Source organism: Carcharodon carcharias, chromosome 7 (assembly GCF_017639515.1).
Source record: "Carcharodon carcharias isolate sCarCar2 chromosome 7, sCarCar2.pri, whole genome shotgun sequence".
Taxonomy (NCBI): Eukaryota; Metazoa; Chordata; class Chondrichthyes; order Lamniformes; family Lamnidae; genus Carcharodon; species Carcharodon carcharias.
Window position 1 is genome coordinate 76,839,204 of NC_054473.1, and position 142,802 is coordinate 76,982,005.

General features: G+C 49.2%; 2 protein-coding genes across 4 annotated transcripts; both read left to right on the top strand.

The window, feature by feature from the left end:
* Window positions 1–40,959: 40,959 nt before the first annotated feature.
* Window positions 40,960–107,193, top strand: thumpd3 (THUMP domain containing 3). Of its 3 annotated transcripts, none has more exons than XM_041192573.1 (10): window positions 40,960–41,054; window positions 41,748–42,024; window positions 43,513–43,590; window positions 54,343–54,909; window positions 61,938–62,068; window positions 66,226–66,295; window positions 68,372–68,487; window positions 74,667–74,774; window positions 77,651–77,774; window positions 105,362–107,193. In XM_041192573.1, the coding sequence occupies exons 2-10, from the start codon at window positions 41,758–41,760 to the stop codon at window positions 105,542–105,544; spliced, it is 1,644 nt and encodes a 547-aa protein (XP_041048507.1). In that variant the 5' UTR covers window positions 40,960–41,054; window positions 41,748–41,757; the 3' UTR covers window positions 105,545–107,193. The 3 variants fall into 3 exon arrangements, with proteins under 3 accessions (XP_041048507.1, XP_041048506.1, XP_041048508.1); XM_041192572.1 differs by having other exon boundaries at window positions 40,965–41,059; XM_041192574.1 differs by having other exon boundaries at window positions 40,965–41,059; window positions 107,009–107,193.
* Window positions 107,194–123,909: 16,716 nt separating this feature from the next.
* On the top strand, window positions 123,910–129,570 carry vhl (von Hippel-Lindau tumor suppressor). The gene is made up of 3 exons (XM_041192732.1): window positions 123,910–124,147; window positions 126,009–126,146; window positions 127,552–129,570. Exons 1-3 carry the CDS (start codon window positions 123,943–123,945, stop codon window positions 127,734–127,736), a joined length of 528 nt encoding a protein of 175 aa, XP_041048666.1. The 5' UTR covers window positions 123,910–123,942; the 3' UTR covers window positions 127,737–129,570.
* The last annotated feature ends 13,232 nt before the right edge of the window (window positions 129,571–142,802 follow it).

Here is a 142,802-nt window from a genome sequence, read left to right on the forward strand (position 1 = left end):
AGCAGGGTTCCTGACCAAGTTTGAGGTACACAGGCTTTTCTGGGACAGACTGAGGTACACAGGGTTACTGGACCAGACAGAGGTACACAGGATGTCTAGGCACAGACTGTGGTAAGCAGGGTTCCTGACCCACGTTGAGGTACATAGGTGTTTCTGGGCCAGTCTGAGGCACACAGAGTTACTGGCCCAGACTGAGGTACACAGGGCTTCCTGGCTCAGACTGAGGTACACAGCATTCATTGGTTCAGGCTGAAGTACATAGTGTTCCTGGCTCAGACTGTGCTACACAGGGATTCTTGGCCCAGACTGAGGTACACAGAGTTACTGGCTCAGTCTGAGAGGCACAGGTTTTCCAGGCCCAGACTGAGGGGAAAGAGTTTTCCTGGCTCAGACGGTGGTACACTGGGTTTCCTGGCTCAAACTGATATATGCGGGTCTTCTGGCCCAGACTGAGATACACAGGTTTTCCTGGCCCAGACTGAGGGGAAATAGTTTTCCTGGCCCAGACTAAGGCACATAGGATTACTGGCTCAGACTGAGGTACACATGGTTTCCTGACCTGGACTGAGGTACACAGAGTTTCCTGGCACAGACTGCGGTAAGCAGGGTTCCTGACCCATTTGGAGGTACACAGGCTTTTCTGGGCCAGACTGAGGTACACAGGTTTTTCTGGCTCAGACTGAGGTACACAGAGTATCTTGGCCCTGACTGAGGTACACAGGATTTTCTGGGCCAGAAAGAGGTACACAGGTTTTTCTGGCTCAGACTGAGGTACACAGAGTTTCCTGGCTCAGATTGAGGTACACGGGGTTTCCTGGCCCTGACTGAGGTACACAGGGTTTCCTGGCTCAGACTGAGGGACACAGGGTTTCCTGGCTCAGACTGAGGTACACAGGATTTCTTGGCACAGACTGTGGTAAGCAGGGTTCCTGACCCAGGTTGAGGTACACAGGCATTTCTGAGCCAGACTGAGGTGCACAGAGTTACTGGCTCAGACTGAGGTACACACGTTTTCCTGGCTCGGACTGCGGGAAACAGTTTTCCTGGCTCAGACTGATGTACACAGGGTTTCCTGGCCAAGACTGAGGTGCATGGGGCTCATGGCTCAAGCTGGGTTACACATGGTTGCCTGACCCAAACGGAGGCACAATGGCTTTTCAGATACAGACTGAGGTACCCAGAGTTCCTGGCCCAGGCTGAGGTACACAGGCTTTTCAGATCCAGACTGAGGTACACATGGTTTCCTGACCTGGACTGAGGTACACGGAGTTTCCTGGCTCAGACTGAGATACGCGGGGCTACTGGCCCTGACGGAGGTACACAGGGCTTCCTGGCACAGACTGCGGTAAGCAGGATTCCTGACCCATGTGGAGGTACACAGGTTTTCCTGGGACAGACTGAGGTACACAGGGTTTTCTGGGACAGACTGAGGTACACAGGTTTTCCTGGCTCAGACTGAGATACAGAGGGTTTTCTGGCACAGACTGTGGTAAACAGGGTTCCTGACCCACGTTGAGGTACACAGGTGTTTCTGGGCCAGTCTGAGGCACACAGAGTTACTGGCCCAGACTGAGGTACACAGGGCTTCCTGGCTCAGACTGAGGTACACAGCATTCATTGGTTCAGGCTGAGGTACATAGTGTTCCTGGCTCAGACTGTGTTACACAGGGATTCTTGGCCCAGACTGAGGTACACAAGAGTTATTGGCTGAGTCTGAGAGGCACAGGTTTTCCTGGCCCAGACTGAGGGGAAAGAGTTTTCCTGGCTCAGATGGTGGTACACTGGGTTTCCTGGCTCAGACTGAGATATGTGGGTCTTCTGGCCCAGACTGAGGTACACAGGGTTTCCTGGCATAGAACGTGGTAAGCAGGGATCCTGACCCAGGTTGAGATCCACAGGCTTTTCTGGGTCAGACTGAGGTATACAGGGTTACTGGCTCAGACTGAGGCACAGAGGGTTTCCTGGCCCTGACTGAGGTATACAGCGTCTCCCGGCTCAGACTGCGTTACACAGGCTCCAAGGCCTAGACGGAGGTACACAGAGTTGCTGGCTCACCCTGAGGTATACAGGTCTCATGGCTCAGACTGAGGTACACAGGCTTCCTGGCCAAGACTGAGGTACACGGGTTTTCCTGGCTCAGTCTTAAGTACACAGTGATCCTGGCCAAGACTGAGGTACACAATTTTCCTGGCTCAGACAGTGGTACACAGGGTTCCTGGCTCAGGCTGAAGTACACAGGGCTCTGGGCTCAGACTTAATTACACAGGGTTCCTGGCTCAGACTGAGGTATACAGGGTCTCCTGAACCAGACTGAGAGATTCCTGGCTCAGACTGAGATACACAGGGTTTCCTGGCCCAGACTGAGGTACATGGGGCTCATGGCTCAGGCTGGGTTACACATGGTTGCCTGACCCGGACGGAGGCACAATGGCTTTTCAGGTCCAGACTGAGGTACCCAGAGTTCCTGGCACAGGCTGAGGTACACAGGCTTTTCAAATCCAGACTGACGTACACATGCTTTCCTGACCTGGACTGAGGTACACAGGGTTTCCTGGCACAGACTGTGGTAAGCAGGGTTCCTGACCCATGTGGAGGTACACAGGCTTTTCTGGGCCAGACTGAGGTACACAGGTTTTCCTCGCTCAAACTGATGTACACAGAGTTCGAGGCACAGATTGAGGTGCACAATGTTCTGGCCCAGGCTGAGGTACACAGGGATCCTAGCCCAGAGTGAGGTACACAGGGTTTGCTGGCACAGACTGTGGTAAGTAGGGTTCCTGACCCAGGTTGAGGGACACATTTTTTCTGGGCAAGACTGAGGTACACAGAGTTACTGGCCCAGACTGAGGTACACAGGATGTCCTGGCTCAGACTCAGGTAAACAGTGTTTCATGGCTCAGACTGAGGTACACAGGGGTCCTGGCTCAGACTGTGGTACACAGGGTTTCTTGGCCCGGACTGAGGTGCACAGAGTTACTGGCTCAGATTGAGGGACACATGCTTTCCTGGCTCGGACAGAGGGAAACAGTTTTCCTGGCCCAGACTGTGGTACACAGGGTTTCCTGGCACAGACTGTGGTAAGCAGGGTTCCTGACCAAGTTTGAGGTACACAGGCTTTTCTGGGACAGACTGAGGCCCACAGGGTTACTGGACCAGACAGAGGTACACAGGATGTCTAGGCACAGACTGTGGTAAGCAGGGTTCCTGACCCACGTTGAGGTACATAGGTGTTTCTGGGCCAGTCTGAGGCACACAGAGTTACTGGCCCAGACTGAGGTACACAGGGCTTCCTGGCTCAGACTGAGGTACACAGCATTCATTGGTTCAGGCTGAAGTACATAGTGTTCCTGGCTCAGACTGTGCTACACAGGGATTCTTGGCCCAGACTGAGGTACACAGAGTTACTGGCTCAGTCTGAGAGGCACAGGTTTTCCAGGCCCAGACTGAGGGGAAAGAGTTTTCCTGGCTCAGACGGTGGTACACTGGGTTTCCTGGCTCAAACTGATATATGCGGGTCTTCTGGCCCAGACTGAGATACACAGGTTTTCCTGGCCCAGACTGAGGGGAAATAGTTTTCCTGGCCCAGACTGAGGCACATAGGATTACTGGCTCAGACTGAGGTACACATGGTTTCCTGACCTGGACTGAGGTACACAGAGTTTCCTGGCACAGACTGCGGTAAGCAGAGTTCCTGACCCATTTGGAGGTACACAGGTTTTTCTGGGACAGACTGAGGTACACAGGTTTTTCTGGCTCAGACTGAGGTACACAGAGTATCTTGGCCCTGACTGAGGTACACAGGATTTTCTGGGCCAGAAAGAGGTACACAGGTTTTTCTGGCTCAGACTGAGGTACACAGAGTTTCCTGGCTCAGATTGAGGTACACGGGGTTTCCTGGCCCTGACTGAGGTACACAGGGTTTCCTGGCTCAGACTGAGGGACACAGGGTTTCCTGGCTCAGACTGAGGTACACAGGCATTTCTGAGCCAGACTGAGGTGCACAGAGTTACTGGCTCAGACTGAGGTACACACGTTTTCCTGGCTCGGACTGCGGGAAACAGTTTTCCTGGCTCAGACTGATGTACACAGGGTTTCCTGGCCAAGACTGAGGTGCATGGGGCTCATGGCTCAAGCTGGGTTACACATGGTTGCCTGACCCAAACGGAGGCACAATGGCTTTTCAGATACAGACTGAGGTACCCAGAGTTCCTGGCCCAGGCTGAGGTACACAGGCTTTACAGATCCAGACTGAGGTACACATGGTTTCCTGACCTGGACTGAGGTACACGGAGTTTCCTGGCTCAGACTGAGATACGCGGGGCTACTGGCCCAGACGGAGGTACACAGGGTTTCCTGTCACAGACTGCGGTAAGCAGGATTCCTGACCCATGTGGAGGTACACAGGTTTTCCTGGGACAGACTGAGGTACACAGGGTTTTCTGGGACAGACTGAGGTACACAGGTTTTCCTGGCTCAGACTGAGGTACACAGGTTTTCCTGGCTCAGACTGAGGTACAGAGGGTTTTCTGGCACAGACTGTGGTAAACAGGGTTCCTGACCCACGTTGAGGTACACAGGTGTTTCTGGACCAGTCTGAGGCACACAGAGTTACTGGCCCAGACTGAGGTACACAGGGCTTCCTGGCTCAGACTGAGGTACACAGCATTCATTGGTTCAGGCTGAGGTACATAGTGTTCCTGGCTCAGACTGTGTTACACAGGGATTCTTGGCCCAGACTGAGGTACACAGAGTTACTGGCCGAGTCTGAGAGGCACAGGTTTTCCTGGCCCAGACTGAGGGGAAAGAGTTTTCCTGGCTCAGATGGTGGTACACTGGGTTTCCTGGCTCAGACTGAGATATGTGGGCCTTCTGGCCCAGACTGAGGTACACAGGGTTTCCTGGCATAGAACGTGGTAAGCAGGGATCCTGACCCAGGTTGAGATCCACAGGCTTTTCTGGGTCAGACTGAGGTATACAGGGTTACTGGCTCAGACTGAGGCACAGAGGGTTTCCTGGCCCTGACTGAGGTATACAGCGTCTCCCGGCTCAGACTGCGTTACACAGGCTCCAAGGCCTAGACGGAGGTACACAGAGTTGCTGGCTCACCCTGAGGTACACAGGTCTCATGGCTCAGACTGAGGTACACAGGCTTCCTGGCCAAGACTGAGGTACACGGGTTTTCCTGGCTCAGTCTTAAGTACACAGTGATCCTGGCCAAGACTGAGGTACACAATTTTCCTGGCTCAGACAGTGGTACACAGGGTTCCTGGCTCAGGCTGAAGTACACAGGGCTCTGGGCTCAGACTTAATTACACAGGGTTCCTGGCTCAGACTGAGGTATACAGGGTCTCCTGAACCAGACTGAGAGATTCCTGGCTCAGACTGAGATACACAGGGTTTCCTGGCCCAGACTGAGGTACATGGGGCTCATGGCTCAGGCTGGGTTACACATGGTTGCCTGACCCGGACGGAGGCACAATGGCTTTTCAGGTCCAGACTGAGGTACCCAGAGTTCCTGGCCCAGGCTGAGGTACACAGGCTTTTCAAATCCAGACTGACGTACACATGCTTTCCTGACCTGGACTGAGGTACACAGAGTTTCCTGGCTCAGATTGAGATACGCGGGGCTACTGGCCCTGACTGAGGTACACAGGGTTTCCTGGCACAGACTGTGGTAAGCAGGGTTCCTGACCCATGTGGAGGTACACAGGCTTTTCTGGGCCAGACTGAGGTACACAGGTTTTCCTCGCTCAAACTGATGTACACAGAGTTCGAGGCACAGATTGAGGTGCACAATGTTCTGGCCCAGGCTGAGGTACACAGGGATCCTAGCCCAGAGTGAGGTACACAGGGTTTGCTGGCACAGACTGTGGTAAGTAGGGTTCCTGACCCAGGTTGAGGGACACATTTTTTCTGGGCAAGACTGAGGTACACAGAGTTACTGGCCCAGACTGAGGTACACAGGATGTCCTGGCTCAGACTCAGGTAAACAGTGTTTCATGGCTCAGACTGAGGTACACAGGGGTCCTGGCTCAGACTGTGGTACACAGGGTTTCTTGGCCCGGACTGAGGTGCACAGAGTTACTGGCTCAGATTGAGGGACACATGCTTTCCTGGCTCGGACAGAGGGAAACAGTTTTCCTGGCCCAGACTGTGGTACACAGGGTTTCCTGGCACAGACTGTGGTAAGCAGGGTTCCTGACCAAGTTTGAGGTACACAGGCTTTTCTGGGACAGACTGAGGCCCACAGGGTTACTGGACCAGACAGAGGTACACAGGATGTCTAGGCACAGACTGTGGTAAGCAGGGTTCCTGACCCACGTTGAGGTACATAGGTGTTTCTGGGCCAGTCTGAGGCACACAGAGTTACTGGCCCAGACTGAGGTACACAGGGCTTCCTGGCTCAGACTGAGGTACACAGCATTCATTGGTTCAGGCTGAAGTACATAGTGTTCCTGGCTCAGACTGTGCTACACAGGGATTCTTGGCCCAGACTGAGGTACACAGAGTTACTGGCTCAGTCTGAGAGGCACAGGTTTTCCAGGCCCAGACTGAGGGGAAAGAGTTTTCCTGGCTCAGACGGTGGTACACTGGGTTTCCTGGCTCAAACTGATATATGCGGGTCTTCTGGCCCAGACTGAGATACACAGGTTTTCCTGGCCCAGACTGAGGGGAAATAGTTTTCCTGGCCCAGACTGAGGCACACAAGATTACTGGCTCAGACTGAGGTACACATGGTTTCCTGACCTGGACTGAGGTACACAGAGTTTCCTGGCACAGACTGCGGTAAGCAGGGTTCCTGAACCATGTGGAGGTACACAGGTTTTTCTGGGACAGACTGAGGTACAAAGGTTTTCCTGGCTCAGACTGAGGTACACAGGGTTTTCTGGCTCAGACTGAGGTACACAGAGTATCCTGGCTCAGATTGAGGTACACGGGGTTTCCTGGCCCTGACTGAGGTACATAGGGTTTTCTGGGCCAGAAAGAGGTACACAGGTTTTTCTGGCTCAGACTGAGGTACACAGAGTTTCCTGGCTCAGATTGAGGTACACAGGGTTTCCTGGCCCTGACTGAGGTACACAGGGTTTCCTGGCACAGACTGTGGTAAGCAGGTTCCTGACGCAGGTTGAGCTACACAGGCTTTTCTGGGCCAGACTGAGGTACACAGGGTTTCCTGGCCCAGACTGAGGTACACAGTGTTCATGTCTCAAACTAAAGTGCACAGTGTCCCAGGCCGAGACTGAGGTACACACGGTTCCAGGCTCAGACTGAGATACATGGGGTTCCTAGACAGACTGAGTTACACAGGGTTGCAGGCCCAGACTGAGGTACACGGGGATCATGGACGAGAATGAGGTACAGAGGGTTCTTGGCTTAGACTAAAGTACACAGGGTTCCAGGCCCAGGCTGAGATACATAAGGTTCCAAGCCCAGACTGAGGTACCCGGGGTTCATGGACGAGAATGAGGTACACAGGGTTCCTGGCTCAGACTGAGGTGCACAGGGTTCCTGGCTCAGACTGAGGTACACAGGGTTCCTGGCTCAGACTGAGGTACACAGGGTTACAGGCCAAGACTGAGATACACGGGGTTACTGGAATACACTGAGGTACACACAGTCCTAGGCCCAGACTGAGATACACAGGGTTACAGGCCAAGACTGAGACACATGGGGTTACTGGAACACACTGAGATACACGGGGTTCCTGGACCAGAATGAGGTACACAGGGATCATGGCTCAGGCTGGGGTACACAGAGTTCCAAGCCCAGACTAAGGTACACAATGTTCCTGGCCCAGGCTGGGCATACAGGGATCCTAGCCCAGACTGAGGTACACAGGGTTTGATAGCACAGACTGTGGTAAGTAGGGTTCCTGACCCAGGTTCAGGTACACAGGCTTTTCTAGGCAAGACTGAGGCACACGGAGTTACTGGCCCAGACTGAGATACACAGGGTTTCCTGACTTAGATTGAGGTACACAGAGTTACTGGCTCAGACTGAGGTACACAGGTTTTCCTGGCTCGGACAGAAGGCAACAGTTTTCCTGCCTCAGACTGTGCTATGTTGGATTTTCTGGCCCAGACTGAGGTACACAGAGTTTCCTGGCACAGGCTGTGGTAAGCAGGGATCCTGACCCAGGTTGAGGTGCATAGGCTTTTCTGGGCCAGACTGAGGCTCACAGGGTTACTGGCTCAGACTGAGGTACACAGGTTTTCCTGGCTCGAACAGAGGGCAAAAGTTTTCCTGCCTCAGACTGTTCTACTCTGGTTTTTCTGGCCCAGCCTGAGGTACACAGGGTTCCAGGCTCAAACTGAGGTACGCACGGTTCCAGGCTCAGACTGAGGTGCACTGGGTTTCCTCGATTAGACTAAAGTAAACAGTGATCCTGGCTCAGACTAAGGAACAGACGGTTTCCTGGCCCTGACTGAGGTACACAGGGATTCCCGGCTCAGACTGATTTACACAGGCTCCCAGGCCCAGACGGAGGTACACACAGTTACTGGCTCACACTGAGGTACACAGTGTTTATGGCTTAGACTGAAGTACACAGGTCTCATGGCTCAGACTGAGGTGCACAAGGTTCCTGCCTCAGACTGAGGTACATGGGGTTCCTGGTTCAGACTGAGGTACACACAGTTCCAGGCTCAGACTGAGATACATGGGGTTCCTGGACCAGACTGAGGTACACAGGCTTCATGGCTCAGACTAAAGTACACAGAGTTCCCGGCACAGGCTGAGGTACAGAGTATTTCCTGACCCAGACTGAGGTACACATGGTTTCCTAGCCCAGACTGTGGTAAGCAGAGTTCCTGACCCACGGTGAGGTACACAAGCTTTTCTGGGCCAGACTGACGCACACAAGGTAACTGTCTCAGGCTGCGGTAAACAGGGATTCCTGGCTGAGGCTGTGGTACACAGGGCTTCTTGGACAAGACTGAGGTACACAGAGTTATTGGCTCAGGCTGAGATGCACAGGGCTTCTTGGTTCCAGGCTCAGTCTGAGTTACATAGCGTTCCTGGGCGTGACTGAGGTACACAGGATTTCCTAGCAAAGACTGCAGAAAGCAGGGTTCCTGACCCAGGCTGAGCTACACAGGCTTTTCTGGACCAGACTGAGGCACACAGCATTTACTGGCCCAGACTGAGGTACACAGAGTTCATGTCTCAAGCTAAAGTACACAGGGATCCAGGCCCAGACTGAGAAACGCGGGGTTCCTGGACCAGACTGAGGTACATGGGGTTCATGGAGAAGAATGAGGTACACAAGGTTCTTGGCTCAGACTGAGGTACGCAAAGTTCCAAGCCCAGACTGAGATACACAGGGTTCCAGGCCCAGACTGAGATACACAGGGTCACTGGAACACACTGAGGTACACAGGGCTCATGGCTCAGGCTGGGGTACACATGGTTGCAGACCGGGACTGAGGCACAATGGCTTTTCAAATACAAACTGCGGTACCCAGAGTCCCTGGCCCAGACTGAGGTACACATGGTTCCAGGCTCACGCTGAGTTACACAGCGTTCCTGGCTCAGACTGAGGTACACAGGGTTCCTGGATCAGACTGAGGTACACAGGGTTCCTGGCTCAGACTGAGATACGTTGGGTTACAGGCCAAGACTTAGATACACGGGGTTACTGGAACACACTGAGGTACACACAGTCCTAGGCCCAGACTGAGATACACAGGGTTACAGGCCAAGACTGAGACACATGGGGTTACTGGAACACACTGAGATACACGGGGTTCCTGGACCAGAATGAGGTACACAGGGATCATGGCTCAGGCTGGGGTACACAGAGTTCCAAGCCCAGACTAAGGTACACAATGTTCCTGGCCCAGGCTGGGCATACAGGGATCCTAGCCCAGACTGAGGTACACAGGGTTTGATGGCACAGACTGTGGTAAGTAGGATTCCTGACCCAGGTTCAGGTACACAGGCTTTTCTAGGCAAGACTGAGGCACACGGAGTTACTGGCCCAGACTGAGATACACAGGGTTTCCTGCCTCAGACTGTGGTACACAGAGTTACTGGCTCAGACTGAGGTACACAGAGTTTCCTGGCACAGGCTGTGGTAAGCAGGGATCCTGACCCAGGTTGAGATACACAGGCTTTTCTGGGCCAGACTGAGGCTCACAGGGTTACTGGCTCAGACTGAGGTACACAGGGCTTCCTGGCTCAGACTGAGGTACACAAGGCTTCCTGGCTCAGACTGAGGTAAATAGCGTTCATTGGCTCAGGCTGAGGTACACAGGGCTTCCTGGCTCAGACTGAGGTACACAAGGCTTCCTGGCTCAGACTGAGGTAAATAGCGTTCATTGGCTCAGGCTGAGGTACATAGTGTTCCTGGCTCAGACTGTGCTACACAGGGATTCTTGGCCCAGACTGAGGTACACAGAGTTACTGGCTCAGTCTGAGATAAACAGGTTTTCCTGGCCCAGACTGAGGGGAAAGAGTTTTCCTGGCTCAGACGGTGGTACACTGGGTTTCCTGGCTCAGACTGAGATATTCGGAGCTTCTGGCCCAGACTGACGTACACAGGGTTTCCCGGCATAGACTGTGGTAAGCAGGGATTCTGACCCAGGTTGAGGTACACAGACTGTGGTACACAGGGTTTCTTGGCCCGGACTGAGGTGCACAGAGTTACTGGCTCAGACTGAGGTACACACGTTTTCCTGGACGGACTGAGGGAAACAGTGTTCCTGGCTCAGACTGTGGTACACTGGGTTTCCTGGCCCAGACTGAGATTCCTGGCATAGACTGAGGTACACAGGGTTTCCTGGCATAGACTGTGGTAAGCAGAGTTCCTGACCCAGGTTGAGGTACACAGGCGTTTCTGGCCCAGACTGAGGTACACAGGGCTGCCTGGCTCGCACTGAGGTAAACAACGTTCATTGGCTCAGGCTGAAGTATATAGTGTTCCTGGCTCAGACTGTGGTACACAGGGATTCTTGGCCCAGACTGAGGTACACAGAGTTACTGGCTCAGTCTGAGACACACAGGTTTTCCTGGCCCAGACTGAGGGGAAATAGTTTTCCTGGCTCACACAGTGGTAAGCAGGGATCCTGACCCAGGCTGAGCTACACAGGCTTTTCTGGGCCAGACTGAGGCACACAGGGTTTCCTGGCCCTGACTGAGAAACACAGAGTTCCAGGCCCAGACTGAGATACATGGGGTTCCTGGACCACACTGAGGTATACAGGGTTTTCAGGTCCAGACTGAGGTACACAAGGTTTACTGGCGCAGACTGATATATGCAGGGCTTCAGGCCCAGACTGAGGTACACAGGGTTTCCTGGCACAGTCTACGGTAAGCAGGGTTCCTGACCCTGGTTGAGATACACAGGCTTTTCTGGGCCAGATTGAGACACACAAGGTTAGTGGCCCAGACTGAGTTCCACAGGGTTACTGGCCCAGACTGAGGTACACACGGTTTCCTGGCCCAGCCTGAGGTACACAGGTTCTCCTGGCACTGACTGTGGTACACTGGGTTTCCTGGCCCAGACTGAGATTCATGGGGTTCCTGGCCCAGGTTGAAGTACACAGCCTCTTCTGGGCCCAGACTGAGGTACACAGGATTTCTTGGCACAGACTTTGGTAAGCAAGGTTCCTGACCCACGTTGAGGTACACAGGCGTTTCTGGGCCAGACTGAGTTACACAGGGCTTCCTCACTCAGACGGAGGTAAACAGTGTTTATTGGCTCAGGCTGAGGTACATAGTGTTCCTGGCTCAGACTGTGGTACACAGGGATTCTTGGCCCAGACTGAGGTACACAGAGTTACTGGCTCAGTCTGAGATACACAGGTTTTCCTGGCCCAGACTGAGGGGAAATAGTTTTCCTGGCCCAGACTGAGGTACACAGGGTTACTGGCTCAGACTGAGACACAGAGGGTTTCCTGGCCCTGACTGAGGTACACAGGGATTCCTGGCTCAGACTGAGTTACACAGGCTCCAACACCCAGACGGATGTACACAGAGTTACGAGCTCACACTGAGGTGCACAGGTCTCATTGCTCAGACTGAGATACACAGGCTTCCTGGCCAAGACTGAGTACACAGGTTTCCCTGGCTCAGTCTTAATTATACAGTGTTCCTGGCCAAGACTGAGGTACAGTTTTCCTGGCTAAGAGTGGTACACAGGTTTCTTGGTTCAGAATGAAGTACACAGTGCTCTGGGCTCAGACTTAATTACACAGGGTTCCAGGCTCAGACTGAGGAATACAGGGTTGCTGGCTCAGACTGAGGTACTCAGGATTCCTGGCTCAGACTGAAGTACACAGGGTTTCCGGCACAGACTGAGGTACACAGAGTTCCTGGCCCAGGCTGAGGCACAATGGCTTTTCAGGTCCAGACTGAAGTACACATCCTTCCTGACCTGGACTGACGTACACAGAGGTTCCTGGCCCAGACTGAGATACGCGGGGCTCCTGGCCCTGACTGAGGTACACAGGGTTTCCTGCCACAGACTGTGGTAAGCAGGGTTCCTGACGCAGGTTGAGCTACACAGGCTTTTCTGGGCCAGACTGAGGTACACACGGATACAGGTCCAGGCTGAGATACAAAGGCTTCCTAGACCAGGATGAGTTACACAGGGATCCAGGCAAAGACTGAGGTACACGGGGTTCCTGGACCAGACTGAGGTACAGAGGGTTCATGGCTCAGACTAAAGTACACAGGGTTCCAGGCCCAGACCAAGCTACACAGGGTTCATGGACGAGAATGAGGTACACCAGGGTTCCTGGCTCAGATTGAGGTACACAGGGTCCCTGGCTCAATCTGAGGTACACAGGTTCTCCTGGCTCAGACTAAGGTACACAAAGTTTCCTATCCCAGGCTGATGTACAAAGGGTTCCTGGCTCAGACGGTGGAACACAGGGTTCCTGGTCCAGACTGAGCTAAACGGTGTCCCTGGACCAAACTGAGGTACAGAGGGTACATGGCTCAGACTAAAGTACACAGAGTTCCAGGCCCAGGCTCAGATACACAGGATTCCGGGCCCATACTGAGATATACAGGGTTCATGGACGAGAAAGAGGTACACAGGGTTCCTGGCTCAGACAGAGGTACACACGGATCCAGGCCCAGACTGAGATACAAGGGGTTCCTAGACCAGACTGAGTTTACACAAGGATCCAGGGAAAGACTGAGGTCCACGGGGATCCTGGGCCAGATTGAGATACAGAGGGTTCATCACTCAGACTAAAGCACACGGGGTTCCAGGCCCAGACTGAGGTACACGGGTTTCATGGACGAGAATGAGGTACACAGGGTTCCTGGCCCAGACTGAGATACACAGGGTTCCACGCCCAGGCTATGATACACAGGCTTCCAGGCCCAGACTGAGATACACGGGGTTCATGGACGAGAATGAGGTACACAGGGTTCCTGTCTCAGATGAAGGTACACACGGATCCAGGCCCGGACTGAGATACAAGGGGTTCTTAGACCAGACTGAGTTACACAGGGATCCAGGCAAAGACTGAGGGACACGGGTTTCCTGTTCCAGACTGAGGTACAGAGAGTTCATGGCTCAGACTAAAGTACACAGGGTTTCAGGCACTGGCTGAGATACACAGGTTTTCCTGGCCCAGACTGAGGGGAAATAGTTTTCCTGGCTCAGACGGTGGTAAGCAGGGATCCTGACCCAGGCTGAGCTACACAGGCTTTTCTGGGCCAGACTGAGGCACACAGGGTTTCCTGGCCCTGACTGAGAAACACAGAGTTCCAGGCCCAGACTGAGATACATGGGATTCCTGGACCACGCTGAGGTATACAGGGTTTTCAGGTCCAGACTGAGGTATACATGGTTTCCTGGCGCAGACTGATATAGGCAGGGCTTCAGGCCCAGACTGAGGTACACAGGGTTTCCTGGCACAGACTATGGTAAGCAGGGTTCCTAACCCTGGTTGAGGTACACAGGCTTTTCTGGGCCAGATTGAGGCACACAAGGTTAGTGGCCCAGACTGAGTTCCACAGTGTTACTGGCCCAGACTGAGGTACACACGGTTTCCTGGCCCAGCCTGAGGTGCACTGGCTTTCCTGGCTTAGAATAAAGTAAACAGTGCTCCTGGCTCAGACTGAGGCACAGAGAGTTTCCTGGCCCAGACGGAGGTACACAGAGTTACTCACTCACACTGAGGTACACAGGTCTCATGCCTCAGACTGAGTTACACAGGCTTCCTGGCCAAGACTGAGGTACACAGGGTTCCTGGCTCAGACATTGGTACACAGGGTTCCTGGCTCAGACAGTGGTACACAGGATTCCTGGTTCAGATAGTGGTACACAGGGCTCCTGGCTCAGACAGTGGTATACAGGGCTCCTGGCTCAGACTGAGGAGGTACACAGGGTTCCTGGCTAAAGCAAACCGGGTTCCAGGCCCAGACCGAAGTACACGGCGTTCATGGACAAGAATGAGGTACACCAGGGTCCCTGGCTCAGACTGAGGTACACAGGGTTCCTGGTTCAAGCTGAGGTACACAGGTTCTCCTGGCTCAGAATAAGGTACACAAAGTTTCCTGGCCCAGGCTGATGTACACAGGGTTCCTGGCTCAGACGGAGGAACACAGGGTTCCTGGCCCAGACTGAGCTACACGGTGTTCCTGCACCAGACTGAGGTACAGAGGATTCATGGCTCAGACTAACGTACACAGGGCTCCACGCCCAGGCTGAGATACACGGGGTTCATGGACGAGAATGAGGTACACCAGCGTCCCTGGCTCAGACTGAGGTACACAGGGTTCCTGGCTCAAGCTGAGGTACACAGGTTCTCCTGGCTCAGACTAAGGTAAACACGGATCCAGGTCCAGGCTCAGATACAAGGGCTTCCTAGACCAGACTGAGTTACACAGGGATCCAGGCAAAGACTGAGGTACAAGGGCTTCCTGGACCAGACTGAGGTACAGAGGGTTCATGGCTCAGACTAAAGCACACAGGGTTCCAGACCCAGACTGAGATACACAGGGTTCCAGGCCCAGACTGAGATACACGGGGTTCATGGATGAGAATGAGGTACAGAGGGTTCATGGCTCAGACTAAAGCACACAGGGTTCCAGGCCCAGACTGAGATACACGGGGTTCATGGATGAGAATGAGGTACACAGGATTCCTGGCTCAGATGGAGGTACACAGGGTTCCAGGCCCAAACTGAGATACACAGGGTCCTATGCCCAAACTGAGATACACAGGGTTCCTGGAGCAGACTGAGGTACACACGGATCCTGGCCCAGACAGAGATACTAGATATTCCTAGATCAGACTGAGTTACACACGGATCCAGGTAAAGACTGAGGGACAAGGGGTGCCTGGACCAGACTGAGGTACAGAGGGTTCATGGCTCAGACTAAAGCACACAGGGTCCCAGGCCCAGTCTGAGGTACACAGGGTTCCTGGCCCGTACGGAGGTACACAGGGTTCCAGGCCGAAACTGAGATACACAGGATTCTAGGCCCAGAATGAGCTACACAGTGTTCCTGGACCAGAAGGAGATACATAGGGTTCCTAGACCAGACTGAGGTACCCTGGGTTCTGGCTCAGACTTAAGTACCCAGGGATTCCAGGCCCTGACTAGGTACAGAGGGTAACCAGCTCAGGCAGAAGTACATAAAGTTTCCTGGCTCAGACAGAGGTTAATAGGGTTCTATGCTCAGACTGCGGTACACAGCAATTCCTGTCCCAGGCTGAGGTACAAATGGCTTCCTGCCCAGACGGAGGTACACAGGGTTCATGTCTCAGACAAAAGTACACAGGGTCCCTGGTTCAGACTGAGCTAAACACGGTTGCTGGCCCAGACTGAGATACACAGGGTTCCAGGCCCAGGCTGAGATAAACAGGGTTCCAGGTCCAGACTGAGGTACACGGGGTTCATGGACGAGAATGAGGTACACAGGTTTCCTGGCTCAGACTGAGGTACACACGGATCCAGGTCCAGGCTCAGATACAAGGGCTTCCTAGACCAGACTGAGTTACACAGGGATCCAGGCAAAGACTGAGGTACACGGGCTTCCTGGACCAGACTGAGGTATAGAGGGTTCATGGCTCAGACTAAAGCAAACCGGGTTCCAGGCCCAGACCGGAGTACACGGCTTTCATGGACAAGAATGAGGTACACCAGGGTCCCTGGCTCAGACTGAGGTACACAGGGTTCCTGGCTCAAGCTGAGGTACACAGATTCTCCTGGCTCAGAATAAGGTACACAGAGTTTCCTGGCCCAGGCTGATGTACACAGGGTTCCTGGCTCAGATGGAGGAACACAGGGTTCCTGGCCCAGACTGAGCTACAAGGTGTTCCTGCACCAGACTGAGGTACAGAGGGTTCATGGCTCAGACTAAAGTACACAGGGCTCCAGGCCCAGGCTGAGATACACGGGGTTTATGGACGAGAATGAGGTACACCAGGGTCCCTGGCTCAGACTGAGGTACACAGGGTTCCTGGCTCAAGCTGAGGTACACAGGTTCTCCTGGCTCAGACTAAGGTAAATACGGATCCAGGTCCAGGCTCAGATACAAGGGCTTCCTAGACCAGACTGAGTTACACAGGGATCCAGGCAAAGACTGAGGTACAAGGGGTTGCTGGACCAGACTGAGGTACAGAGGGTTCATGGCTCAGACTAAAGCACACAGGGTTCCAGACCCAGACTGAGGTACACGGGGTTCATGGATGAGAATGAGGTACACAGGGTTCCAGGCTCAGACTGTGCAACACAGGGTTCCTGGCCCAGACTGAGATACACGGTGTTCCTAGACCAGACTGAGGTAGACAGGGTTCCTGGCTCAAGCTGAGGTACACAGGTTCTCCTGGCTCAGACTAAGGTACACAGAGTTTCCTGGCCCACTCTGATGTATACAGGGTTCCTGGCTCAGACTGTGCAACACAGGGTTCCTGGCCCAGACTGAGATACACAGGGTTCCTGGCCCAGACTGAGATACACGGTGTTCCTGGACCAGACTGAGATACACAGGGTTCCAGGCACAGACTGAGATACTCGGGGTTCATGGGTGAGAATGAGGTACACATGTTTCATGGCTCAGACAGAGGTACAGAGGGTTGCAGGCCCAATATGAGATACACAGGGTCCTATGCCCAAACTGAGATACACAGGGTTCCTGGACCAGACTGGGATACACAGGATTCCTGGATCAGACTCAGAATCACAGGGTTCAAGGCCCAGGCTGAGGTACACAGGGTAACTGGCTCAGACTCAGGTAAACAGGGATTCCCGGCTGAGGCTGTGGTACTTGGGCTTCATTAACAAGACTGAGGTACACAGAGTTATTGGCTCAGGCTGAGGTACACAGGGTTCCAGGCTCACGCTGAGTTACTCAGCGTTCCTGGCCAAGACTGAGATACGCCAGTTTTCCTGGCTCAGACTGAGGGAAACAGGGTTCCTGGCAAAGGCTGAGGTACACAGTTTTCCTGACTCGGACGGTGATACACATGGATTCCTGGTCCAGACTGAAGGAAAGAGAGTTTCTGGCTCAGGCTGAGGTACACACGGATCCTGGCCCAGACTGAGATACTAGGGGTTCCTGGACCAGACTGAGTTACACAGGGTTCCAGGTAAAGACTGAGGGACACGGGGTGCCTGGACCAGACTGAGGTACAGAGGGTTCATGGCTCAGACTAAGGTACACAGGGTTCCTGGCCCAGACGGAGGTACACAGGATTCCAGGCTGAAACTGAGATACCCAGGGTTCTAGGCCCAGAAAGAGCTACACAGTGTTCCTGGACCAGAAAGAGATACACAGGGTTCCTAGACCAGACTGAGGTACACTGGGTTCTGGCTCAGACTTAAGTACCCAGGGATTCCAGGCCCTGACTAGGTACAGAGGGTACCCAGCTCAGGCAGAAGTACATAAGGTTTCCTGGCTCCGACTGAGGTACATAGGGTTCTATGCTCAGACTGCGGTACACAGGATTTCCTGGCCCAGGCTGAGGTACGCAGAGTTTCCTGGCCCAGGCTGAGGTGCACAGGGCTCTTAGCTCAGGCTGAGGTAAACAGTGTTTCCTGGCTCAGACTGAGATATGCGGGTCTTCTGGCCCAGACTGAGGTACACAGGGTTCATGTCTCAGACTAAAGTACACAGAGTTTCCTGGCCCACTCTGAGGTACACAGGGTGTCCTGGCTCAATCTGAGCCTACGCAGGTTCTCCTGGCTCAGACTGAGGGAAACAGTTTTCCTGGCTCAGACTGAGGTACACAGGCTTTCCTGGCCCAGGCTGAGGTACACAGCGTTCCAGGCTCAGACGGTGGTACACTGGGTTTCCTGGCTCAGACTGAGATATGCGGGTCTTCTGGCCCAGACTGAGGTACACAGGGTTCATGTCTCAGACTAAAGTACACAGAGTTTCCTGGCCCACTCTGATGTACACAGGGTTCCTGGCTCAGACGGTGGAACACAGGGTTCCTGGCCCCGACTGAGCGACACAGTGTTCCTGGACCAGACTGAGGTACAGAGGGTTCATGGCTCAGACTAAAGTACACAGGGTTCCAGGCCCAGGCTGAGATACATGGGGTTCATGGACAAGAATGAGGTACACAGAGTTCCTGGCTCAGACGGAGGTACACGTGGATCCAGGCCCACACTTAGATACATGGGATTCCTAGACCAGACTGAGTTACAAAGGGATCCAGGCAAAGACTGAGGGACACGGGGTTCCTGGACCAGACTGAGGTACAGAGGGTTCATGGCTCAGACTAAAGCACACAGGGTTCCAGGCCCAGTCTGAGATACACAGGATGCCTGGCCCAGGCTGAGATACACAGGGTTCCAGGCCCAAACTGAGATATACGGGGTTCATGGACGAGAATGAGGTACACAGAGTTCCTGGCTCAGACTGCGGAACACAGCAATTCCTGGCCCAGGCTGAGGTACAAATGGCTTCCTGCCCAGACTGAGGTACACAGGGTTCATGTCTCAGACACAAGTACACAGGGTCCCTGGTTCAGACTGAGCTAAACACGGTTGCTGGCCCAGACAGAGATATACAGGGTTCCAGGCCCAGGCTGAGATAAATAGGGTTCCAGGTCCAGACTGAGGTACACGGAGTTCATGGACGAGAATGAGGTACACAGGTTTCCTGGCTCAGACTGAGGTACACACGGATCCAGGTCCAGGCTCAGATACAAGGGCTTCCTAGACCAGACTGAGTTACACAGGGATCCAGGCAAAGACTGAGGTACACGGGCTTCCTGGACCAGACTGAGGTACAGAGGGTTCATGGCTCAGACTAAAGCACACCGTGTTCCAGGCCCAGACCAAGGTACACGGCGTTCACGGACGAGAATGAGGTACACCAGGGTCCCTGGCTCAGACTGAGGTACACAGGGTTCCTGGGTCAAGCTGAGGTACACAGGTTCTCCTGGCTCAGAATAAGGTACACAGAGTTTCCTGGCCCAGGCTGATGTAGACAGGGTTCCTGGCTCAGACGGAGGAACACAGGGTTCCTGGCCCAGACTGAGCTACACGGTGTTTCTGCACCAGACTGAGGTACAGAGGGTTCATGGCTCAGACTAAAGTACACAGAGCTCCAGGCCCAGGCTGAGATACACAGGGTTCCAGGCCCAGACTGAGATACACGGGGTTCATGGACGAGACTGAGGTACACCAGGGTCCCTGGCTAAGGCTGAGGTACACAGGGTTCCTGGCTCAAGCTGAGGTACACAGGTTCTCCTGGCTCAGACTAAGGTACACAGAGTTTCCTGGAACACTCTGATGTACACAGGGTTCCTGGCCCAGACTGAGATACACAGTGTTCCTGGAACAGACTGAGGTACAGAGGGTTCATGGCTCAGACTAAAGTACACAGGGCTCCAGGCCCAGACTGAGATACACAGGGTTCCAGGCCCAGGCTGAGATACACAAGGTTCCAGGCCCAGGCTGAGATACACAGGGTTCCAGGCCCAGACTGAGATACACAGGGTTCATGGACGAGAATGAGGTACACAGGGTTCCTGGCTCAGACGGAGGTACACACGGATCCAGGCCCAGACTGAGATACAAGGGGTCCCTAGACCAGACTGAGTTACACAGGGATCCAGGCAAAGACTGAGGGTCACAGGGTGCCTGGACCAGACTGAGGTAGAGAGGGTTCATGGCTCAGACCAAAGCACACAGGGTTACAGGCCCAGTCTGAGATACACAGGATTCCTGAGGTACAAATGGCAACCTGCCCAGACTGAGATACACAGGGTTCATGTCTCAGACTAAAGTACACAGGGTCCCTGGTTCAGACTGAGCTAAAAACGGTTGCTGGCCCAGACTGAGATACACAGGGTTCCAGGCCCAGACTGAGATACACGGGGTTCATGGACGAGAATGAGGTACACAGGGTTCCTGGCTCAGACGGAGGTACACACGTATCCAGGCCCAGACTGAGATACTAGGGGTCCCTAGACCAGACTGAGTTACACAGGGATCCAGGCAAAGACTGAAGGACACAGGGTGCCTGGACCAAACTAAGGTACAGAGGGTTCATGGCTCAGACCAAAGCACACAGGGTTACAGGCCCAGTCTGAGATACACAGGATTCCTGAGGTACAAATGGCAACCTGCCCAGACTGAGATACACAGGGGTCATGTCTCAGACTAAAGTACACAGGGTCCCTGGTTCAGACTGAGCTAAAAACGGTTGCTGGCCCAGACTGAGATACACAGGGTTCCAGGCCCAGACTGAGATACACGGGGTTCATGGACGAGAATGAGGTACACAGGGTTCCTGGCTCAGATGGAGGTACACACGTATCCAGGACCAGACTGAGATACTAGGGGTCCCTAGACCAGACTGAGTTACACAGGGATCCAGGCAAAGACTGAAGGACACAGGATGCCTGGACCAAACTAAGGTACAGAGGGTTCATGGCTCAGATTAAAGCGCACAGGGTTCCAAGCCCAGACCAGGGTTCATGGACGAGAATGAGGTACACCAGGGTTCCTGGCTCAAACTGAGCTACACAGGGTTCCTGGCTCAAGCTGAGGCACACAGGTTCTCCTGGCTCAGACTAAGGTACACAGAGTTTCCTGGCCCAGGCTGATGTATACAGGGTTCCTGGCTCAGACGATGGAACACAGGGTTCCTGGCCCAGACTGAGCTACACGGTGTTCCTGGACCAGACTGAGGTACAGAGGGTTCATGGCTCAGACTAAAGTACACAGGGTTCCAGGCCCAGGCTGAGATACACAGGGTTCTAGTCCCAGACTGAGATACCCGGGGTTCATGGACGAGAATGAGGTACACAGGGTTCCTGGCTCAGACGGAGGTACACAGGGTTCCAGGCCCTTACTGAGATACTAGGGGTTCCTAGACCAGACTGAGTTACAAAGGGATCCAGGCAAAGACTGAGGGACACAAGGTGCCTGGACCTGACCGAGGTACAGAGGGTTCATGGCTCAGACTAAAGCACGCAGGGTTCCAGGCACAGTCTGAGATACACAGGATTCCTGGCCCAGGCTGAGGTACAAATAGCTTCCTGCCCAGACTGAGGTACACAGGGTTCATGTCTCAGGCTAAAGTACACAGGGTCCCTGGTTCAGACTGAGGTAAACACGGTTGCTGACCCAGAGTGAGAAACACAGTGTTCAAGGACCAGGCTGAGATAAACAGGGTTCCAGGTCCAGACTGAGGTACACGGGGTTCATGGACGAGAAAGAGGTACACAGGTTTCCTGGCTCAGACTGAGGTACACACGGATCACGGTCCAGGCTCAGATACAAGGGCTTCTTAGACCAGACTGAGTTACACAGGGATCCAGGTAAGTACTGAGGGACATGGGGTTCCTGGACAAGACTGAGGTACAGAGGGTTCATGGCTCAGACTAAAGCACACAGGGTTCCAGGCCCAGACTGAGGTACATGGGTTTCATGGACGAGAATGAGGTACACCAGGATTCCTGGTTCAGACTGAGGTACACAGGGTTCCTGGCTCAAGCTGAGGTACACAGGTTCTCCTGGCTCAGACTAAGGTACACAGAGTTTCCTGGCCCACTCTGATGTACACAGGGTTCCTGGCCCAGACTGAGCTCCACGGTGTTCCTGGACCAGACTGAGGTACAGAGGGTTCATGGCTCAGACTAAAGTACACAGGATTCCAGGCCCAGGCTAAGATACACAGGGTTCCAGGCCCAGAATGAGATACACGGCGGTCATGGACGAGAATGAGGTACACCAGGGTCCCTGGCTCAGACGGGGGTACACACGTATCCAGGACCAGACTGAGATACAAGGGGTTCCTAGATCAGACTGATTTACACAGGGATCCAGGCAAAGACTGAAGGACACGGGGCGCCTGGACCAAACTGAGGTACAGAGGGTTCATGGCTCAGACTAAAGCACACAGGGTTCCAGGCCCAGTCTGAGATACACAGGATTCCTGGCCCAGGCTGAGGTACACAGGGTTCATGCCTCAGACTAAAGTACACAGGGTCCCTGGTTCAGACTGAGGTAAACACGGTTGCTGGCCTAGACTGAGAAACACAGGTTTCCAGGCCCAGGCTGAGATACAGGGGGTTCCTAGACCAGACTGAGTTACACAGGGATCCAGGCAAAGACTGAAGGACACACGCGTCCTGGACCAGACCGAGGTACAGAGGTTTCATGGCTCAGACTAAAGCACACAGGGTTCCAGGCACAGTCTGAGATACACAGGGTTCCAAACCCCGACTGAGATACCCGGGGTTCATGGACGAGAATGAGGCACACAGGGTTCCTGACTCAGACTGAGGTACACACGGATCCAGGTCCAGGATCAGATACAAGGGTATCCTAGACGAGACTGAGTTACACAGGGATCCAGGCAAAGACTGAGGTACACGGGGTTCATGGACGAGTATGACGTACATCAGGGGTCCTAGGTCAGACTGAGGTACACAGGGTTCCTGGCTCAAGCTGAGGTACACAGGTTCTCCTGGCTCAGACTAAGGTACACAGAGTTTCCTGGCCCAGGCTGATGTACACAGGGTTCCTGGCTCAGACGGTGCAACGCAGAGTTCCTGGCCCAGACTGAGCTACACAGTGTTCCTGCACCAGACTGAGGTACAGAGGGTTCACGGCACAAACTAAATTACACAGGGTTCCAGGCCCAGGCTGAGATACACAGGGTTCCAAGCCCAGACTGAGATACCCGGGGATCATGGACGAGGATGAGGTACACAGGGTTCCTGACTCAGACGGAGGTACACAGGGCTCAAGGCCCAGACTGAGATACACAGGGTTCCTAGACCAGACTGACGTACTGAGGGTTAATGGCTCAGACTAAAGTACACAGGGCTCCAGGCCCAGGCTGAGATTCACGGGGTTCATGGACGAGAATGAGGTACACAGAGTTCCTGGCTCAGACGGAGGTACACACGGATCCAGGCCCAGACTGAGATACAGGTGATTCCTAGATCAGACTGAGTTACACAGGGATCCAGGCAAAGACTGAGGGACATGGGGTTCCTGGACAAGACTGAGGTACAAAGGTTTCATGGCTCAGACTAAAGCACACAAGGTTACAGGCCCAGTCTGAGATACACAGGATTCCTGGCCCAGGCTGAGATACACAGGGTTCCAGGTCCAGACTGAGATACCCGAGGTTCATGGACGAGTATGAGGTACACAGGGTTCCTGGCTCAGACGGAGGTACACAGGGTTCCAGGCCCAGACAGAGATACTAGGGGTTCCTAGGCCAGACTGAGTTACAAAGTGATCCAGGCAAAGACTGGGCTTCCTGGACCAGACTGAGGTACAGAGGGTTCATGTCTCAGACTAAAGCAAACAGGGTTCCAGGCCCAGACCGAGGTACACGGGGTTCATGGACGAGAATGAGGTACACCAGGGTTCCTGGCTCAGACTGAGGTACACAGGATTCCTGGCTCAAGCTGAGGTACACAGGTTCTCCTGGCTCAGAATAAGGTACACAGAGTTTCCTGACCCAGGCTGATGTACACAGGGTTCCTGGCTCAGACGGTGGAACACAGGGTTCCTGGCCAAGACTGAGCTACACGGTGTTCCTGGACCAGACTCAGGTACAGTGGGTTCATGGCTCAGACTAAAGTACACAGGGGTCCAGGCCCAGGCTGAGATACATAGGGATCCAGGCCCAGACTGAGATACACGGGGTTCATGGACGAGAATAAGGTACACAGGTTGCCTGGCTCAGACGGGGGTACACATGGATCCAGGCCCAGACTTAGGTACAAGGGATTCCTAGACCAGACTGAGTTACACAGGGATCCAGGCAAAGACTGAGGGACACAGTGTTCCTGGACTAGACTGTGGTACAGAGGTTCATGGCTCAGACTAAAGTACACAGGGTTCCAGGCCTAGGCTGAGACACACACGGATCCAGGCCCAGACTTAGGTACAAGGGATTCCTAGACCAGACTGAATTACACAGGGATCCAGGCAAAGACTGAAGGACATGGGGTTCCAGGTCCAGACTGCGATACACGGGGCTCATGGACGAGAATGAGGTACACAGGGTTCCTGGCTCAGACAGAGGTACTCAGGGTTCCAGGCCCAGACTGAGATACACAGGATTCCTGGCCAAGGCTGAGGAACAAATGGCTTCCTGCCCAGACGGAGGTGCACAGGGTTCATGTCTCAGACAAAAGTACACAGGATCCTTGGTTCAGACTGAGGTAAACACGATTGCTGACCCAGACTGAGATACACAGGATTCCAGGCCCAGGCTGAGATAAACAGGATTCCAGGGCCAGACTGAGGTACACGGGGTTCATGGACGAGAATGAGGTACACAGAGTTCCTGGCTCAGACTGAGGTACACACGGATCCCGGTCCAGGCTCACATACAAGGGCTTCTTAGACCGGACTGAGTTACACAGGGATCCAGGCAAAGACTGAGGGACATGGGGTTCCTGGACCAGACTGAGGTACAGAGGGGTCATGGCTGAGACTAAAGCACACAGGGTTCCAGGCCCAGTCTGAGATACACAGGATTCCTGGTCCAGGCTGAGATACACAGGGTTCCAGGCCCAGAATGAGATACCCGGGGTTCATGGAGAGAATGAGCTACACAGGGTTCCTGGCTCAGACGGAGGTACACAGGATTCCTGGCCCAGGCTGTCGTACAATTGGCTTCCTGCCCAGACTGAGATACACAGGGTTAATGTCTCAGACAAAAGTACACAAGGTCCATGGTTCAGACTGAGCTAAACACGGTTGCTGGCCCAGACTGAGATACACAGGGTTCCAGGCCCAGGCTGAGATAAACAGGGTTCCAGGTCCAGACTGAGGTACACGGGGTTCATGGATGAGAAGGAGGTACACAGGATTCCTGGCTCAGACTGAGGTACACACGGATCCAGGTCCAGGCTCAGATACAAGGGCTACCTAGACCAGACTGAGTTACACAGGGATACAGGCAAAGACTGAGGTACACGGGGTTCCTGGACCAGACTGAGGTACAGAGGGTTCATGGCTCAGATTAAAGCACACAAGGTTCCAAGCCCAGAACGGGGTTCATGGACGGGAATGAGGTACACCAGGGTTCCTGGCTCAGACTGAGGTACACATGGTTCCTGGCTCAAGCTGAGGTACACAGGTTCTCCTGGCTCAGACTAAGGTACACAGAGTTTCCTGACCCAGGCTGATGTACAAAGGGTTCCTGGCTCAGACGGTGGAAGACAGGGTTCCTGGCCCAGACTGAGCTACACGGTGTTCTTGGACCAGACTGAGGTACAGAGGGTTCATGGCCCAGGCTGAGATACACAGGGTTCATGGACGAGAATGAGGTACACAGGGTTCCTGGCTCACACCGAGGTACACACGGATCCAGGCCCAGACTGAGATACAAGGGGTTCCTAGACCAGACTGAGTTACACAGGGATCCAGGCAAAGACTGAAGGACACGGGGTTCCTGGACCAGACTGAGGTACAGAGGGTTCATGGCTCAGACTAAAGCACACAGGATTCCAGGCCAGGCTGAGATACACAGGGTTCCAGGACCAGACTGAGATACAAGGGGTTCCTAGACCAGACTGAGTTACAAAGGGATCCAGGCAAAGACTGAAGGACATGGGGTGCCTGGCCCAGACTGAGGTACAGAGGGTTCATGGCACAGACTAAAGCACACAGTGTTCCACGCCCAGTCTGAGATACACAGGATTCCTGGCCCAGGCTGAGGCACAAATGGCTTCCTGCCCAGACTGAGGTACACAGGGTTCATGTCTCAGACAATAGTACACAGGGTCCCTGGTTCAGACTGAGCTAAACACAGTTGCTGGCCCAGACTGAGATACACAGGGTTCCAGGCCCAGGCTGAGATAAACAGGGTTCCAGGTCCAGACTGAGGTACACGGGGTTCATGGATGAGAAGGAGGTACACGGGTTCTCCTGGCTCAGACTGAGGTACACACGGATCCAGGTCCAGGCTCAGATACAAGGGCTTCCTAGACCAGACTGAGTTACACAAGGATCCAGGCAAAGACAGAGGTACACGGGCTTCCTGGACCAGACTGAGGTACATGGGGATCATGGACGAGAATGAGGTACACCAGGGTTCCTGGCTCAGACTGAGGTACACAGGGTTCCTGGCTCAAGCTGAGGTACACAGGTTCTCCTGGCTCAGACTAAGGTACACAGAGTTTCCTGGCCCAGGCTGATGTACACAGGGTTCCTGGCTCAGACGGTGGAAGACAGGGTTCCTGGCCCAGACTGTGCTACACGGTGTTCTTGGACCAGACTGAGGTACAGAGGGTTCATGGCCCAGGCTGAGATACACAGGGTTCCAGGCCCAGAATGAGATACACGGGGTTCATGGACGAGAATGAGGTACACAGGGTTCCTGGCTCACACCGAGGTACACACGGATCCAGGCCCAGACTGAGATACAAGGGGTTCCTAGACCAGACTGAGTTACATAGGGATCCAGGCAAAGACTGAAGGACACGGGGTTCCTGGACCAGACTGAGGTACAGAGGGTTCATGGCTCAGACTAAAGCACACAGGATTCCAGGCCCAGGCTGATATACACAGGGTTCCAGGCCCAGACTGAGGTACACAGGGTTCATGGACGAGAATGAGGTACACAGGGTTCCTGGCTCAGACTAAGGTACACAGGGTTCCTGGCTCAGACGGAAATACACAGGGTTCCAGGCCCAGACTGAGTTACACAGGGTTCCAATCCAAGACTGAGATACACGGGTTTCATGGACGAGAATGAGGTACACAGGGGTCATGGCTCAGGCTGGGGTATACATGGTTGCAGTCCCGGACTGAGGCACAATGGCTTTTCAGATCCAGACTGAGGTACCCAGCGTTCCTGGGCCAGGCTGAGGTACACAGTGTTTTCAGGTCCAGACTGAGGTACGCATGGTTCCAGGCTCAGACTGAGATACACAGGGTTCCAGGCCCAGACTGAGATACACGGGATTCGTGGACCAGACTGAGATACACAGGCTTCATGGCTCAGACTGAAGTACAAAGGGTTCCCGGCACGGGCTGTGGTACACAGTGCATCCTGACCCAGACTTAGGTACATAGAGTTTCCTGGCTCAAGCTAAGGTACAAAGTTTGACTAGCCCAGATTGAGGTACAAATGGTTTGCTGACGCAGACTTTGGTAAGCAGAGTTCCTGACCCAGGGTGAGGTACACAGGCTTTTCTGGGCCAGATTGAGGCACACAGGGTAACTGGCTCAGGCTGTGGTAAACAGGGATTTCCGGCTGAGGCTGTGGTACTTGGGCTTCTTGGACAAGACTGAGGTACACAGAGTTATTGGCTCAGGCTGAGGTACACAGGGTTCCAGGCTCACGCTGAGTTATACAGCGTTCCTGGCCCAGGCTGAGGTACACAGGGTTCCTGGCCAAGACTGAGGTACACAGGGTTCATGACTCAGACGGTGGTACACATGGCTTCCTGGCCCAGACTGAGGGAAACAGGGTTCCTGGCCCAGACTGAGATACACAGGGTTCCTGGCTCAGACTGAAGTACACAGGGATTCCGGGCCCAGACTGAGGTACACAGGGTTCCCTGGCTCAAGCTGAAGTACACAGGGTTTCCTGGCTCAGACTGAGGTACACAGGGTTCCATGCTCAGACTGCGGTACACAGGGTTTCCTGGCCCAGGCTGATGTACACAGGGTTCCTGTCCAAGACTGAGGTACAGAGGGTTCATTGCTCAGACTAAAGTACACACTGGGTTCCCAGCTCAGACTGAAGTACACAGGGTTTCCTGGCCCATAGGTTACTAATCCAGAGGTCCAGGTTAATGCTCTGGGGATTTGGGATTAAATCCCACATGGCAGCTGGTGGAATTTAAAATTCAATCCATAAAATCTGGAATTGAAAGCTAATCTCATCAATGGTGACCACGAAACTATCATTGATTGTCATAAACCCCCATCTGGTTCACTAATGTCCCTTTAGGGAAGGAAATCTGCCATCCTTACCCGCTCTGCCCTACATGTGACTCCAGATTCACAGCAATGTGGTTGACTCTTAATTGCCCTCTGAAATGGCCCAGCAAGCCACTTGGTTCAAGGACAACTAGGGACGGGCAACCAATGCTGACCTTGCCAGTGATACCAATATCCTATGAAAGAATAAAGAAATAAAAATGTATTCATTTAAAGTTAGTGTGACTGCCCTAGTTATCCTTTCCACTAAGACTCAGATTTTAGCCTGGTTCAGACGGAGCCAGTCCCAATGATGCAGTTCTTTCCTGTCCCAGTATTTGTGCCAGTGTCCCCATGAAATGGAACCCCTCTTTCTGCCTCATGTTCACCTCCCTAAACTGTTTATCCTGATGCCAATTTGCATGTGGGTTGAGAAATTATCCAGCGATTTGAACTCCTATGAACCTTTGAACTCCTAGTCCCTGGTACTCTTTAAACAGGAATTTTTGCCTCCTCATCCCTATGTTTTTGGTACCAAGATGAAACACAACAACTGAATCCTCGGCCTCACTCCAATAACTTATCAAGCCAGTTTGAGATGATCTTCACCCTGGCATCAGGGAGGCAATATGCCATGTTTGACTCTCAATCCTGCTTACAAGGGACACTACCTGTCCCCCTGATTATTGAATACCCTACATTATGCTTCTCTTCCTGTCCCCTTCCCTTTGGATAGCCTCCAGCTCCAAGGTGCCATGGTCCACATTCTGGCTGTACTTCCTACGATCTTTATCCTTATCCTCACCAATAGCAGGTATGTTGTTGGATAGAATCAGTTTCTGAAATTCGTCATTCTCTACCTCACCTGGGTTGCCCCTTATTCTTCATACTATCAGTCACGCCAGCCCTTTTCTGAATCTGTACCTCTTCACAAGGTGTGACTGAAATCTGCAGCAAATTGTCCAGGTACTGCTCCCTCTCCATTATGTGTCAACGTGTGTCCACCTCTCTAACTCAATGACTCTGAGCTGGAGAGAGTTGAGACAGAGACATCTATTGCAGATGTGTTCACTTGAGACAGTCTCATTGTCCACCATCTCCCACATACTGCGGTCCAGAAACACAGCCTGGCGGTCAGGACACCTTCTTCCCGAATTTGAGATTCCATGGAAACCGGGGCTGAAAGTACAGGAATTGTGGCTGATGAAATGCTGCTGTGACCCAGTGCGCACATTATGACCTGTTGGAGTGGCAAATACATTCAAAGGAACTGCTACTCAATCAAAGATTGGCTGAATTCCGCATTTTGTCGGAGCAGCTGGGAGAAGATGGGAGAAAGACGCTAAGTAAATTACTCATTCATTGAGTTGGTGCAGATATGATGGGCCAAATGGCCTCCTTTTGGGTTGTAACAATTATGTGAAACCTGCTCTGCTGTATCTTAGCCTGGGTAATTTATATCTTTTTAGCTTGTAAGTTTTTTTTTCTTTTTCTACAACACCAACTTGCACTAAACACTGAACTCTGGACAAAATGTTTCAAGATTTACTGACTCAGCTTACACAAACCATTAGAGACAATATCCAGGTTTGGGCTGACAAGTGGCAAGTAACATTCGTGCCAAGTGTTAGGCAAATGACCATCTCCAACAAGAGAGAATCCAACCATCGCCCCTTGATGTTCAATGGCATTGCCATCACTGAATCCCCCACTATCAACATCCTGGGGGTTACCATTGACCAGAAACTGAACTGGACCAGCCATATGTGGCTACAAGAGCAGATCAGAGGCAAGGAATCCTGCGACAAGTAACCCACCTCCTGACTCCCCAAAGCCTATCCATCATCCACAAGGCACAAGTCAGGAGTGTGATGGAATACTCCCCACTTGCCTGGATGAGTGCAGCTCCCACAACACTCAAGAAACTTGACACCATCCAGGACAAAGCAGCCTGCTTGATTGGCACCACATCCACAAACATTCACTCCCTCCACACTGATGCACCGTGGCAGCTGTGTGTACCATTTACAAGATGCACTGCAGTAATTCACCAAGGCTCCTTAGACAGCACCTCCCAAACCCACGAGCACTACCATCTAGAAGGACAAGGATAGCAAGTAGATGGGAACACCACGACCTGGAAGTTCCCCTCCAAGTTACTCACCATCCTGACTTGGAAATATATCGCTGTTCCTTCACTGTCACTGGGTCAAAATCCTGGAACTTGCTTCCTAACAGCACCATGGGTGTACCTACACCATATGGACTGCAGCGGTTCAAGAAGGCAGCTCACCACCACCTTCTCAAGGGCAACTAGGGATGGGCAATGAATGCTGGCCCAGCCAGCGAAGCTCACATCTCATGAATGAATTAAAAAAAAATACTGGAGGCAAAAAAAGCAACATCTCTTATTCCTTCTGCACCAAATTCCAATCTCACCAAATTCCTGAATTTTACACTCTATTTAATGTGCACTCTTTTCATGACCACACTGTGTGTCAATAGATGCTGCTTACTCGGTATAAGCATGCACAGCTTGCTTTCCTCCTCTTCCCTAACCGCAACCCTACCCTTATGCCTTTCTCCTTTCAGGTGCCTGGCCATTTAGTGGTGGACATTGGCATTGCACAAACTTCAGAGGGTAGTATAGAGGTTAACTTCCCATGCTGAGCCATGTCCCCTCTTAATTCACTTTGTTGTGTGTGGCGCATTCATTTAAACGTGTAGGAACCTTTACATTTTTTGCACACATGTGGTAACTTAAAAGTGCTTGGTTCCATGCAGGAACTTCCAGATTGCTGTGCAGGCTTAAAGGGAACACTGGTGCTGAGTCACCAGACACAAATGGATTGCAGTTGGGCAGTGGAAAAGAGTCACAGAGGTGTCAGCTCTCCAGAGCACAAGGTCACACACGTTTCTGCTGCTTTGAACTCAGACAAGGACTTTGATAAGGTTGTGTACAGAAAAAGGCTGATGGTCATCCACAATGAAATATTTGGTGTGTTGGCAGGCTGGCCAGGCAGCCAGCTGCCACTGTCAGGGAGCTTGGAGGAGGCCAGGCACCAACCTGGCACAAGGCTTTGCACAGAACCTGGAGCCCACCCTTTCCACTTGGAAGTGGTGGCCAAATCCAGGAGAACACCTGAGGAACCAACCATGATGCAACATTTGGTGATCAATGTCTCAACTACCATTGCAGTACAAGCAGAAACCACCCAATATCTAAGTGCTGCAGTGGAAGCACAGACTATGTCATGGAAGCTCAGCTTGTTGCCATGCAGGCTCAGTTGCAGCCATCATGGCTGTGGGTTCCAGGGTGTTCTCCAATTGATTACTAGGATCGATGAGCTGTTGACCTGGGGAAGTGGCAACATATCCATGGAGCACAAACCTGTTCACCCTCAGGTTGACAGCATTCATCCTCCGACCACTGCCACTTTACCAGTGCCATTGTTGTTGCCAGCCAGCCCAGACTGCTGCCACCCCTGCTGAGGTGGTGCAGTCTGCAGCCAGGCCCTCAAGACCCAGAGGCGATGTCCTACAAGGTCATCTGCAGTCCCCTCTATTGAAAGTCAACAGCCTTCTTCCAGCCATGATGAAGCCACTGGAACAGCACTGTTTGGGAGCACTAGGATAGGTAAAGCTGGATAGAAGACAGGCACTAAGGGAATGCACAAGGGTGACTAGTTGACTTTTATTTGGAATACAAGCGGGCTACCTGTCCTACATCTGGGAAATAAAGGGGTGAAAGTTAATAATAAAATTTTAAAAATAACTTAAAGAAAATGTCTTTTGTGAAATAATAAGCTGAGATATTCACCCTACTGCATATGGATTGAATGAAATAGGTATTAAAGCTGGAAATCAGATCTAAAAAATGTATCTTATGAAGTAATTTATTTGAAGCAAGAATTCATTCAACAAATCACTTAATTACTTTCTTTTACACAAGGATTTTAACTAACAATTTTAATCCCACAAATATGAAACACAAATAGCTAAATTTACCCAACATTATTATAGGTATACTCAAAATAAAATAAAAATTCTTTTAACAATGAAGTTACTTTCCTTTGCTTTTATTTATTTTGCTTGACTCCAGTTTCATTAATTTCCAACTTTGACTATATGATTTCTACTAATCATTCTCTACATCCTCTGTCACTCTCTAAATTCTCTGGAATAAAATTTACATCTACACCTTGCCTCAATGCTTTTTTAAGGGCATAATCTGTGGTATCACTCTTTACAGTTACAGTGTCACTGTCTGCATTTTCAGTGTTTGTTGAAATGTTAAATATTTTGTGGGAGATGGTGCATAGTGGTAATGTCACTAGACTAGTAATTCAGTGATCCAAATTAATGCTCTGGAGTCATGGGTTCAAAACTGGAATTTAAATTCAATACATTAATAAAATCTGGAATTGAAAGCTAGTGTCTGAAATGGTGACCATAATGGGGTGATGGGGTGACCATCAATTGTCATAAGAACCCATCTGGTTCACTAATGCCCTTTAGGGAAGGAAGTCTGCCTTCCTTACCTGGTCTGGCCTATATGTGACTCCAGACTCACAGCAATCTGGTTGACTCTTAACTGCCCTCTGATATGGCCTAGCAAGCCACTCAGTTCAAGGGTAATTAGGGATGGGCAACAAATGCTGGCCTTGCCAGCAATATCATATCCCTTGAAAGAATTTTATGAAAGTAATGATTGACCACATTCAAAGTTCTTCCTTCTTGAGCCAAAATAAAAAGGTTTGTTGCAGATCTTACTCAGTTGCTATAGTTTATGATGTTTTTCAAGAAGTGTTTTGATTTCATCGTTGTTCCAACAAGAACATCCAGTGGGTCAGCTGGCTCACTTAAGATTGGCAATCGTACCTTACCATTTGTGTAACATGTTGAAGGTGGCTCTTTTTTTCCACTTTGTTGCACTACAATATTCACATCCCTCTGATCTCCTGCCAATATCATGTTCTGGCTCTGGCTCACAATTCTGATGAGGATCATATTTTATAGCTTCCTTAAAGAGCCTTGGTCTCCTACTTGCAGCCCTGATCCTTCTTGCATTCTGTCACTCTGTCAACTTCTTGCCTCCTTGCTCGAGCCTTGTCATCTTCCTTTTCTCTAATTGCTTTCTGTCAACTTTTTGCTCCAGCTTCTTTATCTTCCTTGGCTCTGACTGCACAGCAGTCGCTTTGCCTTACCAAGTAATGTGTAGTGTCTCAGAAACATAACTTACATGAAACAAATAAGATATGAGAAAAGGCAAATGAAACATGAAAGGAAGTCGGGAGTTATGATGTAAATTTGTCGCATTCTTTCTTGGAATGTATGGTTAAGGTTGGTTGAAGCATGTCTGAGTTACAGTGTCAGCAAGGCTGTGTAGGCAGGGCCATGGGATGCCCTGCTAGGAGGCCAAAGCCCCAGTAGGGGTGGTTAGATGTCAACTCCTCTACGAAATCTCCCTTGGCCAAAGGTGTCATCCCGTCAACTTTGGCGGAGATTGGTCCAAGGACCTCAAAGGAGTTTGCCAACAAAGACAGATATTTTGCTTTTATATATATATACATCTATACATAGATTGGGTGGTTTGTCTGGTAAACTGTGATTGGAATGGTTGCTTTGCGGTGGCCAAGAGGATGCTGTGATGATCAGTAAAAAATAAAGGGAAGATAAAGTGTGGTATTGCTGGTGAATGGGAATTGGGGTCATTTTCACTGGTATCACGGACAGGCCAGCCAGAAGTCTCAGTCCACAAGCATGACCTAGGTTTTCCTGTGGCTTGCCATTTCAACACTCCACCCTGCTCTCATGCCCACATGTCCGTCCTTGGCCTGCTGCAATGTTCCAGTGAAGCCTAACGCAAACTGAGGAACAGCACCTCATCTTCCAATTTGACACTTTACAGCCTTTCAGATTTAACATTGAACTCAACAACTTCAGACTATTAACTCTCTCCTCCATTTTTATCCATTTTTAAAATTTTTATTTACTTGTTCTTCTATTTTTTAAATATTTTTTAAAATTTATTTTTCTACCCTTTTTCCCCAACAGCACTCCCCAACACACACAACCATCTGTTATTTATTTTTGATTTGCTTTCACAGAACACTGACCCTTGTTCTGCTATTAACACATTCTGCCATCTTACCTTTATGCCACTATTTGCACCTCCTTTAGTCTTTAAGACTACTATTAACACTCCCTTTGAACTGAGTCCATGACATCTTTGTCAATCTCTCCAAGCTTCCACCTATCCTTGACCTTCTATTTTGCTCCACCCGCCCCACCCTTTCTTAAACAGTATAAAATCCATCACATTTCTACTTCTCTATCACTCTGAAGAAGAAACATACAGATTCAAAACATTAACTCAGGAGAGTTTCTCTCTCCACAGATGCTGCCAGACCTGCTGAGTTTTTCCAGCATTTTCTGTTTTTATTCCAGTCGGAAGGGGGATGTGTTAGTTGCCTCTTCCCTTCCTCCTCCTCCTCAGCTGCTTGCAATTTACCTGGAGGCAAGGACAGTGTCTTCCTGATGGTGAGGCTTTTCAGGATGCAGCAGACCACAGATGATCGCGACACACGCTCTGATGAGTACTGTAGGGCTCCCCTACAGTGGTCCAGACAGCGAAAGCATTGCTTAAACACTCCAATTATTTGCTCAGAGGTATCTTATATGGCAGCATGGTTCTCATATGCATGCTGCCCATGTGAGCTAGGGTTGGGCCCAGGAGTCATGAGCCAGGTGATCAATGAATAGGTCACCCAGTAACCACCCTCTGATTGAGGTAAGAAAATTGATCCCTGAAGACATTGGATATGTAAGGCCTCCCATTGAGAGCCCTTTTCTCCTTCTCCCTCTGTGAGCATCAACCCTCTGTGTCACGTCTGCTCAGTCTCCCTGTCATGATGCAGGTCATGGAGAATGGTAACTGTAGCATCCATGACTGGGAGCAAATGTGAGACGAATCCTTAAATCCAGAACCAAAGCCTTCACTACGTGCAACATCACTCCCTATATACTTCACCAATTTTAAGATGCAGGTGACTTCTGATCATCAATAATAACTTGTATTTATGTAGCACATTTAACGTAATAACATGTCCCAAAGCACTTCACAGGAGTGTATTGAAGCAAAATTAGACACTGAGCTACATAATGCAATATCAGGCCAGATGACCACAGCTTTCGTCAAAGAGATAGCTTTTAGGGAGTGTCTTAAAGGAGGAAAGTGACATAGAGAGGTATAGGGAGTGAATTCCAGAGTTTAGGGCCTAGGCACCTGAAGGCATGGCCACCAATGGTGCAGCAATTGTAATTGGGAATGCACAAGAGCCTCAGAGAGTTGCTGGGATGAGGGATGGAGTTGTTAACCCCCGGATGGAGTTTGTGACAGGGACTGAAGACAATGGATTTGGTCTTCCCAATACTTAGGTAGAGGAAATTTCTGCTCATCCAGTACTGGATGTCGGACAAGCAGGCTGACTATTTAGTGACAGTGGAGGAGTTTAGAGGGGTGGTGATGAGATAGAGCTGGGTGCCATCAGCGTACATACGAAAGCCAGTGCTGGGATTTCAGATGATGTATCGGAGGGGTAGCATGTAGATAAGGAATAGAAGGGGGCCAAGGACAGATCCTTGGGGGGACATCAAAGGTAACGGTGCTGGAGTGGGAAGAGAAGCTATTGCAAATGATACACTGGCTGAGATTAGATTGATAAGAATGGAACCAGGTGAGTGCAGTTCCACCAAGCTGGACAAAAGAGGAGAGGCGTTGCAGCAGGATGGTGTGATCAACATGTCAAAGGCTGCAGAAGGAGGAGGAGGGATAGTTTGTCTTTGTCACACTCACATAGGATGCCATTTGACAGAGCTGTTTTGGTGAGGCAGCAGGGCAGAAACCTGATTGGAGGGATTCAAACATGGAGTTCTGGGAAAGATGGGTCGTGGATTTGGGAGGTGATAACATGTTCAAGTACTTTAAAGAGCAAAAGGGTGGTTGGAGATGGGGAAGTAGTTTTCAAGGATGCTGGGTCAAGTGTTGGTTTATTGAGGAGAGGCAGATTTAGAGGAGAGAGGTACAGTAGCTGAAGAGAGAGAACCATTAACAATATTGGCTAACATGGGGACCAGGAAGCCAAGTTAGGTGGTCAGCAGTTTAGTGAGAAAAACATCTCATCAACAAGATGAACTCAGAGATGGCATCAGGGGAGATAGGAGAGAAACTAGAGAAAGATGTGAGGTCAGGGCTAGGGCAGAGGGGGACATTAGAGGAAGTCTGGCTCGGTGGGCTAGGGGATGGGAGGGAAGCAGCAGAAGCAATTAATCAGATTGTCTCAATGTTAGTGACAAAGAAATCAAAGGTGAGGATCGATGGGACTGGGGAGAGGGGTTTAAGAAGATGGGTCTGCAAGAGAGAAAAGAACCCAGGGGTAGTTTGCATTCTAGGATGATCCCGGAATCCACCATATCCTTTCAAGCCTACATCCCTCGGACTTACGGGAGCAGAGATGAGGGCCTTACCAGGGAAAGTGCTAGGCTGAAAGAGGGTAATGGTTTTATTGGGGACTAGGGCATCATAAGTGGAAGTGAGGGTGTGGTTGAGCAAATCAGTAGCCACAGAAATGACGTGACAAACAGGAGAACTTAAGGCTAGACAGCTGGGAATTTAAAAATGCAGTTGCAAGTGAATAGCAGGATAGTTCGTTTTTCCCAGGGTGGATACAGAAGGAGGTGGGGTTGGGATGTGAAAGAGGAATGTGTGTGGAGTGTGATACAAGGAAGTGATAGTTGTCTGTGATTGATACTATGTGAGTAGCATCGTAGAAACATTAAGTTTCAAATCAATGCCTATTATTCAGGAAGCTCCCATGATGCAGTGATCAATAGTGCCTTCAATATTTAAATACTCCAATAGATTGTGCAGGTGTTCCAATTCAAGAAATTCTAATCTTGGTCACATGGGTGCAGCAATTTGGTCAGAAAAGCTTTTGTGGTCCATGAAAGATGAATAGATTTCTGAAACAATTCAAACTACTGTTTCCGCTTCATCCCTTTTCGGTGTTTGTGATTAATCTCATTCTCTGGATGCAAGCGTGGACGATTGGCTGTTTTTCAAGGTCGCCTTCCTATTTCCAGCTTTGATTTGGCATTGCTACTTGACAGAAATTGCCAACTTTGTAGTGATGTCTCTACGATGTTTACAATTTTCGAGGGTGCATCTGCCCATGACTTGAATGCCCCCAGTGAGTTATATGGGGTAGATAGCAGCAATACATCATTATGTAAATATCACTCAAATATTTTGGAGCACTTTCTCTTGAGCTGTTAATGAGGATAGGAATTCCCAGATGTCTCTGACCTCCAGCTCATACACTAAACATCAACAAACATTTGTATAATACTTTCAATGTAGGAAAATACTCCAATACGAGCATAATCGGATAAAAACTGACACTCAGTCAAAGAATAAGACATTAGGATAGTTATTTTTTTCCCAGGGTGGATACAGAAGGAGGTGGGGTTGGGATGTGAAAGAGGGAGACATTAGGCTTGGTTGAAGAGGAGGTCTAGAGGAGACACCAGGTCTTCCCCAGCTGAATCTATCTTTTGCTTTACTGAAGCATTTTTCAATTTGTAGCACCCAGTGTCAGCATCGCGCACTCAAATAAAAGACTTGCATTTATAAAGCGCCTTTCAAGATCACTGGCTGTCCCAAAGCACTTTACAGCCAATGTATTACTTTTTGAAGTGTAATGACTGTTGAAGTGTGGGAAACACAGCAGCCAATTTGCTCCCAGCAAGCTCCCACAAACAGCAATATGATAATGATCAGATAATCTTTTTTTTAGTGAAGTTGATTGAGGGATAAACATTGGCCAGGACACTGGGAATATCTCCCCTGCTCTTCTTCGAAATAGTGCCATGGGATCTTTTATGTCCACTCGAGCAGCAAGATGGTGCCTCAGTTTAAGTACCATTTGTAAAGTAAAGCTGCCTCTATGTCCAAACCCAACCCCAGGAGTGCTGGAGAGCACCAATTTGACATTCCCTTCCTCCACATTAACAATCTAGTGACTTCTTTGAATGCAGCTCACAGTGAATTCACAAACTGAATTCAGAAAGGCTCAAACTCATTACATTTTGGATCCTGGCACTAGCAGGTGGAGGAGGACCCATCTGAGCTGGAGTGGAACAGAGTTGACAGGCTACTGTGCTCAAAGCTGTGTAAGTCAGGCCCTACCCTGACTATAGTGGTCAGACGTAACAAACTTCACGTGGAAGTTTAACTCTTGGAAGTTAAAGTGATTGAGACCCCTAACCCTACAATATGAAGAACTGAGAAAGCGCAACTATCAGCAAAGACTGAACAGGCTGTGGCTCTTCTCACTAGAAAAGAAGAGGCTGAGGGGTAGCCTAATAGAGGTCTTTAAATTATGAAGAAGTTTGATGTAGACATAGAGATGTTTCCACTTGAGGGCAGTCCAAAACTTGGTGCATAAGTGTAAGAAAGTAACTAATAAATCCAATAAGGAATTCAGGAGTAATGTCTTTACTCAGTGGTGAGATTAACTTATTTGTACATGAAGCAGTTGATGTGAATAGGATTTAAGGGGAGGCTAGATAAATACATGAGCAAGTGAGAAATAAAAGTACATGCTGATAGGGAGAGGTGAGGTAGTGTGTGAGGAGGTTCATGTGGAGCTTAAATGCCAGCCAGCATGGCCCTGTTGGCTTTACTGCCTGTTTCTGTGCTGTAAACATTATGCAATTCCCTGCAACCGCTGCTTTCCTCTAGGCATTTTAGAGTGAGGGCTGAGCAGATTTAAAATCACTCAGAACTGATATGCTGTTTGTTAAGAAACCAGGGAGAAAGAAACAGCATCAGGCTGTGGATAACAAGCACCCAGGGGAGAATACAAATGGAATCTTTACAGACAGCCAGGCTCTGACTGCGGTCTCAGTATTGATCATGATAATCTGAGGTATTCTCTGGAGCAGCTCTCTAGGTTGATCTTAAAGACAGGTTCTGGCAGGTTTTTTCCCCTCGCTGACCTAAACTGACACTATTGGCCTCTTTATGCAGTCTTACACCATTAAAGACTTTGTTGTAGTCTTCCAGGAATGAACAACAATGTTTACAGGACCATTAATCTTACTTAAAGGAGATTGAAATGAAAGCCATCTGCCAGCCAGATTTCTGTTTCTCAAATTGTTGCTATGTATGAGGCAGTGAAAGCTGGAGTCTGCCATCATTCTTTACTTTCACTGTAACTCGACATCCCCCCAACCCAACCACCTCCCAAACTTTTCTTTCTTCAGTTCTGAAGATTTTGATCGTACCTCAGCCAACTATCCACTCATCTTTTGCGTGTAAAGTAAGATAGTAAGTGTTGTTCAACTACACAGGCATCACAGCAGATCCAGTCCTTACCTGATAAACATGTACCTATTGTCTAAACAGCAAAGAGGGATGCTGATCATTTTCCTCTTCCTGAGACATTCCTGATCTATGTTCAGTGTCAGCTTTATCACATTTTGTAGCACTCTTTCCTCTAGGTCAGGCCCCAATCCAGAGATTTGAGCAGGGAATCCAGGCTGATGCTCCAGTGCAGTACTAGGGGAGTGCCACATTGCTGGAGTTGACATCTTTGGAATGAGGTGTAAAACTGAGGCCCTGTCTATCCTGTTATCTGGTTGTGAAAGATCCCACTGGGCTCTTCAAAGAAGAGCAAGGGAAGGTTCCTAATGTCCTCACTGACATTTATCCCAAAAGCAAGAAGGATGGACACAGATTGACTGGCCAATCCTCTTCCTGCTATTTTTCGGATTGTGCTGTGCACAAGCTGGCTACTCTTTTACCTACACCTACATAATGCTTACATTTCAACAATACTTCATTGGCTTTGAGGTACCTTGGGACACTCTTGAGGATGGAATGAAAAGGTATCATGTAAGTGCAGGTACTTTGGTTGCATATGGCTCAGTACCAACTCCAGATAATTCAGTTAACCGGGCAGTTGGGTGTACACCCTTGGGCATTAAGTATACCCATTTGGGCAATGTGTGTACCCCTCAAATAGTAAGGTAACCAGACTGGGCAGTGACTGTACCTCCCCTGGGCAGAGAGTGTCTCTTCCCCAAGCTGGTGAGAATCTCCACCCCTGTACCAGACAGGATCCCACCACTGCCAAACACCCCCTCCTCCCATGGGGCATTGAGTGTCTCATTGAGACACTGGGTGTCTCCCTCTCTCCCCCTCCTCCCCAAGGGCACTGAGTGTATCCCTCTCTTCCCACCCCGGAGCACTGAGCGTATCTCTCCCTCCTCCTGGGCACTGAGTATAGCCTCCCACTCCCAGTGGGGAACGAATGTACCCCCACTCCCCCGCCCTCTCTGGGGGGAAATGAATGTACCCCCCCACCATCCCTGGGGGGAATGGGTGTACTCCTCCTCCCTAGGGGGGTAGGGGGTGAATGAGTATACTCCACCCCCCTTTCTGGGGGAATGAGAATACCGCCCCTGGGCTACCAAGTGTGCCCCTCCCCCTTCTCACACATACACCGGGCGATTCGTTGCGCAGACGCGGCTGGCCGTTCTCTATGCGCATGTGCCGGTTGTCGTGACGAGATTTCCGGTAAAAGTGAGCGGGGCCCTAACAACCGGAGCAGGAGGAGGCGGGAGTGTGGAGAAGGGTGGAGGTGATCAGACCCGGGGGTGAGGTGGTGACCTGATTTCTTATTCATTGTACTTTGGAAGGTTTCCCTTGTTTCCTGATTGAATGTGTTTGTTTGAAAAGCTTGTGAATGTCCTCAACAAGCAGATCCCTGAGGGGTGGGAGTGACAGGTTCACAGGTATCAATGAAGTTGTAACTGAATCAGTCTGGCACCATACTTCAGTACAATGTCTTTTGCTGCATGCGACTCTCTGGATTTGAGTTCTATGTCATTCAAGGTTAGTCTGATTTGATGGTAACTATCTTCAGAGCCAAGGTGTCACCTGTGGTTTCATGTGTGGGCGGATCACTGTCCGCTCTCTCAGAAGGTTGTTGGTTTGAGCACCACTCCAGAGACTTGAGCACATAATCTCCGGCAGATACTTCAGTGCAGTACTGTTGGAGGTGCTGTTTTTCAGCTGAGATATTAAACTGCTCTCTCAGGCAGATGCTAAAGGTCCCATAACACCATTTCGAAGAAGAGCTGTAGTGTTCTCCCTGAACCAACAATACTATGACAGATTATCTGGCCATTGATGTTTGTGGGATCTTTGTGTGAAGATTGATTGCTGTGTTTTCCATATTACGATGACAGACTATACATCCAAAGGTTAATTAACTGGCTGTAAAATGCTTTGGGCATGACCTGAGATTGTGAAAACCGCTGTATAAATGAAAGTCCTTTTCTTTTAAGTCTTGAAGAGATGTCTGTACTTAACGGAGATGCAGATGGACCAACTGCAGCAGCAATAGTGACTGAAGTGAAGGAAGGTTGTCTTGAAAATGGAGATGTGGGAACTAAGCAGCGTGACTGCCCACAGGAGGGTTGGGTCACCATTGGAGCAACCGTTCCGACTGGCTTTGAGAACACTGCTGCTGACGAAGTCCTGGAAAAAATTGGATCTGAATCCAGGATCAGCAAGGATCGAGGAAAGATCTATTTTGAGGTTGCGACAGATAATCTTTTTCAGGTTGGTTTGTATTGTCTGCGTACATTTTTCCTTTCTTTCAGTTGTGACTGAGCAGTTGGTAAAGCTGAGTTATTTTTTTAAAAATCCCAGAGGGAAACTTTAAACAACTGTCATAATCTATAATTTTAAGTGTTATGTTTGAGATGCAACTCGAAATTCAGGAATCACACCACCAGTTTGAGAGGTTTTATATTAAGCTAAATGAAACATTTTATTAATTTACACAAGTTAAATATATACACATGGCTATAAATTACTACAATTATAACTTTAACAAATTCCCAAACTAATCTCCATTTAGGCAACAGCAACCCATGGATTTAATCAGAAACCAGGCAAAGCATTTTCACCTTACAAATTCAAAATGAGGTTCTATTCACTTTGGTTCCTGTGGAGGCTGACAGCTGCTTTTGATCTCACATTGCCTCTGCTCTACACAAAACAGTTGTCTTGTTATACCCAGCACAGCTCATTGAATAAATTCTCATTGTATCACCAGCCACTTCTAACAATAAAACGCCTTTCATAGTACCAACTTTTATTAGCAATATGAACATATTGCTTGGTCTCTGCTCACTAGGTGCCAGAACTCACCCCACTTCTTGAATGCTATATTCAAAAAAATGCAAATCCACTCTATCCCTCTTACATCTCAAAGCTAGTACTCAAAGCACCCAGACTAGTTGGCTTTAATTGAATTAAGAATCACCCACAGACTAAACCTCTATTTTAAAAGAAAAATATTTTCCATTAATGTTACATACATTAATAGCTTCATGACACATACATATACAAGTGGTGGCAGCCCCACCTTGTCTCATGTGAATGTGTATTAATCCAGTAGAGGAGAGTTGTACCACCCATCCCCACAGCCTCAATAGCTCAGCACAGATTGGGGATCAAACCATGGGCTTTTGTGGTCTGCTCAGTTGGTAACACTTTCACCACTGAGTCAACACTTTGTGGATTTGAGGCCCACTCCCAAGAACTTCAATATGTAATCTAGACTGACCTATCAGTGCAGTACTGAGAGAACGCTACACTGTCAGAGATGCCATCTTTTGGATGAGATGTTAAACTGCCCTTTTCAGGTGGACATGAAAGGCTGCATGGTGTTATTTGAAGAGCGGGGAGGTGGGGGTGGAGATGGAGATGGGGTGGTGGAGGAAAGGTCTCCCAGTCACTAGGCAATATTTATCCCTTCTTCAGCATCTCATTTATCCCACTATTGTTTGTGGAATCTTTGAGAGATTGTTGTGCACACATTGCCTGCTGTGTTTCCTGCATTGCAACAGTGATTGCACTTCAAAAAGTGCTTCATTCCTCACAGCCAGTGTGGAATCTCATCTGAATGTAAAAAAAAATGTGCTTGCAAATGCAACTTTGTTTGAGGTATTAACTAAGGAGCCAGAGATCACTAAAATTATATTCTCAACTGATCAGTGCAACTTCGTGGAAATTTCATATACATATTTTTCTCTATTTCAGATTCATCTTTTGAGATCTGTTGATAATTTATTTGTCGTTATCCAGGAGTTTCCTCATTACCACTTTGGTGAAACCAAGGTAAGTATGTATTAAAAGAATAAATTAAATAAAGTGAACATGGGTAAAGGACTTAAATGAAAATAAATTCTTAAGCGCCAAATATCACTGCATAATCCTAACACTCGCGTGTGTGTCTTTTCTTGCTAAATTCATGATGAACCAGGCCCTGACCTAACTTTCCTGTGCAGTACTCACTTCTGACTAGACACTAAGGCTCCTTTCTGCTGAGCACCACTAATGGCAGTGATCTAGGCCATAATATGCTGCAGGCTAGCAACTCCCACAAGAATAAGCATTCCTGCCTGCCTCTTGCAGTAACAGATCCCTGCCACTAGATTAAGCCCCCCCCCGCACCACCCCATCAGCAGCTGGTGAAGCCCCCGCGCCACCCCATCTGCAGATGTAAGAGCAGAAGTAGGCCATTCAGCTTATCAAGTCTGCTCCACCAGTCACTGCTGATCTGATAACCCTCAACTCCAGTTTCCTGGCTTTTCCCAATAACCCTTTATTCCCTTACTGATCCAAAAATCTGTCTATCTCAGCCTTGAATTTACTTAACAACCCAGCCTTTACAGCCCTCTGTGATAAAGAATTCCACAGATTCATTACCCTCAGAGAAGAAATTCCTCCTCATGTCTTTCTTAAATGGGCAACTGTTTACTGAGATTATGCCCTCTGGTCATAGGTTCTCCCACAAGGGGAAACAACCTCTCAGCATCAACCCCTTAAGAATCTTATACGTTTCAATAAAGTCATCTTTCATTCTTTTAAATCCCAATGAGTACAGGACCAACCTGCTCAAACTCTCCTCAAAGTCCCTCCATACCCGGGATCAACCTAGTGAACCTTCTCTGGACTGCCTCCAATGCCAATATATCTTTCCTTAGATAAGGGGACCAAAACTGTTCACAGTATTCTAGGTGTGGCCCAACTAGTGCCTTGTATAGTTTTAGCAAGACTTCCCTATTTTTATCCTGCGTTCCCTTTGAAATTCCATTTGCCTTCCCTATTACCTGCTGAACTTGTGTGCTAGTTTTTTGTGATTCATGCACGAGGACCCTCAGATCCCTCTGTGCTGCAGCTTTCTGCAGTCTTTCTCCATTTAAATCATATTCAGCTTCTCTATTCTTCCTGCCAAAATGTATAACCTCACATTTTCCCACATTATATTCCACCTGCCAAGTTTTTTCCCCACTCACTTAACCAGGCTATATCCCTCTGTAGACTATTTGTGTCATCCTCACCACTTGCCTTCCCACCTATTTGTGTCATCCACAACCTTGGCAATAGTATATTCACTTCCCTCATCCACTTCATTATAATAATTGTGGCCCCTGCACTGATCCCTGTGGCACTCCAATAGTTACAGGTTGCCATCCTGAAAATGCCACCCTTATCCCAACTTTCTGTCTATTGCCATTAGTGGTGCTCAGCAGAAAGGAGCCCTAGTGTCTAGTCAGAAGTGAGTACTGCACAGGAAAGTTAGGTTAGGGCCTGGTTCAACATGAATTTAGTAAGAAAAGACACACACTCTAGTGTTAGGATTATGCAGTGATGTTTGGCACTTAAGAATTTATTTTCATTTAAGTCCTTGACTCATGTATTAGTTAGCCAACCCTCTATCCATGCTAATATACTACCCTCCCCCCAACACTATTGGCTCTAATTAAGTAGCCTTATGTGCATTACCTTATTGAATGTCTTTTGGAAATCAAAATATACCACATCTACTGGTTCCCTTTTATCTATCCTGTATTTTGTTACCTTCTCAAAGAATTCGAATAAATTTTTCAAGCATGATTTCCCCTTCATGAAGCCATGCTGACTCCATTTAATTGTATTATGTATTTCTAAATGCTTTGCTATTACATCCTTTATAATAGACTAACGTTTTCCCAAAGACAGGTGTTAACCTAACTGGCCTATGGTTACTTGTTTTTTTAGTCCCTCCCTTTTTGAATAAGGGTGCTACATTGGCCATTCTTCAATCCTCTGGGACTTCTCCAGAATCTAAGGACTCTTGGAAGATTATTACCAGTGCATCCACTATCTCTGTCGCTACTTCCTTAATATCCTAGGATGCAACCCATCAGGCCCAGGGCCACTAACCCCATTAGTTTCCCTAGTACTTTTTCTCTAGTGATAATTATTGTATTTATTTCCTCTCCCTTTTGCCCCTTGATTATTTAGTTTTTGGAATGCTATTAGTGTCTTCTACAGTGAAGACTGATGCATAGTATTTCTTTAACTCCTCTGATATTTCCTGGTTTATTTTTGCCCTCTTGTTTGGTCATCTATTGTTTGTTTTTTAAAAAATCTTTCCCAACTGTCTGGCTTACCACTAATCTTTGCCACATTGTATGTTTTTTCTTTCAATTTGATACTATCCTGAACTTTCCTGGTTAACCATGGTTGGTTTCTCCCCTTCCTAGAATCCTTCTTCTCACTGGGATAAATCTTTTTTGAGAGTCATGAACTATTTTCTTAAACCTCTGCCATTGTTCATCAACCATCTTCTCTGCTCAACTCCTTTCCAAGTCCACTCCAGCCAACTCTGCCCTCAATCCTTTGTAATTACCCTTATTTAAGTTTAGCACAGTTGTTTCCGACCCAACTTTCTCACTCTCAAACGGAATGCTAAATTTTACCATGTTAGGGTATCTGTTTCCTAGGGGATCTTTTACTCAGATCATTTGTTAAACCTGCCTCATTACATATTACCAAATCCAAAATAGCCTGATTCCTGGTTTGATCCACAACATTGTTCTAGGAAACTGTCTGGAATACACTATGAATTCGTAGCCACCTCTGCAAATTTGATTTTCCCAATCTACATGAAGATTAAAGTCACCCATGATTAATGTACTGCCTTTTTTACATGCCCTTATTATCTCCTGATTGATTCTATCCTACAGTATAGCTACTGTTAGGGGGCCTATAGACTATTCTCACCAGTGTCGTCTTCCCCTTGTTAGTCCTTCCCTCCACCCATATGGATTCTACATCTTTTGATCCAAGATCATTTCTTGCTATCTTACTTATTCCACCAAGTATTAACAATGCTACCCCACCATCCTTCCTACCTGTCCTCTCAAAGTCACATACCCCTGAATATTTAGACCCCAGCTTTGATCTCCTTGTAACCACGTCTCTGTAATGGCTATATCATACTCCTTAACCTTTATTTGTGCCATTAGTTCATTTATTTTGTTCCGAATACTACATGTATTTAAGTAAAAAGCCATTAATGTTGCCTTTTGACCATTTTTTTCCCCCTTTGACCCTATTTGTTGCTTTTTTAAAAATATTTGTACACTATCCCTTCCTGTCACACTCTGCCTATCGTTACCTAAATAGCTGCCCTGCAATGCTGCCATATCCTTTTGCTTTGTAAGCCTACATATCCCGTCTTCAGAAACTTCCACCACACTCTATTTAGTTTTAAGCCCTCTCTACAGCCCTAGTTATTCAACTCGCCAGGAAACTGGGCCCGGCACAGTTCAAGTGAAGCTCGTCCCACCGGAACAGCTCCTTTCTACCCCAGTGCTGGTGCTAGTGCCCCATGAATTGAAACCAATTCCTCCCACACCAATCTTTGAGCCACCCATTTAATGCTTTGACTTTATTTCCCCTATGCCAGTTTGCCCGTGGCTCAGGTAGTAATCCTGAGATTATTACCTTGGAGTCTGCTTTCTAATTTAGCTCCTAACTGTTCAAATTATTTCAGCAGAACCTCCTGTCCAGTCCTTTCAATGTCATTGGTACCAACGTGGACGATGACAACTGGATCCCTCCCCTCCCACTCCAACTTCATCTCCAGCCCTGAGGAGATGTCCTTAACCCTGACACTGAGCAGACAACATAGCCTTTGGGATTCACACTCATGGCTGCAGAGAACAGTACCTATCTCCCTAATTATACGTTCCCCTACCAGTACTACGCTCCTATTTCCTCCCCACACTTGAATGTCTTCCTGTACCAGAGTGCTGTGGTCAGTTTGCTCATCCTCCCTGCAGTCCCCACTCTTGTCCACACAGCTTGCAAGAACCTCAAAACTGTTGGACAATTTCAGGGGCCGAGGCTCCTCGAACACTACCCCCTGCGTCCCCATACCTGCTTCACCTGCAATCACACCCTCCTGTCCCTGATCACAGACCAAATTGGAATTACCTAATCTGAGGGGTGTGACCGCCTCCTGGAGCAAAATGTCCAGGTAACTTTCCCCCTCCCTGATGTGGCACAATGTCTGCAGCTCGGACTCCAGCTCCTCAACTCAGATCCAAAGTTCCTTGAGCTGCAAACACTTACTACCAATGCTTTCGCTCTGGATCACTTTGGTGTCCAGCAATGCCCACATGCTGCAGCAGCAACACATCACCCATCCTGACATCACTGTTGTATTTTATTTAATTTATTAATTAATTACTCTAGTATCCCCGCTCTTTACACTTGAAGAACCTCCACTCTTTACACTTTATTGTAATTAATTTATTTCTTATACCAGTATCGATCTTATACTTAAGCTATTTTGAAGAAAAAGAGAGGGAAAAAAATAGAGACCTAAACACAAATTAAAGACCTTACTTTTACTTTAAAGACTAGAAATACTCACCAATCCTACTCACCAATCAGCTGCTTCCCCTGCACTCGCGTCACTTTGTGGTTCATGGCGTCACTCCACTGCTGGTCTTGCTTTAGGTAGGCCTTTCAATCCGTGCCTTTTATCCTCTCCTGCTCACTTCTCGCTCAAAATATACTATTTTGCGCATCAGGAATAGAATAAACTTTAATCGCTTACCAGATACTCACCAATTAACCAGCTTCTTCTCCTGTAGCAGATCAAGAATCAATTCCTGTAGGTTGAAAAGTTTAGGCAAAAGCAACCAAACACCTCTTTCCCTTACAAAAACAAAAATACCTGGAAAAACTCAGCAGGTCTGACAGCATCTGTGGAGAGGAACACAGTTAATGTTTCGAGTCCATATGACTCTTCACCAGAACTAAGGAAAAATAGAAAAAAGGTGAAATATAAACTGGTTTAAGGGGGCATGGGACAGGTAGAGCTGGATAGAGGGCTAGTGATAGGTGGAGGCAAAGAAGAGATTGCCAAAGATGTCATAGACAAAAGGACATAGGGGTGTTGACGGTGGTGATATTAGCTAAGAAATGTGCTGATGGTGACATTAAGGGTAGAAAACAGGACGAGCAAGGTACAGATAGCCCTAGTGGGGGTGGGGTGGGGGAAGGGATCGAAAAAGGCTAAAAAGTAGACATAAAACAATGGGTGTAAATACATTTAAAAATAATGGAAATAGGTGGGAAAAGAAAAATCTATATAAATTATTGGAAAAGGGGGGATCGGAAAGGGGCTGGGAATGGAGGAGAGAGTTCATGATCTAAAGTTGTTGAACTCAATATTCAGTCCGGAAGGCTGTGAAGTGCCTAGTCGGAAGTTGGGGTGCTGTTCCTCCAGTTCTCTTTTCCTTCCTCTGCTTAACTCCCTGAGGTGTTTAACTCCAGCACTCTATTGTAGTCAACTCCCTGAAGCACTCAACTCCAGCACTCTATTGTAAGTCACACTAAGTTGGCTACTCATATATGTTCCTAACACAAAAGACCCATCTGAGTCACTTAATGAGGATCCAGTTTCAGCTGGTTCTTAATTAAGCTGCTCTTTCACTAGAACCCTTGAAAAAGCCCTGCTTACGGCTGGCATCTACAGAATTTAAACTGTAGATTTCAGTTTAATGTCAACTACAAACTGTAAACTAAATTATATTTGAAAAATAAAAATTTAGACTTTCTTACCCAACAACTGCACTTACTCAGTCCTAGCAGCCGGAGGAAGCCCCCGCTCTGCCCCGTTAGCAGCCGGTGAAGCCCCCGCTCTGCCCCGTTAGCAGCCGGTGAAGCCCCCGCTCTGCCCCGTTAGCGGCCGGTGAAGCCCCCGCTCTGCCCCGTTAGCAGCCGGTGAAATCCTCGTTCTGCCCCAGTAACTGTTTGATTACGGTAGATGTGGGACAGGGAGGGAAATGAATGGCAGCTAGGGGCAGATTAGAAGGGAGAGGACAGATACATGGGCAGTGGATGGCAATGAAGGAGAGAAAGTGGCAGTGAAGAGTAGATGGGGGAAATGAAGGGGAGGGGGATAAATGAAAAGAAGACATTATAAGGTAGGAGTGGTGCTTTGAGATTACAAAGGAGATTGTTAGTATTAAGTGAAGGGGTGGGGGGAAGGAGTATCTGCATGTCAGGGGAATATGGAAAACCCAATGTCAGTTTCTATTGTGGGGGTTTATGAGGGGACTTCCAAATCCCCGACCACTACCATCTAGAAGGACAAGGGCAGCAGACAAATGGGAACACCACCACCTGGAAGTTCCCCTCCAAGCCACACACCATCCTGACTTGGAAATATATCGAAGTTCCTTCACTGTCACTGGGTCAAAATCCTAGAACTCCCTCTCTAACAGCACTGTGGACGTAACTACACCACAAGGACTGCAGCAGTTCAAGAAGGCAGCTCATCGCCATCTTCTCAAGGGCAATTAGGGATGGGCAATAAATACTGGCCTTGCCAGCGATGCCCATGCCCAGTTAACAAATGAAAAAATAGAGCCAGCTTGATTTAGGAAGAATAGCAGCAGGTTAAACAGAGGTTGGAGGGGGTGAAGAGTGGCAGTTTGAATGAAATGGTGCAAGATGACCTGAACTAGAGGAGGAGATGAGTGCATGTTGAATGGAGAGACAAGGGTAAGAGTGCCAGAATCAAGTGGGAAGATAGGAAAAGGAAGAAAGGTGAAGAATTTGCTGAAAGGCAGTTGTCTCCATGAATTAGGTTCACAGATGCTTGAGCTGAACTGAGGCAAGAGCTGATTGGATAGGAGAGTGTTACAGTAAGTATTGGGGAATTGATGGTCTACTAACTGAGAAATAAAAAAAATGATTAAATTTAACCAGAGTCAAAAATGTAAAAATTCAAACGTGCCAGTGTCCCTTTAAGAAATGTACCACCAAATTTGTGCCTTTGGCATTTGTGGTTCCCTGTTCCAGCTTTCATCTACTTATCCACAGTTTCTTCAATACAAGTGCTAGTATTTCCTGTATACCTACACTTTAAGGTACAAAGTCCACGTCATTGTTTGTTATCACATCATGTTTATGATCCAGGCCATTCATGAGCTGTCAGATTTTTTGGACTGTGTCACCTTTCTTTAAGCAGTTGGTCTGCTTTGTCAGATGTGTGTTCTTTCTTTATAAAAACAAAAAAACTGCGGATGCTGGAAATCCAAAACAAAAACAGAATTGCCTGGAAAAACTCAGCAGGTCTGGCAGCATCGGCGGAGAAGAAAAGAGTTGACGTTTCGAGTCCTCATGACCCTTCGACAGAACTTGAGTGAATCCAAAAAAGGGGTGAAATATAAGCTGGTTTAAGGTGTGTTGGGGGGGAGGTTTGGGTGGGGGGAGAGAAGTGGAGGGGGTTGGTGTGGTTGTAGGGACAAGCAAGCAGTGATAGAAGCAGATCATCAAAAGATGCCACAGACAACAGAACAAAAGAACACATAGGTGTTAAAGTTGGTGATATTATCTAAACGAATGTGCTAATTAAGAATGGATGGTAGGGCACTCAAGGTATAGCTCTAGTGGGGGTGGGGGGAGCATAAAAGATTTAAAAATATTTAAAAATAATAGAAATAGGTGGGAAAAGAAAAATCTATATAATTTATTGGAAAAAACAAAAGGAAGGGGGAAGAAACGGAAAGGGGGTGGGGATGGAGGAGGGAGCTCAAGACCTAAAGTTGTTGAATTCAATATTCAGTCCAGAAGGCTGTAAAGTGCCTAGTCGGAAGATGAGGTGTTGTCCTCCAGTTTGTGTTGGGCTTCACTGGAACAATGCAGCAAGCCAAGGACAGACATGTGGGCAAGAGAGCAGAGTGGAGTGTTAAAATGGCAAGCGACAGGGAGGTTTGGGTCATTCTTGCGGACAGGCTGCAGGTGTTCTGCAAAGCGGTCGCCCAGTTTACGTTTGGTCTCTCCAATGTAGAGGAGACCACATTGGGAGCAACGAATGCAGTAGACTAAGTTGGGGGAAATGCAAGTGAAATGCTGCTTCACTTGAAAGGAGTGTTTGGGCCCTTGGACGGTGAGGAGAGAGGAAGTGAAGGGGCAGGTGTTACATCTTTTGCATGGGCATGGGGTGGTGCCATAGGAGGGGGTTGAGGAGTAGGGGGTGATGGAGGAGTGGACCAGGGTGTCACAGAGGGAATGATCCCTACGGAATGCCGACAGTGGGGGGTGAAGGGAAGATGTGTTTGGTGGTGGCATCATGCTGGAGTTGGCGGAAATGGCAGAGGATGATCCTTTGAATGCGGAGGCTGGTGGGGTGATAAGTGAGGACAAGGGGGACCCTATCATGTTTCTGGGAGGGAGGAGAAGGCATGAGGGCGGATGCGCAGGAGATGGGCCGGACACGGTTGAGGGCCCTGTCAACGACCGTGGGTGGAAAACCTCGGTTAAGGAAGAAGGAGGACATGTCAGAGGAACTGTTTTTGAAGGTAGCATCATCGGAACAGATGCGACGGAGGCGAAGGAACTGAGAGAATGGGATGGAGTCCTTACAGGAAGCGGGGTGTGAGGAGCTGTAGTCGAGGTAGCTGTGGGAGTCGGTAGGTTTGTAATGGATATTGGTGGACAGTCTGTCACCAGAGGTTGAGACAGAGAGGTCAAGGAAGGGAAGGGAAGTGTCAGAGATGGACCACGTGAAAATGATGGAGGGGTGGAGATTGGAAGCAAAATTACTAAATTTTTCCAATCCCGACGAGAGCATGAAGCACCAAAGTAATCATCGATGTATCAGAGAAAGAGTTGTGGAAGGGGGCCGGAGAAGGACTGGAACAAGGAATATTCCACATACCCCATAAAGAGACAGGCATAGCTGGGGCCCATGCGGGTACCCATAGCCACACCTTTTATTTGGAGGAAGTGAGAGGAGTTGAAGGAGAAATTGTTCAGTGTGAGAACAAGTTCAGCCAGATGGAGGAAAGTAGTGGTGGATGGGGATTGTTCGGGCCTCTGTTCGAGGAAGAAGCTAAGGGCCCTCAGACCATCCTGGTGGGGGATGGAGGTGTAGAGGGATTGGACGTCCATGGTGAAGAGGAAGCAGTTGGGGCCAGGGAACTGGAAATTGTTGATGTGACGTAAGGTGTCAGAGGAATCACGGATGTAGGTGGGAAGGGACTGGACAAGGGGAGAGAGAAGGGAGTCAAGATAACGAGAAATGAGTTCTGTGGGACAGGAGCAAGCTGAGACGATCAGTCTACCGGGACAGTTCTGTTTGTGGATTTTGGGTAGGAGGTAGAAGCGGGCCATCCGAGGTTGGCGACTATCAGGTTGGAAGCTGTGGGAGGAAGATCCCCAGAGGAAATGAGGTCAGTGACAGTCCTGGAAACAATGGTTTGATGTTCAGTGGTGGGGTCATGATCCAGGGAGAGGTAGGAGGAAGTGTTTGTTTGTCCCTACAACCACACCAACCCCCTCCACTTCTCTCCCCCCACCCAAAAACCCCCCACCCCCACACACACACCTTAAACCAGCTTATATTTCACCCCTTTCTTGGGTTCACTCAAGTTCTGTCGAAGGGTCATGAGGACTCGAAACGTCAACTCTTTTCTTCTCCGCCGATGCTGCCAGACCTGCTGAGTTTTTCCAGGTAATTCTGTTTTTGTTGTGTGTTCTTTCTTTCCCTGTTGCAACTCCTCTCCCGTAGGCCCTGGCTTTTGCTGGCACATTGCTGCCCTCAGCACCTCACCCAAGTTGCCATTCTTAATCTACAAGCTTAGGGAGGGCATCAAATTGAGTCCCACCCTGCCCTCTAGAGTCCATCTGTATGATCAGTGGGAGGAACTCTAGCTCATGTTTAACCTAGGGGTGACGAAGACAGTTATAAAACCCAACTGCTGCCCTGGCTGAGATCAGCTAGCTCAACTCAGGCTGAGTTGGAGTAGGAGTATGCCATTCATCTCCTTGAGCCTGTCCCATTATACAATTAGGTTATAGTTGATTTGTACTGTAACAGCTATTACCCTTAATACCCCTGTCTAACAAAAAGCTATCTTAGTGTTGAACTTTTCAGGTGACCCCCAGATTCAGTGGCTTTTTGTGGGGGGGAGGCTTCCAGCTTTTGACTACCCTTCCTTTGTGTGATGAAATTATGGTTATGACTCCTTAATGTGGACTCTCCAACCAGAAGAAACAGTTTCTCTTCATCTGCTCTATCAACTCCTTTAGTCATCTTGAGCACATCAATCAATTACCTCATAATCTTAGATTCAGGTGAATACAAGCCTAGTCTATGTAACCTTTCTTCATAATTTAGCTCTTTCATCCTACATCTGATGAACCTGTTCTGCACATGCTCCAAGGCCAGTATATCCTTTCTGAGGACCGGTGCCCAGAACTAAATGCAGTAGTCCGGGTGAATCTCACCAGACTTCTGTACCCTTTACTCTTACTCTTCCACCCCTCTGTATTCCAGCCCTCTTGTGATAAAGGTCAACCGCCCATTAGCTTACATTTATATAGCACCTCCTTGCAGCTCTTCAAAAGAGTGCCTTGGGATCTTTGATGCCCAACTGAGGGGGCAGACAGGGCTTCAATTTAATGTATCATCTCAAAAATGGCACCTCCGATGTACAGAACACTCTACTGCATTACAGTGTTGTCAGCCTAGATTTTGTTCTCTGATTTTAAGTATGTCATTTTCTTTAACAGGAAAGTGTACTGGAGGACCTCAGACAGTTGGCTGGCCAACTGCTATGGACTTGTCCCCTTAAAGTATGGGAATCGAACAACAGTCTGAAGAAGAGGAAGGGCCAACGCAGGAAAGGCAGCCGAGGAGGAAACCCAAGTCTAGAAGCGTCACAAGAGACTGACAAAAATAAAGATAGCCAATTGGCCCCTGTTCCCTCTGGCCAAACAGCTACCAGAGATCAGCTGCCTGTCATGATGGGATTGGCCCCTTCCAATTCTGAGGCAAGTGGCGATCAGCCCTGTGAAATTGAGGAGGTCACCTTGCTCTCCAGCAGTGCAGTCACTGATCAGATGGAGCTAAACGATCGAGCAAAGGTTTCACCTGAGGGGCTTCTGTCCAACAGAGACAAAGACACATCTGTAGGTGAGGACGAAGGGAAGGCCTGTGGACTACTTCGGTTTCGGGTCACCTGTAACAGAAGTGGGGAAAAGCACAGCTTCACCTCAATGGAGGCAGCCAGAGAATTTGGTGGAGCAGTGCAGGATCTGTTCAAGTGGAAGGCTGATATGACCAAATTCGATGTGGAGGTATGCAGTTTATTTAACCCCATCCACATTTCTTCCCCCCGCCCCCCATCTCCTGAAGCTGCCAGCTGCTGTGGATCACCCTCCACGATCTTGCTTAGGCACCTGTTCTCCACGTGCAAAGCTGGGCCACGAGGATCAGATGGCTGCTTGACCACAGGCAGCCTTACAGCTAGGCCTAACCCAGCCCTACATCCACACAAGCACACGCTGAGCTCCTAATCACCCTGTCACATTGCCACTGCTTCATGCTCGCACCGTTTTCAGTAAGATGGGTCACAGGACAAAATGGAGCAAGTAGCAAGCAGATGTCTCAAAAATCCAAATGATTGATTTGAAAGCACCAACCAATTGTGTGCTGAGAAATTTTGACCAGAAGGTCGCAGGCTAGATTGCTGCTGATGAATTAGTGAGTGATATTCAGCTGCTTTGATGTTATATTTTCATCTGCATTGCAGTAAAACGTGTATTGGAATCCATCTAAGTCTCCTAATCAGTTAAAATATACAAGTATGACAATCAGGACAAACTATACAACTGAAATTGCTAAATTATACACAGAGGGATGGAGCATTTATGTATATTCAAAGCAGACAGTTGTCATACAGAAACAGCTATATGCTAGCTGTAAAAGAAGCAGTTCACCTTCAGCAAATTCTTGAATGCTGCAAAGAATTTTTGAGAAATTGCCTTTTGATGAAGACATGTAAGCACAGTATGATTTTAAATTTCCTGAGCAATAGTTTGATAATTATCTGCTATTACCCTTCCTAGCTGCTGTGCTAGCTGATCTTATAAACTGTTGCCCCCTCCTCAGGTACTGTGCCCCACCTTTCAAATCTGCCATCATCACCCCCATCCGGTCACCATCCTTTCCTTCTGCTCTAAAGTGCTTGAATGTAATTTTGCTTCCCAAATCTGCACCCATCATTCTTGCAACTCCATGCCTGAATCTTTGCAATCAGGTTTCCACCTCTCCCACAGCACTGAAATGCCCCTCATCCACGTCACAAATGACATCCTCCATGATCATGGTGCACTATCCCCTCTCATAGTTCCCAACGTCTCTTGCACCCTTTGACGGTTAACCACACCATTCTCCTTCAACGAAGGAAAATTCTTCGTTGTCCAGCTTGTTGCGAATGTAGATGAAGAATCTCCTAAAATGGCTTCAATTGTTGCCCCCACATGATTACCTCTGGAGTCCTCAAGGGTCTTTCCTTCGTTCCCTCCTATTTCTCAAATGTGCTATTTCTCAGTGATATTTCCAAAGACATGATATCAGTTTCCACACTGACACAGACACCAACAAGCTCTACCTCACTACCATATCTCCTGACCTCTCCATTGCCTCTGTTGTCAAACTGCTCATTTGACATTCAGTCATGTGTCATCAGTATGTAGAGGAACCAACCAAGAAACAGATTATTTTAGATTTAGCACTGTGCAATGAGAAAGGGTTAATCAATAACCTTGTAGTAAAGGGGCCTCTAGTGAAGAGTGGTAATATGGTAGAATTTTATATTGAGTTTGAAAGTGATTTAGTTAAGTACGAAACTAAGGTCTTAAATCTGAACAAAGCAAATTAGGTATGAGGGGAGAATTGGCTCAGGTACATTGGGAAACTAAATTAGAAAAATGTGATGGTAGACAAGCAAAGGCAAACATTTAAAGAATGAATTCATAATTTGAAAGAAATGTACATTTCCTTATTAGAGAATAAAATCCTCATGGGAAAAGTGGCCCAGCTGTAGCTAACAAGAGAAGTTGAAGATGATATTTGATTAAAGGGAGAGGCTTAAAATGTAGCCATAAAGAGTACTAAGACTGAGGATTGGGAGGATTTTTTAATTTGGCAAAGGACAACAAAGAAACTGCTTTAAAAAGAATATGCAAGTAAACTAGCAAGAGACATGAAAAGATTGTAAAAACTTCTGTAATAACATAAAATTGAAGAGATTGGTGAAAGCAAACATGGACCCTTTAGAGGCAGAGACAGGTGAAATTATAATGGGGAATAAGAGAAAGGCAGAGACAGGGGAATGAATGTTTTGTATCTGTCTTCACAGTCAAAGATACAAAAATCATTCAGGATAGTAGGGAATCAAGGCTCCAGCAAGACTGAAGACCTTAAAGAAATTAGTATTAGTGGAGAAATAGTACTGGAGAAATTAATGGGACTATAAGTCGACAAATCCCAGTGACTTGATAACCCACATCATAGGGTTTTAAAAGAGTTGGCTACAGGCACACAGGACTGTCCAAAACATCATATGCTAAGTCACATCAGTCTTGCATCTAAAGTACTACTTGATGTGACCGGGCAGAGAGTCTCTCCTTGTGTGAACCAGAGAAGTGGCAGAGAAGCAGTTTGTCTTCATTCCTAGAAAGGATACAACTGACACTCTGCTTATGCTCAGAATTCTCATGGAGAAGTGTGAAAACAAACAGGAATCCCAGCTTTGGCTCATGCTCATAGACTATGCCAAAACTTTCAACACTGTGTCTAGCACGATGCTCTATGGAAGACACTTATAGACTTTGGTGTACCCAAGTATCTTGTGTGGCTAATACAGGAGCTAAACAGAAATGCTCATGAGTCACTAGAGTTGGTGATGGGCATACAAACCAATTACAGTTTGAGAAAGAAGTCAGGCAGCGGTGTTTTTTGTCACCCATGCTGTTTCATGCTGTGGGACAGAAGATAATGAGGATGGTGCAGAGAGATGTGGCTGCATCATAGGAGGCATAGCAAATGGAATCTCAGGTATGTAGATTGTACAACACATAGCCAGAACAAAGGAAGAGTTGAAGACTGTGACAGGCACAGACTTAGACACAGTGAGTCTTTTGGACTGAATATAAAATGAGCCAAAGACCAACATTATGGTTCTAAATGGCAATGGAAAAGTCAAGATTGGAAGCACTGCGATTGAGGCAGTAGACAATTTCAAGTTTCTTGGTTTGATGATAAACACCAAAGTTACATCCTAGAATGAAATCCAGGTTAGATTAGCTACGCAAAGAGGTGTGACCAGTGACTTAAGTAGTGTTTGGAGGTCCAAAAACATCAACATGAAGCTGAAAAAGCATCTTGTGCAGTCACTCATGTGGAGTGTTGCACTCCATGGATGTGAGAGTTGGACCCTGAAGAAAGAGGATGAGAGAAGGATGACAGCTTTTGAAATATGGATATGATGGAGGATGCTCAAATCAGCTAGATGGACAGAAAGACAAGTGAGTGAGTTAGATCAAGAGGAGAAGCTCAGGAATGAAAAGGATTGGTAAGTACAGTTAGAGAGAAAAAGACAGCCAAGTACAGATATTGGAAACAAAAACATGACAGCCTTGTCCTGACAACAACCGGGGGAGAAATTGAGGCTAAAAACAGAAGAGGAAGGAGAAAAGTTGGATGGGTGGCTCTGGGCTGAGGGAGACTTGGAAAAAAAGCAGAGGAGAAGCAAGACCATGCTTATGGCCCCACTAATGATATGGTGACAACGAAGGAAAGAGCTACAGGGATAGTGGATGCTTGATTCTTGATCTTCCAGAATTCCCTAGATTCTAGAGCAGTCTCTACGGAGTGGAAGGCAGCAAATATAACCCTGCTATTTGGAAACGAGGGAGAGAAAAAATGGAGAACTGTAGGCTAGGTTGGCCTGGCAGTAGAGTAGAAGGGAAAATGCTAGAATGTATTAGTTAGAGGTATGGTAACAGGGCACTTAGAAAATCATGACACAATTAGGTAGAGTCAACACTGAATTATCAAAGGGAAATCATGCTTCACTAATCAATGAATTTATGTAATGTTGTAACGAACAGGATAGATAAGGGGGAACCAGTGGATTTTCAAAAAGCATCAATAAGGTGCCACACAAGAAGCTATCACGCAAAATTAAGGTCATGAGATTGGAAGTAATATATTAGCATGGAATGAGGCTTGGTTAATTGACAGAAAACAGAGTAGGAATAAATGGGCATTTTCAGGTTTGCAGGAAGTAACTGGCTGAATACACAAGGATCAGTGCTTGGCCCTCAACTATTTACAATCAATATCAATGATTTAGATGAGGGGACTGAGTGTATTGTATCCAAGTTTGCTGATGATAGTGTTAGGTGGGAAAGTAAGCTCTGAGGAGGGTGCAAAGAGGCAGCAAAGGGATGTAGACAGGTTGAGTTTGTGGGCAAGAATGTGGCAGATGGAACAATATGGGGGAGTGTGAAATTATTAATTTTGGTAGGAAGATTAGAAAAGTGGAATATATTTTAAATGGTGAGAGACTGGGATGTATTGGTATTCGGAGGAATCTGGATGTCCTTGTACACGAATCAGGGAAAGTTAATATGCAAGTACGGCAAGGTATTAGGAAGGTAAGTGGTAGGTTAGACTTTATTACAAATAGTTTGGTGCATATGAGTAAAGAAGTCTTACTACAGTTGCATAGGGCCAAGGTGAGACCACACTTGGAGCATTGTATATAGTTTTGGACTTACCTAAGAAAGGATATACTTGCCTTGGAGTGCAACAAGATTTCATTAGGCTGAGTCTGGGATGAGAAGATTGTCTTATGAAAAGTTATCTGATTGAAGCATAAAATTCTTAAGGGCTTGACAAGGCAGATGCTGGGAGAATATTTCCCCTGGCTGGGGATTCTAGAAATTTGGACCCAGCCTGGGGATAATGGTTGGCCATTTAGGAAAGGCCATTTAGGAAAGATTTCTTCACTCTTTGGAATTCTCTACCCGGGAGAGCTGTAGATGCTTAAGCATTGAGTATATTCAAGACAGAGATTGTTAAGAGTTTTGATTACTAAGTGAATTGAAGAATAAGGGATACTGCGAGTAGGTGAAGCTGGGATAGAAGATCAGCCATGATTGTATTGAATGATGATGAAGCAGGTTTGAAAGGACAAATGGTCTACTCCTCTTATTTCTTACCTTCTCATGAGCAGCAATTTCTTTCTATTAAAAAATTGGAAAACCAAAGCCATTGTCTTTGGCTCCCAACCCGAACTCCCTGTATTCATCACCAAATCCACCACCCTTCCTGGCCACTGTTGCAGTCTGAACCAAATTATTTGGATCCTTGGCATCCCAAACGATCCTGAGTTGAGCTTCTGATTGCATATCCTCTCCATCATGCACACCACCAAATTCCACCTCAGAAATATCATTCATTTCTGACCTACCTCAGCTCATTTGCTGATGAAATCCTCATCCATGCCTTTTTACATTTAGACTCGACTATTCCAATGCTCTTCCACCTTGCGCCCTGTGAAAACTTGAACTCATCCAAAACTCTGCTGCCTGTAACCTAACTCGCACAAGTGCCATTCACCCATCACCTCTGTGCCTGCTCGTCTACACCAGCCACCAATACCACTGTTTTAAAATTCTTATTCTCAACACCCTCCATGGCCTCCCGTAACATTCTTCAGCTGTACTCCACTCCAAGATCTCTGCATTCCCCTAACTCTGGGTATTTGTGTAGCCTCACTCTCTTTGCCCCACCTTTGGTGGCTACCTTCAGCTGCCAAGGCCTTGAACTCTTTCCCTAAACTTCTCCACATCTTTTTCCTCCTTTAAGACACTTCTTGAAATCTACCAATTTGACCAAGCTTTTCATCACCTCTCCTAATACCTTCTCCTTTGGATCAGTTACAATTTATGCTCCTGTGATGTGCCTTGGGCTGTGTTAGAGGTATTGTATAAATGTAAGTTGTTGTTGAAGGATGGCCAGATGAGGTTCTAGTAATCACACTCCAATTTCCAATCTTATACTTTAAATAATATATTTTCCCTTGAGAGTCTTTGGAGTATTGTTTTAGCAGCTAACCTTGATGAGAATATACGATTGGCCAGATAGACAGATACTGAGTTGGCACGAGGCCACAGTAACCTCAGGGAATTATAAACAATAGTTTAAGTTCTGAGAAGCCAGATTTGCACGTCATCAAAGGTCATACCTCCTCTCTCCCCCCCCGCCCCCCAATTCCAGCAGGGGAAATGTGCTGCAGGCCACAGTGAACATAATCAGCATTTCAAACCCCCTTGGTAAAGAAAAGCTCTGAGACAGGATCTAACACATTTTGAGGCAGTGCTATTATTTGGAAGCCCAATATGGCATCAATTTTGACAGATTCTGTTAGAAGACATAGAACCATAATGGGATTAAATTTCTGTTTGTGACATTGTGCTGATCTACAAGTTGGGCTTGCTTTGCATAAAGGTAGTCATTTTCTCATTGTTTTCACTCTACCTCCCCTCCTGATCTGCTAGAGGTGAGATGGACAGCCAAGGATGACAACTCGTGGTGGAACCATTGAGATTTACCTGATGAGTAGTATATTTAAAGAAGGCAATTAACTCTCTTTGGGGAAAATAATCATTAATTATGGGGCTGTACATTATGCGGATAGTGCAGACTGAGATGGTCAGATATTTGATCGGCAGCAGTGATTGCTTTGCTTGGAGGAGGGAATGGATGTTGTCTGAAGTGCAGCAGGTCAAGGTTGAATAGTGAGAATGGGAATTACTGAATACGCCGGAATTTCTCCTTATTACCTTTGGGATTAAGGAACATTTCCCGATAGGCAGGAGAATCCATAAGAGGGTAGATTGTGGATTTGAGGAAGGAATGAACTTAATCAGCCTTTTTTATTTAATGTTTTTAGTGTTCTAAAGTGTATAAACCATAATCTAACAGTAAACATCAATATCATTGTATAAATATAAATTTGATAAACACAAAAGAATCTGCTATCTAACGTCAAACTAAGCCTTTCTGCAGTTGATGTATTAATCTAGACTTGGGTGCAAAATAGTGAAATATTGTGGGCAGAAATTACATTGGCAGGATGTTTCTTTGGTTGTTGGTTTTGATGGTGTCATTTACTTCATTTGAAGGTAACCTTTGTAATGGTGAGGAGTATTTTACAATCTGTGGGAGGTAAATGATATTGCTGTGCTCCCATCATTAACTATCTTGTTTCTGTCTTGCACAGTCCATTGATACATCATTTATTTTGCAGATCCTCCTGAACATTCATGATAATGAAGTAGTAGTTGGTATAGCCCTTACAGAGGAAAGTCTACACAAGCGTAACATAACACACTTTGGGCCTACAACTCTTCGATCCACTTTAGCCTATGGGATGTTAAGGTATGTTTCATGCTAGCTATGCAGTTTATCTGAACATCCAGATTTCAAACCATCCAATTGGATGGTGAATTCTTTCTACTGCCCATCAAAAGTCCTAAGCGATAGCTTCCACTGATGGCTTAGTATGTAATGGTACTGAGCAACTAATTCTCAGGATTGATCCCTGGCCTGTGTTCAGGTTGCAGGTTTCAGCCAGGGTGTGCAATTGGACTTGGAAAAGGGGAGGCAGTTAGCCAGAGTCGCCGCTTTTATCTCTTGCCAGTGAAACGCACCCCTCCCCCATCTCCTAGCTGCCAAGTGTGGACAACATTAGATGAGGGATTTGATTACAATGCTCCCAATGACTATGCCCATGTGAGGAATAGCCATCTAAGTGAGGTACCAAATGCTGCCCATTCCCTTTGGAACACCAAGGCTTGTGGGTCAGGCAGAATTCAGAGCAGGTCACATGACCCCCTTCATTCCTTAATTTTACCTGGAATTAAAGACAGGCACCCCAAAACATAAAAATCTTATAAATTTCATGCTTGTAACAAGACAGTGTTCGTTTAAATTAATGGCAGTTTTGCCTGTTTGGCCTAGAAGAGATATTTGCTTTTTTTATGTAACTGACAATTGGTTAAATTCAAATTAATTTCCAGAAGCCCTATAAAAAGGTTATAGATACTAGCCCGTAGATGGTTAAAAATATTAATATGCTATCCTGAGAGAAATTGAGATCATTGTTAACACTTTACTTTTATATAACAGATAATTTATCATATCCCATAGTGTTTTGCACCCTACAGTTGGATTTACATTCAATAAGCCTGGCAAAGTTTGAGTAAATGTAGCTCCAATGAGCTGCTGACATCAAGATGTATCCCTCATGGAATAAGACAACTTAAGGCAGTCTGGAACACTGAGCCATAGACAAATTGTGTCCTGTAGTCAGTGCAGGATGTCAGACTGCTAACTTGAGAGTTTAGCTCTAAACAATGACAAGGTCACATTTTGTTATTTTTATGAGAAGCAATGAGAAATTGATGAATCTTGCTATGAAAACTATTCATTCATACATTTCATGTTTAATAGATCAGTTTCAAATTGTATCAACAACACTAAAGGCTCTTAATTTGGAGTCTGGTCAGAGTTCCAGTGGTCACTGTCTTTTCTCACCCTTTTTGTTTAATTGATGAGCAGAGAGTATGTGTGATGAAACAATCTGGGGATTTAGCAGGGGATGCAAATTTGCTAAAGAAGAAAGAACAAACTTGCATTTCTACAGGACCTTTCACAATCTCAGGATGTCCCAAAGCACTTTACATCCAATGGAGTACTTTTGCAAAGTAGTCACTGTTGTGTTGTAGGCAAATGCAGGAGCCAATTTGCTCACAGCTAGCTCCCATAATGGACAGATAATATGCAAAACAAAAACAAAATTACTTGGAGAAACTCAGCAGGTCTGGCAGCATCGGCGGAGAAGAAAAGAGTTGACGTTTCGAGTCCTCATGACCCTTCAACAGAACTAGGTGAATCCTTGGAGAGACCAAACATAAACTGGGCGACCGCTTTGCAGAACACCTGCGGTTTGTCCGCAAGGAAGACCCAAACCTCCCTGTCACTTGCCATTTTAACACTCCACTCTGCTCTCTTGCCCACATGTCTGTCCTTGGCTTGCTGCATTGTTCCAGTGAAGCCCAACGCAAACTGGAGGAACAACATCTCATCTTCCGACTAGGCACTTTACAGCCTTCCGGACTGAATATTGAATTCAACAACTTTAGGTCTTGAACTCCCTCCTCCATCCCCACCCCCTTTCTGTTTCTTCCCCCTTCCTTTTGTTTTTTTCCAATAAATTATATAGATTTTTCTTTTCCCACCTATTTCCATTATTTTAAAATATTTTTAAATCTTTTATGCTCCCCCCACCCCCACTAGAGCTATACCTTGAGTGCCCTACCATCCATTCTTAATTAGCACATTCGTTTAGATAATATCACCAACTTCAACACCTATGTGTTCTTTTGTTCTGTTGTCTGTGACATCTTTTGATGATCTGCTTCTATCACTGCTTGTTTGTCCCTACAACCAGAACACCCCCCTCCACTTCTCTCCCCCCACCCCACCTTAAACCAGCTTATATTTCACCCCTTCCTTGGATTCACCTAGTTGTGTTGAAGGGTCATGAGGACTCGAAACGTCAACTCTTTTCTCCACCAATGCTGCCAGACCAGCTAAGTTTTTCCACGTAATTTTGTTTTTGTTTTGGATTTCCAGCATCCGCAGTTTTTTGTTTTTATCTCTGGGCAGATAATATGTTTTAGTGATGTTGGTGGAGGAATAAATATTCTCCAGGACGCCAGGGAGAACACCTGACTTCTCTTTGGAATTTTATATCCACTTGAGAGGGCAGATATCTCATCTGAAGAACAGGAAACTCTGACAATGCATCAGAGTACACCTACCTGTCACACAAAGTGCTGACATGACACCACCTCACTCATCCCTGTTGATCCTGTCGCACCCCATTTATAACTCAGCTTGGATTTCTGAGAGGCATTCTACATAATCATGGAATTGAACATGCTCTCACTGGTCTAATCCTATGCTGCAGTTAAATGTAAGAGTGAGTAATCTTATCTTCATGATTTTATTGTAAGTGGCTGCAGAGATAGTGGAGGCATTGGTTGAAATATTCCAGAACTCACTAGATTCCGGGAGGGTCCCAGCAGATTGGAAAACGGCTAAAGTGACTCCGCTGTTCATGAAGGGAGGGAGACAAAAAGCAGGAAACTATAGGCCAGTCAGCCTAAGTCATTGGGAAAATATTAAGGAAGAAATAGCAAGACATTTTGAAAACCTTAACGCAATCAAACAGAGTCAACATGGCTTTGTGAAAGGGAAATTATGTTTGACAAATTTGCACTAGCTCGTTAAGGATATAACAAGCAGAGTTGATAAAGGGGATCTAGTGGATGTAATGTATTTGGATTTCCAGAAGGCATTCGATAAGGTGCCACATAAAAGGTTATTGCACAAGATGGGAGTTCACGGTATTGGGGATAATGTATTCGCATGAAGAGAGAGTCGGGGTTAATGGGTCTTTTTCAGTTTGGAGTAACGTAACTAATGGAGTGCCACAAGGATCAGTCCTAGGGCCTCAATTATTTACTATCTATATTAATAACTTGGAGGAGGGAGAAGAGTGTAATGTATCCAAATTTGCTGATGATACAAAAATAGGTGGGAGGACACAAGAAATCTACAGGGGGAAATGAATAGGTTGAGTGAGTGGGCAAATGGAGATTTGCAGATGGAGTTTAATGTAGGAAAGTGTGATGTAAATGCGCTTTGGTAGGAAGAATCAAAAGGCAGACTATTATTTAAATGGAGGGAGACTCCAAAAAAGTGCAGCACAGAGGGATCTGGTTGTTCTTGTGCATGGAACACAAAATTAGCATGCAGGTGCAGCAAGTAATTAAGAAGGCAAGTGGAATTTTGGCCTGTATTGCTAGGGGTTTGGAGTTTAAAATAGGGACATCTTGTTACAACTGTACAGGGTGTTGGTGAGGCCGCACCTGGAGTATGTGTATAGTTTTGGCCCCTGTATTTAAGAAAGGATATACTGGCATTGGAGGCAGTTCAAAAGAGAAGCACTAGGCTGATTCCTGGGATGAAGGGGTTGACTTATCAAGAACGACTAAACAGGTTAGGCCTTTATTCATTACAGTTTAGAAGAATGAGAGGTGATCTTATTGAAATGTACAAGATTCTGAGGGGGCTTGACAGAGTAGATGTTGAGAAGTTGTTTTCACTAGTGAAAGAATCTCAAACTAGAGGGTATAGTTACAGAATAAGGGGACACTCATTTAAAACTACGATGCAAAGGAATTTCTTCCCTCAGAGGGTAGTGAATGCCTGGAATTCTCTACTCCAGAGAGTTGTGGAGGCTAGATCACTGAAAGTATTTAAAGAGGAGGTAGATAGATTTTTGAAATATTGGGGAGTTGAGAGCTTTGGGTTGCTGGCACGAAAGAGTTGAGGCTTAGGGCAGATCAGCCATGACCTTATTGAATGGCAGGGCAGGCTTAAGGGGCCAAATGGCCTACTCCTGCTCCTATTTCTTATGTTTTTATATTCTTATTCTTAATTTTGAAAAAAATTTTGCACCACAGGCTTTGTAATCCTCAGTCAACTGACATCATTGTCGACCCAATGTGTGGAACCGGAGCTATACCGATCGAGGTAAGGTGGTGAGGAGAAAGGTCTAGTGCAGAGCAGTGTTGCTGTAGCAATCCATGCATGTTATTATCTCCTGCACTGAATCACACCTACATTAGAAATTTCAAATCCGCCATAGGTACTTTCTCGGGTTCAGTAGCATCAATTATTCAAAGAAGCAGATCCCACGCCCTATGTTTTGGGGTTGGCTTGCACTGCCTAATACTTAGGCAGTCTTCTACTGATATGTCCTCCCCAGCACTTTTTCTTTTGTCTCTATTTCTGTCCCATTCACTTTTCTCTGTCTTTCTTTATTCCCTTCTGCATCACTCTTCCTCCCTCCACCTTGCATTCTCTCCTTAATGCTTCTCTTATTAGCTGTATTAGCTATATTAGCTGTAGCTGAGTTGGTAGCACTTTCAACCCTGAGTCGAAAGGTTATAGATTCAAGTCCTACTCCTGGATTTGAGCAGAAAAATGCTGACCAACACGCCTGTGCAGTAATGAGGGAGTGTTGCACTGTTGGGGGTGCTGTCTTTCAAATGAAACTCCATCTGCCTTCTCTGGAGGATGTGAAAGATCCCATGGTCACTATTTCAAAGAAGAGCAGGGGAGTTATCTCCAATGTCCAATATTTATCTCACAACAAACATCACAAAATTATCACCCCACCAACACCACCCCCCCCCACCCCCCCCAAACCATTATTATGGAAGCTTGCTGCACTGAAATTGACTGCTGCATTGCCTACATCATGACACTGACTACACTTCAAAACTATTTCATCGGATAACATCCCATGTATAACTGGGAGGAGACTAGGTCCAGTGCAGAGTGGCCTGGCCGTGACTATACAGGCATCTCCTGCACTGGATCCCACCACCAAGCTGTGATTGAACACTCATTCAGGACTCCATTGCTGCATCAACACCCACCTATGTTATTTTGTTGCCTAGCACCTGTATCCTCACATCATGCTGCCTGCATTATTTATTGCTACACATCTTGCAGTGTCCTATAACACCCACCTAGACAGATCTTGCATCCCACCTGTGATGCATGCACACTGCACTGAACCATACAGATCAGAAGGTGGCCAGGTTTCATCCATGATCTGTGCGAAGGTAGCCAATCTTGGATGGGGATGACAGAAGATGTATTAAAATTAACCTACATGTTATTGAGAGGAAAAAATAGACGGTTCTCATCCGCCCATGCCCAGACACCTCAGCACTTTGACGTGGTATTTGTAGCAGAGGACCAGGTGACTTTGGACCATGATTCCTAAATCTATCCGATACCTAGGTTTAACTCATGTCATTTCTGGGTTTGTTGTAGACTAATTAAGTGACAGAGGTTGAGTGCAATGATTAGTCAACAATTTAATTATTATTGTATCATGAGAGAGTGAACTAGATGAACTGTAGTGTTTTCTTCTGGCAACTCCTATGCTTAGGGAGGACAGAATGAGACCCAGCTGCGATGTCATCCACCGACAATTCTGCCGACTCTATCTGGGATCATCTGGAGAGTGATCACTGGTTGAGTTAGTGGAAGATGCCCAGGACCAGTGGAATTGTGTTCCAGCAAGAGTTAGCACCTTCATTGGGTAGAGGAGGGGTTGGAACAAATAAAATTTGAAACTGGTGACTGGTTAGTTCATCCCCCAGGTAGATTCTCATCTTCATGTGCTGATGTTCATGTTAAGTCTCCTTTTTATTAGTTTTTTGAGTCATAAACAATAGACTACCATAACCATCAAGGGTTTAAAGCAGCAGGTTTGTATTGGCCCCACATTTATAGTGGTTTTGAAAATCCTGACAGTGACTCGCCTGAGGTGCAGTAGGAGACTGGTCCAAGTCTGTATCACTCTCTGCTTTCAGTGCGCACATGACTGAACACCTTTCCTGGTGTTGCCATGGGTGAACCCAGCAGAGAGGGAGTCTGGCTACACTGCACTCAGAAAGTTGTCCAGAGGGTCAAAGTTCATGTAAATACTTTTTCCTGTATAAAACAAGATAGTACTTTGAACAAAAGATATTCCTTCTGCACCATACCTTATGTTGTGGACCTCAGTATCTCATTTAAATATCCCCCTAGGGAGCTTTAGAATTTTCACAGTGTTACTTCCTTGGTGGAGACAACAATTTACTTGCTGTGAACAGATCCGTAAATAACATCAACTCTCTACAGAAGAAGAGACTGGAGAAGGGAAGGTAAGGATTCATCCTGCTATGCACACTGAGTTCTGTCTTTCTCTGAGTAAATGAGGTGTTAGTTATAATTGTACAATCAATGTCATAATCTAGCTTCAAACCTCTGTTCCTGCAGAATTAAGCTTTACCAACTGTAATTTTTCCATAAGCCCCCAATCACCTGAAGACCATGCCAAATTTGCACATTTGGTAACTGGGGTCAGTGGTCATTGTCTCAGAAGTTATAATCCTTGAGCAGAGAGAGGCTTGTGCTCAGTTGGGATGTCACCTGCCTTATGGCCAAGTAACGTGCTGACACTCACTTTTCAGACTCTCACATGAGATTGACCCTTTGGATGAAGAGTGTCTGGGTGCACGCACAACTGTACATGCCACGTGTCAGGATCTTCAGGAGAACCAGTTGTTCGGGTCAATTCAGTCCCTGTTAGCAACTTGGATTTTTGTATCAGGAGAAAAGAAATATTCCTGGATAATTGACAGCAATTGAACATCGAATGTCAGGAACTGTAATTATTTTCCTTAAGAAAAATGTCAGTTAAAAACTCATAATGCAAGACAGCACGAAGATTGAAAAGAGTCGGAGGGAAAATGTGATAAATTGTAGAAGAATTAGGTGGGGAGAAGCTTGATTGATAAGTGCTTATTATGCTGTAGTATTGTGCTGCCTGAGTGTTTTGACATTGTTCAGTTAAAATAATTACCACCCCGCACCCCTTGGCTATGATGGTTAACTTGGTAAAGCCAATTAGTAACTAGGCCATACAGACTAGCTGATTAGGTTTATTCCCGGATCTCTGCTGAGTTAGTCAATCTCAGCTGGGATGATGACTGAGGCAGTGCATCAGGCCTAAGCACGTTGAAGTCAGGAGAGGAAAATCAATTAGAGCTCTCACTCCTGATGTCTGTCCAATAATTTCCATAACTGGGTGTTTTGCCATTACTTGTTGTCTGGACTCACACTTGAAGATTGCACCGTTGGTGAGGTACTCTAGGGCACATGGCGACTGTGAAAATGTGGGCAGCGTTGGGATTTGGACTCAATACCAAACCCCAGAGTAAGAAAATTCTTGTCAAGGAATAACCTTATTGGCGAAAAGGACAGTCGCTAATTTAGAATGCAAACTAACAAAGTTAAAGGGACAACAGCAATTAATAATTAACATTCCATTAGTCGAGGCATGGCACAATACGTAAGTTCAACATATGTTGGTCTGTCTTTCCATGGCTCTGGGACTTCTGGGGTCTCCTCTCCTTGGCTCCTTGAACCTGGTCACTTGACTTGTGACATCCTTCGATATTTTAATTAGCCAATTTAACTTTTTTATATATATATATATATATATATATATATATATATATATACACACAAATTCCTTTGCAGCTTTAAGATTTCAACTCTAATTTCCCAGTATACCTTAACTGCTAATGCTTCTAATCCACCTTAACTGCTGGAGCCGCACACTGTACAGCTGCCTGCTACTGAGTCTCTGTTTCTCTTTCTCAAACTGAAAGCAACTTCCTAACAAATACTATTTGCTTTCTCTTAAAGCAATTACTTTTAGTCTGAATATATGGATTCTTACAGCAGTTCCCAACATGTGTCAATTATTTTAGACACTTCTGGGTTTTTATAGCAACTCCTCAACCTATGACAATTACCCATCAATTGGCAATGCCCTGTGCAGATGCTAACTTATTAGCAAGTGCCTTATTCCTAATTTTGACTCCTGAAAATGCCCCCCAGCAAGTGTCCTACGACAAATGCTATCCCCTGGCAAGTGCAAAGCCCTCTTGTGATACACCCCTATTTTTATATGCTTTTTGAAAATAACTTTGCAGCATAAAACCCAAGGTTGTGCACCTATGTCGACAAAACTAAGAACTGATTCATCAAATATTTGTGACTCTTGACCGATGGGAAAACTGATCCTAGCTTTCCCCAACAATCTGGTGCCCAGTCCACCTTTCTTGAGCCAGTCAGCTTGGGCGACCCTTCTATTTGCTAACTATAACTTGCATCTAAACAGGGGCTCCTGAAACACCTGATGCTTTCACCCCTTCCATACTATAACTTCAGTTTTTTTTAAAGCTACATTACAGTATTTGGCACTTAAAGAGACCTACATATGAAGTTTATATACAGTATATTTTGATAATGTAAGCCTTAATAATTATACAAAAGTGTCAACGAGGTGGATTTCAGAGCTGGAGCTGCGGGTGGACTTATTGTGGAGCATCCGCGATGCTGAGCAAGTCATGGATAGCACATTTATTGAGGTGGTCATACCGCATGTGAAGATTACACAGACAGAAAGGGAATGTGTCACCATTAGGAGCAGTAAAGGACTCAGGAAGGTAGTGCAGGGGAGTCCCCTGTGGTCATCCCCCTCTCTAATAGATATTCACTTTGGATACTGTTGGGGGGGATGGCCTCTCAGGGGAAAGCAGCAACAGCCAAGTTCACGGCACCATGGGTGGCTCTGCTGCTCAGAGGGGCGGGAGGAAAACAAGTGGCAGGGCTATGGTGATAGGGGATTCAATAGTTAGTGGCACAGACAGACGCTTCTGTGGCCGCAAACGTGAATCAAGGATGGTATGTTGCCTCCCTGGTGCCAGGGTCCAGGATGTCATGGAGCGGCTGCATGACATTCTGGGGAGGGAAGGTAAACAGCCAGTGGTCGTGGTACACATTGGTACCAATGACATCGGAAAACTAAGGGGTGAGGACCTGCAAGCTCAGTACAGGAAGTTAGGAGATAAATTAAAATGCAGGACCTAAAATGTAGTAATCTCAGGATTACTCCCAGTTCCACGTGCTAGTGAGAGCAGGAATAAGAGGATAGGCCAAATGAACACATGGCTGGAGAGATGGTGTAGCCAGGAGGGATTCAGATTCTTGAGGCACTGGGACCGGTTCTGGGGAAGGTGGGACCTATACAAACCGGACAGGCTGCACCCAAGCAGAGCTGGGACCAGTGTTCATGCGGGGGCTTTTACTAGTTCTGTGGGGAGTATTTAAACTAGGGGATGGGATCCCAGGAGTAGGATCAGATAGGTCAGACTCAGATCAGAAAAATGGATGTAGAACATTAGCTAGGGATGTTGTGATAGACATGGAGTTACAGGAGAAGCAAAGTTTACAAAGTGTCCAGCAAGGGAAATTAACGGGGTTAAACTGTTTATACTTCAATGCAAGGAGTATTACAAACAAGTTAGATGAGTTAAGGGCACAGGTAGACATATGGCAGCAGGATGTCAATGCTATAACGGAGACCTGGCTAAAGGAGAGACAAAACTGGCAGCTTAATATCCCTGGTTATACAGTCTTCAGACACGATAGAGTAGGAGATAAAAAAGGAGGGAGGGTAGCACTAATGGTTAAAGAATCAATTCCAGTTGTGAGAAGGGACAATATACTAAATGGGAAATGGGTCAACAAACGAGGCTTTATGGATTGAGCTTAGAAATAAAAAAGGGGCAGTCACACTACTGGGAGTTTACTACAGACCCCCAAATAGTGAAAGGGAGATAGAAGAACAAATATGTAGGCAAATTTCTGCTTGTAAGGACAAGAGGGCAATAATAGTAGGAGACTTCAACTATCCTATTATCAATTGGAAGTCAAACAATATAAGGGGCACTGAGGGAGAAAAATTCATGCAGTGTGTCCAGGAAAATTTTTTCAACCAATTAGTGACAAACCCAATGAGAGAAGATGCAATTCTAGACCTAGTCTTGGGGAACAAAGAAGGGCAAGTGGGTGAAGTGACAGTTGGCGACCACATCGGGGACAGTGATCAAAATTCAGTTAGATTTAGCATTACCATGGAAAAGGACAGAGATAAGACAGGAGTAAAAATCTTGAAATAGGGGAAGGCAAATTTTGCAGAAATGAGAAGGGATTTGGCTGAGGTGGACAAGACAGCACTGCTGGAGGATAAAACAGTGGAAAACCAGTGGGAAGCACTAAAAGGCAAGATCCTAATTGTACAAAGTAGACATGTCGCCTACAAAAATAAGAGTGGTACTGCCAAATCTAGACCCCCCTGGTTGTCTAGAGGAATACAGGGGAAGATCAAACAGAAAAAGAAAGTGTACGATAGGCACAAAGAACTAAGCACTGCAGATAGCCTAGACGAATATAGGAAGTGCAGGGATGAAGGAAATAAGGAAAGCAAAGAGAGGACATGAAAAAAGATTAGCAAGTAAAGTTAAAGATAACCCAAAGATGTTTTACCAATACATTAATGCTAAGAGGTTAGTTAAGGAAAAAGTGGGACCTCTCAGAGATGAAGATGGAAACTTGTATGTAAATGCAGAGGATGTGGGAAGGGTTTTAAATGAATATTTTGTCTCCATGTTTACAAAGGAAAGGGAGGATGTAGATATAGTAGTCCAGGAGGAACACTGAGCGATATTGGACGGGATAGTCATAAAGAGAGAAGGAAGTACTCGAAAGGTTGAAATCCTTGAAAGTTGATAAGTCACCAGGGCCAGATGGATTGTTTCCGAGGCTGCTGAAGGAAGTCAGGAAGGAGATAGTAGATGCTCTGAGGATGATTTTCCAATCTTCACTAGATACAGAGGAGGTACCGGGGGACTGGAGAAATGCAAACGTAGTTCCATTGTTTAAAAAGGGATCAAAGGAAATGCCAAACAATTATAGGCCAGTTAGTCTTACATCAGTGGTGAGCAAATTAGTAGAATCATTCCTGAGAGATGGAATTAACTGTCATGTGGAAAGGCATGGACTAGTCAGGGATGGTCAGCATGGATTTGTTAAAGGAAGAACATGCCTCACAAATGTGATTGAATTCTTTGAGGAAGTGACAAGAAGGGTTGATGAAGGTAGTGCAGTGGATGTTGTGTACATGGGTTTTAGCAAGGCATTTGACAAGGTCCCACATGGCAGATTGGTCAGGAAAGTAAAAGCCCATGGGATTCAGGGTAATGTGGCAAACTGGATAAAAGATTGGCTTTGTAACAGGAAACAAAGGGTAATGGTTGATGGATGCCCTTGCGAATGGAAATTTGTCTCAAGTGGTGTTCCACAGGGCTCGGTGTTGGGACCCTTGCTGTTTGTGTCATATATTAACGATTTGGACACGAACATGGGGGGCACGATTGGGAAATTTGCAGATGACACAAAGATTGGCTGAGTAGTGGATAGTGTAGAGGATAGCCATAATCTCCAAAACGTTATAGATGGGTTGGTGGAGTGGGCGGTAAAGTGGCAGATGGATTTTAACATAGAGAAGTGTGAGGTCACATTTAGGGAGGTCAAACAGTTACAGGGATTACACAATAAATGGGAATATACTAAGAGGTGTAGATGAAATGAGATCTTGGTGTACAAGTACACAGGTCCCTGAAGGTAGCAGTTCAAGTAGACAAGGTTGTAAAGAAGGCAAATGGAATGCTCTCCTTCATTGGCAGAGGTATAGAATATAAAAGTAAGGATATAATGTTGGAATTGTATAAAACAACTGGTGAGGCCACAACTGGAGTATTGTGTGCAGTTTTGGTCACCACATTATAGGAAGGATGTAATAGCTCTGGAGAGAGTGCAGAGGATGTTTACAAGAATGTTGCCAGGGTTAGAAAAGTGTAGCTACAAACAGAGATTGGATAGGTTGGGGTTATTTTCCTTAGAACAAAGAAGGCTGAGAGGTGACTTGATTGAGGTGTACAAAATTATGAGGGGAATAGATAGAGTGCACAGGATAAAATTGTTTCCCTTGGTGGAGAATTCTAGAACCAGGGGACATAGATTCAAGATAAGTGGCAGAAGGTGTAGGGGGGACATGAGGAAGAACTTTTTTACGCAGAGGGTAGTGCATGTCTGGAATTCGCTGCCCAAGTTGGTGGTAGAGGCAGACTTTTTAAACTGTTTTAAGAAGTACCTGGATCTGCACCTTAAGTGCTGTAAGTTGCAGGGCTATGGGCTGGGTGCAGGAAGGTGGGATTAGAAAGGGCACCTGGGTGTCCTCGGGCTGACATGGACACGATGGGCCGAATGGCCTCCTGTGCTGTAAGTTTTCTATGGTTCTAAGTCTAACAATGTTCAGGGAGGGAGTAGGGGCAGGTTTAAGAAAAACACCTTGTTGTGATGGAGACCAAGCTGTGACCTCAGCTAACACCCATTTTTGTATTGAATTGTGTTTCATTGTGCATTGCAGGATTACCTGGGGCTTGCCATTAGATGTTGCCCAGTGGGACATTTGTAACCTTCCCCTGAAGACCAGTTCTGTAGATGTGGTTATATCAGATATGCCTTTTGGAAAGAGGTAAGACACTGTAACTGTGAAATTAGTTTATTAATCAGCAGAAACAGAGCAACTCATTATTTATCTGTGGCATATTCGGGTATGCAAAAATGGTCGCCCCCATGTGCTTAGATAACAACGGTCATTGCAGTTCAAAGCAATTCATCATGAAGTGCGATGACACATTCCAGAAATGTGATAAAATACTATTCTCTGGGGATGGCTGACTCTGGTCTTCTGGTCTGGTCCTTCCATCATTGAAGACCGAGCATTCACCTGCTTCCCCCCAAAACCTCTCCATCTCTCTTGTAAGAACTGCTCAAAACTCTTTGCCATAAGGTTATCACCCACGTCTTAAGTTCCCTGATTCTCAATATACCTCCCCTTGAGAAGCATCTTGCAACCATAATTATACTATAAATGCTCTGTAAAATTTTCATATAAAGAGAAAGACAGAATTTGCATTTATATAGCATCTTTCATGACCTCAAGATGCCCCAAAGCACTTTAAAACCAGTGAAGTACTTCAGAAGTGTAGTCAGTATTATAATGTAAGAAGTGCAGTAGCCAATTATTGCACAGTAAGATAGCACGAACGTCAATGTGATAATGACCAGTTAAACTGTTTTTGTGATCCTGATTGAGGGCTAAATATTAACCAGGACACCAGGGAGAACACCCCTACTCTTTTTTGAAACAGTGCCATGGAGTCTAAGTCCACCCAAGGGGGCTGACTGGCCTTGGTTTCACTTCTCATCCAAAGGACGGCATCTCCGACAGTGCTGTGCTCCCTCAGTACTGCGCTGGAATGCCAACCTAGACTCTGTGCTCGAGTCTCTGGAGTGGGACATGACCCCATAGTCATCTGACACATTGAGAGTGCTACCATTAGCAGTCAACAATAAATGTTGGATTTATTAAGCTTATCTTTCATTAATTGCCATTTAAGCCTCAAACTCATGTACTGATAGTAATTTTTGGATTTATGCACTTTATACCATTTAATGTTCTATATATCTCAACAGGTCCCCTCTCCCTTATACCACTTAGGTCTAAACTCTAAATCCTACCCATCTGTAATCTCAGTTTATTCACTTCATCATAGGGATATTCTTCATTTTGTACCTGTAATGCAAGTATATCTATGAAATCTAAGCACCATACTCTGTAGACTTACCAGTGACTGCTGAGCCTGAGTACACCTCTCTAGCCTTGCACTCCCTCCACTTGCTTGGCTGTTACTTCACCTGCCACTAGCCTAGGTGATGAACAGTGTATTGGCAGTTCTGAAATGAATTTGGATTTAAATATATATAGCTGATTTCTTTTAATTTTGGAGTCCATTGGTGAATATGCCACCCCAGGGATTTTGTAGACTGCCAGCAAGTTCGTGGAATCCTCAGGGCCCACTGGCTTTGGTTTCCCCGCCCCCCCCTGTACTGTAACACTGAAATAAGTACTAATATTACAGTGTACTAAATATTACAGTGCACTATACAGTGAAAACTTGCATTTGAAAGATTCCACGGTGTGAGAATATCACCCAAATTAGATGTGTTTTTTCTAGGTATTCTAGCCACAGATCTAATAGGCCCAGGTGAGGAAGGTTAAAGCCCAGGATCATTCCTGACTGGGGCGGTCTCATCTTTATAATTTTGAGAAGCACCCATGTGTTAAGAAATCCTCAGTGAGGCTACTATACTCCTGAAAAATCCCAAGACTTTGGAAGTGGTGGCAAACCTGTAGTTCTATTTATGATGTCCCTAGAAATAAAGAACTAGCATTAAACTGGTGACCTGTTCTTGTTATTTATTCGTGGGCATTACAGGCAAGGCCAGCAGTCATTGCCATCCCTAGTTGTCAAGATTCAGTGATGATGAGTTGTCTTCTTGAGCAGCCGTGGTCCATGTTTTGAAGGTAATAACTTCCAGTTTCCTACTAGTGTGCCCAGTACCCTCTGCTGGTTCTCCAGTAGAAGAGACTTTACCTTACTCTGCCTCCCACAGAAACTCTCAGGAGTCACAGAAAGCTGGGTTCTGGTTGTTGGGGTGTGGGGAGAAAAGCAAAAGAAAGACTTGTATTTATATAGCACCTTTCTGACCACCAGACGTCTCAAAACACTTTACAGCCAATTAAGTACTTTTGAAGTGTAGTCACCGTTGTAATGTAGGAAACGCAGCAGCTAATTTGTACATGGCAGCTCCCAAAATCAGAAATGGGATAATGGCCAGATAATCTGTTTTTGTGATGCTGATTGAGAGATAAAGGCCGGGACAATGGGGAAAACTTCCCTGCTATTCTTTGAAATAGTGCCTTGAGATCTTTCACATCCATCTCAGGGCGACAAGCAGGACCTCAATTTACCGTCTCGTGAAAGAAGGCACCTCCGACAATGCAGCACTCCCTCAGCACTGCACTGGAACGTCAGCCTTGGTTTTTGTGCTGAAGTCCTGGAACGAGACTTGAACCTGAACCTTCTGACTCAGCAACAAGAATGCTACCAACTGAACCATGGCTGACACACAGAAATACTCGCTGTTACTAGCACTGACTTCAGCTGGACTCTGGATTCTGTGTCATGCTCAGAAGGGTTACTGGTCCTGTTTCTGTTAAGCATGTTTATTCATGACTGATGTAATTGAAATATAGTCACTGGCCTCTGCACAATCCATTGAGTAGGAGGTGGAACTGGTTACAGCCCTTGAAAGTCTCTGACTTGCTTCTATTCTATGTTGAATTTAGCTGATTGTGGGTGGTACAGCGGTAACCCGTGTTTAGGAAGAGGAAAAGGAGCCAGGGTCTCCGCTCCCTGATTCCGATCATCTTTGGGGTTGGTTAAAAGACAGCCTTAAAGTTCAGAAGATGTTGATTGGTTTCTATATGTTGACTAAAACTAGAATAGGCTCGAGGAGGAAAAACTGGGACCTGTATCCAGCCTGTCTGAAGGAAATGGGGCGCATTTGCAGACCAGAGACTGGCAGAGCAGCCCTCCTAACGCAGGACAAGAAATGCTTTATAAAGGTAAGAAGTTGCCTGTAGTCTTGGCATTATCCTGTTAGACTAGGACACAGAGCTTCAGATGACATCATATGAGATGCATGTGTATCAAGTTACACAGGGAAATTTGATTGTCGTCTGCTAAACTGAGACCTTGTATCGATCAATGACTGCTCATTACAGTGATGCCCAGGCATTGATTTGTGAATTCAATAGTATATTGGAGTCCCTGGGATCTCTCTGACTGAGATTACTAATGGTACTTAAATTGGGGCAGTTTTGTTCTGTAATCCTGGCTCGTTGCGAACCTGATTGAGTTGACTCCTTGACCACTTAATGTTGGGCTCTTGTACCCAGCGGGTAGGAAGTTTTTATTACATCAGTATGAGCTAGAATTGGTCCTAGAAGTGAAAGGATGGTATGAGCGAAAGGTCGCTGACCCCCTGTGTAAGTGTGTGCCATGCTGACAATCAAACACTGAAATCCATTTAAGTTAACCATCCAGCACTCTGTTTTGTGACTCAATTATCTCAGTTTAAGTTTACAGAGCAATTTGCTGCCTCCACCCCCAACCACTTCCCTGGCCACATGCAGACTGGTGATACTAGGAGTGGATCCAGGAGAAAGCATCACATGATGCCACCCTAACTGATGGCAGATTTTCCAGGCAGTTGGTCCTTTTTTCTATTTCCCCTGAACAGTGTCTGTGTTAAATAGCAGCTGTGAGAAGGTGGCATCCTCTCGTACAGAATGTGTAGACTGTAGCCTGGTAACAAACCTGCTACTGATTGTTGCTGCCCCTCCCACCACCACGTGGGTTTAAAATCTGGATTGCTGGGTAAAAGATAGGGAAAATGCACCCATTTTTCTGCCCTAGTCCATCAATGCTGCAGCACTGAAGCAGCACCCTGTCTGTCTATACGAATGGTGATTGTTACCAGGGTAACACTCCAATATAATGCATTGGATGGCTTGAGCAATAAATAACTCCTCCAGAAACTGTTAAATACACCAGCTATTAAGTAGCTGATGCTTGCAGGGCACACATGCCAAAATCATACAGGCACAGCTATGGCATCAGAGTCTACTGTTTCGGCTTTTGATCACTATAACAAACCATGTCGTGTGTCAGCGTCGGCGTGTGTGTGCATGTGTGTCGGCGTGTGTGTGCATGTGTGTCGGCGTGTGTGTGCATGTGTGTCGGCGTGTGTGTGCATTTGTCGGCGTGGGCGTGTGTTGGCCTGTGTGTGGGCGTGTGTTGGCCTGTGTGTGGGCGTGTGTTGGCCTGTGTGTGGGCGTGTGTTGGCCTGTGTGTGGGCGTGTGTTGGCCTGTGTGTGGGCGTGTGTTGGCCTGTGTGTGGGCGTGTGTTGGCCTGTGTGTGGGCGTGTGTTGGCCTGTGTGTGGGCGTGTGTTGGCCTGTGTGTGGGCGTTGTCCTGTGTGCGTGTGTGGGCGTCGTCCTGTGTGCGTGTGTGGGCGTCGGCCTGTGTGCGTGTGTGGGCGTCGGCCTGTGGGCGTCGGCCTATGTGCGTGTGTGGGCGTCGGCCTGTGTGTGCATGTGTGCGCTCGCGTCGGCCTGTGTGTGCATGTGTGCGCTCGCGTCGGCCTGTGTGCGCGTGTGGGCCACGCGTCGGCCTGTGTGTGTGCGCGCGTCGGGCTGTGTGCGTGTGTGCGCGCGTCGGGCTGTGTGCGCGCGCGCGTCGGCCTGTGTGCGTGTGCGCGCGCGCGTCGGCCTGTGTGCCTGTGTGCATCACCATGTTTGTGTGTGTGTTTGTGTGCGTCAGCCTGTGTGCGTGTGTGTGTGTGCGTCGGCCTGTGTGCGTGTGTGCGCGCGCGTCGGCCTGTGTGCGTGTGCGCACACGCGTCGGCCTGTGTGCGTGTGTATGCGTCACCATGTTTGTGTGTGCGTGCGTGTGTTTGTGTGTGTTGGCCTGTGTGCGTGTGTGTGTGCGTTGGCCTGTGTGTGTGTGTGCGTTGGCCTGTGTGTGTGTGTGCGTTGGCCTGTGTGCGTGTGTGCGCGTCGGCCTGTGTGCATGTGTGCGCGTCGGCCTGTGTGCGTGTGCGCGCGTCAGCCTGTGTGCGCGTCGGCTTGTGTGCGTGTGTGTGCCGGGCTGTGTGCGTGCGTCGGCCTGTGTGCGCGGCCTTTGTGTGTGTGTGTTTCGGCTTGTTTGCTTGTGTGTGTGTGTGTGTTTCGGCCTGTTTGCGTGTGTATATGTGCACGTCGGCCTCTTTGTGTCTGTGTGCCTGTGCGCGCGCATGTCGGCCTCTTTGTGTGTGTGCGTGTCGGCCTGTTTTTGTGTGTGCGCGTGTCGGCCTGTTTGCGTGTGTGTGCGCGTGTCGGCCTGTTTGCGTGTGTGTGCGCGCGTCGGCCTGTTTGCGTGTGCGCGCGCGTCGGCCTGTTTGCGTGTGCGCGCGTCGGCCTGTTTGCGTGTGTGCGCGCGCGTCGGCCTGTTTGCGGGTGTGCGCGCGCGTCGGCCTGTTTGCGTGTGTGCGCGCGCGTCGGCCTGTTTGCGGGTGCGCGCGCGCGTCGGCCTGTTTGCGGGTGCGCGCGCGCGTCGGCCTGTTTGCGGGTGCGCGCGCGCGTCGGCCTGTTTGCGGGTGCGCGCGCGCGTCGGCCTGTTTGCGGGTGCGCGCGCGCGTCGGCCTGTTTGCGGGTGCGCGCGCGCGTCGGCCTGTTTGCGGGTGCGCGCGCGCGTCGGCCTGTTTGCGGGTGCGCGCGCGCGTCGGCCTGTTTGCGGGTGCGCGCGCGCGTCGGCCTGTTTGCGGGTGCGCGCGCGCGTCGGCCTGTTTGCGGGTGCGCGCGCACGTCGGCCTGTTTGCGGGTGCGCGCGCGCGTCGGCCTGTTTGCGGGTGCGCGCGCGCGTCGGCCTGCTTCTGTGTGTGTGCGAGTGCGTCGGCCTGTTTGTGTGTGTGCGTGCGCACGTCGGCCTGGTTGTGTGTGTGTGTGTGCATCAGCCTGTTTGTGTGTGTGTGTGTTGGCCTGCGTGCGTGTGTGTGCGCCGGCCTGTGTGCCTGTGTGTCGGCCTGTGTGCGTGTGTGTGTGTGCGTTGGCCTGTGTGCGTGTGTGTGTGCGTCGGCCTGTGTGTGTGTGCATCGGCCTGTTTGCATGTGTGTGTGTGTGTGTGTGTGTGCGCGCGTTGGCCTGTTTGCAGGTGTGTGTGTGCGTCGGCCTGTATGTGTGTGTGCGTCGGCCTGTTTACGTGTGTGTGTGCGTCGGCCTGTTTGCGTGTGTGTGCATGCGCGCATCGGCCTGGTTGTGTGTGTGTGTGCATCAGCCTGTTTGTGTGTGAGTGTTGGCCTGCGTGCGTGTGCGCGCGCCGGCCTGTGTGCATGTGTGTCGGCCTGTGTGCGTGTGTGTGTGCGTGCGTCGGCCTGTGTGTGTGTGCATCGGCCTGTTTGCATGTGTGTGTGTGTGTGTGTGCATGCGTTGGCCTGTTTGTAGGTGTGTGTGTGCGTCGGCCTGTGTGTGTGTGTGCGTCGGCCTGTGTGTGTGTGTGCGTCGGCCTGTGTGTGTGTGCGTCGGCCTGTGTGTGTGTGTGCGTCGGCCTGTGTGTGTGTGTGCGTCGGCCTGTGTGTGTGTGTGCGTCGGCCTGTGTGTGTGTGTGCGTCGGCCTGTGTGTGTGTGTGCGTCGGCCTGTGTGTGTGTGTGCGTCGGCCTGTGTGTGTGTGTGCGTCGGCCTGTGTGTGTGTGTGCGTCGGCCTGTGTGTGTGTGTGCGTCGGCCTGTGTGTGTGTGTGCGTCGGCCTGTGTGTGTGTGTGCGTCGGCCTGTGTGTGTGTGTGCGTCGGCCTGTGTGTGTGTGTGTGCGTCGGCCTGTGTGTGTGTGTGCGCATCGGCCTGTGTGTGTGTGCGCATCGGTCTGTGTGTGTGTGTGTGCGTCGGCCTGTTTGCGTGTGTGTGTGTGCGTCGGCCTGTTTGCGTGTGTGTGTGCGCGTCGGCCTGTTTGCATGTGTGTGTGTGTGGGTGCGTCGGCCTGTTTGCATATGTGTGTGTGTGGGTGCGTCGGCCTGTTTGCATATGTGTGTGTCGGCCTGTTTGCGTGTGTGTGTGCGCGTCGGCCTGTTTGCGTGTGTGTGTGCGCGTCGGCCTGTTTGCATGTGTGTGGGTGCGTCGGCCTGTTTGCGTATGTGTGTGTCGGCCTGTTTGCGTGTGTGTGTGTGCGTCGGCCTGTTTGCGTGTGTGTGTGTGCGTCGGCCTGGTTGCATGTGTGTGTGCGTCGGCCTGGTTGCGTGTGTGTGTGCGTCGGCCTGGTTGCGTGTGTGTGTGCGTCGGCCTGGTTGCGTGTGTGTGTGCGTCGGCCTGGTTGCGTGTGTGTGTGCGTCGGCCTGTTTGCGTGTGTGTGTGTGCGTTGGCCTGTTTGCGTGTGTGTGTGTGCGTTGGCCTGTTTGCGTGTGTGTGTGTGCGTTGGCCTGTTTGCGTGTGTGTGTGCGCGTCGGCCTGTTTGTGTGTGTGTGTGTGTGTGTGTGCGCGCGTCGGCCTGTTTGCGTGTGTGTGTGTGCGTCGGCCTGTTTGCGTGTGTGTGTGTGCGTCGGCCTGTTTGCGTGTGTGTGTGCGCGTCGGCCTGTTTGCGTGTGTGTGTGCGCGTCGGCCTGTTTGCGTGTGCGCGCGCGCGTCGGCCTGTTTGCGTGTGCGCGCGCGCGTCGGCCTGTTTGTGCGTGTGCGCGTGTGTCGGCCTGTGTGCGTGTGCCGGCCTGTGTGCGTCGGCCAGTCTGTGTGCGCGCGTCGGCCTGTGTGCGTGTGTGTGTGTGTTGGCCTTTGTGTGTGTGCTCGTCGGCCTGTGTGCGTGTGTGTGCACGCACGTCGGCCTGTTTGTGCGTGTGCGCGCGCACGTCGGCCTGTTTGCGTGTGCGCGCGCGCGTCGGCCTGTTTGCGTGTGCGCGCGCGCGTCAGCCTGTTTGCGTGTGCGCGCGCCCGTCGGCCTGTTTGCGTGTGTGTGCGCGTCGGCCTCTTTGCGTGTGTGTGCGCGCGGCCTGTTTGCGTGTGTGTGTGCGCGCGGCCTGTTTGCGTGTGTGTGTGCGCGCGGCCTGTTTGCGTGTGTGTGTGTGTTGGCCTGTTTGTGTGTTTGTGTGTGTGTGTGCGCGCACGTCAGCCTGTTTTTGTGTGTGTACGCATAGGCCTGTTTCTGTCTGTGTGTGCGAGTGGGTCGGCCGGTTTGTGTGTGTGCGTGCGCGCGTCAGCCTGGTTGTGTGTGTGCATCAGCCTGTTTGTGTGTGTGTGTGTATTGGCCTGCATGCGTGTGTGCGTGCCGGCCTGTGTGCATGTGTGTCAGCCTGTGTGCGTGTGTGTGCGTTGGCCTGTGTGTGTGCGTTGGCCTGTGTGTGTGCGTTGGCCTGTGTGTGTGCGTTGGCCTGTGTGTGTGCGTTGGCCTGTGTGTGTGCGTTGGCCTGTGTGTGTGTGCATCAGCCTGTTTGTGTGTGTGTGTATTGGCCTGTGTGCATGTGTGTCGGCCTGTGTGCGTGTGTGTGTGCGTTGGCCTGTGTGTGTGCGTTGGCCTGTGTGTGTGCGTTGGCCTGTGTGTGTGCGTTGGCCTGTGTGTGTGCGTTGGCCTGTGTGTGTGTGCGTCGGCCTGTGTGTGTGTGTGCGTCGGCCTGTGTGTGTGTGCGTCGGCCTGTGTGTGTGTGCGTCGGCCTGTGTGTGTGTGCGTCGGCCTGTGTGTGTGCGCGTCGGCCTGTGTGTGTGCGCGTCGGCCTGTGTGTGTGCGCGTCGGCCTGTGTGTGTGCGCGTCGGCCTGTGTGTGTGCGCGTCGGCCTGTGTGTGTGCGCGTCGGCCTGTGTGTGTGTGAGCGCGTCGGCCTGTTTGCAGGTGTGTGTGAGCGCGTCGGCCTGTTTGCAGGTGTGTGTGAGCGCGTCGGCCTGTTTGCGTGTGTGTGTGTGCATCAGCCTGTTTGCGTGTGTGTGTGTGTTGGCCTGCGTGCGTTTGTGCGCCGGCCTGTGTGCATGTGTGTCGGCCTGTGTGCGTGTGTGTGTGTGCGTTGGCCTGTTTGCGTGTGTGTGTGCGCGTCGGCCTCTTTGCGTGTGTGTGCGCGCGTCGGCCTCTTTGCGTGTGTGTGTGCGCGTCGGCCTCTTTGCGTGTGTGTGTGCGCGTCGGCCTCTTTGCGTGTGTGTGCGCGCGTCGGCCTCTTTGCATGTGTGTGTGTGTGCGCATCAGCCTGTTCGTGTGTGTGTGCGTTGGCCTGTGTGCACGCCGGCCTGTGTGCATGTGTGTCGGTGTGTCGGCCTGTTTGCGTGTGTGCGCACGTCGGCCTGTTGGCATGTGTGCGCGCGCGTCGGCCTCTTTGCGTGTGTGTGCGCGCGTCAGCCTCTTTGCGTGTGTGTGCGCGCGTCGGCCTCTGCGTGTGTGTGTGTGCGCGCATCAGCCTGTTTGTGTGTGTGTGTGTGTATTGGCCTGTGTGCGCGCTGGCCTGTGTGTGTGCGCGTCGGCCTGTGTGTGTGCGCGTCGGCCTGTGTGTGTGCGCGTCGGCCTGTGTGTGTGCGCGTCGGCCTGTGTGTGTGCGAGTCGGCCTGTGTGTGTGAGTCGGCCTGTGTGTGTGCGTCGGCCTGTGTGTGTGTGCGTCGGCCTGTGTGTGTGTGCGTCGGCCTGTGTGTGTGTGCGTCGGCCTGTGTGTGTGTGCGTCGGCCTGTGTGTGTGTGCGTCGGCCTGTGTGTGTGTGCGTCGGCCTGTGTGTGTGCGCGTCGGCCTGTGTGTGTGCGCGTCGGCCTGTGTGTGTGCGCGTCGGCCTGTGTGTGTGCGCGTCGGCCTGTGTGTGTGCGCGTCGGCCTGTGTGTGTGCGCGTCGGCCTGTGTGTGTGCGCGTCGGCCTGTGTGTGTGCGCGTCGGCCTGTGTGTGTGCGCGTCGGCCTGTGTGTGTGCGCGTCGGCCTGTGTGTGTGCGCGTCGGCCTGTGTGTGTGTGTGCGTCGGCCTGTGTGTGTGTGCTTCGGCCTGTGTGTGTGTGCTTCGGCCTGTGTGTGTGTGCTTCGGCCTGTGTGTGTGTGCTTCGGCCTGTGTGTGTGTGCGTCGGCCTGTGTGTGTGTGCGTCGGCCTGTGTGTGTGTGCGCGTCGGCCTGTGTGTGTGTGCGCGTCGGCCTGTGTGTGTGTGCGCGTCGGCCTGTGTGTGTGTGCGCGTCGGCCTGTGTGTGTGTGCGCGTCGGCCTGTGTGTGTGTGCGCGTCGGCCTGTGTGTGTGTGCGCGTCGGCCTGTTTGCGTGCGCACGCGCGCGTCGGCCTGTTTGCGTGTGCGCGCGCATGCGTCGGCCCGTGTGCGTGTCGGCCTGTGTGCATGTGCCGGCCTGTGTGCATCGGCCAGTGTGTGTGTGTGCGCGCGTCGGCCTGTGTGCGTCTGTGTGTGTGGGGGGGCTTTTGTGTGTGTGCTCGTCGGCCTGTGTGCGTGTGTTTGCACGCACGTTGGCCTGTTTGTGCGTGTGCATGCGTGCGTCGGCCTGCGTGCGTGTGCCGGCCTGTGTGCGTGTGCGGGCGTCGGCCTGTGTGCGTGTGCGGGCGTCGGCCTGTGTGCGTGTGCGGGCGTCGGCCTGTGTGCGTGTGCGGGCGTCGGCCTGTGTGCGTGTGCGGGCGTCGGCCTGTGTGCGTGTGCGGGCGTCGGCCTGTGTGCGTGTGCGGGCGTCGGCCTGTGTGCGTGTGCGGGCGTCGGCCTGTGTGCGTGTGCGGGCGTCGGCCTGTGTGCGTGTGCGGGCGTCGGCCTGTGTGCGTGTGCGGGCGTCGGCCTGTGTGCGTGTGCGGGCGTCGGCCTGTGTGCGTGTGCGGGCGTCGGCCTGTTTGCGTGTGCGGGCGTTGGCCTGTTTGTGTGTGTGTGCGCGCCGGCCTGTTTGTGTGTGTGCGCGCTCGCATCGGCCTGTTTGTGTGTGTGCGCGCGTTTCGGCCTGTTTGTGTGCGCGCGCGCGGCCTGTTTGTGTGTGCATGTGTGTGTGCATGTGTGTGTTGCCATGTTTGTGTGTGCGTCGGCCTGTGTGCGTGTGTGTGCGTCGGCCTGTTTGCGTGTGTGTGCGTCGGCCTATTTGCGTGTGTGTGCGTCGGCCTGTTTGCGTGTGTGTGCGTCGGCCTGTTTGCGTGTGTGTGCGTCGGCCTGTGTGCGTGTGTGTGAGTCGGCCTGTTTGTGTGTTGGCCTGTGTGTGTGTGTGTTGGCCTGTTTGCGTGTGTGTGTGTGTGTTGGCCTGTTTGCATGTGTGTGTGTGTTGGCCTGTTTGCATGTGTGTGTGTGTTGGCCTGTTTGCGTGTGTGTGTGTGTGTTGGCATGTTTGTGTGTGTGTGTGTGTGTTGGCATGTTTGCGTGTGTGTGTGTGTGTTGGCATGTTTGCGAGTGTGTGTGTGTGTTGGCATGTTTGCGTGTGTGTGTGTGCATTGGCCTGTTTGTGTGTGTGTGTGCGTTGGCCTGTTTGTGTGTGTGTGCATCGGCCTGTGTGCGTGTGTGCGTCGGCCTGTGTGTGTGTGACAGCCTATGTGCGTGTGTACGCGTCGGCCTGTGGGCGTCGGCCTGTGTGTGTGCGTGCGTCGGCCTGTGTGTGTGTGTGTGTGTGTGTGTGTGCACGTCGGCCTGCTTGTGTGTGTGTGTGCGCGTGTCGGCCTGTTTGTGTGTGTTGCATGCGCGTCGGCCTGTTTGCGCGTGCGCGTTGGCCCATTTGCGCGTGCGCACATGCGTCGGCCTGTTTGCGTGTGCGCGTCGGCCTGTTTGGGTGTGCACACGCGCGTCGGCCTGTTTGGGTGTGCGCGTGCGCGTCGGCCTGTTTGGGTGTGCGCGCGCGCATCGGCCTGTTTGCGTGTGCGCGCGCGCATCGGCCTGTTTGCGTGTGTGTGCACATCGGCCTGTTTGCATGTGTGTGTGCGTCGGCCTGTGTGTGTGCGCATCGGCCTGTTGGCGTGTGTGCGCGCGCGTCAGCCTCTTTGCGTGTGTGTGCGCGCGTCGGCCTCTTTGCGTGTGTGTGTGTGCGCGCATCAGCCTGTTTGTGTGTGTGTGTGTATTGGCCTGCGTGCCTGTGTGCGCGCTGGCCTGTGTGCACGTGTGTCGGCCTGTGTGCGTGTGTGTGTGCGTTGGCCTGTGTGTGTGTGCGTCGGCCTGTGTGTGTGTGCGTCGGCCTGTGTGTGTGTGCGTCGGCCTGTGTGTGTGTGCGTCGGCCTGTGTGTGTGTGCGTCGGCCTGTGTGTGTGTGCGTCGGCCTGTGTGTGTGTGCGTCGGCCTGTGTGTGTGTGCGTCGGCCTGTGTGTGTGGGCGTCGGCCTGTGTGTGTGGGCGTCGGCCTGTGTGTGTGGGCGTCGGCCTGTGTGTGTGGGCGTCGGCCTGTGTGTGTGGGCGTCGGCCTGTGTGTGTGGGCGTCGGCCTGTGTGTGTGGGCGTCGGCCTGTGTGTGTGGGCGTCGGCCTGTGTGTGTGGGCGTCGGCCTGTGTGTGTGGGCGTCGGCCTGTGTGTGTGGGCGTCGGCCTGTGTGTGTGGGCGTCGGCCTGTGTGTGTGTGCGTCGGCCTGTGTGTGTGTGCGTCGGCCTGTGTGTGTGTGCGTCGGCCTGTGTGTGTGTGCGTCGGCCTGTGTGTGTGTGCGTCGGCCTGTGTGTGTGTGCGCGTCGGCCTGTGTGTGTGTGCGCGTCGGCCTGTGTGGTGTGCGCGTCGGCCTGTGTGGTGTGCGCGTCGGCCTGTGTGGTGTGCGCGTCGGCCTGTGTGGTGTGCGCGTCGGCCTGTGTGTGTGCGCGTCGGCCTGTGTGTGCGCGCGTCGGCCTGTGTGTGTGCGCGCGTCGGCCTGTGTGTGTGCGCGCGTCGGCCTGTGTGTGTGCGCGCGTCGGCCTGTGTGCGCGCGCGTCGGCCTGTGTGTGCGCGCGCGTCGGCCTGTGTGTGCGCGCGCGTCGGCCTGTGTGTGCGCGCGGGTCGGCCCGTGTGTGTGTGAGCGCGTCCGCCTGTTTGCAGGTGTGTGTGAGCGCGTCGGCCTGTTTGCGTGTGTGTGTGTGCATCAGCCTGTTTGTGTGTGTGTGTGTTGGCCTGCGTGCGTGTGTGCGCCGGCCTGTGTGCATGTGTGTCAGCCTGTGTGCGTGTGTGTGTGCGTTGGCCTGTGTGCGTGTGTGTGTGCGTCGGCCTGTGTGTGTGTGCATCGGCCTGTTTGCATGTGTGTGTGTGTGTGTGTGCGCGCGTTGGCCTGTTTGCAGGTGTGTGTGTGCGTCAGCCTGTATGTGTGTGTGCGTCGGCCTGTTTACGTGTGTGTGTGCGTCGGCCTGTTTGCGTGTGTGTGCATGCGCGCATCGGCCTGGTTGTGTGTGTGTGTGTGTGTGTGTGCATCAGCCTGTTTGTGTGTGTGTGAGTGTTGGCCTGCGTGCGTGTGCGCGCGCTGGCCTGTGTGCATGTGTGTCGGCCTGTGTGCGTGTGTGTGTGCGTGCGTCGGCCTGTGTGTGTGTGCATCGGCCTGTTTGCATGTGTGTGTGTGTGTGTGCGTGCGTTGGCCTGTTTGTAGGTGTGTGTGTGCGTCGGCCTGTGTGTGTGTGTGTGCGTCGGCCTGTGTGTGTGTGTGCGTCGGCCTGTGTGTGTGTGTGCGTCGGCCTGTGTGTGTGTGTGCGTCGGCCTGTGTGTGTGTGTGCGTCGGCCTGTTTGCGTGTGTGTGTGCGTGTCGGCCTGTTTGCGTGTGTGTGTGCGCGTCGGCCTGTTTGCGTATGTGTGTGGGTGCGTCGGCCTGTTTGCGTGTGTGTGTGCGCGTCGGCCTGTTTGCGTATGTGTGTGTCGGCCTGTTTGCGTGTGTGTGTGTGCGCATCGGCCTGTTTGCGTGTGTGTGCGCGCGTCGGCCTTTTTGTGTGTGTTGCATGCGCGTCGGCCTGTTTGCGCGTGCGCGTTGGCCCATTTGCGCATGCGCGCGTGCGTCGGCCTGTTTGCGTGTGCGCGTCGGCCTGTTTGGGTGTGCACGCGCGCGTCGGCCTGTTTGGGTGTGCGCGCGCCGTCAGCTTGTTTGGGTGTGTGCGCGCGCGTCGGCCTGTTTGCGTGTGCGCGAGCGCATCGGCCTGTTTGCGTGTGTGTGTGCGCGTCAGCCTGTTTGCATGTGTGTGCGCATCGGCCTCTTTGCGTGTGTGTGCGCGCGTCGGCCTGTTTGCGTGTGTGTGTGCGCGTCGGCCTCTTTGCATGTGTGTGTGTGCGCATCAGCCTGTTCGTGTGTGTGTGCGTTGGCCTGTGTGCACGCCGGCCTGTTTGCGTGTGTGTGCGCGCGTCGGCCTGTTTGCGTGTGTGCGCGCGTCGGCCTGTTTGCGTGTGTGCGCGCGTCGGCCTGTTTGCGTGTGTGCGCGCGTCGGCCTGTTGGCATGTGTGCGCGCGTGTCGGCCTGTTGGCGTGTGTGCGCGCGCGTCAGCCTCTTTGCGTGTGTGTGCGCGCGTCGGCCTCTTTGCGTGTGTGTGTGTGTGCGCATCAGCCTGTTTGTGTGTGTGTGTGTATTGGCCTGCGTGCCTGTGTGCGCGCTGGCCTGTGTGCATGTGCGTTGGCCTGTGTGTGTGTGCGTTGGCCTGTGTGTGTGTGCGTTGGCCTGTGTGTGTGTGCGTTGGCCTGTGTGTGTGTGCGTAGGCCTGTGTGTGTGTGCGTAGGCCTGTGTGTGTGTGCGTAGGCCTGTGTGTGTGTGCGTAGGCCTGTGTGTGCGCGCGTCGGCCTGTGTGTGCGCGCGTCGGCCTGTGTGTGCGCGCGTCGGCCTGTGTGTGCGCGCGTCGGCCTGTGTGTGCGCGCGTCGGCCTGTGTGTGCGCGCGTCGGCCTGTGTGTGCGCGCGTCGGCCTGTGTGTGCGCGCGTCGGCCTGTGTGTGCGCGCGTCGGCCTGTGTGTGCGCGCGTCGGCCTGTGTGTGCGCGCGTCGGCCTGTGTGTGCGCGCGTCGGCCTGTGTGTGCGCGCGTCGGCCTGTGTGTGCGCGCGTCGGCCTGTGTGTGTGTGCATGCGTTGGCCTGTTTGCAGGTGTGTGCGTGCGTCGGCCTGTGTGTGTGTGTGCGTCGGCCTGTGTGTGTGTGTGCGTCGGCCTGTGTGTGTGTGCGCGTCGGCCTGTGTGTGTGTGCGCGTCGGCCTGTGTGTGTGTGCGCGTCGGCCTGTGTGTGTGTGCGCGTCGGCCTGTGTGTGTGTGCGCGTCGGCCTGTGTGTGTGTGCGTCGGCCTGTGTGTGTGTGTGCGTCGGCCTGTGTGTGTGCGTCGGCCTGTGTGTGTGTGTGCGTCGGCCTGTTTGCGCGTGTGTGCGTCGGCCTGTTTGCGCGTGTGTGTGTGTGCGTCGGCCTGTTTGCAGGTGTGTGTGTGCGTCGGCCTGTTTGCGTGTGTGTGCGTCGGCCTGTTTGCGTGTGTGTGCGTCGGCCTGTGTGTGTGTGCGTCGGCCTGTGTGTGTGTGCATCGGCCTGTGTGTGTGTGTGTGTGTGTGTGCGCCCGTTGGCCTGTTTGCAGGTGTGTGTGCGCGTCGGCCTGTGTGTGTGTGCGTCGGCCTGTGTGTGTGTGCATCGGCCTGTGTGTGTGTGTGTGTGTGTGCGCGCGCGCGTTGGCCTGTTTGCAGGTGTGTGTGTGCGTCGGCCTGTTTGCGTGTGTGTGCGTCGGCCTGTTTGCGTGTGTGTGCGTCGGCCTGTTTGCGTGTGTGTGCGTCGGCCTGTTTGCGTGTGTGTGTGCGTCGGCCTGTTTGCGTGTGTGTGTGCGTCGGCCTGTTTGCATGTGTGTGCGTCGGCCTGTTTGCATGTGTGTGCGTCGGCCTGTTTGCATGTGTGTGCGTCGGCCTGTTTGCGTGTGTGTGCGTCGGCCTGTTTGCGTGTGTGTGCGTCGGCCTGTTTGCGTGTGTGTGCGCGTCGGCCTGTTTGCGTGTGTGTGTGCGCGTCTGCCTGTTTGCGTGTGTGTGCGCGCCGGCCTGTTTGCATGTGTGTGCGTGCGTCAGCCTGATTGCGTGTGTGTGCGTGCGTCAGCCTGTTTGCGTGTGTGTGCATGCGTCGGCCTGTGTGCGCGTGTGCGTGTGTCGGCGTGTGTGCGCGTCAGTGTGTGTGTGCGTGAGCGTGCACGTCGGCCTGTGTGCGTGTGTGTGTGCCGGTGCTTGTGCGTGTGTTGGCCTGTTTGCGTGTGTGTGCGCGTCGGCCTGTTTGCGTGTGTGTGCGCGTCGGCCTGTTTGCGTGTGTGTGTGCGCGTCTGCCTGTTTGCATGTGTGTGCGCGTGTCGGCCTGTTTGCGTGTGTGTGTGTGCGTAGGTCTGTTTGCGTGTGTGTGTGCGCGCATCGGCCTGTTTGCGTGTGTGTGTGCGCGTCGGCCTGTTTGCGTGTGTGTGTGCGCGTCGGCCTGTTTGCGTGTGTGTGTGCGCGTCGGCCTGTTTGCGTGTGTGTGTGCGCGTCGGCCTGTTTGCGTGTGTGTGCGCGTCGGCCTGTTTGTGTGTGCGCGCGCATGCGTCGGCCCGTGTGCGTGTGTCGGCCTGTGTGCATGTGCCGGCCTGTGTGCATAGGCCAGTGTGTGTGTGTGCGCGCGTCGGCCTGTGTGCGTGTGTGTGTGTGTGGGCCTTTGTGTGTGTGCTCGTCGGCCTGTGTGCGTGTGTTTGCACGCACGTCGGCCTGTTTGTGCGTGTGCACGCGTGCGTCGGCCTGCGTGCGTGTGTCGGCCTGTGTGCGTGTGCGGGCGTCGGCCTGTGTGCGTGTGCGGGCGTCGGCCTGTGTGCGTGTGCGGGCGTCGGCCTGTGTGCGTGTGCGGGCGTCGGCCTGTGTGCGTGTGCGGGCGTCGGCCTGTGTGCGTGTGCGGGCGTCGGCCTGTGTGCGTGTGCGGGCGTCGGCCTGTGTGCGTGTGCGGGCGTCGGCCTGTGTGCGTGTGCGGGCGTCGGCCTGTGTGCATGTGCGGGCGTCGGCCTGTGTGCGGGCGTCGGCCTGTGTGCGGGCGTCGGCCTGTGTGCGTGTGTGGGCGTCGGTCTGTTTGCGTGAGCGCGCGCGCGTCGGCCTGTTTGCGTGAGCGCGCGCGCGTCGGCCTGTTTGCGTGAGCGCGCGCGCGTCGGCCTGTTTGCGTGTGCGCGCGCGCGTCGGCCTGTTTGCGTGTGCGCGCACGCGTCGGCCTCTTTTCGTGTATGTGCGCGTCGGTCTCTTTGTGTGTGTGTGTGCGCGTGGCCTGTTTGCATGTGTGTGCGTGTGTTGGTCTGTTTGTGTGTGCGCGCGCACGTCGGCCTGTTTTTGTGTGTGTACGCGTAGGCCTGTTTCTGTCTGTGTGTGCGAGTGCGTCGGCCTGTTTGTGTGTGTGCGTGCACGCGTCGGCCTGGTTGTGTGTGTGTGTGCATCAGCCTGTTTGTGTGTGTGTGTATTGGCCTGCGTGCATGTGTGTCGGCCTGTGTGCGTGTGTGTGTGCGTTGGCCTGTGTGTGTGCGTTGGCCTGTGTGTGTGTGTGTGTTGGCCTGTGTGTGTGTGTGCGTTGGCCTGTGTGTGTGTGTGCGTTGGCCTGTGTGTGTGTGTGCGTTGGCCTGTGTGTGTGTGTGCGTTGGCCTGTGTGTGTGTGCGCATCGGCCTGTTTGCGTGTGTTTGTGTGCGCGCGTTGGCCTGTTTGCAGGTGTGTGTGTGCGCGCCGGCCTGTTTGTGTGTGTGTGCGCGCCGGCCTGTTTGTGCGTGTGTGCGCGCCGGCCTGTTTGCGTGTGTGCGCGCGCGCGTCGGCCTGTTTGCATGTGTGTGCGTGCGTCAGCCTGATTGCGTGTGTGCGTGTGTCGGCCTGTTTGCGTGTGTGTGCATGCGTCGGCCTGTGTGCGCGTGTGCGTGTGTCGGCGTGTGTGCGCGTCAGTGTGTGTGTGCGTGAGCGTGCACGTCGGCCTGTGTGCGTGTGTGTGTGCCGGTGCTTGTGCGTGTGTTGGCCTGTGAGCGTGTGTGTGCGCGCGTCGGCCTCTTTGCGTGTGTGCGCGCGTCGGCCTCTTTGCGTGTGTGCGCGCGTCGGCCTCTTTGCGTGTGTGCGCGCGTCGGCCTCTTTGCGTGTGTGCGCGCGTCGGCCTCTTTGCGTGTGTGTGCGCGCGTCGGCCTGTTTGCGTGTGTGTGCGCATCAGCCTGTTTGTGTGTGTGTGTGTGCGTTGGCCTGTGTGCGCGCCGGCCTGTGTGCATGTGTGTCGGCCTCTGTGTGTGTGTGTGTGTGTGTGTGTGTGTGTGTGTGTGTGTGGGCCTGTTTGTGTGCGTGTGTGCGCACGTCGGCCTGTTTGTGTGTGTGCGTGCGTCAGCCTGTTTGTGTGTGTGTGTGTGCATCAGCCTGTTTGTGTGTGTGTGCGTGCATCAGCCTGTTTGTGTGTGTGTGCGTGCATCAGCCTGTTTGTGTGTGTGTGCGCGCCGGCCTGTTTGTGTGTGTGTGCGCGCCGGCCTGTTTGTGTGTGTGTGCGCGCCGGCCTGTTTGTGTGTGTGTGCGCGCCGGCCTGTTTGTGTGTGTGTGCGCGCCGGCCTGTTTGTGTGTGTGTGTGCGCGCCGGCCTGTTTGTGTGTATGTGTGTGCGTCGGCCTGTTTGTGTGTGCGCGCTCGCATCGGCCTGTTTGTGTGTGTGCGCGCGCGTCGGCCTTTGTGTGTGTGCACGCGCGTCGGCCTGTTTGTGCGTGTGTGTGTGCGCGCGCGTCGGCCTGTTTGTGTGTGTGCGCGCGCGCGTCGGCCTGTTTGTGTGTGTGTGTGCACGCCTCGGCCTATTTGTGTGTGTGTGTGCGTGCACGTCGGCCTGTTTGTGTGTGCGCGCGCGTCAGCCTGTTTGTGTGTGTGCGCGCGCGCGGCCTGTTTGTGTGTGTGTGTTGCCATGTTTGTGTGTGCGTCGGCCTGTGTGCGTGTGTGTGCGTCGGCCTGTGTGCGTGTGTGTGCGTCGGCCTCTTTGTGTGTGTGTGTGTGTGTTGGCCTGTTTGTCTGTGTGTGTGTGCGCGCACGTCGGCCTGTTTTTGTGTGTATACGCGTAGGCCTGTTTCTGTCTGTGTGTGCAAGTGCGTCGGCTTGTTTGTGCGTGTGCGTGCGCGTGTCGGCCTGGTTGTGTGTGTGTGTGTGCATCAGCCTGTTTGTGTGTGTGTGTTTTGGCCTGCGTGCGTGTGCGTGTCGGCCTGTGTGCCTGTGTGTCGGCCTGTGTGTGTGTGTGCGTTGGCCTGTGTGCGTGTGTGTGCGTCGGCCTGTGTGTGTGTGCATCAGCCTGTTTGCATGTGTCTGTGTGTGTGTGCGCACGTTGGCCTGTTTGCAGGTGTGTGTGTGCGTCGGCCTGTGTGTGTGTGCGTCGGCCTGTTTGCGTGTGTGTGTGCGTCGGCCTGTTTGCGTGTGTGTGCGCGTCGGCCTGTTTGCGTGTGTGTGTGCGTCGGCCTGTTTGCGTGTGTGTGCGCGTCGGCCTGTTTGCGTGTGTGTGTGCGCGTCGGCCTGTTTGCGTGTGTGTGTGCGTGACAGCCTGTTTGCGTGTGTGTGTGCGTGTCGGCCTGTTTGCGTGAGCGCGCGCGCGTCGGCCTGTTTGCGTGAGCGCGCGCGCGTCGGCCTGTTTGCGTGAGCGCGCGCGCGTCGGCCTGTTTGCGTGAGCGCGCGCGCGTCGGCCTGTTTGCGTGAGCGCGCCCACGTCGGCCTGTTTGCGTGTGCGCGCGCGCGTCGGCCTCTTTTCGTGTATGTGCGCGTCGGTCTCTTTGTGTGTATGTGTGCGCGCGGCCTGTTTGCATGTGTGTGCGTGTGTTGGTCTGTTTGTGTGTGTGTGTGTGCGCGCGCACGTCGGCCTGTTTTTGTGTGTGTACGCGTAGGCCTGTTTCTGTGTGTGCGAGTGCGTCGGCCTGTTTGTGTGTGTGCGTGCACGCGTCGGCCTGGTTGTGTGTGTGTGTGCATCAGCCTGTTTGTGTGTGTGTGTATTGGCCTGCGTGCATGTGTGTCGGCCTGTGTGCGTGTGTGTGTACGTTGGCCTGTGTGTGTGTGTACGTTGGCCTGTGTGTGTGTGTGCGTTGGCCTGTGTGTGTGTGTGCGTTGGCCTGTGTGTGTGTGTGCGTTGGCCTGTGTGTGTGTGTGCGTTGGCCTGTGTGTGTGCGCATCGGCCTGTTTGCGTGTGTTTGTGTGCGCGCGTTGGCCTGTTTGCAGGTGTGTGTGTGCGTCGGCCTGTTTGCGTGTGTGTGCGTTGGCCTGTTTGCGTGTGTGTGCATCGGCCTGTTTGCGTGTGTGTGCGCGTCGGCCTGTTTGCGTGTGTGTGTGCGCGTCGGCCTGTTTGCGTGTGTGTTTGCGCGTCGACCTGTTTGCGTGTGTGCGTGCATCGGCCTGTTTGTGTGTGTGTGCGTGCATCGGCCTGTTTGTGTGTGTGTGCGCGCTGGCCTGTTTGTGTGTGTGCGCGCGCCGGCCTGTTTGCGTGTGTGCGCGCGCGCGTCGGCCTGTTTGCATGTGTGTGCGTGCGTCAGCCTGATTGCGTGTGTGTGCGTGCGTCGGCCTGTTTGCGTGTGTGTGCATGCGTCGGCCTGTGTGCGCGTGTGCGTGTGTCGGCGTGTGTGCGTGAGCGTGCACGTCGGCCTGTGTGCGTGTGTGTGTGCCGGTGCGTGTGCTGGCCTGTGAGCGTGTGTGTGCGCGCGTCAGCCTCTTTGCGTGTGGGTGCGCGCGTCGGCCTCTTTGCGTGTGCGCGCGCGTCGGCCTCTTTGCGTGTGTGTGCGCGCGTCGGCCTGTTTGTGTGTGTGTGCGTTGGCCTGTGTGCGCGCCGGCCTGTGTGCATGTGTGTCGGCCTCTGTGTGTGTGTGTGTGTGTGTGTGTGTGTGTGTCGGCCTGTTTGTGTGTGTGTGCGCACGTCGGCCTGTTTGTGTGTGTGTGCGTGCGTCAGCCTGTTTGTGTGTGTGTGCGTGCATCAGCCTGTTTGTGTGTGTGCGTGCACCAGCCTGTTTGTGTGTGTGTGTGCGTGCATCAGCCTGTTTGTGTGTGTGTGCGCGCCGGCCTGTTTGTGTGTGTGTGCGCGCCGGCCTGTTTGTGTGTGTGTGCGCGCCGGCCTGTTTGCATGTGTGTGCGTGCGTCAGCCTGATTGCGTGTGTGTGCGTGCGTCAGCCTGTTTGCGTGTGTGTGCATGCGTCGGCCTGTGTGCGCGTGTGCGTGTGTCGGCGTGTGTGCGCGTCAGTGTGTGTGTGCGTGAGCGTGCACGTCGGCCTGTGTGCGTGTGTGTGTGCCGGTGCGTGTGCGTGTGTTGGCCTGTGAGCGTGTGTGTGCGCGCGTCAGCCTCTTTGCGTGTGTGTGCGCGCGTCGGCCTCTTTGCGTGTGTGCGCGCGTCGGCCTCTTTGCGTGTGTGTGCGCGCGTCGGCCTGTTTGCGTGTGTGTGCGCATCAGCCTGTTTATGTGTGTGTGCGTTGGCCTGTGTGCGCGCCGGCCTGTGTGCATGTGTGTCGGCCTCTGTGTGTGTGTGTGTGTGTGTGTGTGTGTGTGTGTGTGTGTGTGTCGGCCTGTTTGTGTGTGTGTGTGTCGGCCTGTTTGTGTGTGTGTGCGCGCGTCGGCCTGTTTGTGTGTGTGTGTGCGTGCGTCAGCCTGTTTTTGTGTGTGTGCGTGCATCAGCCTGTTTTTGTGTGTGTGCGTGCATCAGCCTGTTTGTGTGTGTGTGCGTGCATCAGCCTGTTTGTGTGTGTGTGCGCGCCGGCCTGTTTGTGTGTGTGTGCGCGCCGGCCTGTTTGTGTGTATGTGTGTGCGTCGGCCTGTTTGTGTGTGTGTGCGCGCCGGCCTGTTTGTGTGTATGTGTGTGCGTCGGCCTGTTTGTGTGTGCGCGCTCGCATCGGCCTGTTTGTGTGTGTGCGCGCGCGTCGGCCTTTGTGTGTGTGCACGCGCGTCGGCCTGTTTGTGCGTGTGTGTGTGCGCGCGCGTCGGCCTGTTTGTGTGTGTGTGCGCGCGCGCGCGTCGGCCTGTTTGTGTGTGCGCGCGCGTCAGCCTGTTTGTGTGTGTGTGTTGCCATGTTTGTGTGTGCGTCGGCCTGTGTGCGTGTGTGTGCGTCAGCCTGTGTGCGTGTGTGTGCGTCGGCCTGTGTGCGTGTGTGCGTCGGCCTGTGTGCGTGTGTGTGCGTTGGCCTGTGTGCGTGTGTGTGAGTCGGCCTGTTTGTGTGTTGGCCTGTGTGTGTGTGTGTGTTGGCCTGTTTGCGTGTGTGTGTGTGTTGGCCTGTTTGCGTGTGTGTGTGTTGGCCTGTTTGCGTGTGTGTGTGTGTTGGCCTGTTTGCGTGTGTGTGTGTGCGTTGGCCTGTTTGTGTGTGTGTGCGTTGGCCTGTTTGTGTGTGTGTGCGTTGGCCTTTGTGCGTGTGTGCATTGGCCTTTGTGCGTGTGTGCGTCGGCCTGTGTGGTGTGTGCGTCGGCCTGTGTGTGTGTGACGGCCTATGTGCGTGTGTATGCGTTGGCCTGTGCACGTCGGCCTGTTTGTGTGTGTGTGCGCGCGCGTGTCGGCCTGTTTGTGTGTGTTGCATGTGCGTCGGCCTGTTTGCGTGTGCGTGTCGGCCTGTTTGGGTGTGCACGCGCGCATCGGCCTGTTTGGGTGTGCGCGCACGCGTCGGCTTGTTTGGGTGTGCGCGCGGGCGTCGGCCTGTTTGCGTGTGCGCGCGCGCATCGGCCTGTTTGGGTGTGCGCGCGGGCGTCGGCCTGTTTGCGTGTGCGCGCGCGCATCGGCCTGTTTGCGTGTGCGCGCGCGCGTCGGCCTCTTTGAGTGTGTGCGCGCGTCGGCCTCTTTGTGTGTGTGTGTGCGCGCGCGGCCTGTTTGCGGTGTGTGTGTGTTGGCCTGTTTGTGTGTGTGTGCGCGCACGTCGGCCTGTTTTTGTGTGTATACGCGTAGGCCTGTTTCTGTCTGTGTGCGAGTGCGTCGGCTTGTTTGTGTGTGTGCGTGCGTGTGTCGGCCTGGTTGTGTGTGTGTGTGTGCATCAGCCTGTTTGTGTGTGTGTGTGTTGGCCTGCGTGCGTGTGCGTGTCGGCCTGTGTGCCTGTGTGTCGGCCTGTGTGTGTGTGTGCGTTGGCCTGTGTGCGTGTGTGTGTGCGTCGGCCTGTGTGTGTGTGCATCAGCCTGTTTGCATGTGTCTGTGTGTGTGTGCGCACGTTGGCCTGTTTGCAGGTGTGTGTGTGCATCGGCCTGTGTGTGCGCGCGTCGGCCTGTTTGCGTGTGTGTGCGCGTCGGCCTGTTTGCGTGTGTGTGTGCGTGTCGGCCTGTTTGCGTGTGTGTGTGCGCGACAGCCTGTTTGCGTGTGTGTGTGCGCGACAGCCTGTTTGCGTGTGTGTGTGCGCGACAGCCTGTTTGCGTGTGTGTGCGCGCGCGTCGGCCTGTTTGCGTGTGTGTGTGCACGCGTCGGCCTATTTGTGTGTGTGTGTGCGTGCGCGTCGGCCTGTTTGTGTGTGTGCGCGCGCGCGGCCTGTTTGTGTGTGTGTGTTGCCATGTTTGTGTGTGCGTCGGCCTGTGTGTGTGCGTCGGCCTGTGTGCGTGTGTGTGCGTCGGCCTGCGTGCGTGTGTCGGCCTGTGTGCGTGTGCGGGCGTCGGCCTGTGTGCGTGTGCGGGCGTCGGCCTGTGTGTGTGCGGGCGTCGGCCTGTTTGCGTGAGCGCGCGCGCGTCGGCCTGTTTGCGTGAGCGCGCGCGCGTCGGCCTGTTTGCGTGAGCGCGCGCGCGTCGGCCTGTTTGCGTGTGCACGCGTGCGTCGGCCTCTTCGTGTATGTGCGTGTCGGTCTCTTTGTGTGTGTGTGTGCGCGCGGCCTGTTTGCACATGTGTGCGTGTGTTGGTCTGTTTGTGTGTGTGTGTGTGCACGCGCACGTCGGCCTGTTTTTGTGTGTGTACGCGTAGGCCTGTTTCTGTCTGTGTGTGCGAGTGCGTCGGCCTGTTTGTGTGTGTGCGTGCACGCGTCGGCCCGGTTGTGTGTGTGTGTGCATCAGCCTGTTTGTGTGTGTGTGTATTGGCCTGCGTGCATGTGTGTCGGCCTGTGTGCGTGTGTGTGTGCGTTGGCCTGTGTGTGTGTGTGCGTTGGCCTGTGTGTGTGTGTGCGTTGGCCTGTGTGTGTGTGCGCATCGGCCTGTTTGCGTGTGTTTGTGTGCGCGCGTTGGCCTGTTTGCAGGTGTGTGTGTGCGTCGGCCTGTTTGCGTGTGTGTGCGTCGGCCTGTTTGCGTGTGTGTGCATCGGCCTGTTTGCGTGTGTGTGCGTCGCCCTGTTTACGTGTGTGTGTGTGTGTGTGCGCGTCGGCCTGTTTGCGTGTGTGTGCGCGCGTCGGCCTGTTTGCGTGTGTGCGTGCATCGGCCTGTTTGTGTGTGTGTGCGTGCATCGGCCTGTTTGTGTGTGTGTGCGCGCCGGCCTGTTTGTGTGTGTGCGCGCGCCGGCCTGTTTGCGTGTGTGCGCGCGCGCGTCGGCCTGTTTGCATGTGTGTGCGTGCGTCAGCCTGTTTGCGTGTGTGTGCGTGCGTCGGCCTGTTTGCGTGTGTGTGCATGCGTCGGCCTGTGTGTGCGTGTGCGTGTGTCGGCGTGTGTGCGCGTCAGTGTGTGTGTGCGTGAGCGTGCACGTCGGCCTGTGTGCGTGTGTGTGTGCCGGTGCGTGTGCGTGTGTTGGCCTGTGAGCGTGTGTGCGCGCGTCAGCCTCTTTGCGTGTGTGTGCGCGCGTCGGCCTCTTTGCGTGTGTGCGCGCGTCGGCCTCTTTGCGTGTGTGTGCGCACGTCGGCCTGTTTGCGTGTGTGTGCGCATCAGCCTGTTTGTGTGTGTGTGCGTTGGCCTGTGTGCGCGCCGGCCTGTGTGCATGTGTGTCGGCCTCTGTGTGTGTGTGTGTGTGTGTGTGTGTGTTTCGGCCTGTTTGTGTGTGTGTGCGTGCGTCAGCCTGTTTGTGTGTGTGTGCGTGCATCAGCCTGTTTGTGTGTGTGTGCGCGCCGGCCTGTTTGTGTGTGTGTGCGCGCCGGCCTGTTTGTGTGTGTGTGCGCGCCGGCCTGTTTGTGTGTGTGTGCGCGCCGGCCTGTTTGTGTGTATGTGTGTGCATCAGCCTATTTGTGTGTGTGCGCGCGCCGGCCTGTTTGTGTGTGTGCGCGCGCCGGCCTGTTTGTGTGTGTGTGCGCGCCGGCCTGTTTGTGTGTGTGTGCGCGCCGGCCTGTTTGTGTGTGTGTGCGCGCCGGCCTGTTTGTGTGTATGTGTGTGCGTCGGCCTGTTTGTGTGTGTGCGCGCGCCGGCCTGTTTGCGTGTGTGCGCGCGCGCGTCGGCCTGTTTGCATGTGTGTGCGTGCGTCAGCCTGATTGCGTGTGTGTGCGTGCGTCGGCCTGTTTGCGTGTGTGCATGCGTGTGTGTGTGTCGGCGTGTGTGCGCGTCAGTGTGTGTGTGCGTGAGCGTGCACATCGGCCTGTGTGCGTGTGTGTGTGCCGGTGCGTGTGCGTGTGTTGGCCTGTGAGCGTGTGTGTGCGCGCGTCAGCCTCTTTGCGTGTGTGTGCGCACGTCGGCCTCTTTGCGTGTGCGCGCGTCAGCCTCTTTGCGTGTGTGCGCGCGTCAGCCTCTTTGCGTGTGTGTGCGCACGTCGGCCTGTTTGCGTGTGTGTGCGCATCAGCCTGTTTGTGTGTGTGTGCGTTGGCCTGTGTGCGCGCCGGCCTGTGTGCATGTGTGTCGGCCTCTGTGTGTGTGTGTGTGTGTGTGTCGGCCTGTTTGTGTGTGTGTGCGCACATCGGCCTGTTTGTGTGTGTGTGTGCGTCAGCCTGTTTGTGTGTGTGTGCGTGCATCAGCCTGTTTGTGTGTGTGCGTGCATCAGCCTGTTTGTGTGTGTGTGCGTGCATCAGCCTGTTTGTGTGTGTGTGCGCGCCGGCCTGTTTGTGTGTGTGTGCGCGCCGGCCTGTTTGTGTGTGTGTGCGCGCCGGCCTGTTTGTGTGTATGTGTGTGCGTCGGCCTGTTTGTGTGTGTGTGTGCATCGGCCTGTTTGTGTGTGTGCGCGCGCCGGCCTGTTTGTGTGTATGTGTGTGCGTCGGCCTGTTTGTGTGTGTGTGCGCGCTCGCATCGGCCTGTTTGTGTGTGCGCGCGCGTCGGCCTTTGTGTGCACGTGCGTCGGCCTGTTTGTGCGTGTGTGTGTGCGCACGTCGGCCTGTTTGTGTGTGTGTGCGCGCGCGCGTCGGCCTGTTTGTGTGTGTGTGTGTGCACGCGTCGGCCTATTTGTGTGTGTGTGTGCGTGCGCGTCGGCCTGTTTGTGTGTGCGCGCGCGTCAGCCTGTTTGTGTGTGTGCGCGCGCGCGGCCTGTTTGTGTGTGTGTTGCCATGTTTGTGTGTGCGTCGGCCTGTGTGCGTGTGTGTGCGTCGGCCTGTGTGCGTGTGTGTGCGTCGGCCTGTGTGCGTGTGTGTGTGCGTCGGCCTGTGTGCGTGTGTGTGAGTCGGCCTGTGTGCGTGTGTGTGAGTCGGCCTGTTTGTGTGTTGGCCTGTGTGTGTGTGTGTGTTGGCCTGTTTGCGTGTGTGTGTGTTGGCCTGTTTGCATGTGTGTGTGTGTTGGCCTGTTTGCGTGTGTGTGTGTGTTGGCCTGTTTGCGTGTGTGTGTGCGTTGGCCTGTTTGTGTGTGTGTGTGCGTTGGCCTGTTTGTGTGTGTGTGCGTTGGCCTTTGTGCGTGTGTGCGTCGGCCTGTGTGGTGTGTGCGTCGGCCTGTGTGTGTGTGACGACCTATGTGCGTGTGTATGCGTTGGCCTGTGCACGTCGGCCTGTTTGTGTGTGTGTGCGCGCGCGCGTCGGCCTGTTTGTGTGTGTTGCATGTGCGTCGGCCTGTTTGCGCGTGCGCGCGCGCGCGTCGGCCCATTTGCGTGTGCGCGCGCGTCGGCCTGTTTGCGTGTGCGCGTCGGCCTGTTTGGGTGTGCACGCGCGCATCGGCCTGTTTGGGTGTGCGCGCGTGCGTCGGCTTGTTTGGGTGTGCGCGCGGGCGTCGGCCTGTTTGCGTGTGCGCCGCGCATCGGCCTGTTTGCATGTGCGCGCGCGCGTCGGCCTCTTTGAGTGTGTGCGCGCGTCGGCCTCTTTGTGTGTGTGTGCGCGCGCGCGGCCTGTTTGCGGTGTGTGTGTGTGTTGGCCTGTTTGTCTGTGTGTGTGTGCGCGCACGTCGGCCTGTTTTTGTGTGTATACGCGTAGGCCTGTTTCTGTCTGTGTGTGCGAGTGCGTCGGCTTGTTTGTGTGTGTTCGTGCGCGTGTCGGCCTGGTTGTGTGTGTGTGTGTGCATCAGCCTGTTTGTGTGTGTGTGTGTTGGCCTGCGTGCGTGTGCGTGTCGGCCTGTGTGCCTGTGTGTCAGCCTGTGTGTGTGTGTGCGTTGGCCTGTGTGCGTGTGTGTGTGCGTTGGCCTGTGTGTGTGTGCATCAGCCTGTTTGCATGTGTCTGTGTGTGTGTGCGCACGTTGGCCTGTTTGCAGGTGTGTGTGTGCGTCGGCCTGTTTGCGTGTGCGCGTCGGCCTGTTTGGGTGTGCACGCGCGCATCGGCCTGTTTGGGTGTGCACGCGCGCATCGGCCTGTTTGGGTGTGCGCGCGCGCGTCGGCTTGTTTGGGTGTGCGCTCGGGCGTCGGCCTGTTTGTGCGTGTGTGCGCGCGCGCGCGCGTCGGCCTGTTTGTGTGTGTGTGTGCGCGCGCGTCGGCCTGTTTGTGTGTGTGTGTGCACGCGTCGGCCTATTTGTGTGTGTGTGTGCGTGCGCGTCGGCCTGTTTGTGTGTGTGCGCGCGCGCGGCCTGTTTGTGTGTGTGTGTTGCCATGTTTGTGTGTGCGTCGGCCTGTGTGTGTGCGTCGGCCTGTGTGCGTGTGTGTGCGTCGGCCTGTGTGCGTGTGTGTGCGTCGGCCTGTGTGCGTGTGTGTGTGTCGGCCTGTGTGCGTGTGTGTGCGTTGGCCTGTTTGCGTGTGTGTGCGTCGGCCTGTGTGCGTGTGTGTGAGTCGGCCTGTTTGTGTGTTGGCCTGTGTGTGTGTGTGTGTTGGCCTGTTTGCGTGTGTGTGTGTTGGCCTGTTTGCATGTGTGTGTGTGTTGGCCTGTTTGCGTGTGTGTGTGTGTTGGCCTGTTTGCGTGTGTGTGTGCGTTGGCCTGTTTGTGTGTGTGTGCGTTGGCCTTTGTGCGTGTGTGCGTTGGCCTTTGTGCGTGTGTGCGTCGGCCTGTGTGGTGTGTGCGTCGGCCTGTGTGTGTGTGACGGCCTATGTGCGTGTGTATGCGTTGGCCTGTGCACGTCGGCCTGTTTGTGTGTGTGTGCGCACGCGCGTCGGCCTGTTTGTGTGTGTTGCATGTGCGTCGGCCTGTTTGCGCGCGCGCGCGTCGGCCCATTTGCGTGTGCGCGCGCGTCGGCCCGTTTGCGTGTGCGCGTCGGCCTGTTTGGGTGTGCACGCGCGCATCGGCCTGTTTGGGTGTGCGCGCGCGCGTCGGCTTGTTTGGGTGTGCGCGCGGGCGTCGGCCTGTTTGCGTGTGCGCGCGCGCATCGGCCTGTTTGCGTGTGCGCGCGCGCGTCGGCCTCTTTGAGTGTGTGCGCGCGTCGGCCTCTTTGTGTGTGTGTGTGTGCGCGCGCGGCCTGTTTGCGGTATGTGTGTGTGTGTTGGCCTGTTTGTCTGTGTGTGTGTGCGCGCACGTCGGCCTGTTTTTGTGTGTATACGCGTAGGCCTGTTTCTGTCTGTGTGTGCGAGTGCGTCGGCTTGTGTGTGTGCGTGCGTGTGTCGGCCTGGTTGTGTGTGTGTGTGTGCATCAGCCTGTTTGTGTGTGTGTGTGTTGGCCTGCGTGCGTGTGCGTGTCGGCCTGTGTGCCTGTGTGTCGGCCTGTGTGTGTGTGTGCGTTGGCCTGTGTGCGTGTGTGTGTGCGTCGGCCTGTGTGTGTGTGCATCAGCCTGTTTGCATGTGTCTGTGTGTGTGTGCGCACGTTGGCCTGTTTGCAGGTGTGTGTGTGCGTCGGCCTGTGTGTGTGTGCGTCGGCCTGTTTGCATGTGTGTGCGCGTCGGCCTGTTTGCGTGTGTGTGTGCGCGTCGGCCTGTTTGCGTGTGTGTGTGCATGACAGCCTGTTTGCGTGTGTGTGTGCGCGACAGCCTGTTTGCGTGTGTGTGTGCGCGACAGCCTGTTTGCGTGTGTGTGTGCGCGACAGCCTGTTTGCGTGTGTGTGTGCGCGACAGCCTGTTTGCGTGTGTGTGTGCGCGACAGCCTGTTTGCGTGTGTGTGTGCACGACAGCCTGTTTGTGTGTGTGTGCGTCGGCCTCTTTGTGTGTGTGTGTGTGTGCGGCCTGTTTGCGTGTGTGCGCGCGCGTCGGCCTGTTTGCGTGTGTGCGTGCGCGTCGGCCTGCTTACGTGCGTCGGCCTGTTTGCGTGTGTGCGTGTGTATGCACGCGTCGGCCTGTTTGTGTGTGCGTCAGCCTCTGTGTGTGTGTGTATGTCGGCCTGCATGCGTGTGTGTGCGTCGGCCTTTGCATCGGCCTGCGTGCGTGTGTGCGTCGGCCTGCGTGCGTGTGTGTGCGTGTGTGTGTGTGCGTCGGCCTGTGTGCGTCTGCATGTGTGTGTGTGCATCGGCCTGTGTGCGTGCGTGTGTGCAACAGCCTGTGTGCGCACCGGCCTGTGTGCGTGTGTGTGTGCACCGGCCTGTGAGTGTGTGTGTGCATCGGCCTGTTTGCGTGTGTGCGTGTGTATTCATGCATCGGCCTGTTTGTGTGTGTGTATGCATCAACCTGTGTGTGTGTGTGTGTGTGTATGTCGGCCCACATGCGTGTGCGCGTATCGGCCTGTGTGCGTGTGTGCGCGTCGGCCTGTGTGCGTGTGTGGGCTTCGGCCTGTGTGCGTGCGTGTGTGTCCATCGGCAAATGCGTGTGTGTGTCCATCGGCCTGTGTGCGTGTCCATCGGCCTGCGTGTGTGTGTCCATCAGCCTGTGTGCGTGTGTGTGTGCGTGCGCGTCAGCCTGTTTGCATGTGTGTGTGCGCGCGTCGCCCTGTTTGTGTGTGTGTGCGCACAACAGCATCTTTGCGTGTGTGTGTGCATCGGCCTATTTGCGTGTGTGTGTCTGTGCGTCGGCCTATTTGCGTGTGAGTGTCTGTGCGTCGGCCTGTTTGTGTGTGTGTGTGCGCGCGCGTGCGTCAACCTGTTTGTGTGTGTGCATCGGCCTGTTTGAGTGTGTGTGTGTCTGTGCGTCGGCCTGTTTGTGTGTGTGCGCGCGCGTCAGCCTGTTTGTGTGCGTGCACACGCGTCAGCCTGTTTGTGTGTGTGTGTGTGTGTGCGTCGGCCTGTTTGTGTGTGTGTGTGCGCACGTCGGCCTGTTTGTATGTGTGTGTGTGCACGTCAGCCTGTTTGTATGTGTGCGTGTGTGCGCGTCTGCCTGTTTGTATGTGTGTGTGTGCGCGCATTGGCCTGTTTGTGTGTGTGTGTGTGTGTGCGCGCATCGGCCTGTTTGTGTGTGCGCGCGTCCGCCTGTTTGTGTGTGCGCACGCGTCGGCCTGTTTGTGTGTGTGCGCGCACATCGGCCTGTTTGTGTGTGCGTCGGCCTGTTTGTGTGTGTGTGTGCGTGCGTCGGCCTGTTTGTGTGTGTGTGTGCGTGCGCGCTGGTGTGCACGCACGTGTCAGCGTGCTTGTGCTTGCTGGTGTGTGTGTGTCGGTGTGTGTGTGTGTTGGTGTGTATGTGTGTTTGCGTGTGCTGGTGTGTGTGTGTGCGTGTCAGCATGTGTCCGTGTTGGCGTGTGCATGTCGGCATGTGTGTGTGGGGATGGAGTCAGTACTACTCCATGCTGAGCCAGGGTTGCATGTTGTTCTGATCTTAACCAGGTTTTATGTGGGCATAATATTTTGTGAGCCCGGATATTCAGGGGCTGAATTCTTCCTGAAGCCCTTAAGAAGAACTTAAAACTTGTGTTCACTTTCTGTAGGCCATGTCAAGAATGGGCCACCTCTGGAAGAAGTCTCATACTGTCTGGGTGAATGTCGGTGGGCTGCACGCTGCTGTATACCTGTTGAAACGCACTGGTTTTTCTTTTGACAAGTTATTTAAGACACCCCAAGAATCTGCTCATAATGAGGAGATACCCTGTAAAACAGGAGCAGAAGAATAGAAGGAGCTGGGAGTGTACGCTTGCAATGGAAAACATTCTGTTTGGGATAAATATGAGCCTTATTGGAAAAGAGGAGAAGGACAAACTTTTGCTGTACATCCAGTAGAACATAGTGGGGAGGAAATTTGTGTGCTGTCTTGCCAGTTGATGATGGATGCCATTTTCAGACTTCTTGAGCCTCACCTTCTTGGCTGAAGGACATATGGTGATGGTGTACAGCATTACAAGGGCAAACACTTCCAAGAATTCAGAGGAGAAAGAGAGAGATCAGTTTGAAGAAATTTGCCAGGACAGTAACACTGGAAATGACCATTTACCTCTAGGAAACAAGTGAGAATGTCCCCATCTTCAGTTATGCCCATGTCTATTGCCATGGGCAATAGACCCAGCGCTGGACTTTGACCAACGTTTCTCAAGTTGGTTGTTAATATTGGTAAGATGTACAGGACCAAGAAAAAATGGGATGCAAACAATGGGCAAAATCTTTCCTTCAAATGAGCCAGAGGCAACAGTCCAGAAACATTGAATGCACTTCAGTTTCAGAATTTCCTGTTCTGCCATTGTTTAAAACTATATGGAAATCTTGTTAAAAGTTAACAGCCAGTGGCAAACATTTAATTTTTTGGGGTTGTCATATTATAATAGAGGCTGGAAGGTAAATGTTTAATTTCCTCCTTTCCGAAATGTTTAATCTTCCCCTCTGCCAAATGGTAATTCTCCCCCTCTGACACTGTTGAATTTTTCATCAGGATTTATTTTCCCTCATCCCACCACTGTCATAGCTCTTTTTAAAGTCTTAGGCTCCAATACCTCGGTTTATGACTATTTTGTCCTGTACGGTAATGGTACATACGAACCAGAAATGTTCCCGGTTCAGTGCCTGGACGGTGTTCCTACAGTTCCCCTCATCACGCTGAAACAGAGTCAGGATTTCCACTCCTCATCAGAGCAAGTGTGGGAATGTTGGCTGATATTTCCCCATGGTTGAATATTTGCTGCTTAAGTTCATAGGGGAAGAATGGCACTAGAAGCTGCTAGCTGTCTGAGCTACATTTGACTCCTGCTCCATCATCAAAACCCTAGTATTGAGAGAAACTCTGACAGTAGTCCTTGGTGCTGCATTCATATTCATGCATTTATCTGGTGCCTTATCACGTCAAAACAAAAGCAGAATCTGAGTGCTTCACACAATGAATCACTGAAGGGACTGCTGATGTAGCCATGAGACATTCCCTGCAGCCTGCTGTGTAATATGAAGCAGGACTGGTGGGCATTATGTGCAAGATGCTTTGTCTTCAGTTCGAAAATTAAAGACTACTTACAGGCTGACCTAATTGTCCCTCTCACACCTACAACAGGGCTAAAATATATAATAGAAATACCAAGGGCTGACAGAATCTGTAGAGAGAAAAACTGTTAAGATTTCAGGTCAAAACTTCTCAGCTCATGTTTCTCTTTCTACAGATGTTACCTGACCTGAAGATTTCCAACATTTTGCTTTTATAAACTGGTGACATTAAACTGAAAATTTGCCCACTGCTTTGATGTACTGAGAGGCGTTGGTGAGAGTGCATCTGAACTCATATATATGAATATGTTGTGTCTTATTTGAAAATTATTTAAATTTTACAATAAAGGTTTGGATTCGATTTTATGATGTTGAACCATTTTATTCAGAGGTACTGTCCCTAACAATAATCCTCAGGTAGAGTTTAACATCAAACTTAGAAAAGCAAGACAAATTAAGAAGGAGGTGAATGTTTTGACTGGGCTGCTGATTAGAGAGGGAGTTAGATAAATACCTGCAGACAGACGTGAAAGAGAGGATAAAGTGGTACAATAAGTCCTTGTTTAATATTGCCTCATTTGACATTGTTTCACTTTAACATTGGTAAGTTAATGGGGCCTATAATCTTGTTTAGTGTCGAAAGATTTGTTTTAAAGTTATTTCCTAATGGTCTGACATGGGTCATGTGACCTTATCAGTGCCATTTTGGAGCAGCCTCTCCCATTCCCCAACCCTTCCTCCTGCTGCTGACCCTTTGATTTGCAGCATGTCCTGCTCCCTGACTCACCCTATCGCTGATCCTTTCTCTCACCAAATCTCCTGCTCCCCAGCTCTCTCGCTCACTGCTTCCGTCTCCTGAATCTATGCTCCTGTTCGAGGAAGATCCAGATCCACATCTGAAGCTAGAGCTCTGGGGTTGTGAAAGTGCAGGTCCCAATGGTACAGAAGTGCCAAGCTTGGGGCTGTTATAGTTTTTTTTTGAATGCATACAATAGTATGAAAAACCTGTAAAGAGTTTACTTGTGCTCCATATTGCTGTCTGCAGCACAGATTTCCACCACTCACTGCAGTCACGTCCCCAGGATCCTATTGTCGCTGCAGCTACTTGTTTCCAACAAGATCATATCTTGAAAACTTGTTAGTGCTATGCAAACTAGCTTCCTCCTTTCAATATTCAAGGACAAATATGCTTCAGAGTTCTTTTTTAAGTGATTTGAGTCAAAGTCAAAAGCTGCTGCTCCTGTCTCTCACCACTCATCACCAGAGGCTTTGCTCGCAGCGGGAGCTGAGGAGAGGAAAGCGGCGAGTGGGAGCATTAAAACAAACAGCCCTAGCTCAGCACTTCTGCACCATTGGGACCTGCCCATCCATAACCCTGGAACATTCTTAGACACCCTCTCCACATCCACCCTGTGAAGACCCATCAGGATCTTAAAAGTTTCAATCAAGTCATCTCTTACTCTTCTAAACTCCAGCGGATACAAGCCTAGTCTGTCCAACCTTTCCTCATAAGACAACCTACCCATTCCAACAATTAGTCTGGTAAACCTTCTCTGAACTGCTTCCAATGCATCCTTCCTTAAATAAAGTGACGAATACTGTACTCAATACTCCAAATGTGGTTGCACTAGTGCCCTGTGCAACTGAGCATAACCTCACTACTTTTGTATTCAATTCCCCTCCCAATAAATGATAACATTCTATTAGCCTTACTAATTACTTGCGTACTAACTTTTTGTGATTCATGCACTAGAACACCCAGATCCCTCTGCACCTCAGAGCTCTGCAATCTCTCTGAAGTTAGACAAAACCATAAAACTATGCAGAGACTACAAAGTCACAATCAACAAGGCAGTGGATGATGAGCAGTATCCATTATTGATCTCCCAAGATCTATGTGCAGAGTTAGTGGGCTTCACACTATTCATGATTTCTCCCACACTTACACAAAACTCAGCATGGAACAAGAAAGTCAGCAGTACCTCACAATAAATGAACATATGGGTTCTAATCCTACACATATCTGCCCTCTGGTGTGAAGTTTTCTCCAAAGGTTTTCCAAGCTACAATGGAAAATCTAAGGAGTGCAGCATTGCTTGTTCAACCAGGGTGATGTGTTGATTGTGACTGCAAGAGGAATGAGTCTTCACGAATTAGATTAAGTGTTAAATGATAATCACTACCTCAGTGATCAAAGGGTGAAGTTGAAAAGGAGAAAGTGTGCCTTTGTGCTATCTGAGGTAGTGTAATTTGGCCTGAAAATCAATGAAAAGAGATGTCACAATCCCTGTAGAGACTGATAACTGTAAAAAAAAAAATATGCATTTCCCAGTGACCTGCTCAAAGGATCACACAAGTTCAGATACATAGTTCCCTGAAAGTGGCATCACAGGTAGACAAGGTTGTAAAGAAAGCTTTTGGCATACTGGCCTTCATAAATCAAAGTATTGATTATAGGAGTTGGGATGTTATGGTGAGGTTGTATAAGACATTGGTGGGGCCAACTTTGGAGTATTGTGTGCAGTTCTGGTCGCCTAACTACAGGAAGGATATCAGTAAGCTTGAGAGAATGCAGAGAAGAATTACTAAGATGTTGCCGGGTCTTAAGGAGTTGAGTTACAGGGAAAGATTAAACAGGTTAGGACTTTATTCCTTGGAGCGTAGAAGAATGAGGGGAGATATGATAGAAGTTTACAAAATTATGAGGGGTATAGACAGAGTAAATGTGATAGGCTCTTTCCACTTAGATTAGGAGAAATAAACACGAGAGGACACGACTTTAGGGTGAAAGGGGAAAGGTTTAGGGGGAACTTCTTCACTCGGAGAGTGGTGAGAGTATGGAACGAGCTACCATCTGACGTGGTAAATGCGGGCTCACTCTTAAGTTTTAAGAATAAATTAGATACATGGATGGGAGAGGTCTGGAGGGTTATGGACTAAGTGCAGGTCAATGGGACTAGCGGAATAATATTTCGGCACAGATTAGAAGGGCCGAATGGCCTGTTTTCTGTGCTGTAGTATTCTATGGTTCACAAGATTTCACACTTTAAGATTTTTACTGTGAGACACTAAAATCAACATTGACTAAATATTACTTAGTAGGCAACTAATACACTAAACTACGGACAGGTATCTCTTAAGCGAAAACCCCACACCATATTTATACATTACCCCACACTCTCAGTGGAAATGTAGTCTTGTTTTTGAAGTCCTGAATTCGTCTCAGTTATTCAACAGGCTCTCTTCTCCCTACTACACAGGGGAAAATCTTCCAGAGTCCTCTTGAGTCTCTTCACTCAATCCTCCTGAGTATAATCGAATTGACTTCGAGCAGCAAGGCACCCTCTGTTAACTTCTCGGTCTTTAAATCTCCATGAGGTCCATCTCTTCAAATGGGGGATCTGTTATCACCAGCATTCCGCTCTCTCAGCAATAGCTTCCCTGTCTTCAGCATCTCTCTCCAAGGTCTTCAAGTCTAAGTCTATACACAGGAAGGCCAGCTGCTCTTTCCTTTGTGTTCGGCTGTTAAACCTGGTATCTAACTTTAAATATGGCTTGACCGGGGCACCCTGTCCCCATGGCGATCAGAACACCTGGGTTTGTCATCTGGCAGAATTAGTAGGAGGTCACGTGCTCCTCTTCATTACTCCACTTTCCTTGAATTAAAGGAGATAGTTTAAACTTAATCTTATAAAGCCTTGCATTCATAACACCTCCCCATAAAAATGAAATATTACTACAGTAATAATTTTTCTCCACTACCAAAATATAACATTGTAAATATCTCAATAACTAACTTAGTGCATACAGTACGAGTAATATCCTTTCCCCTGCTGTCACATTTCATCCTTAAATATTTTGTCTTGGCAACATCATAATGCTTAACTGTAACGACCAACTGCATGTGACAGTTGCAGTTTAAAATTCATTTTGCATGAGTTCTTAAAATTCCAACACTCTGGCAAATGAAAGTTTACTACTGATGGCTTCACTTTCCAATACTCATCTCAGCAAATCACCATTCTCAATTTGCATAGTTTTTTTAGCTTTTCTACGTCCTAGGTTAAAAAATTGTATACTTGGTTTGGTCTGGTTAACTTTGTGAAGAATAAATCGTTGATCTCTGATAATCCCTCTGGCTTTCTGGTACTGGCAGGTGTGAATTGTAAACCAAGAAAAAATCTTGTCATATTGCTTCTTATCTTCTGGATTCAGTAATTATTTTTGTTCTTCTTTAAAGCCAAACACATTATCATCAGGCTATTGACCTTTTAACACAGTCTTTGAAGCACCCTGCTCAGGTTTTAACTCCTGACCTCCATTCTCTTCCATGTCCACAGGTTTTTTAATGTCCAAGTCTGTAAAGAAAGTCTCTCAACCAGCCACACATCTGAATTATCTGCATCCTGTTTAAATGCAGGATTACTTTTACCTTTAAGTTTGTTCCCATGATTTAAACTCTTGTGTTACTTTCCAGAAGACACAGGTTTAACACTGCCTCTTTTTCTGCAAGCAGTTAATTCTTCTGTCAACTAAAATTCTCTTTAGATGTTTTAAGAACTTTGTTAGAGTAATGTCAGTGTTCAGATAAAAAAAATCTTCATATTCCTTTCTAGACAGTTCAATAATTTTAATTTCTTTTTGTTTTGTGTCTTCCCCATTCAACTCAAGATTTGTCCAATTCTTTTCTTGCAAGAGTGACTGTTTTGTCATTTTGAAGTTCTAATTTACATTCAAGAACATTAATTCTTTCTCATAGCTCCATGATATCGTTATTGATCATAGCCGAGTCTTTCGGTTTCAAAGTAATGCTTTCCTCTGTTCCATCATCAGCTTTGAGTATTGTTGCTATCTGCTTTGACGCCTCTTTCTCAGATTCTGTCTGCAGGTTTAATTCAGACAGCTTTAATTTGTCTCCAGCTGCCATTAACTCTTTGTTTGCCAGTGTGATGTTCCAATGTCCTTCTAACCTCAGCAATCTAAGCTTCTCAATCTTTGAACCCATCTTGAGTTGTGAAGTGGGATAAATTAAAATATTTTGTTATGATTAATATTAAAATGTGCATTAATAGTTTTAGAATAGACATATGTAATTATGACAGGTCTTTCTAGGCATTATGGGAGAGTTAGCTAATACTATAGGCATGATGGGATCCTTGGCCAAGTATAGTTCCGGAGGCGGATAGCCCAGCAGTTGTAACAATAACAGCTTTCACAGACATTCGTTGCTGAACAGGACAAGAAAGAGATAAGGGGGAGCTGAAGGCCATACCCAAGGCTGAGGGGTGAGATAATGAGAACATCTGCTGATAGTATAGTATGGTTATTTAAGGAATTAACGAGAAACATCACAATGAAAACAAGGAAGATAAAAATTAAAAATATGTGCTACAAAGCCTGTATCAAAGAGAGAGGCACATGGCAGGCTGTCGTTCTCTTTCTCCAGCATTTGCTTATGTAAAGCCTTTACTTACTGGAAAACTCACAGGTTCAAAGTGATTGTTTTTACCACAACAGTTGGAATAGTAATTGTCACAGCAGGATTACAGAAATTCATGGATTTTTGTACGTCACTTTACTTGTACATTTTCTGTTTTAACAACTTCACTGGGCTTTTCTGACATCACTGGTGATGCAACATCTCATCCCTTGATAGGTCATTTCCTAATAGAAAAGCCAGCATCTTTAATATGTAACTTACATACGAACGTATGAACAAGGAGCAGGAGTAGGCCATTCAGCCCCTCGAGCCTGCTCTGCCATTTAATAAGATCACGGCTGATCTGATAGTAACCTGAAATCTGCATCCCACCTACCGCCGATAACCTATCACCCCCTTGCTATCCACCTCTGCTTTAAAAATATTCAAAACTCTGCTTCCACCACCTTTTCAGGAAGAGTTCCAAAGACTCACGACCCTCTGAGTGAAAACATTTTCCTTATCTCTGTTTTAAATGGACAACCCCTTATTTTTAAACAGTGACTTGTAGTTCTAGATTCTCCCACAAGAGGAAACATCCTCTCCACATCCACCCTGTCAAGACCCCTCAGGATCTTAAATTTTTCAATCAAGTCACCTCTTACTCTTCTAAACTCCAGCGGATACAAGCCTAGTCTGCCCCACCTTTCCTCATAAGACAACCCACCCATTTCAGGTTTTAGTCTGGTAAACCTTCTCTGAACTGCTTCCAATGCATTTACATCCTTCCTTAAATAAGGTGACCCATACTGTACACAGTACTCCAACGTGGTCTCACTAATGCCCTGTACAACTGAAGCATAACCTCCCTACTTTTGTAGTCAATTCCCCACGCAAAAAATGATAACATTCTATTAACTTTCCTAATTACTTGCTGTATTTGCATACTAGCCTTTTGTGATTCATGCACTTGGATACCCAGATCCCTCTACATCTCAGAGCTCTGCAATCTCTCACCATTTAGATAATATGTTTCTCTTCTATTCTCCCATTCAAAAGGGACAATTTCACATTTTCCCACTTTAAACTCCATCTGCCAGGTCTTTGCCCACTCACTTAACCTATATATATCTGTTTGTAGCCTCCTTATGTCCTCTTCACAACTTACTTTCCTACCTATCTTTGTGTCATCAACAAATTTGGCACCCAACCCTTTAATCTCTTCATCCAAGTCACTTATTTAATTTGTAAACAATTGAGGTCCCAGCATTGATCCCTTTGGCACATCACTTTTTACATCTTGCCAACCTGAAAAAGACTCATTTATGCCTACTCTTTGCTTCCCGTTAGCCAGCCAATTTTTTACCCATGCCAATATGTTACGCCCTATGCCATGAGCTTTTATTTTCCACAATAACCTTTGATTTGGCATTTCTGGAAATACCTTCTGGAAATCTAAATACAGTACATCCACCAGTCCCCCTTTATTCACAGCACATGTTATTTCCTCAAAGAACTCCAATAATTTGGTTAAACATGATTTCCCTTTCACAAAACCATGTTGACTCTGCCTGCTGACCTCAAGCTTATCCAAGTGTCCTGCTATAACTTCTTTACTAATAGCTTCTAACATTTTCCCTATGACAAATGTTAAGCTAACTGCCCTGTACTTTCCTGCTTTCTGTCTCCCGCCCTTTTTGAATAATAGCATTACATTTGCTATCTTCCAATCTAATGGGATCTTCCCAAATCTAAGGAGTTGTGGAAAATTAAAACCAATGCATCAACTATCTCACTAGACACTTCTTTTAACACCCTGGGATGAAGTCCATCAGGCCCTGGGCTCCTGCGAGCCCACAGCTCCAACAATTTACCCAGTACCACTTCTCTGATGACTGTAATTTTGCTGACTTCCTTCCCCACTTCCATTTCCTGCTTGTGGGATGTTACTTGTATCCTCTATAGTGAAAACTGATGCAAAATACCTGTTCAATTCATCTGCCATCTCCTTATTTTCCGCTATCAATTCTCCAAACTCACTTTCTACAGGACCAATGCTCACTTTGTTAACTCTTTTTTAAATATGTATAAAAACTCTTACTACCTGTTTTTATCATTCTGGTTAGTTTTCTCTCATACTCCAATTTTTCCCTCCTTATGAGTCTTTTAGTCATTCTTTGCTGTTCAATATTCTGTCCAATCTTCTGGCCTTCCACCTGTCTTTGCACAATTATATGCTTTTTCTTTAAGTTTGGTATTATCTTTAACCTTTCTAGTTAACCACGAATGGTGTGTCCGTCCCTTGGACTTTTTCTTACTCGTTGGAATGTATCTATTCTGTGCATTCCAAAATAACCCCTTAAATATTAACCACTGCATCTCTAATGACCTATCCCTTAACCTAATTTGCCAATTCACTTTCGCCAGCTCAGCTTTCATGCCATCATAACAGCCCTTATTTAAGTTTAAATTCTTAGGGCAGAATTTTGCTGTCGGTGATCAGGGGGTGAGGCCCACTCGCCGACACGTAAAGTGATGCGGGAAGATGTCGGGCGGAACGCCTGACGTCATCCCGGCCCATTTAAATTTTCAGGAAGGCGGGAGCGCAGCAAAATCAGCTGTGGGCCCGCCGACCTGTCACTGGGCAATAGATAAAACATGAAACCCCATCCACCGGCGGGATAAAGTTTCATGTAGGGTTTTAAAAAGTTTAATAAACTTATTATGTAAATTATGAACATGTCCCATCTCATGAGGGGGACATGTTAGAGAATTTTTTTTTTCTATTTTTCATATTTTTAAACGTGTCAGTGATCTCCCTGAGGCAGCACTTTGCCTCAGGGAGATGTGCGCTCTTTCAAGTGCACGCGCGAAAGAGCACACTCTAGCTTTTGGGGAATCCCCCCACCCCCACAGGAAGCGCATAGCTCTTCCCGCCGGACGTCACGCTGGGCGGGCCTTAATTGGCCCGCCCACCTAAAATGGCGGCGGGGCCCGCTTCTCCGGCGGGGATCAGCTCCCTGCCTGCCAGAGATTAGGTTGGGCCCGCCCGCCCGGTAGGCAGAAAATTCTGCCCTTAGTCTCAGCCCCACTCCTCTCTCCCTCAAACCAAATATAAAATTCAATCATATTATGGTTGCTGCTACTTAGGGGTCCCTTCACTATGAGATCATTAATTACACTGATTTCATTGCACAATACCAGGTCTAGTATAGCCTGCTCTCTGGTTGGCTCCGGAACATGCTGCTCTAAGAAACTATCCCGAAAACATTCAATGTACTCCTCATCTAGGCTATCTTTGCCCATCTGACTTTTCTAGTCCATATGTAAATTAAAATCTCTCATGATTATCACTGTGCCTTTCTGACAAGCTCCCATTATTTCTTCCTTTATGCTCAACTCTACCCTGTGGTTACTGTTAGGGGGCCTGTACACAACTACCACAATTGACTTCTTGCCTTTACCATTTCTCATCTCTACCCAAACTGTTTCCAAATCCTGGTTTCCTGAACTTAGGTCAACCCTCTCTAATCTGCTAATACCATCATTAACTAACAGAGCCACCCCTCCACCTTTTCCTCACTTCCTGTCCTTTCTAAATATCCTGTATCCTTCAATATTTGGGTCCCAATCCATGTCCTCCTGCAACCATGTCTCTGTAATGGCTCTCTAATCATAATTATTTATTTCTATATGCGCTGTTTTGTTTTGATTCTATGTGCATTCAGATAGAGAGCTTTTAGTTTTATCCTTCTATTCTTTAGAGCCTCTAGTTTTCACATGGCACAGGTAATTATCCAGAGCCTTTGAGGTTCTGCTTCTTAATTTGGTGCCTAGTTCCTCATATTGACAACGCAAAACCTCCTCCTTTGTCCTGCCTATGTCATTGGTACCTACATGGACCACGACGACTGGGTCCTCCCCCTCCCGATGCAAGTTCCCCTCCAGCCCTGAGCAGATGTCCCGAACCCTGGCACCGGGCAGGTGACACAGCTGTCTGGACTCGCGCTCTTTACTGCAGAGGACAGTGTCAATCCCTCTGACTATACTATCCCCTGTTGGATTTGTGCTCTCTATCCCTCCCTGTCACAGTCTGTTTTCATTTTCCGTAATAATACCTTTCTCCTTTGCCTTGTCTCTACTCTTGGGTTTATCACATTTCCCAAATTTGATCCCATGTCTCCACTATTTAGTTTAAAATCCTCTCTACTTCCGTAGTTATTCGGCTTGCAAGGACACTGGTCCCAGCACAGTTCGGGTGTAGACCATCGGGTGTAGATCACACTTTCCCCAGTACTGGTGCCAATGCCCCACGAACTGGAACCCACTTCTCCCACACTAGTCTTTGAGCCACTCATTCATCTCCCTAATCTGTTTTGTCCTATGCCAATTTTCACATGGCACAGGTAATTATCCAGAGCCTTTGAGGTTCTGCTTCTTAATTTGGTGCCTAGTTCCTCATATTGATGACGCAAAACCTCCTCCTTTGTCCTGCCTATGTCATTGGTACCTACATGGACCACGACGACTGGGTCCTCCCCCTCCCAATGCAAGTTCCCCTCCAGCCCTGAGCAGATGTCCCGAACCCTGGCACCGGGCAGGCAACACAGCTGTGTGGACTCGCGCTCTTTACTGCAGAGGACGGTGTCAATCCCTCTGACTATACTATCCCCTCCTACCACTACAATCCTTTTTGCTCTTGACTTGCTCCCGAAAAGGCTTCCTGTACCACGGTGCCATGACCAGTTAGCTCATCCACCCTGCAGCTCCAACTCACCCAAACAAGCTGAAGAAACCTCAAACCTGTTGAACAATTGCAGAGGCTCACACTCTTGCACTCCTGCCCTCTGAGTCTCCTTACCTGCCTCACTCGCAGTCACACTCCTGTCCCTGACCACTGACCAAATCAGAAGACCCTGTCCAAAGAGGTATGACTGCCTCCTGGTACAAAGAATCCAGGTAACTTACCCCCTCCCTGATACGTCGCAGTGTCTGCAGTTCAGCCTCCAGATCGTAAACTCTGAGCTGAAGTGGCTCAAACTTCAAACACTTACTGCAGACGTGTTTGCCCTGGATCATACTGGCATCCAGGAGCTCCCACATGCTGCAGCTGTGACACATCACCTATCCTGACATCCTTAATGTGTTCTAATTAACCATTTAATTATTTTATTCAATTATATATTTTACTTTTGTTTTTATATATTTAATAACCTTACCACCAGTTGCTAGACTATTTTGAACGTTATGAATAGAATAAACCTTAGTCACTTATCAGATTCTCACCAAATAACTAGCTTCTTTTCCTGTAGCAGAGTATGATCACTTGCTGAAGGCTGAGAAAGTTAGAAAGCCAAAGAGCACCTCTTTCCTTTCTTCCCTAACTCCCTTAATTACTCAACTCCCAGCACTCTATTTTAAGTCGCACTTCTTGCATTAAGCCTTACCTACAGCATCTCTTTCCCCCTATGCACCGAATTTTCACTTGAACCAAATTCCCAAGTATACGCACTTGGTCTCTTTCTCACTTAGGCTGAAGTCTCCATTCACTGATAGCGCACCTCTTATGCCCAATCCCAGCAATTACAATGCCGGAAATTAAGTTACATTTTAAATTAAAATTTTTAATTAAAAATGAAATCCGCTCTATACAACAGAGCAGATAAACAATCTTCATCAATACCCCATATCAATATGTTTTAATATAGCAAATTTTCTGGAGGTTAAGTCCCATCACCTGCCACCACCAGCAATTGAGCTGACCCTGTATCTCTAAGAATATTATTTTGCTTGCCTGTTTTACTGGAAAAAATGCGGTCGCTTCACCCTTGAACGCAAAACTAATATAATTTTCTATGCTCCTATTTATTCCATTGATAAATATATTTGAAGCTATCAGTTTGTCAAAAGCTCCACCTACTGGTACAGTATTTTCTGAAGACACGCTATGCAATGCTACAAATGTTAGTCGCTTTTTAAATTCCAACAACCTGCCATCACATGCCCCCTCATGAAAAAATAACATGTCAGTCCTCTCCAACTGTATTTAAGCTCCATACTGTCTTTTTTTCTACTGGGGAGTACCTGTTTTTTTTTTCCCTTTTTACTATCATCCTTATTGTGCCCAGAGTTCTGTTCAGTATCAGACCTTTTATCTCTCCAGTTTCTGTGTGGGTTTGCAAACGAAGCCTTACTGCTACTCACATGCTTGTGAGTAAATTGAAAAGTGTCAGCCATTATTGCAGCTGGTCTTATTTTAGAAACCTTTTGGTCTTCCAGGTGGGACCTTATTCCCAAAGGGACACTTTTTAAATCCTTCCAATAACAACACCTCTCTAAGGTTTTCAAAATCATATTCAACCTTCAGTGATCCACACCATCCATCAAATATCATCTCCTTTTCTTTAGCAAATCCTCAGATTTCTAAACTTCTACCTGTATGCCTCTGACACTAACTCATAAGCTTTGAGAACAGCAGTTTTCAGTATATCATAATTACAGACTGTATACCTGAAAGAGCTGAGTACAATTCCCACACCCTCCCCATGCTTTGCAATAAAACCATTCAACTTTCTCTCAGCCATTGCAGCTTTGTAGCAATTTTCTCAAATGCATAAAATACATTTCAAGTCCTGCCTCACTGAATTTAGGGCGCTAAGTGAGTATTCCTTGCCAAATCAAAACCAGGAGACAATTCTGAGTCATCATCAAGTTTTCTTGCCACCCCTTTACGTAATCAAAGCTTTTCTCTGTCTGGATCAAATTTCCTTTCTAATTTGTCTCATTCTAGTTTCTCGTTTTCTCTCTTTCATACTCAATTCTTTTTCATTTTTCTCCCTTTCTCGAATTCAAATTTTTGCATTTCTTTATCTCTTTCCAACTCAAAACGAATCATTTGTAATTGAAGTCTAACTAACTCAACCTAAGTGCTATCAGGATCATCTTTTTTCTTTTCAAGGTTCAGGTGTTGAGCCAATACTACAAAAATCTCTGCCCTTTTAGTCCCGACTTTCAAAACTATTTATGATTTCTCTGCCATTGCTTTCAAATTAACCTTGGTTAACTGTTGCAAGACATTCAAAGACAGGTCGTCCCTTTCAGAAACACCTGAGCATCAAATGTATCCATGTTAGCTTTTCACTGAATATAGCAAATGTAACTGTGAAATCTTGTTTGTTTGAATTCTGGCAAATTCCAGTGTTCTCGCTGCAGCCTCTGGATATATATGCCACAAGAGAACCCAATTTGTAACGATCCCCGTAGAAACCTAAAACTTTAAAATAAAATGAATTTCCCAGTGGATCACACAACAAGGTTTCACATTTTAAGACTTTTACTGTAACAAACTATAATCAACATTGAATAAATGTTACTTAGTAGGCAACTAATACATTAGACTACAGTAAAAGTATCTCTTAATTTCTTAACACAATCTCAAACCCTACGCCACATTAATCCATTACTCCACACTCTCAGCAGAAACGTAGGTTGAGATTTTCTGGCCTCCTCCATGGCGGGACCCGCCACAGAGGCTGCAGCGAGCCAGCTAAAAGTCCACTGACTTTCATCAGGACTGGGCAACCCAGCAGCAAGTGGGGCCAGAAAATCCCGCTCGTATTCCTGTTTTTAAAATCCTGAATTCCTCTTGGCTATTCATCTGGCTTTCTTCTCCCTGCTAAAAGGAAGTAAATCTTCTAGAGTCCTTGTAGAAGTCTCTTCACTCAATCCTCCTGAGTTTGATCGAACTGACTTCCAGGAACAAGGTACTTGTTCTCGGTCTTTAAATCTCCAAGAAGTCCCTCTGTTCAAATGAGGGATCTGTTCTTAGCAGCATTCTGCTCTCACAGCAATAGCTTCCTTGCTTATTCACCCAGCATCTCTCTCTCCAGGGTTTCTGAGTCTGTAAGTCTGTACACAGCAAGGCCGACTGCTCTTTCATTTGTGTTCAGATGTTAAACCTGGCACCTGACCTTCAATAAGGCTTGACCTGGGCATCCTGTCCCCATGCCAACCAGATTGCATTAGTTTGTCCATCAGGCAGAATTAGTAGAAATAATGCCCCCCCTCCATTACTCCATTTTACTTTGAATTAAAGGAGACAGTTTAAACATTACCATCTTATAAAGCCTCACATTCGTAACAGGGGCTACAGCCAGTGAAAGAGAAGATTGGGGCTATTGTTGTGCCCCAAATTCAAAAGATGTGCCTGGGCTTAGATCTTTTCTAGTCATGGTTCAATATTACTCCTGATTTCTGACTGAATTTGCAATGGTGTTAGCTCCACTACATAAACAGTTGAAGAATGATGTGAAATGGGAATTGTCTAAAGTGCAACAAGAAGTTTATGATGCATGTAAAGAGAAGCCTGACCAGTGATGCACTACTCTTTCATTACAATAGAAATCGTGGTCTGAAGTTAGCATGTGACACTTCAAACTTTGGAGTTGGGGCAGGGATTAATTGTGTCATGGATGATGATCAAGAGAAGCCCATAGCTTTTGGGTCATGTACTCTCACCAACAGTGAACACAACTATGCTCATAGAGGAAAGGAAATGCTTGGAATCATTTTAGGAATCAAAACCTTCCAGTTTTCGTTGGGTAGAAATTTCACGCTGGTAACAGATCATAAACCCCTAGTAGCTGAAACCAAAATCAGCAACATCAGTGATGGGAGTGTCAAGGATGCAGCAAGGGGTGTGTTTCTCTCACAGTATGACTACAACATCGAATATCACAGTTCAAAAAAGAATGCTAGCGCTGATGCACTGTCACGTTTGCCACTTGAGGACAAAACAATGTTTAAAATCCTGTTTTTAAAATCCTGAATTCCTCTTGGCTATTCAGCAGGCTCTCTTCTACCTGCTAAAAGGAGGTAAATCTTCTAGAGTCCTTGTAAAACTCTCATCACTCAATCCTCCTGAGTATAATCAAAATAGGGGTAGGATATGGATGGCTTTCATAAGCTGAAACTTAGAAAGATTCAGTGCTGAAAAGGGTCTGTGAACAAACATTCAATGGACTTAATTTGACCAATGTACAGACAAGGAACTGAAACGTTCCACAATCTTCTCGGTAAGTTATCATACGAGCACGGCTGCGTCAAGTGGGGTCACAGAGTGGTGGTACCTTGTTCTGTGAGAATTAGGATCCTGGCAGAACTCCAGGCTGAACACACAGAAATAGTTAGTATGAAATCTATAGCAAAAGATTTTGTTTATAGGCCTGCTGTAGGAGACAGTGATGTAGAATCACTGATTAAAGTGCTTTTCTTTCAGAAGGAGGAAGTGGTGAAATGTAGTCATATGTTATGTTAATGAGATAAGATGCCAGAGCATGTGCAGTACACAATGATGCAATAAACTCACGTGTGAATTGGTCATAGTGGAGTTGGTGTTCTTCATTTGTGCCTCCCAATAGGTAACAGGTAAGAGTTGTTTTTGCATTGTGGATGGGAGAGAAACCTCAATGGATGAATTCATACATGGCATTTTGGGAAAGAATGGAACAGATTTGGGAGCTGACAACACGTTCAAGGATTTTGGAGAGGAAGAGGAGGTTGTAGATGGGATGGGAGTTTGCAAGGACAGTGGGGGTCAAGAGTAGTTTTTTTGAGGAAATGGGTGAGGAGATGGCAGATTTAAAGGAGAGAGGGACAACACCTGGAGATAAGCATTAACAATACAAAAATACAGTGAGACCTTGGGTACCACATTATCACTGTAACTGTTGCCTAAATATTTTAACAGGGTTCATGAGACATGATTTACTATTGATAGACAAGAGAGTCAAGAGTTATGGTGGGGGCGGGCAGACAGGAAAGTGCAGTTAAGGCCACAACCAGGTCAGCTATGATCTGTCTGGCTCTTGTGCCTATTACACCTGTCTCTTTATGGGGTATGTGGAACATTCCTTATTCCAGTCCTACTCAGGCCCCCTCCCACAACTCTTTTTTTAGTACATCGATGACTGTTTCAGTGTCGCTTCATGCTATTGACTGGACCTGGAAATACTTACCAACTTTGCTTCCAATTTCCACGCCTCCATCACCTTCACATGGTCCATCTCTGACACTTCCTTGACCTCTCTGTCTCAATTTCTGGTGATGGACTGTCCACCAATATTCACTACAAGCCCACTGACTCCCACAGCTACCTCGACACAGCTCCTCACACCCTGCTTCCTGTAAGGACTCCATCCCATTCTCTCAGTTCCTTCACCCTCCATCGCATCTGTTCTGATGAATCCACTTTCCAAAACGGCGCTTCTGACATGTCTTCCTTAACCGAGGTTTCCCACCCACTGTGGTTGACAGGGCCCTCAACCTTCGCTGCTCCCAATCTGGTCTCCTCTACTTTGGAGAGACCAAACGCAGACTGGGTGACTGCTTTGTGGAACAACTTTGTTCTGTCTGTAAGCACAACCCAGACCTCCCTGTCGCTTGCCATTTCAACACCCCATCCTGCTCTCATGCCCACATGTCTGTCCTTGGCCTGCTACAATGTTCCAATGAAGCCCAATGCAAACTGGAGGAACAACACCTCATCTTCCACTTTACAGGCACTTTACAGCCTTCCAGACTTAACATTGAGTTCAACAACTTCAGATCATGAATTCTCCCTTTATTCAATATTCATTCTCATTTCTTAATTTTTATTTTTCTCCACTTAATTGTATTTATTTTCATTTTTATTTATTGTTTTATCCTAACCTTTTATCCTATTTTCAAACTTTTTTCCCACCAACGTCCCCACCCCACCCCCACACCCACCCCCTCAAGGGCCACCTGTCACTTGTTCATGTTGTTCTTTCCAGAGTGCTTACCCTTGTCCTGCTGTTATCACATTCTACTTTCTGACCTTAATGCCACCATCAGCACCTCCTTTGGCCCTTACCACTACCATTAACACCCCTTTGTCTTTTTGCACATGACATCCTTGTCAATCTCTCTTTTGCCCCCACCTATCGCTGGCCTTCTATCCAGCTTCACCTACTTCACCCTCCTTAAACAGTATAAATTTCATCACATTTTTACTTCTCTTTAGCTCTGAAGAAGTCATACAGACGCAAAACATTAACTCTTTTTTTCTCTCCACAGATACTGTTAGAACTGCTGAGTTTTTCCAGCATTTTCTGTTTTGGTCTTCGCTATGATCTTGGTGGGGCAGATTGATGGGCTGAATGGCCAACTGCTGTTCCTAAGGGCTATGTTGCTATTGACAAATCCATGTTGACTCTTTCTGATCAGCTCATATTTATCTAATTGCTCAGTCGTTCTGCACCATTACAGATTCTAGTAAGTTCCCCACAGCAGATGTTAGACTAACAAGGATGAATGAAGAAAGTTTATGGCTTCAGCTTATATCAGAACCAACATTGTCGATAAGGATCGCAGCCCCCAGCTCCATCCAATTAAACATGAGAATTGTGATTGACATTAGTGCTGACCAATCAACATTTAGAACCAGTATGTGCTGTACAATCACCATTGTAACTGTCAATCAGACTAGTCACACTGATTGACAGTAGATCCGATCAATCAATAAATCGAATCTGATTAACAGGCGGATACAGACAGGTCCAGCCAATCAACTATCCTTCTAGGCTCAGCCAGCCTGGCCCAGCCAATCAGGACTGTTGCAGCCCGGCTCAGCCAATCCGGTTTGAGTGGCGCAGGGACTCGGCTGCAGCGATGCCGGAGAATGTGAATGTGAAGCCCGAGGCGGCCGAAGGCCTGGGTCGGCTCCGCTCCTACCACAGCCGGGAGCGCTCGGTTGTCACCTTCTGTAACTGCACAGGCCGCAGTGTCCGGCCCGTCTGGATCAACTACCGTGGAGAACCCGTCCCGTACGCCAAGATGGCGGCACAGAGCGGCCGCAGGATGAACACCTTCTTGGGTAAGAGGACAAGTGTCAGCGGGGTGGGGTATATGGGTGGGTGATGGGGGAATTGGGGTAGGTGATGGGGGTATTGGGGTGGATGATGGGGGTATTGGGGTGGGTGATGGGGATATTGAGATGGGTGATGGGGGTATTGGGCTGGATGATGGAGCTATTGGGGTGGGTGATGGGGGTATTGGGGTGGGTGATGGGGGGTGGGTGATGGGGGTATTAGGTGGATATTGGGGTGGGTGATGGGGATATTGGGGTGGGTGATGGGGGTATTGGGGTGGGTGATGGGGGGTGGGTGATGGGGGTATTAGGTGGATATTGGGGTGGGTGATGGGGATATTGGGGTGGGTGATGGGGGTATTGAGGTGGGTATTGGGGTGGGTGATGGGGGTATTGAGGTGAGTGATGGGGCTATTGGGGTGGGTGATGGGGCTATTGGGGTGGGTGATGGGGCTATTGGGGTGGGTGATGGGGGTATTGAGGTGGATATTGGGATGGGTGATGGGGGTATTGGGGTGAGTGATGGGGGTATTGGGGTGGATATTGGGGTGGGTCATGGGGGTATTGGGGTGGGTGATGGGGGTATTGAGGTGAATATTGGGATGGGTGATGGGGGTACTGGTGTGGGTGATGGGGGTAGTGGGGTGGGTGATGGGGGTATTGAGGTGGATATTGGGGTGGTGATGTGGGTATTGAGGTGGATATTGAGGTGGGTGATGGGGGTATTGGGGTGGGTGATGGGGGTATTGGGGTGGGTGATGGGGGTATTGGCGTGGGTGATGGGGGTATTGGGCTGGGTGATGGAGCTATTGGGGTGGGTGATGGGGGTATTGGGATGGGTGATGGGGGTATTGGGGTGGGTGATGGGGGTATTAGGTGGATATTGGGGTGGGTGATGGGGATATTGGGGTGGGTGATGGGGGTATTGAGGTGGGTATTGGGGTGGGTGATGGGGCTATTGGGGTGGGTGATGGGGGTATTGGGGTGGGTGATGGAGGTATTGGGGTGGGTGATGGGGGTATTGGGGTGGATATTGGGGTGGGTGATGGGGGTATTGGGGTGGGTGATGGGGGTATTGAGGTGGGTGATGGGGGTATTGAGGTGGATATTGGGGTGGGTGATGGGGGTATTGAGGTGGGTGATGGGGTTATTAAGGTGGGTGATGGGGTATTGAGGTGGGTATTGGGGTGGGTGATGGGGTATTGAGGTGGTTTGGGGTGGGTATTGGGATGGGTGATGGGGTATTGAGGTGGGTATTGGCGAAGGTGATGGGGTATTGAGGTGGGTATTGGCGTGGGTGATGGGGTATTGAAGTGGTTTGAGGTGGGTGATGGGGGTATTGAGGTGGTTTGGGTGGGTGGTGGTGGTATTGAGGTGGGTATTGGGGTGGGTGATGGGGTATTGAGGTGGTTTGGGGTAAGTGAGAGGGGTACTGAGGTGGTTTGGGGTGGGTGATGGGGATATTGAGGTGCGTGATGTGGGTATTGAGGTGAGTATTGGGGTGGGTGATGGGGATATTGGGGTGGGTGATGGGGGTATTGAGGTGGTTTGGGGTGGGTGATGTGGGTATTGAGGTGAGTATTGGGATGGGTGATGGGGGTATTGAGGTGGGTATTGGGGTGGGTGAAGGGGATATTGAGGTGGGTATTGGGGTGGGTGATGTGGCTATTGAGGTGATTTGGGGTGGGTGATGGGGGCGTTGAGGTGGTTTGGGGTGGGTGATGGGTTATTAAAGACGTGTGTTTGGGGAATTTAAGGTAGTGAGCTACTTACGTTGGCGCTGAGTGAAGTTGTCTCTTGCCTCCCCTTGCAAGGTTTTGTTTTCAAGAATTGCTTTACTTAATCTGCCTTATTTGTTATCCCTCAGGTCACCCCTGGATGTTCCGTGATGCAGTTTCTGATGACCGGCTTCTTGTCAATGGGCACGAAGTCTTTGTACCACCCCCTGGGCAGGTTAATGAAGTTGGACAACCTCGCTACATCATGGTTAACATCACCATACCAGGTAATAGGCTGCAAAACAAAAAGCTCTCCTGATTGGCATGGAAGCTCATTACAGGCTGTTCCCACTACAAACTCCCCTTGGCTCAATGACAAAGGTCCTCCTGCTCTGGCAGTGTCTAGCTTTTGCCGACACAGCCAGTCTCATTTTGGATGCTGCACTTGTCTTCAATGCAGGAAAAGATTTGGATCCGGTGTTCCCTCTCCAGGTGAGGGCAACATCACTGACATTCCTCAGATGGCCCCTCCCTTTCTCCCTTTACAAGATTACCTCCATAGGTTTGCAAAATGAGAATGAGCACTTTCCCCAATGTTTGCAAAAAAACTGCTTTGAACAGTGAGCGGAGGAGGGAGAAAGCGCCTGCTTCCTGGCACTTGAGCTCCGTATTTTTGGACAGGTCTGCAGTGGACACACATTTAGCTGGTGAAGGAGCTACTTCATGTTCCAAGGATTTGAATAAAAATTAAGCTGCATCGTTTGAAGAATGTTTTCTGTATTGAATTCTGCCTTCTCTGCTGGCATGACAGTTGTGCAGTTATAAAAACATAACCCAGACCGTCACCACCCAGTGATGGTCTGGAATGCGCTGCCTGGGTGGGTAGTGGAGGCGGGTTGCCTCACATCCTTTTAAAAAGTACCTGGATGAGCACTTGGCACGTCATAACATTCAAGGCTATGGGCCAAGTGCTGGTAAATGGGATTAGGTAGGTCGGTCAGGTGTTTCTTGTGTTGGTGCAGATTCGATGGGCCAAAGGGCCTCTTCTGCACTGTGTGATTCTGTGATCCTGTGAACTGATCTAGCTGTCACAATGTGGCTCAGTTGTTGGTACACTCGCCTCTGGGTTGGAAGGTCATGGGCATAAGCACCACTCCAGTAGGTTTGATGCCAGTGCAGCACTGAGAGCATGCTGCACTATCAGAGTTGCTGTCTTTAAGATGAGGTGTTAAACTCAGGTCCCATCTGCTCAAGTGGATGTAAAAGACCCCATGACGTTATTACGAAGAAGAACAGAGGATTTCTTCCTGGTGTCCTGGGCAATATTTGATCTCTCAACCAATACCTAAAACAGATAATCTGGTCATTAATTTTGTTGCTGTTTGTGGGAGCTTACTGTATGTTTAGTTGCAGCATTTCCTATATTTCAGCAGCAGCTACCTTTCAAAAGTACTTGATTGGCTGTAAAGTGCTATATGATCTCCAGAGGTCATGAATGGCGCTATAGAAATGTACATTATTTTTTTTCTCATTTAAGCTATCACGATGAACTGGAAAGGACTATGATATAATGAAATGTCTAGTTGAGGAGAATTTAAACTGTACAACTCATTCTCTTAAATTTTTATTGATAAATAAATTCAGATGCTGCTTTGCATCAAAGTTCAGATGGTGCGTTTTCTCTTTGTTCAGTTTACACATTAAAGGAGAGGTGTCTGCAAGTGGTGCGGAGTCTTGTGAAGCGGGAGGATTACAGAAACCTGGAGATTGTTGGATCGCTTTACGATGACCTGGAGGATCAGCCACAGGTTCTGAAAGATCTTCAGCGGCTTCAGCGACAGCTGGCTGAAACAGAGGAGACCCTAGAAGCCGATTAACCTTGGGTTCCTTCGAGCTACCTCTGTTTTCTGTTGCCTCTCCCCGTTTCTCCCCCCTCCTCTCACCAAATCGAGACTTGTATATTATATAAAGCCAAGCTGCAAGTGCCCTGGTCAAAATACAGGAGTAGAATGGACCACATCAGTCATTTAAAATGTGGCGAATGAACAGAGACTGCCCAGTGCGATTGCGGCGTAGAGCTGTGAAAAAGACTTCCTTCTGGTCATCTAAATACTTAGACATTTATTGTGCTGTAAATTTTAAATTTTTCTTCATCTTTCTCTTGGACCAAACAATTTGTTTTTTCAAATCACTGAAGTACTATAATGATCCCCTCCTTGTATCCCAAGGTAGTTCTGCAGGTGAATACAGCACTTGGTATGTTACTGGCCTGTATGGGCAACAAGGTGCCAGACTCCAGGTGGTTGGTTTGCTAATCTCAACATTGGATAATAGTCGGAGCGCTGCAGTTAACCCTAGTTACCAGTGAACTACAGAAAGAGGAGATGCAGAGTCAGTTGGCGATCCTGGGTTGACTAGTGCGGGGGGCAAGTGGCCTAAGACTCAAGCAGTGGTCCCTGAAAGCCAACTTGCAGTTTATTCCATAAAGAGGACAAAACTGGTGCAGGTGCACTGGGCAATGAGAAAAATTGTTAGATTGTGGTACTCGCTACCAAGTGGGAGTAGTTCAGGTGAATAGCATAGATGAAATTAAGGGGAAGCGAGATAAGTACATGCTGGATGTGCTGAGAGGGTTAGCTACATCAGTAGCAGAGTTAGGTCCTTCTGGTGGTTCATCCAGCTATGGGGGAATATTTAATGCCATTTGGTTTTGTAGTTTTCTGGGCTTCACTGTCATTCGACATGAAGGAGATTATATTGGCTGAGCAGTCTGGTGAATTCCCTATTGGACTTATTGGTGATGATCTTTTGTTTATAACTCTAGTTCTGGTCTCCTTTAGAATTACTCCAAGTGCGGTCTAACTATGTTCTATACAGGTTTGATATACCTTTCCTACTTTTCAATTCGATCCCTCTGGAAGTGAACCCCAGTGCTATATTTAAATGGCTATTAACCTGCATCATTACTTTTAGCGATTTGTGATTCTGTACTTCCAGATTGCTCTGTTCCTTTACTCCATTTAGACACTTACTTTCCAATGAATACGTTTATTTCTTTATTTTTCCATCAAAACGTACCACTTCACACTTATCTATATTGAAGTTAATTTGCCAGTTACACACCTATTTTGAAGGTTATTAATGTCTCCCTATATTTTGTTAGACTTTCTCTCTTCAGATCCAACACACCCGCCCCCACCACACACACACACACACACACACACACACACAAACACAGACACACACAATTTGGTATTGTCTGCCAATTTTTAAATTGTACTTCTGATTCAAGTCCAAGTCATTTCTGTAAATTGTGAAAAATGTGGTGCAGCACCACTTCCCACCTTTTGCCTTGTTGTGGCTTATGAGGTTTATTTTCCATTGCCCCACCAGTACTTTTGCAATAAGTGGCTGTTCTTCATATGTTAGCCCAGACAGTGTTAGCAAGATATTCAACCATGGATGCCATCACTGATCTGTGGCGCTCAGGTCAGTACTAACACCCCTGCTGAGATGATCAATTATTAAGTCTAACTAAAGTGGAACCACCGTCTTCATAACGCAAGCCTTGCCATGAATTTCCAGCAGAATTTTTGGTACCATCTCATTATATCTATTTTAGATGACTGCACCTGTCACATCTGAAGGCTGAACCCTTGTATATATTTTGTATGTAATATCTGAACAATTATTAAATGTGTGTTATACACATGTATATTGTATGCATTATGGTGGTGGTTCTGAAAAATGACACTGCAGTGATATCACGGGATTGTGGAGTATGTTAGGATTATTCTCAGACACTCACTATTGGCTGAGTCAGAATAAAAGAAAACTGATGAACAGGTTTTGGCAGTGATCCTGACACTGACATCTCCGTATTAGGAGGGGTCTGACACTGACCAGTCCCTGGGTTTGGGAGGGCCTGATACTGACTAGCCCCTGGGTTGGGGAGGGGCCTAACACTGACCAGTCTCTGGGTTTGGAGGGTTATAAATAAGATCAGAGAGTTGAATGTGTGGTGCAAAGCTTGGTGTGGGAGAAATGGGTTATGATTCATGGGGCACTGGCACCAGTACTGGGGAAAGTGGGAGCTGTACCATTGGGACGGTCTTCACCTGAATGCACTGCGACCAGTGCCCCAGCTGTAGAGAGTGCTTTAAACTAACTGGTTGGTGGGGGTGGGGGGGAGGAGTAGGGTTTGGGCTTTAAACTAAATATTTGGAGGAGGGTTTACATGAGGGGAAATTTGGAAAGTTGAACAAGGCAAGAGAATGGACAAGGCAATTGTGCAGGGTAGCTTTATGGGTACCAATAACCAGAGTGTGACAGGAAGGGACAGAGCATGCGCAGATAAGAGTGTTCCAGCAAATAAGGTCAGAGTAGGAAAAATGGCTCTAAACTAACCGGGGAAGGAGGGAGGGGTGGAGGGGGTGGGGGGGGGGGGGGGGGGGGGGGGGGGGTGGAAATCCAAAGATAAAAGTTGCATCAGAGAGTAAGGTCCAGGTAGTAAAAAAAATTGAAGTTTATCTGAATTCCCAGATATAGATGAACCAGTGTCACAAATAGAAATAAATAATTTGGATCTAATCGCCATTCCAGAAACATGTTTACAAAATGACCAAAGTTGGAAAATATTTCAAGGTACACAACATCTCAAAAAGACATTGGGAAAGGAGGAGAGATAATTCTGATGTAGAAGATAACATAAGTACATGAGCGAGAAAGGATTTTTGTTCAGAAAATCAGGAAGTTGAATCAATATGGGTGGAGATAGAAAACACTGGTGGGAGTAGTTGACAGTCTCCATAACAGTAGTTATGACATTGGACAGAGCATTAAACAATAAGTTATTTGAGTGTGTAACAAATGCAACGTAATAGTGTGGGGAACCTTAACCTTCCTATAGACTGGACCAATCAAATTGGCAAAAGTGGTCTGGAAGCTAAATTTGTAGAAAGCCTTTGTGATGGTTTCCTGGAGCAATATGTTATGGAACCAACTAGGGATAAAGCAATTTTCGATCTAGTATTGTGCAATGAAGCAGGGTTAATTAGCAATGTCATAATAAAAGATCCACTGGGAAATAGTGATCATAATACAATTGAATCTCACATTAAGTTTGAAAGTGACATACTCCAATCACAGTCAAGAATTTGAGTATTGCTGAAAAAGAAACTTGTCAAAGCTTTTCATCTTGCACTTTTCAGGACACCTCAAGAAACCAATATAAGAGGAAAGCAACAATTTATACTGTATAAGAAGCAAGTGCTGATTGGTTGGCAAGCGGACTCTGATTGGTAGAGGTGTTGCTGTGGAGAATGCACCAACTGATGGTGAACAACAGTTAACTGCCAAGCATTGTTTGAAATTTAAACCAGGTAGCTTGACCATGATTGGTCAAGGCATTACCCTGAGGAATGAGTCAACGGATGGGTTTCACTTATTTTGTTAGCTGAAACAGGCACAATGTGTGTACACATTCTGTCTGCAAAGGACAGGGCCCCTGTGTATTAATATATGTAGCTTTCTGTACACACAAATGTATCACACTGCAAGCCTGACTGACAATCTTAAATTGATTGTCAGCGTAATTCTTAGCACACTGAAGATTATTAAACAAATGTCCAATCGTGGAATCTATGTTGGACACTTTGTTTTGAGTTTTGTAAGCACAGGCTGGTTGGGTACGGCCTGTACCTTGCCTGTTGCGAACAGTGGGACAGACATGCTGTTTGATACGACCCATCAGTCTTTGGGATGTACAGCCTACATACCCAGCATCACACTGGCACTGAAATTCATATACCATATTACTCATTTGTATGATAGGCAGAATCTTAAACTTAAACAAAGCCAATTATATAGGTATGAGGGATGAGCTACCTAAATAAACAAAAAGGTATGGTGGTAAATAAAGTGGGGAACATTTAAAGAAACAATACGAAATGTTCAACCAAAGTATATTCCATTGAAAAACAACTCTGAGAAAATTTCATCCATGGCTTTCTAAGGTTAAGCATAGTATTAGATTAAAAGCAGAGGCATGTAATGTTGCAAAGATTAGAAGGATTGGGAGTGTTTTAGGAACCAGCAAAGGAGCACCAAAAAGTTGAAAAAAGGGAACAAATAGTATATGAGAGTAAACTAGTCAAGAATATAAAAATATCGTAAGAGTTTTTACAACAATATAAAATGGAATGGAAAAGTAAACATTGGGCCCTTAGAAGCAGAGACAGGAGAAATTATCATGGGGAATGCGGAAATGGCAGAGACATTGAATAAATATTTTGTGTCTGTCTTCACAGTAGAAGACACAAGTTACATACCAGAAATAGAAGGTAACCTAGGGGCTAATAGGAGTGAGGAAATTAAGGTAATATCAACAGAGAAAAAGTGCTGGACAAATCCCTGGGGCCTGATGGCCTACACCTTAGGGTTGTGAAAGAGACAGCTGCAGAGTTAGTGGATCTGCTGGCTATGATTTTTCAAAATTCTCTAGTTTCTGGAACAGGATCCAGCAGATTGGAAGTTAGCAAATGTAACACTGCTATTCAAAAAAGGAGAGAGAGAAAGCAGGGAACTACAGGCCAGTTAGACTGACATCAGTCATTGGGAATGTACTGAAATTTATTATTAAGGAAGTCTGAACAATACACTTGGTAAAGTATAGTATTAAAACAAGTCAGCATGGTTTTACAAAAGAGTAATCCTGTTTGAATTTTTAAAGATGTAACTAATAGGGTGGATAAAGGGGAACCAGTGGATGTGGTATATTTGGATTTCCAAAAGGCATTTGATAAGGCACCACACAAAAGGTTAATACACAAGATAAGGGTTCATTGATTTGGTGTGTTTATATTAGCACCGATGGAGGATTGATTAATGGAAAGGAAACAGAGAGTAGGCATAAATGGAGCATTTTCAAGTTAGCAGGCTGTGACTAGTGCAGTGCTGCAACCATCAGTGCTGCTGGGGTCTCAGCTATTTACAATCTATGTTAATGACTTAGACGTAGAGATAGAGAGTAATATATCTAAGTTTGCTGATAATACAAAGTAGGGGGTGGGAATGCAAGCTGTAAGGAGGACACAAAGAGGCTGCAAAAAGATATAGACAGGTTAAGTGAGTGGGCAATAAGGTGGGGGAAGTGTGAAGCTATTCACTTTGGACATAACAGAAAAGCAGAATATTTTTTCAAAGGAGTGAAACGTGTAAACTTTGATGTTCAGAGAGTCTTGGGTATACTCGTACAAGGAATAATAAGTTATGCAGGTACAGCAAGCAAGCAGGAAGGCAAATGACATGTTGACTTTATTGTAAGGGGATTGGAGTACAGGAATAAAGAAGTCTTGCTACAATGGTACAGATATTGATTAGACCACACCTGGAGTAGTGTGTGCAGTTTTGGTCTCCATATTTAAGGAAAGATATACTTTCATTGGAGGCAATAGAGCCTCCAATAGATTAGTCACTGGGATGACAGGATTGTGCTATGATGAGAAACTGAGTAAATTGGGTCTATATTCTCTGGCATTTCGAAGAATAAGAGGCGATCACATTGAAACATTCAATGACAGGGTGGACACAGAGGTTGTTTCCCCTTGTTGGGGAGTCTAAAACACGGGGGAGGGCAGTCTCAGGATAAGGGGCCGATCATTGAGGACTGAGATGAGAAGAAATTACTTCACTCAAAGTGTTGTTAATCTTTGGAATTCTCTACCCCAGAGGGTTGTTGATGCATATCATCATTGAATATATTTAAGGATAAAAGTTGGTCTTTCAGGGAATCAAAGGATATCGGGAGTGAGCAGGAAAGTGGAGTTGAAGCCCAAGATCAGCCATGGTTGTATTAAATAGCAGAGCTGTATGATCATCTCCTCATTTCTTATATTCAGTCTCTGGATTGGACAGGGGGTGGGGGGTTTGAAACTGACCAGTCTCTATGTTGGGGGTGAGGGTCTGAAAATGACCAGTCTCTGTGGTTGGGGGGTGGGGGGGGGGGGCGGGGATGTGGGAGGCGTGGGGTCTGAAACTGACCAGTCTTCGTGGTTGCGGGGGGGTGGGGGGGAGGAGTGGTTGGGGGTGGGGGGAGGCGTGGGGTCTGAAACTGACCAGTCTTCGTGGTTGCGGGGGTGGGGGGCGGTGGGAGGCGTGGGGTCTGAAACTGACCAGTCTCTGTGGGAGTCCGGCGCTTAACCGGATACGGAGTGACAACGTCGTCCATTTGTCACTCACGCGTCACTATGGCTTTGGGTTCTTGGTTAGTGAAATGTATCTTAAACTGATCCGGGTGTACTCAGTCCTGAGCTGTGGCTGAAACTGACCCCGGTGTACCCGGTCCTGAGCTGTGGCTGAAACCGACCCCGGTGTACCCGGTCCTGAAGAACTGACCCCGGTGTACCCAGTCCTGAGCTGTAGCTGGAACTGAACATGCAAAAGAGGAAGAGTCGCCCTCCGCGCAAATGGTAAGTCTTGACCATCCCTTCTGTGGCCATTAGCTTCCACGCTGCTTCATTGCTGCTGCTAATTCCCTGTCCTTTTTTTTATTCTCCGCTAGTATATCCGTCTGGGATAAAAATGATCCTGCTATTTATCCCCATCCAATAACCAATCACTGGACCATGCTGAAATACCAGGTATGTTACACAACACAGAACACAAGAACAGAGAGGAGCTGGGGGAGTAATTGTATCAACCACAGGCTGTGTAGCTGGACCTCCAGGCCAGGAAGGGTGACACTGGGTTACCCCAAAAATTGCAAATGTCCCCTTTAGGACACCAATATTGTGATCCAATCAAACTAAAAGGATACCAACAGAAATTTACGCTCACACCCACCCCCAACCAAAAATACCTTTTCAACTAAATAAGAATTACATATTGACATGAGGAGGTCTTGTGGCACAGTGGGTATCATTCCCTACCTCTGGGCCACTAGCTCCAGGTTCAAGTCCCACTTAAGGACTTGGTGGCCATGGAAGGTGCATTTGTAATGCGGCCAAACAGGTTGATTATCAGCCTGTAAATCCTTCCAATACACCTGACGGCAGGTGACAAGTGCGGGAGAGTTCCCTGGTCAGCCATACTGCAGAAGACAACGGCAAACCACTGCAATACTTTGCCAAACATAATCACGGACCAATCCAATGGAAGTTCATGGTCGCCTACTCCCTCTTAGAGCATGATACCTGAAGGAGGAGGATTACTGATGTGCACAAGGCATCCTATACCCTTGGTGTCATCTGGTTTTAATCCTTCCTCTTCAAGGCCATCCAGGTACATTGTGTTGTTGGGACCTAAAATTATTTGCATCATTCATCAAATCTTTGCGGCAAGGGGAATTACTCTGTGCTTCTCTTGAGAGAGAGGTGCTTACACAACGGAGTAACAGTCTCTATTACCTGGCAAGGCTTTTAATTACTGGTTGCAAAATAAATATTATGATCAAGGTCATTGGACCTATTGCAATTTACCAATTCAGAATGACCCTAAAAACTCTCCTTTCACCATCCAATTATTCCTTAATTCCAGGGTTGCTCCTCCATTAACCTATTTGGGTATCCAATCCATGAATTGATAGCTATTTGTATGAAACATTTTCTGCTATCAGCCCTAAAGTTTCCTTTTACTAGTTTTAACCTTTGTCCCTTGTCTTACTTTTATATTTTAACTTAAATCAAAATTCAGGATTTACTTCATCTTTTCACCTTGCCAATTTGTCTAGCTTTACTGAAATTGAAATTAGCTAGTGGGTACTATAGAATGAAGATTCCAAACTGTGTTTATATTCTGAAGTTTTTCTCTCACTCTTTTGTCCTTCCCTCTGGTCCTGGCTCAGTGGGTAGCACTCCTACTTCTGAATCAAAATGTTATGGGTTCAAGTCCCACTCCACCAGGCAGATACTCCCAGTGCCTGTACCCAGGGAGTGCTGCATTGTCGGAGGTACTGTCTTTCAGATAAAATGTTAAACCAAAGCCCTGTCTGCTCCCTCAAGGTCTGCAAGACCCCACAGCATTATTCAAAGGACAATAGGGGAGCTTTCTTTGGGGTCCTGACCAATATTTATCCCTCAATCAATATCATTAAGGCAGACGATCTGGTCATTATCGCATTGCTGTTTTTGGGAGCTTGCTGTGCACAAACTGGGGCTGCCACTTTTCCTACATTGCAGCAGTGACCACATTTCAAAATTATTTGAGATTGTGAGAGGGGCAATAGGAGCACAAGTAGTTTTATCCTTTGATTTCCCATGATCTGCAGATAACTCTTTCAATAACCAAATACCCACCATTGCCCCTGTCATGTTTGGGTTCGAGAAGACTTTGTACAAGATCATATCTCGATAATCCACTGATGGTGGGACTGCAAAGAGAAGTCAGGTGTGACCTGCTCAGTCAGAGATAATAAGATGTAACAAAAGTATAATAATAAGTCAGCATGAATGGGTTCAAGAGAAGACTGTATGAGTTTGTGGTACAAGAAATTGGGGGACATAGTGAGAGGGTGGTAGTTGGAGCTGCCCTGGTGAATAGTGATTAGTATGTTGGACATAATGGTTTGTTCTCTATTCTAACATAAAATTGAAAAATGATTAAATGTTTCTATTTCTACAGGCACCTGGATTGACCCTCAGTGTGCCTGACAGTAAGTGGATTGGAATCTACGTAAAATTGACAGACATGGAGAAGCATTAGTGACATATATATTTATAGGATAATTATCAGTAAATTACTGCTAGCAGAACAGATTGGCTGGGGCTGGAATCCTGGTAAATTAATGGGTTCCGATGTTAGTGCAAATATTACAGAGTCAGTGATTAGAGTCAGCGGGACAGGGGTAGTTGATTACAGTTGGTGAAATTTTAGTCTGTGGTTACAGTTGTTTGGCCTGGGGTCGGTGATTACAATTGGTTGGACTGAGTCGATGATTACAGTCGGTTGGACTGGGGTCAGTGATTACAGTCAGTGGGATTGGGGTAGGTGATTACAGTCAGTGGGATTGGGGTCGGTGGTTACAGTCAGTTGGACTGGGGTCAGAGATTACAGCCAGTTGGACTGTGGTCAGAGATTACAGTCAGTGGGATTGGTGTCAGTGATTACAGTCAGTCAGATTGGGGTTGGTGGTTACAGTCAGTGGGATTGAAGTCAGTGGCTACAGTCAGTAGGAATGTGGTTGGAGATTACAGTCAGTGGGATTGGGGTCAGTGATTACAGTCAGTGGGATTGAAGTCAGTGATTATAGTCGGTTGGATTGGGGTTGGTGATTATAGTCAGTGGGATTGGGTTGATGAATACAGTCAGTGGGATAAGGGTCAGTGATTATAGTCAATGGAATTGGGGTCAGTGACTGCAGTTGATTGGACTGGGGTTGGTGATTACAGTCAGTGGGATTGTTGTCACTGATTACGGTCGGTTGGACTGGGGTTGGAGATTACAGTAAGTGGGATTGGGGTCAGTGATTACAGTCAATGGGATTGGGGTTGATGATTACAGTCAGTGGGATAAGGCTGAGTGATTATAGTCAATGGAATTAGGGTAGGTGACTGCAGTCGATTGGACTGGGTTGGAGACTACAGTTAGTGAGATTGGGGTCAGTGGTTACAATCAGTGGGATTAGGGTCGGTGATTACAGTAGATTGGACTGGGGTCAGTGATTACAGTCAGTGGGATTGGGGTCAGTGATTACAGTCAGCGGGATTGGGGTCAGTGATTACAGTCAGTGGGATTGGGGTTGGTGGTTACAGTCAGTGGGATTGGGGTCGTTGATTACAGTTGGTTGGACTGCGGTCAGAGATTACAGCCAGTTGGACTGGGGTCAGAGATTACATTCAGTAGGATTGGGGTCAGAGATTATAGTCAGTGAGATTGAAGTCAGTGACTACAGTCAGTAGGATTGGGATCAGTGATTACAGTCGGTTGGATTGGGGTTGGTGATTATAGTCAGTGGGATTGGAGTTGATGATTTCAGTCAGTGGGATTGGGGTTGGTGAATACAGTCAGTTGGATTGGGGTTGATGATTACAGTCAGTGGAATTAGAATCAGTGATTACAGTCAGTGGAACTGGGGTTGGTGACTGCAGTCAGTGGGATTAGGGTCAATGATTATAGTCAGTGGAATTGGGGTCAGTGATTACAGTCAGTTGGACTGGGGTTGGTAACTGCATTTAGTGGAATTGGGTCAGAGGTTACAGTCAGCGGGATTGGGGTCGGTGATTACCGTCATTGGGATTGGGGTTGGTGATTACAGTCAGTGGGAATGGTGTCAGTAATTACAGTTGTTTGGATTGGGGTTGGTGATTACAGTCAGTGGGATTGAAGTCAGTGATTACAGTCAGTAGGATTGGGGTCAGTGATTACAGTCAGTGGGATTGGGGTCAGTGGTTACAATCAGTGGGATTAGGGTCAGTGATTTCAGTAGATTGGACTGGGGTCAGGGATTATAGTCAGTGGGATTGGGGTCAGTGATTACAGTCAGTGGGATTGGGGTAGGTGATTGCAGTCAGTGGGATTGGGGTTGGTGGTTACAGTCAGTGGGATTGGGGTTGGTGATTACAGTCGGTTGGACTGGGGTCAGAGATTACAGACAGTTGGACTGGGGTCAGAGATTACAGTCAGTGGGATTGGTGTCAGTGATTACAGTCAGTAGGATTGGGGTCAGTGACTACAGTCAATAGGATTGGGGTCAGTGATTACAGTTGGTTGGATTGGGGTTGCTGATTACAGTCATTGGGATTGAAGTCACTGATTACAGTCAGTTGGACTGGGGTTGGAGCTTACAGTCAGTGGGATTGGGGTCAGTGATTACCATCAGTGGGATTGAAGTCAGCGATTACAGTTAGTGGGATTGGAGTCAGTGATTACAGTCAGTGGGATTGGGGTTGGTGACTGCAGTCAGTGGGATTAGGGTCAGTGATTATAGTCAGTGGAATTGGGATCAGTGATTACAGTCGGTTAGACTGGGGTTGGTAATTGCATTTAGTGGAATTGGGGTCTGTGGTTACAGTCGGTTGGATTGGGGTCAGAGGTTACAGTCAGTGGGATTGGGGTCAGTGTTTGCCGTCATTGGGATTGGGGTTGGTGATTACAGTCAGTGGGAGTTGCGTTGGTGATCACAGTCAGTGGGAATGGTGTCGGTGAATACAGTCATTTGGACTGGGATTGGTGATTACAGTCAGTGGGATTGAAGTCAGTGATTACAGTCAGTAGGATTGGGGTCTGTGATTACAGTAGTTTGGATTGGGGTTGGTGATTACAATCAGTGGGATTGGGGTTGGTGATTACAGTCAGTGGGATTGGGGTTGGTGATTACAGTCAGTGGGATTGGGGTTGATGATTACAGTCAGTGGGATTGGGGTCGGTGGTTACAATCAGTGGGATTAGGGTCAGTGATTTCAGTAGATTGGACTGGGGTCAGTGATTACAGTCAGTGGGATTGTGGTCGGTGATTACAGTCGGTTTGATTGGGGTTGGTGATTATAGTCAATGTGATTGGGGTTGGTGGTTACAGTCAGTGGGATTGAAGTCAGTGACTACAGTCAGTAGGATTGGGGTCAGTGATTACAGTCAATTGGACTGGGGTTGGTGATTACAGTCAGTGGGATTGTTGTCACCGATTATGGTCAGTTGGACTGGGGTTGGAGATTACAGTCAGCGGGATTGGGGTCAGTGATTACAGTCAGTGGGATTGGGGTTGATGATTACAGTCAGTGGGATAAGGGTGAGTGATTATAGTCAATGGAATTAGGGTAGGTGACTGCATTCGATTGGACTGGGGTTGGAGACTACAGTTAGTGAGATTGGGGTCAGTGATTACAGTCAGTGGGATTGGGGTCAGTGATTACAGTCAGCGGGATTGGGGTCAGTGATTACAGTCAGTGGGATTGGGGTAGGTGATTACAGTCAGTGGGATTTGGGTCGGTGGTTACAGTCAGTGGGATTGGGGTCGGTGGTTACAGTCAGTGGGATTGGGGTCAGTGATTCAGTTGGTTAGACTGGGGTCAGAGATTACAGCCAGTTGGATTGGGGTCAGAGATTACAGTCAGTAGGATTGGGGTCAGAGATTACAGTCAGTGGGATTGAAGTCAGTGACTACAGTCAGTAGGATTGGGGTCAGTGATTACAGTCGGTTGGATTGGGGTTGGTGATTATAGTCAGTGTGATTGGAGTTGATGATTAAAGTCTGTAATTACAGTCAGTGGGATTGGGGTTGATGAATACAGTAGTTGGACTGGGGTTGATGATTACAGTCAGAGGAATTAGAATCAGTGATTACAGTCAGTGGAATTGGGGTCGGTGACTGCAGTCAGTGGGATTAGGGTCAGTGATTATACTCAGTGGAATTGGGGTCAGTGATTACAGTCAGTTGGACTGGGGTTGGTAACTGCATTTAGTGGAATTGGGGTCAGAGGTTACAGTCAGTGGGATTGGGGTCGGTGATTACCATCATTGGGATTGGTGTTGGTGATCAAAGTCAGTGGGACTGGTGTCAGTAATTACAGTTGTTTGGATTGGGGTTGGTGATTACAGTCAGTGGGATTGAAGTCAGTGATTACAGTCAGTAGTATTGGGGTCGGTGATTACAGTAGTTTAGATTGGGGTTGGTGATTACAATCAGTGGGATTGGGGTCAGTGATTACAGTCAGTGGGATTGGGGTTGGTGATTACAGTCAGTTGGACTGGGGTCAGAGATTACGGACAGTTGGACTGGGGCCAGAGATTACAGTCAGTGGGATTGGGGTCAGTGACTACAGTCAGTAGGACTGGGGTCAGTGATTACAGTTGGTTGGATTGGGGTTGGTGATTACAGTCAGTGGGATTGAAGTCAGTGATTACAGTCAGTAGGATTGGGGTCGGTGATTACAGTAGTTTAGATTGGGGTTGGTGATTACAATCAGTGGGATTGGGGTCAGTGATTACAGTCAGTGGGTTTGGGGTTGGTGATTACAGTCAGTTGGACTGGGGTCAGAGATTACGGACAGTTGGACTGGGGCCAGAGATTACAGTCAGTGGGATTGGGGTGAGTGATTACAGTCAGTGGGATTGGGGTCAGTGACTACAGTCAGTAGGACTGGGGTCAGTGATTACAGTTGGTTGAATTGGGGTTGGTGATTACAGTCAGTGGGATTGAAGTCACTGATTACGGTCAGTTGGGCTGGGGTTGGAGTTTATAGTCAGTAGTATTGGGGTCAATGATTACCATCAGTGGGATTGAAGTCAGCGATTACAGTTAGTGGCATTGGGGTCAGTGATTACAGTCAGTGGAATTGGGGTTGGTGACTGCAATCAGTGGGATTAGCGTCAGTGATCATAGTCAGTGGAATTGGGGTCAGTGATTACAGTTGGTTGGACTGGGGTTAGTAATTGCATTTAGTGGAATTGGGGTCAGAGGTTACAGTCAGTGGGATTGGGGTCGGTGATTACCATCATTGGGATTGGGGTTGGTGATTCGAATCAGTGGGATTGGTGTTGGTGATCACAGTCAGTGGGAATGGTGTCAGTGATTACAGTCATTTGGACTGGGATTGGTGATTACAGTCAGCGGGATTGAAGTCAGTGATTACAGTCAATAGGATTGTGGTCGGTGATTACAATAGTTTGGATTGGGGTTGGTGATTACAGTCAGTGGGATTGGGGGTCAGTGATTACAGTCAGTGGGATTGGGGGCGGTGGTTACAATTAGTGGGATTAGGGTCAGTGATTTCAGTAGATTGGACTGGGGTCTGTGATTACGGTCAGTGGGATTGGGGTAGGTGATTGCAGTCAGTGGGATTGGGGTTGGTAACTGCAGTCAGTGGGATTAGGGTCAGTGATTATAGTCAGTGGAATTCGGGACAGTGATTACAGTCGGTTGGACTGGGGTTGGTAATTGCATTTAGTGCAATTGGGGTCTGTGGTTACAGTCGGTTGGATTGGGGTCAGAGGTTACAGACAGTGGGATTGGGGTTGGTGATTACCGTCATTGGGATTGGGGTTGGTGATTACAATCAGTGGGATTGGGGTTGGTGATTACAGTCAGTGGGATTGGGGTTGGTGTTTACAGTCAGTGGGATTGGGGTCGGTGGTTACAATCAGTGGGATTAGGGTCGGTGATTACAGTAGATTGGACTGGGTTCAGGGATTACAGTCAGTGGGATTGGGGTCAGTGATTACAGTCAGTGGGATTGGGGTAGGTGATTGCAGTCAGTGGGATTGGGGTCGGTGGTTACAGTCAGTGGGATTCGGATTGGTCATTACAGTCAGTTGGACTGGGGTCAGAGATTACAGCCAGTTGGACTGGGGTCACAGATTACAGTCAGTGGGATTGGTGTCAGTGATTATAGTCAGTGGAATTGGGGTCAGTGATTACAGTCGGTTGGACTGGGGTTGGTAATTGCATTTAGTGGAATTGGGGTCAGAGGTTACAGTCAGTGGGATTGGGGTCAGTGATTACTGTCATTGGGATTGGGGTTGGTGATTACAGTCAGTGGGAATGGTGTCAGTAATTACAGTTGTTTGGATTGGGGTTGGTGATTACAGTCAGTGGGATTGAAGTCAGTGATTACAGTTAGTAGGATTGGGGGCGGTGATTACAGTAGTTTGGACCGGGGTTGGTGATTACAATCAGTGGGATTGGGGGTCAGTGATTACAGTCAGTGGGATTGGGGTCAGTGGTTACAATCAGTGGGATTAGGATCAGTGATTTCAGTAGATTGGACTGGGGTGGGATTACAGTCAGTGGGATTGGGGTCAGTGATTACAGTCAGTGGGATTGGGGTAGGTGATTGCAGTCAGTAGGATTGGGGTTGGTGGTTACAGTCAGTGGGATTGGGGTCGGTGATTACAGTCGGTTGGACTGGGGTCAGAGATTACAGACAGTTGGACTGTGGTCAGAGATTACAGTCAGTGGGATTGGGGTCAGTAACTACAGTCAGTAGGATTGGGATCAGTGATTACAGTTGGTT

Coding starts and splice junctions, on each gene's coding strand:
- thumpd3 (XM_041192573.1), top strand. CDS start 41,758: ATGTCTGTACTTAACGGAGATGCAGATGGACCAACTGCAGCAGCAATA. Junction 42,025..43,512: donor CGACAGATAATCTTTTTCAG/GTTGGTTTGTAT, acceptor TCTCTATTTCAG/ATTCATCTTTTGAGATCTGT. Junction 62,069..66,225: donor TTAGCCTATGGGATGTTAAG/GTATGTTTCATG, acceptor TTTGCACCACAG/GCTTTGTAATCCTCAGTCAA.
- vhl (XM_041192732.1), top strand. CDS start 123,943: ATGCCGGAGAATGTGAATGTGAAGCCCGAGGCGGCCGAAGGCCTGGGT. Junction 124,148..126,008: donor CAGGATGAACACCTTCTTGG/GTAAGAGGACAA, acceptor GTTATCCCTCAG/GTCACCCCTGGATGTTCCGT. Junction 126,147..127,551: donor GGTTAACATCACCATACCAG/GTAATAGGCTGC, acceptor CTCTTTGTTCAG/TTTACACATTAAAGGAGAGG.